Here is a 110,775-nt window from a genome sequence, read left to right on the forward strand (position 1 = left end):
TAACTTTTGAGCTAGCTGATCCCTATATGTTCAGGCCTGCTTTCCTTAATTATAATAGATCTGAGATTTGTATGAAACTTGGTAAAATAGACCTCGTTTTGGTCAGACATTTTGCATGTGTTGTTGAAGAGCTTGGCCCACATTGATTAGAAATTTTAATTTACAGCATTTAAGCGTTTTTTAAACTACCATTTTTTCATTTACACCATGTTGACACTGACGTAGACCTTTGTGTCGGCCAATAGTTCACCAAAAATGTGATTGAATAGTTGATTGAGCAAATAGGATCGCGGCTGCATCCCTGTTTTCTTTTTTTTTTTTCCAGCCCCACGAGTCGGTTCAAGCTTTGCCCTTGAATTCTTATTTGTCCACATGTAAACGCAGAGGGAGTAAAGATTATGAGCGCCCCTCCCTTCCCCCCCCCCCCTTGCTCTGCCTCTGTTACACAGCCAGTGACAAACAAACCCCACACAGCACAGACGATAATTTGAACGTGTTGTTGGAGCATTTTCATTGTTCACGTCTCTCTTCAACGACCAAAAAAGGGAGGGACCACGCGACGATTTCTTTCCTAATTTAAACAACCTGGTTTTTATTGTCGTCTCTCCTGAGTCAGCAAGGACGACGCTGCATTATGTTGTGTCCTTCATGTATTGTGTGTACATTATTGTTGTGTTAATCTCGCTGCCGGTTGTATGCCCGCGGGGCGCCGCTGACCTCTGAGTGTTCCGCCTGGAGAAATGTCCACTTTATGTCACACACACATCCAACTTGCTGACATCTTTGTGTCTCTTGCTGCTGGCACACATCTGTCCATGCATTGATCTGCACCCGCTCAGAGTGCGGAGTGGAAATGTGTGTGTGAGCGCACTGGACACACAGTATCTCACACATGTTGTTAATGTCTCTGATGATTCCGTGCAGGACGGGGGGGGTGGGAGGTTTTCCCAACATTGTCCCTTTGCAATCTCACAACAGCATGACACAGTGCATGCATATGTGTGTGAGTGTGTGACAGCGTCCGTGCATTTATGTGTGTCTGTGTGTGTGTGTGTGTGTGTGTGTGTGTGTGTGTGTGTGTGTGTGTGTGTGTGTGTGTGTGTGTGTGTGTGACTGAATGGAGTTTATCCCCGCTGGCCCAGATGCCCCGGCTAAATCCATCACCACTGGTGCTTCACAGCGGTGCTAAGCTGGAACATTTGGCACCAAGCTAAGAATGAAAAAAAAAATATAGGGGAAAAAAAAAAAGAAACAGGGAACACACTCAGACATACACATATGCACACACACAGAGAAAATTGAGTTCGGGGTTTTTTTTTTTTTTTTTTTTTTCCAAGAGAGTCAGAGGTGGATTTGTTTTTTTTTTTTTTTTTAGTGGAGGAGTGTGACTGAGGGAGCGGGACAGGAGCTCTTCCTCCGACGCTCTGAGCCTTTCGGTGGTGGTGGGGCCGGGGCGTCCATCCCTCTCTCTCTCTCGCGCTCTCTCTCTCTCTCTCCACCCGTTCGTTCCTTCATCTGTCCGGTCCGGCCGACGGGATGGAGCCGTGCGACGACGATGATGAACTCGGGATGTTAACCGCTTTCCAGTAAGTTCCTGCCTCCCTTGACGCTTCTTATCTTTCGCACAGAATGCTTGTTATCGCCGTGTTGGAGTAATTAGAGAAAGTCAAATTTCTTTCAGTTTTTGAGACATTTTCAGCCACTTACTTCGCTCTCAGTTCGTCCCAATCACAGAGTCAAAGCTTCTTTCGTGATAGTCTTGTTGATTAAACTCCTTGGAGTGTTTACATGTTTGTTGATTCCGGTTGTTGGAGTCTGTTTTTGTCCTCATCCTTGGGGTCATATATTCCACATGAATACTTAAGGCCCACTTCTTCTATGTATCTATTTACGCCTTCCAATAGTGCTATATTCTAAAACAACGTTCATATGTGGAACATGTGTATTTTATCTGTCATGTGACCCAAAGTCTACATTGCGTTGTGTAGATGTCACTTTCAACTACGTATTTATTGTAGATCCTGACCGATTTATCGACCAGCCGATAATATCTTCCGCTATTAGCGTATCAAGTGACTATCAGTATCGGCTAATTTCAACCTCAGATATGCGCCGATATTTCTAGATTTATTCACCAGTCAAACGTCATTTCATTTTGGTTTCATTGTATTACACTGGCAGTTCTCTTTCACCAGCAGAGGGCGCTATACAGATTACAACAAGCATGATCACTCTCCAGAGTGTCGAGCGGTGATTAACATACATGCGCAGTTACTCTCCAGTTGAGTGACCATCTTGTCTTGTTTGATAACTGCATTTGAGGGAGCAACCCAATAAATGTGTATTTATTCCTATGTCTGAAGATTTCATAGATTTCAAAAAGATATCGGCCGATATATCGGTATCAGATTTTTTCTCTCCCTAATATCGGTATCTGTATCGGCTCCAAAAATGCAACATCAGTCGGGCCCTGGTTTATTGTAAAACCTCAGTTAAGAAAAACTCTTCAAAAGCTGAACATTTGTAATCAAACGTGAATCAAAAGTGTCTCGTCAAAGAATCTGAACTATCTCTCTTGACTCAGACTCTGCTGTACCGTGTCAGATTTAAAGTCGTTGACTGTCTTCGCAGCAGGCTTTCAAGCAGCCATATTGTAATCTTGCTCCCTGAATTGATGGCACGTGAGTCGTCCGTTACATAAGGCTGAGGTGGCTGTAAGCAGCAAAGGAATCCAGGACCTTGTAATTACTGAACACACTTAGAGATTACATCATGGATTGACAGGGTTTAGCTAGCTGGCTGCTTGGAAGTGTGGCCGACGTGTGGTGTGATAAAATATTGTTATTTAGCATATTACTGTATGCATGTTGCTTCCTGCACTATGCATATGAAGTATGTCAATGCAAGATGTTTGCACTGTATGTCTGTCGCAGCTTGAAGGTTTAGGAGTTGGGATCGCTTTCAATAGAGAGTAACCGAGGCTCAGCAGGGGATTTGATTGTTTTAATATTGTCTCTTCCTTCGCCGGATGGTTCGTTTACTCTAACTTGATCGTCATATGGAGTGATAATCCTCATATAAACCCGCAGACACATTTAAAGCATGTGATTGATGGGCTAAGAAACTGAGCAACTGAACCACCATGGAGTTGCCATGAGTCTAGTAATGATTTTAAACACAGCTCGACCAATTAATTGGCCGGCTGATAATATCGGCCAATATTAGCATGTCCAGTGAGTTTCAGTATTGGATAACGCAGAGGGGGGCGGTCTGAGCAGGCCGTGCATGAATGAGGATGGCGGTGGTTGTGGGGATGACACAGTCCGATGGTGGTGGCTCAGTCATGTTCGTAACCAAAAGCTGCCCAGAGCAAAAAGAGAAACGGTGCTAATATGTTTCAGCAGTTTAGAAAGTGTACAGGAGTTGGGGGGGAACAAATGAATTTCCCAATATTGGGTGTCTAGGATTTTTTATTTGTTGCCTTTGCATTGAAATAGATGTTGATGCCATTAGATTTTTACTATAATATTATCATAGTTTAAAATTCTGCGATCATGACAACCCCAATTGATTGTATTTGTGGTCAAGGAAAATATGAATACAGAATGTAACTTCATGATGTGTGTTAAATCAGTAAGGAGTGAATGGTGGAAAGAAGTGAGCTTGCTCTCTGTCTCTATTTTTTCCTTTTTCTATCTTAAAAAAAAAAGAAAAATCCCATGCAGCTGTTGGTCAGCATTGGACTGTGAGATTGAGGCAGCGCCAGATCACAGCATCATTGTCGAAGGATTACAGCAACAGGGTAATAGGTCATTGGCCAGGAAACATGTGGCCCAGAAAGCAGACAAATGAAATTTGATTCAGACTCAGCTGTGATAGACAGACAGACAGACAGACAGACAGACAGACCGACAGACAAGCTAGCGTGGACTGATTTTTTTCTTCAATCTCTCCACCTGCTGTTCCTGGTTTTCAAATCACTGATATTCCAAATATTTGAATGTTGACTCAGCAGCTTCTGCAGGAGTGACACACATTGTTATACAAGTCCAATTTGATCATGCTGTGCTGCTTTTCCCTTTTCTTAATATCAGTGTGCCCATTGAAGGCTTAGAAAAAAAGCTACAAATCTTAAACTCTGCTCTGTAGTCTTTCAAAAAAATACCAAATTATTAAATACATAGCTGTTATATGAATTATAACAGCAAGATAATAAAATCATTTCAAGTCATTAATAAAAAAACAAGCACTTTAGATATCGAAAAAAGTAGTACAGCCGTATTAGGATTGAAAAGAAAATTATGAATACAGCTTTTTTCCAGTGAAATTAATTAGCATCTGCTTTAAAAAATAATATTATGTGCCTTAGACAGGTGGATTACCCCGGGTCTGAAAAACAAATCCAATGCAAAAGTGTGTGTCTGAGCTCACCCTACGTAGCTTGTTTGCCTGTGAACTCACTAATAAACATTCATAGAAATTACCCTGAGCATCGCTTATTTACAGTATATACTCTTGTATCTCTTAACATCAACTGGAATAAGCTTTTTGATTAAATACAAGGACCACGTGTTGTTGGAGAATAGCTAATTTGGAAATATTGCATACATCATTTATTTAAAGAGCCCATATTATGCCCTTTTTGGGGTTCGTATATTTAATCTATGTACCTACTTTTGTACGTTCACAATAGCTAAAGTCCGAAAAAAGTGTCTGTTTTCATGTACTGCTCCTCCTTGCTCCCTCTACGCTCTGAGTCCGTCAGTTACACTCTGTTGAGCCCACACTGTTAGACCCCACGTGGGCCAAGTCTGCTCTGATTGGTCTGCCGATCCGCTCTGTCGTTATTGGTCAGTTGCTCAGCACGCTTCTCGGAAATTTCAACATGAGCTGTAGGGCTTGCCACTCACACTGACAATGACGCCGCACTGACAAATTTTTATCGAGGGGGGCTAGAACCGAGCGTTACATGCAGCTAATGCTACAGCTAACAGGAGGACGTAGGAGAAGCCGCGTTTCCGCGGACTTTGAATTTTTGCACATAGATGTGCCTAAACATGCACAGGACACTTGGAAAACACACTAAAGGGCATATAAAACCAGAAAAAGCATAATATGGGACCTTTAAAATCGAATAACAGTGGCACCAGAATAGATCCCAGAGGCACACCGAAATTGTAATCATTCTTTGAAAAAATAAATCTACACCTTTGTTAAATGTATAGCATTATAATCACATTTGTATATTACATGCAAGACAAAAGACAAATAATCTTTTATGACCATGTCAGGTCTTTTTGCAAGGTGAGGCGCTTACCTATGATGTAATGCAGTACAAGTGCATAACCCATAAAAAATGGAAATGTGAGAAGTCCATTTGTTAGCTGTGATTAATCATGTAAGGTTGAGAGTGTCTATCTTTGTCCTCAAAATTTCCCAAGGGATTTCTCCTTTGTTCATTTTACCAAATTTTTTTCACATAAGACTTGCACATAAAAGGGAAATCTAACGGTAAAGCAGCATCCCCATTGTTAGAATGTTTTTTTGTTGAAGTTTGCGTACAAATTGGATGTGATGAAATTCAGCAGTGTCCTTTTTTGTGAATAGAAAAAGACACCTTGGCTCCTTTGTTAGAGATAAAAATTAATTAACTCATTCAATAAAAGAAACGAGCAGAGAAGTTGTGTCTTTTTCTTAAAGTGCTTTTCCTTTGATTGTAATCTTGTGTCTTTCCACCTCTGTGACCTATCGCACTGCAGGATGTTTGAGCTCGGATTGGTCGGGTCAGGCTGGAAGGACCTCGAGGCCAAATCGGTCATGGGTCGATGAGTTTGCTGGCAGGTGCTCAAAGACTGGTCCTCCTCCTCTTTTTTGTTCTGCCTGTTGGATGGACATTCCTGTTGGCCGCAGAACCCAAAGAGAAAAGTTTTGGAATGCATCATAAAAAACACCCCAGTTACAATTACTAACATTGCTATTTTATTCGGACCTGTACAAAACACAAGAGCAAAATTTACAGGAAAATGCAGTTTATTTATTGCAGCCTCCTAAAAAATCTGAGGCTTGGTTGCAAATCTGCCAACAGAAATGTTGTGCTAGCTGACACTTGAGCTTTGATCTGATAGCAAATGTCTAGTCCACTACCTGCTGCTGTTTAAATGTATTCAGCAAGTGGCTGACTCTTTCACTTTAAAACTTGCTGTGTTTGTTGAAAATATTTATGAAAACTTGTCAAAGTCAAGTCTATGAAGGGCTCATTTTCCTGATGAATGTTCTTGTAAATGGCTGCTGTTTTCCAAATGTCATGGTCATTCACAAACACAGCCACAATGAGTAACAAGAACACAGCTTTCATATCTTTCTCTTTAATTCTGTATCTATAGGAGACACGTCTGATGTGGGCCAGCCATTAGGGCTGGGACTGAATATTGATACAGAAATATATTGTCCTCCTGACTCGTGTAGTGTCTCATTATTATCTTGTATCGTATCTCATTGTATTTTGTATCGTACCACATGGTATCATATCGTATGTCATTGTATCCTATATCTTATCGTATCGTGTTATTTATCATTTAGGGCCCGACTGATATGGGATTTTGGGGCCGATACTGATTTTAGGGAGCAAAGTAATCATATACCGATATATTGGCCGATATCTTTTTTAGATCTATGTTCAATTTGTGGCGCTTAGATAGATATAGATATGCTCACTTACTGTGTTGATCCATCAAATACAGTTATCAAAAACTTGGAGAGTGATAATGCTTGTTGTAGTCCATATAGCGCCCTCTGCTGGTGAAAGAGAACTGCTAGTGTCATACAATCATACTCAAATGCAATGCTATTTGACTGGTGAATAAATGTAGTAACATCGGTGCGATAAAAGTAGCCGATACTGATAGTCACTTGATATGCTAATATCGGCCAATTATCGGCTTGCTGATAAATCGGTCAGGCTCTAGCAGCAGTTTAGAGCCATATAGAATTCCCACCCATAACAGCTTTATACTTTTTCCGCTTTTTTGTTGTTGTGGTGTAACAGGCCTTTTAAGTTGTTCTTGTCTTTTCATATTGCAATGTTTTAAAATTCAGCTTACTTCGAGGCCTGCAAAATCTTACATTTTTGAAGCCTTGTTTTCTTCTTTCACTTCATCTGCTTTGCAGGAGACTTTAATGTTTAAAAGTCATCACAATAGGCTGTTGAAATTTGGAGGATTTTGGTGTCATAACTAGAGTCAATGCTGTGTGGACTAAGTATTTTTTTAACGAGGCTCGTAGAAATAAAGTGCTTCGTATTTCAAATCATTGTCAACATTATTGCTTCATACTTAGTTTAATGCTCACTAAACACACACCTCAGTTTTGCTGACATGCGTGTATCTGACCTGCAAAAAGATGGACTCTCAACAGGAGACACAAAAAGCTGACCACATCATTGACCTACATGGTCGAAACATCAATACTAAATTACCAGCCCAGTGTGTTTGTGTGTATCTCTTTTGACAGTGTTTTTTTTTTTAGCCGTTATTACTCATTGGTTGTTGTTGCAGCTGTGTATTTATTTAGCCTTGTTGTTCAAGCGAAAGCTGAGGGAAGCTGATGATGATAATCTCACTTAGCACACAAACACAATTTCCCTCCCCTGAGTGAGTTTGGTGTGCGAGTGTGTGTGAGTCTGGACGTGTAACCTCACGTCGCACTAAGTGGGGATTTGCGGCACAAATCCGTCGTCTGTTTCCAAACGCTCGGAGATCTTTCATAAATGTCAGACGAGCTAATGTGCAACGCCACAATCCTTTAATGACTAAATGCAGACGTGGAGAGCGATGCAGCCCAGTCAAAGAGCGCTGACATTCAACATGGCGCTTATCTCTGCATGACTACTGCGGTGACTGTGAGATTTAAGCCCATATGCCACTTAGGTGCATATGTTCAGAGCTGGATTCCCCTTGCATGGTAACCGAACAGATGGATAAGATGTGGATTAACAAGTTTGCTGCCATTGTTTGCTGCCATGTTCCATTGTTTGATGCTACTATCACCTCAAAGTGATTGGTCCAAACTCACACCCTAACAGAAGGGTAGGATGACAATACAGATCAGTTATTGTCAGACATGCAGAAGTATATTTATGGGTTTATTTTCATGTTTATTTGCTCATTGCAGTTGTTTGGTTTTTTTTTTAAGCAAACATTTACAAACCTTTACAGAAGCGATGTTGCAGCCGAGGTCCAACCACTTGTCCTGTCAGTGTGTGACACCTCTGTCCAGAACACATCATTTCAGCCTCTCAGCTTCTGTTCCAGGAAAAACACGGTTATTCATGACTTCCACTCCTTGCCCAGAACACTTCCGCCATTACTCCCACTCTCACTCATCACCAGCAAGCGCTGCCCACTTACTTGAAAGCAACACTGGGAACGCTGCCCAAACCCCCCCCCCCCCCAGACCCTTTTGTCATCACACATGATTGGTCCTTAGCCCTGGTAATCACGCCGTGAGTCCCCGAGCATTTTAAACCATTTCTACTCAGTTTCACAGGACACCGCTGAATTCCATTACACCATTTAAATGAGTTCCCAACTGAAGAGTGAGACGTTTCTGTTGGCTGAGGCAGATTTGTGTGCACATGTTTGTGTGTATTTGGCAGTCAAACTATTTGCTTTTGCTGCTCGCCTCAAGAGATGCTGCTTTGAGAAAAAAAAATCAGGCTCTGCGACGAGTGTGTAATTAAATGTCACGCCGAGCTTCAAGAATGGCTAATAGCGTTTGATCAGTTTCTACATGTGGATCTACATCTTTGCGCTTTGCCGCGCCGAGCATGATGGGAATCCTCACCCAGCTCTGGTGATCTTTTTCTCCAGAGGAATATGTTTAAAGCTCCTGCATGGAAGAGACCCGACGCTCAGGGGTCCGGCATGAGCTTGTGAGGTGACAAATGGCCCCCATCACTCCCCACGCTCTGTCTTATCTCCTAAGTGTCTCTGACTAGCCCGGTTATTGAGGAGGGATGTTCAGTCAGCTGACAGCATGAGGAAAAAGGAGGAACAGAGGCGTTAAAAGGAAAAACCCGAGCCAAGTGCTTTATTTGTTTTAAACCTACACGGAGTATCTCAAAAGGGTTTGATGCGTCACAAGCGGTGCAGCTGCTGCCAGAGCGGATGCTACAACGCCACGTAGATAAAAACAACCGCTGCAGCTTTGGGAGAACATTAGACAAAGTCGTTTTCATATAAGAAGTAGGTTCTCGTGGGCAGGGTGAAAAGTTGACAGGGTATTATCTTGAGGAAGGAAGTTTTGGAAAGTGGATGCACCGATGGAGAGAGAGACTGTGATGATTTTGAAAGTGAAAACACCAAAGATACATCGAAAAGTCCTCGCACCGAACATCCCACTCATGGTCTGCCCTTGATTGCATGCTTTGTATGGTTTATATTGTAAACCTGTGATCCTTTTTATGGAGAAAAAAAACAAGTGGACAGAAAGATTGGGATGCTACTTGAGCCACCTATAAAATACAGTTTGTTTCAGCCGCTGTCTCTTTAAGGCCTGCCCACGATCTTGTGATTGGCCAGCTCTCTGAAAGCCTTACGGGTGGCAGAGCACTGCAGGGCTGCCAGGGGGTGCCAGGGGGAGGGCTGCTCTCCAGTGCTGGGAGAAGAGAGCCCATGTAAGACTGTTCAACAGATGATGTAGAGGTTCTTGGTTTCATATCGGGGGACTATCGGGTAATTTGCGGATAGCCAAAAATTAGCGAAAAAACAACTTTAAAGGAGCGATATCTAACTCTGACAACCTAGCGTTTAAAAAGTCAAAATTCAAAACTTTGAAGAGAGGTGTGTCTCCCCCCCCCCCCCCCCCCCCCCCCCCCCCTCAGAAAGAAGAAGAATCAGTTATGTCCGAGGGGTGTCCAAAACGGCCTACCTTCTCTGGTCAAATTGAAACTTAGACTGAAGATAAATTTCAACAGAGCATGTTTCCTCAAAGTCTCATGATATAGCAAGGTTCATGATTTCATTGAGTAGATATCTTACATATTGGACCTTTGAGGAGGGATTGAGACCCGACAAAAAGGACAATTTTTACAACTTGGCTGCTTTATTTACTTTTTCATGTGAATTTATGTTTAAGAGCCGGTGCAGAGTCTGGGCTTGCAGACCAGGCTGCAAGTGAAGCCAGTCTTCTTATTGACGATCTCATGAAACCTCCCATAAATTCAGCAGAATAAAAGCTGAATGCGGGAGCTGCGCTTGAAGCAATGCTCATGAAGTCTGCCTCTCCATTGTTTTTATTTCTAGAAACGTTGTTTGCTCGTCCTCTTCCTTACCAAATCTCAAAAAGAACCCCTTCTCACTTCTCCTCTTCCACTCTCCTCGTTTCCTTTCCCCCTCTCGCCCTTTTCCCGTCTCTTTGTTTATTCCACCTTTTCCAGTCACCTTCTCCCCCGTGATCCATCATCGACTCCCACGTCACACTTTCTGTTTTACGATCCCCTCACTTTTAAACACCCATCCCTTCCCTTCACCCATTTCTCCCCCGCTGACCTTTCCGTCTCCTACCTCCCTCGTTCCTTTTCATGGTCGTCCAATACCATCACACCCTCCGCTCCCTCACTTCAGTGTCGCCTCTCGCATCAGATTAGGCCCGTGTCATAAGGAAAAGAGCGAGATTGTAGGTTGGATTAAATGGGGTGCGGGATGAAATTCTATGATCTCATTGTTGAGACAGTACACATAAACGTGGTGAATGTGTGCGTGCAGGCGAAGGGCGGCGTCCGCTTTATCCCCTGTAATGACAGAGAGCTGGCCAGGAACGCCTTCCTCGGCTCGGTTGCATGCTGGGAAATCATGCCATGTGTCTTTGGTGTAAAGACAGAAAGACAGTTTAATGAATTTTGGCGGTGCACATATTGTTGTACCCACACAGTGCAGCTTAGAGTGTATATTTAATCACTGTATGATGATGGATTGGGCTGCAGAAACTGGACATTACAGAGCAATGAGATGCATTCCAATAATCAAAGATATACAGAGTAAGAGTAAGAGATGATTAAATGCCTCACATATCGCTGTGACCCAGGAAAGCAGACCATGACATGATTTATGTAGTTATTTAGAGGACGGAACAACCTGTAAAAACGAGAATAATGATTACGGAAAGCTACCTGGGGAGGTAAGCAAAACACTTCCAATATTTGTCTTGTGCATCATTAAACACAAACAATTATTTACGAGGCGTTTCCTGCCTTATAAACCAGTGTATGCATTGCAGTGCTTAAACAGTATGTGTCCAATGCAGCGTTTTATCACACTGAGAGGCTAGAACGGATCCCAGAGACAGCTCATGTGTGTTCATGTCTTTAATAGGACCTCCAGAACTTGATCATTTTTGATACTTTGTGGGTAGTGTCCAGTCCAAACTGCGCAATTAGAACCCGACCGATAAATTGGCCAGCCGATATCGGTATCGACTGTTTTTATCGCAGATTTGCACCGATATAACTAGATTTATTCACCAGTCACATAGCATTTAATTTGAGTTTCATTGTTTTAAACTAGAAGTTCTCTCTCACCAGCAGGGTGTGCTCCATTGTTAGGCGCAACGCTGACCTGATTGACAGGTGGGCGAGACGTAGCGGTTCGGCAAGCGGCGTAAAACCCGCCTCAGCTCCAGCTCTCGGCCTGGAGTTAGGCTGACTGAAAGTGAGGCTGAGACAGGATTTCCAGTATGGTGGCTGCCGCCGATGAGCACCCTGCTGGTACAGATGGGTGACGTCATTCAAGCTTGGTCCATTAAAATCAACAGTCTATGGTATGGACGATGTTAGAGCCTCTTAGTGATACATAGACAAACTGAAGGATGGGCAATCCCATCAGTGTGAACACAAAGCTTAGAACAGCAAACCTAGAGGGGAGTTCTCTTGCACAGTATACCTTTAAACCTCCACCATATATGTGATACCGGATGCTAATCTCTGTTGGGTTCCGTCTGATCCTGCGTTTTGCATGCTAACCCATCCTCGCTGACCCTCCCCAAGTGACAGATTGAAGGTGTCACATTGAAACACTGCGTTGCCAGTGAACCAAATCCAGCATTTCCATTAAAATGCAATTTACCAAACAAATAAGTCGTCCAGACTGATATTTAGCCGCAGAGAGATGTGGGCCCTGTATTGTCGGCGGTGTGCAGAATACAGAACAGGGTGTGAGTCGGAATTGGCTGTTGCAAACGTGACAGTGATTTATGCATGAATGCTAAGACTCAGGGAGCCAAGTAATGTAATAGTTATCAGGGTGTAAATTCTTGCTGTAGACAAAAACACTGAGGGGTGATCATTTGGTTATCTATCATCAGCTGGAGACTTTATTTTTTAGAGCACCATGTGGTGAAAACCTCATTTCAGGCTGCTATCATTATGATGGTTATTTGAACCAAATGTTACACCATAAGCACACACACAGGTTAAAGATTAACTCTACGCGTGTGTGTGTCAAGCCTCATAGAACCCAAGGTGAAGGAGTCCTGAATGCCAATGTGCTGCGTAATAATGCGGCACACACGCTTTTGTCTTTCTGGGTTCCCGCTCTCACACAGTCGCTCACACTTGGACGGTGACCTTGGGGCTATATTGTTATTCATCAGTGGACGGAGGCGAGCAGACTGCCTGCTGTCCTCTTATCTCTACGGGGCCCGAACCAGCAGTGGGATGCCGATGGCGTCTCCTATCTGTCCCTCACTGTAATAAGTATCGCTGTTTTAAATCAGCCAGCAGAGAGATCACAGCAGCCTTGAAAGATAAAAAAAAATAGGGTCCTTCTGTTCTGTCCGTGAGGTAATTAACACTTCCTCAGAAAGTTAAGCTTATTACTTTTTTAAATAGTGCTGATTTCTATTTTTTTTTAAGGGGCTCAGTTGGTCGAGTTGGTCGTCTTCTTTCTGGGAAGGTCAGGGGTTCAATCCTCAGCTCCTGCAACTACATGTCCGATGTGTCCTGGGGCAAGACACTTAACCCCAGGTTGCTCCAGCTGCTTGGTCAGTGGCGTGTGAATGTGTATGAATGGGATTAGTTACTTCTGATGGTCATTTTACTCAGCTCCTGCATTCAGCGAGTGAATGGGTAGGTGTGAACTGCTGCGCAAATCGACTTGCTCTCCCTGTTCTACAACCTGGATGTAAGCAATCCAGTAAGAGCAGTGTGGTTAAGCAGTATTTTGATCTAGAAAATGGAGCTAAAGCTGTATGTAGGCTGCATCAGGTTGAACTGGCATATCAATTGGAGCAAAGTGTAACCACATTTAGCACTGGCATGTTGATGTTACGCCGCAGGAAGGACCGAAGGCTGGCAGTGCTAGCGCCGCTAACGTTAGCCACACTCGGCCAACCAAATTGCTTAATTTACCAGCACACAAGTTTGAATACATTGTGCTTAATTTCGACTGTTTTCTTACCTTTAGACTGGTCTGTTAAACGGAATTTAAAGTTAAGTTTGACGACTATTAAATTAGTCGGCTCGGAAGAACCCTAGAAATGATGTTCGATGGTTGGGTTGCTCATGGTGAGATGGAATATGAATATGGGCCAGCATTAAGTCCCTAAGGTAGACTGGATGACAAAGCTTTCCTACCATCAACTGATGATGGTTCTATAACCAAAGGCGTAACTCTAGATGACATGTAGAAAAGGCCTGGATGACCCCTTAGTCCCTTGTCAATTTATGAAGAAATGTTGTGCCCTTGCCCATGCATTGGAGCCAAACAGAGATCCAATGGTTTTTAAAATCAAGTATTGTATGGTAATTTTTTCTTGTGTCACAGACAAAGAGACTTGTAAATTCTGAGCTGATTGTTTGACTGTTGGCTGTCAGTTTTTATGTTGGCAACAGCACATTTCTCAATCCAAATGGGACACTCTGATGTATCATCTGTTGCCTGTCTGCTGCTCTGCTTGGTTTGTTGCATGCTCTTTCATAATGTCATAATTTGGCTTGGATCCATCCAATTTTCCAACTGTTTATGATCCTGTGCACAGGTTATACGAGCATAAAAAAAGCAAAAGTTGTTGTAACAAATACTTCCTTTAGCTGGATTGTAGTAATATTAGAGGGTGACAAATTGCAGTTTTCAAGGTTGGCACTGTTTCGGTCGCTCTGTGATGGCCCACTGTTCATAAGATTTTCAGAGACACTTTGGTTGTTGAATGGCTTGGCTGGATTCAGTGAAGTGTGGAAGTACATTACAAGCTTCAAACTAAAAGGTCCTACGTGTCCTTCACATACCGCACTCCGAAAGTTAGAAGGCAGACTTGTTTAATAAACCATCTTTTTCTCATTTTCTTGCATATTTATAATCGTTCTCTGCTTCAGTGTGTAAGTTGCAGTGTATGAATCTCTCCTTCCTGATTTAAAATAAAAAAACAGGTTGCCCTGCAGCCTGAGCTTTAATCTTTACAGAAGTTATCAGATATGGCATAAAGGCAAAGACATCTGACACTCCTTGGAAAACATTATAGGTAATAAACAGACTTTATGTCCTGTCTTTCATCCCTTTAAGAAAGTCTTATTGATCAAATTAAAATTTGTAGACCTTGGCAAAAAGTTCATTGACTTTCCCCCCACTTCTCCTTCTTGGCTTCTTTCCAATGTCACAGATCTCTGCTTCCCTTTTATTATTCTGTCAATTTAAAATTAGGCAACTCCTTCTTCAATCACTTTATCCAATCTCTTAAGCCTAAAGGTACCACTCCTCTCGCTTACCCTTAAAGGAACCAATCATTAGTCACCATTTCCTTTGGCAATCCAATCAGTTTCACCGGCAGTGCTCCCGGCTTCTGGTGCTGATGCCAACTTCAAGCCAACACTGGCAGGCCTTCCTTTGGAACTCCATCTTTGGACAATCCTTTGACTCTCTTATGCATTTACTCTTTAATGAACTTGTGCATTCCACCTATTTGCGTAAAATGAAACATCATTCTCTTTTGAAAATTGGACTCTTGACGGTGTATAAGAAGTTGACTTTGCCTCTGGTATTTTGAAGCCTTAAGTTGAGAAATTTTACTTTAGCCGTTGGATTTTGTTTGGTGCCAGAATTTGAATTTGGATGGGAGCTGAAAAAGAGCGAGGGGATAACAAATTAAGCTACAAGCTAATGTGAATAGTAGCTCCTGGAGCTACATGCATTCATAATTTAAAATGACAGTGGTATGAATTGGGGTGCTAATTTGGACCTTTTTTAAATGGTGGCTAGCAAACAGCATAAATGGGAGTAAAAATCATGGAACAAAATACATTTTTTGAGATCTGATAAAAGTTGCATAAACATTTAGATTTTTTCTATAAATTAATGACTATTTGAATATTAAAAAATCATGACCCATTCCCTCTGGCTTGGTTAGTAAAGTACATCCATTATTACACAATATGGTGGAATGAATTGATGTGCCTTTGCTTACCTAAGAAACATGTTACTCTATGTTACTCTAAATGGTACCATAGTTTACAAAGTTCTTTATTGTAAGGAAGGACCGAGGTATGACGGAACTAAGCTGCACCACTTGCTTCTTTGATTCTCTCAAATCTAATCTCCCTGTTGGCCATCAGAAAGAACACAAGTTTGAAACTGTCACATTATGAGGCGACCTCAGTTCCTCTAGCTTTGGCATTATGTCCAAAACGAGAGCTTTTTTTCCCTCCTAGTGGGACAAACATGACCACTCACCTATGACCTTCCACATAGAGAACTTCAGACACGAGAAAAAAAGAGGCTTAAATTAAAAAAAAACAAGATTCATGATTGATTACTGAAACTGCTTTCAAAAGCCCAAGGAATGCACAACACTAGCTTCTGTCTGTAATAAATCCCGACAGGAAATTGAATGTGCCAGTAGATGAAAGACTCTTCATTCATTTGTCTTTTTCCCGTCCTGAGATTGGATGCGACCGAACCAGTATGAAATTATGAGCCAGCAATAAGGCCCTTTTTGTATCCTGCCCTCAATTGCTGATGAGTGGATGCATGCACTTTCTTGTGGGCCTGAGGGAGGACTGGGGTCATCAAAGAGACTTTGCATCAAAGCTGCCTGATGTAAATCTGCTTCCATTATGGCTTTGCACTCACATTGTGGAGGAACTGACACATGCTTGTTATTTACAGATATGCACTGACTATACAGGGCAATTCCACATCACTCATTTTAACAGACTTTGAATTTTTTCCAAGACAGCTTATCTATATGCACATCAATTAATTCCACCATATTGTGTAATAACGGATGTACTTTGCAAACCAAGCTAGTGGGGTGGGTCATAATTTTTGAATATTCAAATCTTCTCTTGCTTCTTAAATTAAAATATACCGCGATCAACTGCTAAATCTGCTTGCCAATTAATGGAAATTTCCATTATGTGTTAGCATCAAGCTAATTAACTACAGTTTACATCCTGGTCTGTCTGTGAGACACCTAATCTTTGGCAAAATTTTAAACAAAAATCCAGTTTTTTGCCAGTGACCTTTGAATAGTCATTTTACTTTTGATCCACATAAGCGAGCGACAGTTTTGCTGATAGCTTAGCATACTCCCTTCGAGCTCCACCATGTGAATTTAGTATCATGCTTATGGCTACATAAAATCAAAATGGCAACAGCCAAAATGCTCGACCTTAAATTTACAAGCTAGCTTATCTCTAGTTCCATTGGCCATATTTTTTGTACATATTTTCGCTAAAACGAATGGATCATCCAATCAACAATAATAGTTAGATCAGTTTTCCAACCATGTTTGAAATTAGACGTGTTCATATTGGACCAGAATGGTCACACTCACAGCTGGTTAGCTGTGGCTCTGCCACATGTCGGATGGGTTCGTTGGTCAAGACACTTAACCCCAAGTTGCTCCCGCTGCTTCGTCAGTGGAGTGAGTGTGTATGAATGGGATTTGCTAATACAGATGGCCACTTTACGTAGCAGCCTCCACCATCAGTGTGTGTATGGGTGTGATTTATCATGTACTCAAAGACCGATGGAAAAGAAGGCCGTCATAGACAGAGGACTGGCAACATGTTGTTTGAAAAGTGTGATAACGGCCAACCATTTTCAGACAGTTGAAGCCATTCATTGTGCTGTACTTATACATGAGAAGCTAGATTTTAGTTAGAAGACAGTCAGTAATTGCTGTGTCATGGGGAGGAATGTTGGATTGTCCATTTTTTTTGTCCAAAGGTGGCAGTACTGGAATAAATGATTTTCCAAAGTTTGTAGTAATGTGGAAAGCTAAGATCTAAGACTCTATAAATTTGCTGCATCACTGATTATTTATGATTGAAAATGTTGTTTTGCTGCCTCTTTATCCTGAGATAGTCTGTGCAGCATTCTTCAAAGCCCCTTTTTCCTGAAAATATAAAGTCTGAACCGAGAATCCAACTTTTTAATGTGATCAAGTGTGCAGTCTTGCATTACTCCCTTGAGAAATGTTCCCTCTCATAAATAGTTATCAGAGTGTCCTGAACCATCAGGATAACTTTTTATGAGTCCTTAAATCTCGGGGTGTTCATCTTGAGGATATCTGCTTCCCATCTCTCACTGAATGTGTCCGTTGACGTTATGTCTCCCCTCTGCTTGCCCTGATCTGACAGCTGGGTGACGACACATTTGAGGGAAGGCCAGGATGCAATCTGGCAATTACTGTCACTGAGGGCTGTTTTCTGACAGCAGGGTCAGGTTAATAAAAGAACCCACTGGGCTACCTCCATGAGGATTCCCATTCATTTCTACTGTTACAGGCCTAATGAGAAGTCAACTCACAAGTTCGTTCACAAGAGCTTCCTTTCATGACACGCCCAGCTGAGTTGAGCTGCACTACATGGCATGCTAAACATACTTTTCACTCTTTTGCATTCATTTAGGGTTCATCATCACTGCTGACGTTCATTTGGGGTTCGTCCTTGGCCCCCCTCGTGGCACGGGGCCAGCAGGAGCAGCCTCTCGCTAGGGCTGAACCATCTGTGCCCGTGCATACAAAAACACACAATGAGGCTCTGACTTGTTGTTGGGGTCTTATGACAAGCTCTGTGAGGAGACATAGCGTACATGCAAAACAAGTTAATAAGAGTCCTTGACCGTTCGGCTTTTCAAACATCCCTCTCAACCCAATGTATGTGTATAGGAACAGATGGGTTCATCATCAGGGTCTAAGTGCAACTTCGACTCATCCATCAAGCCCATTAAAGCTAGTGTTGGTAATTTTCCTCCAGATCCACTTTTTAAGATTTTGGTTGAAATTGTCTTTAGGTCCTGACAGATATTAATAACTCATGTGCTCTGAAAAAGGAACGAAGAAAATCCGTCATCTGTCGCAGTTTGTAAGCCTGTAAAAACTTCGACCAATGTCTGCCACGAGGTACCAATCTGATGAACCAATCAGACGCCTCCCTGTCTCCCTGCTCGCTCGAGCAGCGACGCTCGTGCATGTAAGTGAGGGGGCGTGGCTTTTGAGGGAGCACAGAGGGGAGGGGGGGCGGGTGCAGACGGAGCACTGAGGGAATGCTACTTTCAAAATCGTGCTAGTTCCCGAAAATTACCGACCCTGCCTTTAACATCATGTGCAATATAACTATTACTACTGCCAGGACTTTAATTTGAAAGATTGAATGACCATATTATGTCAAGCCAATTCTTAAAACTTCCAATTTAGGAGGTGCTGGTGGCTGTAACACATTATGCAGCGTTCCATTTCTGTTATTTATTGGAGGAAATGCACTTTCAGGCTTAAAATAACTCAAAGCCAAAGTTCCTCCTGGATAATTTGTAGTCTTTGGTCTACAAGACTAATGCGTGCTGCATTCAAGTTAATGTGCTCACGTACAAGCTCGCTTAGCAAAACCAAACAGGGGTAAGAAAAAAAAGGAAAAGGAAAAACATGAGAGACGGGGTCTTGCACCCATCAGCGTCCCATTCTGCCGAGTCAGCTTTCCCCTGCCCATCACCCCTCCCTGCCTCTGTGTCTCTCTCTCTCTCTCTCTCTCAGTTGCTTTCTCTTTACAACCAAAGCACTTTTTACCCTCCTGCATCTCTCATCTCGATTTCCTCTTGTACCCCTCCTCCTTGTGCATCTCCTGCAGAGATACTTGCAGCGCAGATGAACGGAGGGCAAAACCCGAGCCAGAGAGCATCCGTCATCCATGCGTTTTGTCCTCTTCCCCCCCCTCCCTCTTTCTCTCTCTCTCTCTCTCTCTCTCTCCATCCATCCCATTCCCCTCTCCCTCCCTCCCCCTCTCTTTTTCTCCCCTGCTTGCCGCGGCTAGGATCACCGCACTTCTCCATGCGCTGTGATGGAGAGCCCACACGTTGGGCTTATTGCATCTCTGCAAAGCCAGGTGGAGAGCAGCGGAAAGGGCTGACTCGTCCCAGGGAGAGCGGAGAGGTGGGAGGGGTTTGACCCTCGTTGCCTCTGTCATCACTTCAGAAAGCAACACTGTGAAAGGACTGGGAGCAGGAGTGTCGGATCCCTCGGATGGGACATTCAACAAGGGGGATACTTGCTGCTGTTTGAGTTTGATTTCCTCAAAGAGATTCTGACTTCTGTGATTGAAAGACTTTGGGCTTGCTCTCGACATGGAGCCAGGTTGAATTTGGATTGTCTGGATTTTAAATATAGAGGGATTTGGGTGTGGATCAGAATGCTGATGTGGAGCACCTGAGGTTTGGGACGTAGCATGTTTGGTTTCTCCAAGATGCCAAAGCTATCCGGGTGAGTGTCGGTTATTCTACTACTGATCTCTTCAGGACTTCAAATCATAATTTCTATGTGCTTTTATTCTATATTGATAAATACGTCTACCTCAAGATAATTCATCCAAGATATTCCCAAGTTAAATGGTCTGAACAGTTAACAAATGTAGTAGCCCACTAGCTTTTTCAGTCCATAAAAGTCATGCCTTCCAGAGTTTCTTTGAATACCCAGTGAATTAACTGTCCATTCACTTTGATCAAAGTAAAGGACGCGTTACAAGAATGTTTAATGAAGGGAAAGTCTAAAAAGGAGGTATATCTGAAGTTTGTGTAGCACAAACCATGTTGACCCTTGGTACCTACATATCAGTTATTGTGTTGATGGTGCGTTTAAAGAGTTGATACCGATGTATTCCGTTCCATCTTTGTGGTGGGATAGAATCCTGATTGGGTTTTGTCATTCCAAGAAATCCCCCCCCCCCCCTCCCCTCCTGTTGGGATCACTATGATTCAACTCATGCCAAGGTGTTTGACAACAGCAACAACAGAGGCCCGGGGACTCTGTTGGAGGAATGAATGAATCAGAGAGAGAACAAGGCAGCGAGAGGAGCTTAAGAAAGAGATCAAGGAACAAGAGTCGACACACGTTGGTTATTGAAAAAGACTGGGAACACAAAGTGGGCCAGTGGTGCCAAAGAAAGAGTTGTTACAACGCTTCTAAGGACTTAAAAAGACAGTTTAGTTCAAAAACAGAAACACCAAAAAGGAGGATTTTCACTAAACAACCAACACAGATAGAGATATGTATTTAAAAATGTCAGCATTTCACCAATCAAGACCCATTTTTCCATTCGAGTGCACATGTTTCTTTTCTCTGAATCGAGTAAATTGTCCAATGTACAAGTTGAATCGAACCAACTCAAGCCTGAATGAAAGAAACACTAAAGTCTTACTACCGAAGAGACTACAGTAAGTAGGAGCGGCAGAGATAATGACAGGCTCAGATCACACAGTCCCCGTCTCCATGTGATTCTGAACACTCACACTTAAACAACCACCCGATGAGATATATGGACGCACATGCAAGTTAATACATGTTTGCCATGATCCTTGACTCGTGTGCGGTCACGTCGCTAAGCTCGCTAAACATGGCTCATGGTAAATCTTTTAAACCTACACATATACAGTCAGGGGTTAGCATCTGGAGGGTAGTGGAGTCAGAGACAAGAAAGGAAAGAATACCAAGTAGCTATGAGGGTTCAGAGTATTTCTACAAATTGGTTCCATAGTGTTAAAATGCAATTTGAAGTAATTTAAAGTTTGAGGCATTTTACCTTCACTTCCTATAATTACTGCATAGTCCAAGAGTATATCATACTAACTGTATTAACAACATGTTGTGTCTTAGAAATCAGCATTGTCAGGATAATATCACAGGCTAATCGTTTGAGATCTTTTGGACTCGTTTGAAAAAAAAAAGGCTATTTTGATTTTTGGGGGAAGTTGGTATATTGCAGTGGTTCCCAAACCTTTTCTGCACAATATTCACCAATGCTTTGCTAGCAGTGAAAAACGGGCGTGCAGGGCCTATCGTTTGAGGGTTTTGTAAGTTGAAAATATATGGTTATGCCGTTGTTAAACTGGCTTCAAAGCCTGGCACACGTCCTGTGTGCTTGGTCTGTATAGGTCGTAGTTGTTGCTTGACAGTTGAATCTCTAACCCTAAACTTGGGATAAATGGCTGCAAACAAAACCAAAAATAATGCAGTTTTTCCCTCCTCGAGATCTCAGTGCTCATATTCTGGTTTGTTTGATTTGATACGTTTTGACCCCTTGGGTTGTTTGGTCTTTGCATTGAACTCAAATACCCAGCCCTATCTGACTTAGCTTCGTGTACTGTACCTATTGCTAGGCAGTTGACAACTGATATAAAGATATATATATCAGTCTATATAAAGATAATTACAGTCTTGCCATCAGCCTGTGATACATGGCACCATTCTGTCTTATGTGTCATTTCGCTGTACTTTAGAGAAAACCAGTTAAATACCTTATTGTAGATGGAAAAAATGGGGAAACCAAAGCTACACACTGTTCTCTCTGTGCTTTAAACGCCAGCGCAGCAATGTGTTAACACTGGGAACCTCTCAGTGCTTATTCTGTGAACCATATTGAGTGTCATTCAAAGTAGTGGAACTGCAGAAGAGTGTTTTCCATGGTACATAACCAAGAGTTTAGAGTGTGCATATGTTGCATGCTATCACATCTTTGTGACTCAAACCCCCAGGAACCACTTCCACTTCCTCTCATGGCCACACCCACCGTTACCCACCATATTTGGCCCGACACGATGTCAACAGGCTGTAAATTAGCAAAAGATTAATAATGGCGCAACACTAACAAGCACCGAGAGAGTGTTTGCATCACTGGCACATTAGCTCGGCTCTGCCTTGTACCCAGATGGCTGTTGGGAATCCATGAGCTGACATAATACATTTCCGGCGCCTTCTGTTTGCAGATGGTGTACAAGCCAAATTTGGTTCATAAACTTTAATGAGAAGTTGTGGATCATTCGTCACATTTTAATGCTCGTAATAAATCATTGACTGTAAGATGGGATGTGAAACAGCAGCAGCAGGTGAGAGGGGTGTGTCATCGTCCTGCTTGTTTTTTTTCAAGTCTAACTATGGACCAATAAGAGGTTTGGACCATTAACCCAATCACTCTTATCCAGTCCATTCAGTGCTCTCTGAAGACAACGACAGGACCTGTATCAGCGTTTGTACTGTGGGAATATCTTGGCTGTCGTGTGTCGGCATTTGGCAGTGAAACCCGCCAGCAGGGCTTGTTTGTGTTCTGAATATCAGATTACAATGTCGCGTGCCAAATTGCCTTCCGCTTTATGCCAATGCATGCTGCTACTTCAGAGGGCAAAGATCCATTGTACCGAGAACCATCTGACAAGTCATGACGTCCTAAAGAGTCGTTTTCAATTTCTGTGACTTATAGCACTCAATACTTAAAAGTCTTGTTTAAGGTTTTTATTATGACCTCAGACATTGCATTCATAAAAGGAATATTTTTAATAGCTTCACCTGTAGCATATAAAACAGATTTTCGGTGGAGGTACAACTTTTATAAATCAGTATAAAAAATGGTTGGTCATTGCAAATAATTATAACTCTGAGAACATAAACCCAAGCCTCATCAATGGCGATTCTAGAGTCTGTTGGGGGTCTAGACCAAAATCAATTAGGGGCCCTTCAATCGGCGATCATAACCATTATGTCAGGCAGGGCCCCGAAGCTTACCCCTCTTAATTCCTCTTCAATTTTCTTTGTTGACTGTCATCGGCAAACTTTGGTTTTTTTTACACCATGAATGCATGCAACGCATAGTAGGGCAACGATAGAGCACTGTCATATGGGGGCCCCCTTAGGGAGGTTTCCTACTGTCATTGCAAAATTTGCGCATTTTAGGCTACTTCTTTGGTTTAAAGTTTGTCATCCCTCAGGGCCCCCCCCCCCCCCGAACTGGGACTGGGCCCCAAGCAGTTGCCTGCCTTCCCTGTTGACAAGCAGCACCTCTCATGAGGGAGAAAAGCTGTTAAAAAATGGCTCCCGGTCTGCGTCACTAAGTATCCGGTAATGACGACGCAGGCTTAAGCATTTTATACTCGTATATTGGTAGCACTAGTATATAGAACTCAGCACACTTTTCAGATGAAGGATAAGGCATTAAATGTGCATCTCATGCACTGGATTGTACAGGATTTAACAACTGGATGAACAAATAGTGAAATAACAAAAAATGTTGCACAGATCTGTAAAAATTTCGATATTTTCCCATTTTTTAAATTCTTATTTTATGCAAGAAAAGCTAGAAGGGATTAAGAGGAAGGATATGGTTGAGGTGAGGAAAAAAGATTGTTGTCGGCAGATAAATCAGCTGAAGTATCTGTCTGAGTTTTTTTCACCAAATAGTGACCTATTGTTGCAGTAAGGAGCATTCCATCCTGTTTTTTTGTATTGTATTTAACTCTCAAAAGGAAAACTCTGCGGGACACCTGAAAGCTTCCAGTAGTTTTTATGGTAAATAATAAGACAGATGTTAATTTGTCATTTTGAGTGACTCTGATCTGCCAAATGAAAGCCAAATGTGTAACACCCAATCATCCACCAGTCTGACCTCCACTGCAATCTTTCTTCACCTCATCACACACAGGCTGATGCTCCTCGTCCAGAGGCCATGAATGTTGGCATTGGGTGGTAAATCATGATGTGCAGAATCATCCAATATGGACATAATTCCTCGGGCAGCTTGTGGCAGCTTTTCCCATATTTGCCCACCTTGAGTGAGCAAATCCTTGGGAACATCACAACTTCATTATTTCACTATTTTCGTGTTGTTTTCCTACTGTCAGACACAGAAAACAAAATATTTTCAGAAGAATGCTGGAATAAAGGAAAGCAGATTTTCCTAAGGCAGTTGCAGGTCCTTGGAAAGAACCAGTTTATTTGATGATTTTGATAGTGAATACACATCGCATGTGCATTGTAAACAGATTGTTGTCATTTATTTTCTCCTTTTTTGGACAGACCAAAAGTTAGCTTCCAACCTGTATGCTAAGCTAATCAAAACATTGTTAGCTTAGCATACAGAGACAGGAGAGCATTTTTCTTCAAATGATTATTATACCATGAACTGGCCACATTTTTCTGTCTTTTCATGAGCTTTGAGATTTTCTAAGATAAATTAAAGATGTCTCTTTGTGTCTTTTTGGTCCTGTTATTCGGCGTAGGCGGCGCAGAGCATACATATGTCAGAACACACAAATCAGAGGCAGGCAGAGGAGAGAGAAACAAATAACATCAGGCCACAACTGCATCCACCCCCCCCCCCCCCCCCCCCCCCCCCACTCCATTTCTCCCTGTCTCACTCTCTGCCCGTAACCCTTAAAGTTGCACGATTTTCTTGATTTGAGTCTGGATAATCCTCCTAAGGGATTTGGTCGGTGATCACTGCAGGAAAGGGGGCTGGCAGGGCGAACACACTGTTGGCTGTTTCATTCAGTGTATGAAATCCCATCACACGTCCCTCTTCCTTCCCTCCCTTACCTTTCCGTTTGCACATCCATCCTCTTATCGGTGTATCTAGCCCTGCGTAAATATGATCCATCTTTCAAACTGACAAAGTGAGACTGAGTGGAATATATTTTAGGGCCGCTTTTGTTTATGCATGTGCTAAAAAAAAAAAAAAAAAAATACCATTAAACTCCTTTTCCCGCACTTTGCTACATTTGCAGATTTTCTGCATTTCAGCTCAGCGGAATAAAACTTTCTGCGGAAAACACACCAATCAGAATTGGGAGGCTTCAATCAATCACATTCTCTTCTGCAGGGATTCATGTCCCGGTGTTGCCACATCATTTTAATTCCCATATTTCCATTCATCCCTCACACAGATAACACTGAGACACCCGAGCAGTGTGTGCAGTGCTTCCGCTCCCTTCCCCATTTACACAAGACACCAAAATGTGATCAATTATGCAAATAAAGCAAATCCCATTTAGCAGCTTTCTCTGTTCAGATCGTAACTTCCTCGCCCCCCCCCCCCCCCCCCCCCCCCACCCCCCCCCCCCCCCCCACCCCGTCTCTGCTTCGCTTCACGGGGGAACAAATAACTTTCAGATCAAGCATCATTTCCCAATTAAGCCGCCATTCTCTAATGGGAAGCAGCGCTGGAATGCAGATACAATACAGCAGCTGATTAATGATGCAAAAAAAAAAAAAAAAAAGTGGTGCTGTTATTGAATTCTTTTTGGTCCCTCCCACATGATCTGTAAATGTAAAGAGAATTAGACGTGCGGCATGTGTTCCCCCTGTTAGCACTTTCATGTTTCATGTATTCTGCATGGATCTGTGGTCAGGACGGAAACGCTGCTTGGTGCATTATTTAACGCTGCATAGGCTTGTATTCATGAATGAGTAACTGCGTTGTTTCAGCTGAACTGAAGTCCAGTTTCTACGGGGTTTCTTTATGCTTCCACACCATCATAACAAGGCATGCCACGGTGTTCGGGCCGCTCGATACTCCACAGAAGAATCCCTGAGAATAATACACTAAAGTGAAGTTTGAACTGCTGTTAAACGCTACAGGACTCACTAAGTTCAGCAAACAGCTTGCTGAAAGAGAACATATTTGAAGTGATTGTTCTGGACGGCTTCTTTTTTCTCTTTTTAAAGCCTAGTAAGTTTGTTTACGTCATCCACCATCATCCCAGGCCTCCCTAGTGATGATTTGAGACGGCATGACTTGATTACACACCATATACAGTCCAAGCACATTGCTTTACCCTCCTTTCTTCATCACTATTTTGGATTTGACATTTGGCAGTGTAGCTTAGTTTTTGTAGAAACAACAATGAAACAAATGTTCTGCAGAAAGCACAAACAACTGCCTTCACATCAAATGCGCTGCAAATACATCAACAATACAAAGTAAAAAAAAAAAACACATTTGGAAGAAGACAAATGTTGCATATCCAGCCTTTTCAACAGAAGTCCTCCAGGCCTGTAGGGGCGCTCTGTGAAGCAGTTTATCATCGACAGGAGTGTTTAGGAATTTGCTGCACGTTTTTATGTGTGAATGTAAGTCGTTTGAGCCTTTGCAGAGTTTTTGCACCTGTCAGCCACTGTACGTACAACTTAGTGCATCTCATCGACTATGGGGGGAGGGGGGCAGTTGCTCAGTTTGTTTGGACTTGGGTTTTGAACTGGAGGGGTCGCTGGTTTAAGTCCCGGTGTGGACCAAGTTGGGAAATTGGTCTGGAAGCTAGAGAGGTGCCAGTTCACTTCCTGGGCACTACTTCTGGTTAGGTATCTTTTTCCTAAAGGTACTTCCTTCCCCTAACTGTATAGTCAGCATATAGGAAGTGTTTTTCCCCAAAGTGGCAGACCGTTAATTATCAAAGAATGCCGTTTGCAAAGTAGGTATGCATGGCCACAATGAACCATGTAGGAAAAGCTTTTGTTATCATTTCGGTTGAGCACTCATGGATGCATTCATGAGAATGGTGCACGCCAAAGTGTAAGATAGGTAGCAAGTCACTATACCTTCTCATTTAGTCATCATGGAGTCTTCACAGATTAGACCGCTCATTCTGCAGGATGACTGCGTTCAGCGTTTGACAACTCGTACTGTACATCCCTCTGTGCAAGTGAAGTGCTGACTCAATAATTGATCACTTCGGCCCAAGTTTTACTACATACAGTGTGCTTCTCTGTGCTCGTCGGACACAAGGAAAGTTAAAAATATCTTCCACAGCGTGCATTTCATATTCTCTCTCTCTCTCTCTCTCACCCGAGCACACATTGGTGTTCTGGGCGAGCTTTGCGGCGGGGGACAGAGACAGCACGGTGGAGCGAATGAATCAAACAGCAGATGTGAGTAACGGACGCTTGTGATTTCTCTTTAATGTGAGCTACTAGATTAGTTTTTTGTTTGCATATGCGTACTGAGGAAGCGGTTTCTTCTCGATTCAGATTGGGAGTTTTGAGCTGCAGAGGAAGGGGAACAAATGGACTGCAGGGCACAGTACTTCAAGTGATTGATCATTAAAATACAAGTATGTGTACAGATAACTACACGATGAGGGAGATGATGGATGAGCTCACTCTGGAATCATCCCGTTGTTTGCTTTCTGCTACATGTGTTTGCTAAAGAGGCTAGTAGAGGGATTAGTTCTGCTCCAGATACTGTCACATAATACTTAAGTGCCACTGAGTATTCCTGAGAGCGACCCACACCTAATGTACTGTAAACGGACATACAGCACAGTGTGCGGACACTTGTGTTTTTGAAGCCGGGCACGTGCACAGTATGTGTTACATTGAGGTCAGGAGGAGAACGTCTCGATTACTTTCCCTGATTAGACGGAAATGAATCGACTAATCTAATTTAAAATCAAGTGAAACGCAACATCATTTCATTTCTCTGAGCGCAACAGAGCGAAGCTGAGCTACAGCTGAGCTACAGCTGAGCTGCACATCTGCATTTTCAGAAGCTGAAAGTGGTGAGTTAGTGGTCTGTTATATATACCACAAACAGGAGTAAGTGCTTTCAGATGGGGGGGCCCCCCTTAGGGAGGTTTCCTACTGTCGTTGCAAACTTTGCACACTTTGAACCACTGTAGTGGTTTAAAGTTTTTCCACCCTCGGTTGGGGGCCCTACTGGGCTGGAGGCTCCAAGCGACGCCTAGAAACCCCCTCTATTTCAGCCCTGCTCAGAACAGGCTGTTTCTGTAGCTTTCAATGTGCAAATGAGCTGTGCCTGACCACGCCCCTCTAGAAGGGGGTGGCTCGGGCTTTCTCGCTCCATGCCCTATTGTTTACATTGTTTATCCACCTGTAATCCGTGTTTATGCTAAGCTAGGCGAACCACATTGGACTTGAGCTCGCTATTTGGCACTCAGGCTTGCAGCGGATTTACATTTTTCCACCCTTACTCAGAACGACAGTAAATCAGCAGTATGTCGAAGTATTCTTTAGTTTTTCGATTCACTAAAGTCAGGGAAGATAAGGTGACTGGTGGTTAATTTCCTGTAGGAACTATCTGTGTGATCCAGGTCTTAACGTGGCATCGCAGAGCTCATACTCGGATCAATGAGTGGACAGCCAAGTGGTTTTTCTGTCAGTTTTATTTGGCATTCCAATAACGAAGCAGGAATAAATAAAAAGTAGAAGATGATTATTTAGCATTTGCCCGTGTTCATGTTCATGGTCTTAAAACTGAGATCAAGAGCTTTTCATTGATCCATCACCATTAAAAAAAAAAACAATATCTAACAGCCAATCATGATGGTTCCTTTTTAAAAACATCATTTAAATCTCGCTCTGCAGCTCTGTGTATTTTCTGCCCTTTGCTTCCACTGGGCTTTATGTGACATTTACAAATAATCAATGGCTTGTGTTGCGCTGTGCGGTGGGCTGTGTCGTCCCAACAGAGACATACCGCTGAGTTCCAAAGGTTGAACAGCAACACTGTGAAGTGCTGTAGGTCTGCCGCTGATGCAGGTACAATGGGAGCTAACGGTGTGTGTCACTGTGACAGGGCGAAGCACAAATGGAGTACAGTGGAGTGTTGACCTTTCCTTGTAACTCCTTTTATTTAGATGTATTAGCGGACAAAGGGAACGAGGAAAGCTTGCATTTCTGGAAGGAAAAAGCGAGTAATGAAGGATTCATTGGTGAGATTCCAAGACGGGTAAACTCCGACAAGGTACCAAGTTTGACCAAACACTATCCAATGTGAAATCACCCACAGTGCATCACTTTTCAAAAGCACATACTCAAGCAGAGTGGCCTTCCATTCTACTGCATAAAGGGTCATGCTACGTATTGATCTCTGTTTCAGCTTCCCACTTGCATAACAGCAGCAAACCTGTCATCCAACCCAAGCTTTCAATTTGGCAACTCAAAATGTTCCGTGCTTCCATTTGCGATCAATCGGTTTTTTTTCAACAGCACTAGCTCACAAAAAAAAAAATGTCTCCCTTTACCGTGCTTTGCCTTGATTACGTTCAACATTTTCTTTGGGGGTCATGCTGCTTGCTTCCTCTTGGCAATGCCAAACTTTTGATGGATATGGTGTCTGTATAAGTTTTAAATGGCTTCACTTTCTCCACGAGGTCTATTTGTCTTACCAAGTGATCTTTTTCCTGTTATTTAACTGATTGAAGTGACCCCAGAATACGGGTACCTCGACAAATCTTTAAATCTATTCTATTGATTTTCCCTTTTTGTGCTTCCAGCCTTATTTATATTCTGTTTTCGTATGCTCGTATTCCCTGCCAGATCCAATGAAACCTTAATTCTCCCACCGGGATCTCAAAGTTTCAACAGATATTATATTTCTCTGTATAAATGAACATTTGAAGACGCACCTGCTGTCCTCCAACCAAATGCTGCTCTACACTTAAGGGGAAATGTGTATTCTTGAGAGAAGTGTGACCTTGTCTCAGGCTGTTAAAAGCCATTTTGCGCCGCAGTTATGGGCTGTCATTGAGCAGGGATGAGTTTGAGTGTGTGTTTTTCGAAATCTATCCATTTGGAGTAGACTGAGAGTGTTTGTTTCTAGATTAGGGGTCTCGGAGTGTAGATTTGAGGCAACAAAGAGTCAACAAACAGATTGAACGACCTTTAAGGTCTCTGTGTTTAAAGGGCTGTTCTCAAAAATGCCAGCAGGTGCAGTCTCCCGTTTGGCCACTAGAGGTTGGTCCCAAAAGTGAGTCAACTCCCATTAGGTCCCCTTTCTGCAGTGATACAACTGTGTACAACTGACATCTATGTGGGAGGGGGGGTCATTTGATCCAAATGAAATGTTAAGGCTTAATTCATGCATAAAAATAAGTTTTGGGTGTCAGGTGGGTGCTACCAGCTGTTTGCAAGGTGTCATATCAGCTAACGCCAGTCACAAGACTTTGGAGATTCCTTCATGAAAATATTGCACAAATAACTTGACTAGCTGTTTAATTGCACTTAAAACAGATGGTACTTGACGTTTGTTTCATGGGGATTAAAAAATGTTGACACTAATAGCTATACTAGCTAGTATAATTTGGCGGCTAAGGCGAGGCTAGTGAAGGCTAGCAAGAAGCCAGCAGGCCGAGAGAGGCCTCTATCCACAGGTTCTCCTAGCCTCAATACATAAACAACTCTTTATCAGCTTCTACCACAAGAAGAATCTGATCTTGTTGGAAACAAACGAAGTAGCCTGACGCATCGACTGTATCGCTTTGACATCTTGTGAACGCCTCGCTCCTCTCCAGCAGCACCGCTTGTCTTACATATGGCTCCCCCTTGCAGTGAAATAAACAACATCGTGACATCCAAATGCCAAGCTACAGTCATAGGTGACCACATGCATTATTTAAACAGTCTGTGGGTGGTACCGATGGGAGCACTGTGAAATGAGGCCGCTGTGGCTGGAGGTTTAACCAGGCTGGGCAGCTCTGATTGATGCAGCTGACTGTGTACTTATTGACACAACCCTGACATGTGTTTCTGCTTGTATAATGCTGTGTGTGTGTGTCAGTAGATTGAAAGATTATGCTATTAGTTTTGGTACTCCATTGAGTTGAAAATCAGCATTCCCATCCAGAGCTGTGCTACGGTAACAGAGGTGTACGTGGTCCTCGAAAAACCAGCTGACGAAAACCCTGATGAAGTTAACACACCTTCTTTGGTGCGCCTGTGAGGAGAAGCTTTTTTTGTGTCGGGCTTTTAATTGAGTGCCTCATCGGAAAGGCTGTTGGCATGTTTCCACATCATGGAGCGGCGCCAGCGATTGTAAGGAGCTGAGTCTCGTCTCTAGAGGGCACAGCCATCCCAATCCTGCTAATCAGCTGAAGTACAGTTCAGCTTTTATTATGAAGAAGACAGTTCATTTGAAGGGGGGGGGGGGGGGGGAGAGAGTGTATCATGACAGCTACAACATGCACCTGCAGCCGTAAAAACAGCAGAAAAGCAGTGAATAACTGCCTGTGTGTGGATAGTGCTGATAGATATGGATTTAGGCTCATGGGGGGAATATAAATAATTGCAGATGTTGGAGATAAGTAGCCTGAAACAGAAGTGAGAATACCTTCCTCACTTGTTTTGATGTGTCTGTTGAATATCAGCATCCCTGCTTCCAATTTGTATGTGGAGCATGTATTCTAGACTAACCTTCTTGTAAAGCAGCAATTGTAGGAGTTCTGCTGCAGGGATACTATCTAGATAGAAAGGGCGGCGCAAATGTTTCAATCAAATGCCGACAAGGGAGAAGGTGATACCAAGACCAAGGCATACCCGAGACCGAGACAAGACCAAGACATTTAGGGATCGTGCCAAGGGACTGCACATGTAAATTAGCTTAAGGATTAACTCTGGTGCAATGCATCAAATGGTTACGTGTATGTTTTAATTGCACATGGTCCCTTACAAATGAAGTTAAATTGAAATTGAAGCCGAGCACTGAAGCATGGCTGTTCACACCTTGCATTCACAATACATCTCTATTGAATACTCGAGATCAGAATTGACTTCCCTTCCTCACTTGGGAATAAGCGCCCATACGCTTTGAAAAGACTGAATGCGCCGTCGTTTACATCCCAAGGGAGGTGACATTGTTCTCCCAGTTGAGGGGGGGCGGTCCTTAAAGCTGCCCCAGGATATCAACTGAGTCACAGCTGCCCCCACACAGTACCGATCCAATCTGGACAAATGCAAAAATGTCATCTGAGCTATCGGGTCTCAATCCATCCTCAGGATGCATTGGAGTGCGTTCCCATCTTGCAATAACACTATCCACTCGTTATCAGATCTCCCAGGAGGGATGTTAATGCAACGTACAAACAGGGTCTGATTCCATTGGCTTGATAGCCGATAACAAACGCGCCAACAGGACAAGAACTCTACAGATCAATAAGTTCGCATAGTGTGTTTAAAACAGGAAGCACTAACTAGTTATCTAACCTTTTCCCTTCTTGTTCTGCACTTTATACCTTAGATGTACAAAGGAGCTCATATCATGTAAAGCGTCTCCATTTTTGACTTTTTAACCCCCCAAGGGGTTTGCAGCACTTTCGGGACATCTCGCTGATGTTCAGGGTCGGTTTGGGTGGACTCCTTTTGCCTTTTATCTCACTTACAGAGTGAGGCTGACGTAAAACAAAACAACAGAAGAGCCTCTTGAGGCTTTCAGTCAGGAGCTTGAACGCTTTAGTTTTCGGAATAGTGAACTCTTTTTTTTATAATCTGGATGACCTAGTGCCACTCCTGGTTGTTGTGAATGGTCTTTAAATAGTAAAAGAAGGCATTTTTGAATGGATGGATCTATTAACCCTTTAGGTTATAAGGCAAATAAGATTGTTTTTGAGTTATATTGTCTTTGCATTCTGGAGCCTCTGCTGCAGATAACACGTTTACATTTCTTTTCATGCCATTATGCTTGTTAAGCAAGCATCCTCCCGCTGCAAGATGTTCAGCCAGCATGCAGAAAATCTTCGAGGCGTTACATAAAAAGGGAAACTGTGTGTGTGTTTTGAAATGCGCTGAGAGCCAGAGCATGTTAGTCTTTGGGCTTGTAACGCCGCAGAACGGGAAAGCACTTCCAGGGCGACTTTTAACAACGTGCAGCCATGTTTCATTTATGAACAGTTGCAAAGTCGTGGAGTGGGTTAGAGGGGTGAGTGGCAGAGCGGGCGATTTGCTGGAGTTGACTTGCCAGAAGCTAAAGAGCGTGTTAGCTCGGGACATTAATGAGCATAATGGGGACGACAAAGAGGAAAGGAAGCTCTGTATCAAGCAAATCAGGACATTTCTAGTGACAGATCGATGCCAAAATGAACAACATTATTCTCCGGTCAACATCATGTACTGTAGCATACTGTTCGAGGCGCACATAGAAGTAGACTCAACGCACTGACATCCTATGAGCATCGATCGCACTTGCAAGGGCGACTTTGAGAGTGAGAGAGCGAGAAAGAACTGAGAAGGAGGGGAAGGAGATGTCTCGCTGAGAGCTTGGAGTGTGTAAGTTGGAACATAATGAGGAAGACTTAAAGGAAAGAAGCCCCATTAGCAGGCAATAAGGAAAGATCGGCGCCAAATTGGACAAACCTCATTCTACTGATGACTGGACAAATCCAGATGATTTAGCTTTTGGATGACACATTTTATCCCATCCCAATTTATCCCCTTAATTGACGTTATAAATGACATCAAGACCAAGACCGATTTTGAGTACTACAACACTACGATCTGCCCCCCATAAATCTGATGATTCGCACCAATTCCTCAGTTTTTGAGTGATGCCATGGCCCATCAATCCGCCCAACTAATGGGAATATGACGTCAAATGAGGTAGAATACCCTGGCAAACAAAAACAACTTTTTGAGCGCCTATATACTCGTGAAAATATAAGTACTTTATCTATTGTAAGAGGCCTTCTTTTGAATTACAAAAAAATAGCAACCCTTTTCAAATTAGCAGGAAGTGTCCTGCCAAAAAGGAAACAGGAAGTTGAGGGTTCTTTCTTTAGTATTCAAGGTTGCACATGTGCCCACCCCAGGAGCAGTGAAACAGCAACGGCTGTAAGTTTCTTTACCTTATGTGAAATTGTAATGTTGTAATGTACACCCTTGTGTCTCTACTTTGAAACTATTACTAAACCCCATTGCTTTTTAATTTTTCTTGTTTTCATCACTTTAAACCAGAGCCAGCAGAGGCGCTGTTTGTCAATAGGCAAGGCAGGCAACTGCTTGGGGGCCCCAGGCCCCCCCAAGGGCTGACAAACTTTCAACCACAGCAGTGGCTTAAAATTAGCTAATTTTGCAACGACAGTAGGATACCTCCCTAAGGGGGGCCCCATCTGACAACACTCCCTCTCACTTGAAAACCAACAAATTGCTAAGGAAAGTCACAGATGAAAAACGAAGAGGAAGTATCCACCTGGGAGTGAAATAAAGAAAGACAGAAAGAGGAGTAGGTGTTGGGACACTGGCAGACATAATGGTGATGAATGCTTGTTGGAGGGCCCCCCCCCCCCCCCCCAATGAATTTTTGCCCCGGGCCCCAACGGACTCTAGATTTGCCCCTGCGAGCCAGAGTGCTTTTACTGAAGCCTCCTTGCTGAGTTTGATAATGCTACAATCTTGTAACACGCACACTGGGAGCTACTTCAGGATAATTGTGACATTTTACAGATGTTTTTTTTTTTTTCCTCTTCCCTTTATTTATTTTCGGAGCTGTGCGTGTTCAGAAGGGAAGTGTGAAATCTCAGCAAGTGGTAAACGCGTCTAGTCACATCTCATCCCAAATCCCTGGAGCTGAAATATTTTCCGACTGGAGTAGATTTTCTCCTAAAGCACTTATAAGTCATTATATCAGTCTATAAAGGAGTGACTTATAAGTGAACACTTCTCTCTTTATCACGGACTCAGCTGACATGTTAAATTGAATAAACTGAAGAAGGAAGTGACCCAAACCCTGATTTACATTTTCTATGTATATTTCCCACTGCCCCTCCCACCACTTAACCTACATGTCCTTGTATGCTGAAGTGGGTCCACATCACTCAGCAGCTGAGCTTTTATAAGACAGAGGGGGGGAAAGAACATCTCCCATTGAATTGCGCTTAAATTACCCCAGTTGTTCTGTAGAGTGTAAAGTGGCAAGAGTTGGCTCGGGGAGTTTGGTTGAATGCTACTGGCTGTCGCAAACATTATCATAATGTCAGCTAAAGCATGTAAGGAGGGCTCTTTTCATGCAGTTTGTTCAAATTCAGTCAGTCTGGATACAGAAAAGGAAGGTCGAACGTCCTCCCAGTAGCTTCAGCATTGGTGGAAAAAGTCTTCCTGAATTCTGAGGCAGGGTCTTTGAAACTCTCCCCTCTCTTGTTAACAGGACAATTAAAATTCTGAATTGTAAATGTGTGCCAATAAAGGTCAACGCCCAAATGCCCCCAGATCCCTCTCCTCTACGCTCCCAATACTCCTTTGAGGAGACAGCCCAGACAGAAGCCGACTAATGGCTCCCAACCAAACATTAGTCACATATTGGCTGGGCGGGGGGCTTGTAAGTCTGGGCGGAAGACATGAAACATACAGCCATTTGGAGAACATGCAAAAAGAATTGAGGGAATTTAAAAAATGGCCAACACAAAGTCCCAAATCCAAGGGCGGTTGTCTTTAAATGTGTTGTTATGCCCAAGCAACAGTTAAATAAACAACAATATCATCAGCGTAGAAAGATATAAAAACCAAGGCAAGCTGCAAATTTTAACTTTTGAAATATAGAAACGATGGTATCTTTGTGGATTTAATAATACGTTTTCCAATCGTACACACACACGCATTCATTTCCGCACTTACTGGAATATGTTGAACTGGTAATCCATCCATTTAACATCCCCCCCATCTACAGTTATCATCGCATTAATTCATGTTCCCGTTGGCTGTTGAGTTTCAGAATTCTCTATGAAAGCCGCCATCGACGTCTGATAAATATCAGCGGAACAGGGAGTGTAATCCACTCGGATGGATTTTTTACATGTTGGGCTTCTTTGCCTCTGCTACTATGGATGTAACCTCAGCTGAACCCTGTGATGGATTACCTCACTGGACAGTAACTATCCGAGTCAAAGCCGCGGTAAATGAGAAATGAAACGTTTGTTGACATGCACCCAGAGCTGAGTGTTTGGGGCTGTGTGCAGTCATCGAGTTGGGAATTTTAAACCAGCCGGATTCTCTGCACTCTGTTTTGAAGAAGTATGATATATGATGCAGTAAAAAAAACACAAAGAAGCACCAACAAAACTGACAAAGAGCATCTCCAAAAAGTTGTGGATGGTTATTTATGTTTCCATGTATTGCAAAGAATTAGAAATCAGGCTTTTTCCACATATGGTTTCTGTTTTCTAGCTGCATGTTGATCACTCAGTTCATCACTGCCCAATGTTGGATGGATTGAAATAGAATTTGGGGGACAATGGCGCTCATGTTGCTTAGCTTAGCGACACTGTTTCTTCAGTCAACACTCAGGGTTCAGAGAGAGATTCCGACCGATAAATTGGCCAGCCGATAACATCGGCCGATATTAGTACATCCAGTGACTATCGGAAATGAAGCCTCAACTGGAATCTGTTTGAAGGCAACACATCCATTCTAGCTATTTTTTTACCATTCAGAAAGCACGAACACCCCATCCTCGTTCCTTTGCTCAGATGGCTTCAGCCTTCTTTCTGGTTTCTCTCCTGTTTTCCTCCCTTTAGTATTTTTGTCTTCAAATATGAACAGAAAGTTGTGTTGCTATGTAACTCCTACCGTCATGAAAAGTCGCCTCCTGGATGAACTACCCCGTGTTATTGATGCAGCACAAACTTGCAGTGTTGACACGAGGCCTCCCCCCCCCCCCTGCTTCCCCATGTTTGATCTGTTTCCAATCGACATACCTGGAATCCAAATACATGCACTCAGAAGACTCCTCTGGGTGCTTTGCTCTTTGGGTTGCCTTTGGTGTGTTTTCAATTCTTTTCTTCAATCTGATCAATGTCTCATAATTATTTGCACTTCAGATTAAATGCTTAACCTCACAACACAAAGCAAACCGAGCTTTTCTGGGGGAAAAGCCTCTAATAATTAGGAACCCATCAAAACCGTAATTTTTTCGGCAGTAGACATTTCAGTGTTTGCTTGTGTAATTGAATTTGTGAGCTGATTAATCTTGACACTAAAAAGGAATAAGAAGTATTGAAAGCGCCTGTACTTCACAGCTCTGTGAGGATGTACTTTATTTTTATCCTACCAAATAGCAAAGCAGTCTCGTGGAAATATGTGATGATCTTTACCTTTCATCACGTAACGTTTTCTGTCTCTTTCAAACATAAATAAATGTTGTTGTTTTTTTGTAAGAGGACGGCAGAAGTGAATTCTGAATTCTGTTCAATCCAGGTGAACTCCAGGCGTCAGTTTCCACTTCCCACTTCCTGCTCTGTGTGATGCCGCGGTGTCTATACACATCTCTGAAAATCCTCTTACTCCACACACACACACACACACACACACACACACACACTGCATGCACAGTCGCACACGCCGCTGTCTACCCTCTCATTTTCTCCCCCTATCTGTAATACACTCACATAAAATACTCATCCTTACTCACACACACACACACACACACACACAGCGTGGATTTGTTTGCTCTGTGATGAGAGGGATTATGGGATAAAGGAGGCGAGGCCACGCCAGTTTAGCTCAGTTTGGACCCGAAAAGCTTGCTCTCGGCTGCGGCACAATGACAAACGCAGATGAATGTGTGGAGATCTCGCATGCCGCGGCCTCTGATTGGGATTCCGAAGTGGCGGCGGAGGAGTTGTTTTTCTTTTCGGATGGCTGAAGATGAGCAGAAATAAAAAAACAAGCGTCTGGCTGGAGCGCGCGGACAGAATCTAGAGGAGTCGCGTTCAAAAAAGTCAACGAGTGTTGGAATTTGCTCTGTCGGCTCAGAGGGATGACTTTGAATTTGCTTCTGGTGTTAATGGGAGCAGTAAAGTTCTGAGCAGAGCTTTTAGCGCACTTTTTAAATGAGGATACTTAGATTTTTCTCCACACTGCACGCTACGACATAACCGCCTGATGAATTCCACCCATCAGCAGCACGACATGGGGATCGATCTGGACTATTACGGCGACGACGTCCTCATCTAGTACGCCTTTCCTTCTATTTTTAGAAACTCGTCATTCCGGGGGCCCTTAATGTTAACGCACGAGAGCCTCACTTGCGATTATGTGACCTCTTGCGCAGAATGTGCTGAGCAGTGCACAACGCCAATGTGTGAATTTTTGTGAAACGCGATCGATCTTTCCGTTTGTTGCCGTATTCCGTGCATCACAGAGGTGGGGGGTCAGAACAGAGCTGGGGGGGGGGGGGGAGGGGGGGGTCAGAACGGTGAAGTCGTCCTGGAGGGTTTTACGGCAAGTGGGATGGAAATTTGCATTTTTTTCTGGCTTGATGATCTTTTTTATCGCAGGTGTGATGATTTCTGTGGAGAGTTATGGGAGATAAAGGAGGATGGTGTGCTGAATATTTATCACAGGGAGGACTTTAATTTAATATTTCAGACTCCTACCTCCTCTCTCTATCTCACTCTCTAGTGCAGGAATGTCATTTTATCCATTCATGCATGCACTACATTTTGCAGAGCCACACACATGCATCCATTGATTGGCCATCTCCAGACTGCTGTTTGACTGTGCTTGATTGCACTAAGCAGTGCTATAAGCCACACACCGCGAGACAAGAAGTGTCTCTAATTGGACTACAAACCTGAACATTTTCACCCAAAGAGAGAAAGAAGGGCTTACAAATCCCCCTTTGATTCTTTTCTCTTAAAGGACTATGCTTGACAAAAGACAGATACAGGTGCTGCTGTGTCCCCAGCATACTGACCAAGAAGCTAATGTACCGATTCTTTCTGTTGCAGCCATAAGAACAAAATGTCCGGCTGGCCGCCCCCGGGCCCGGGCTCCTGGAGTGGCCTTCAGGGGCCTCCGTATAGCTGGGACAGCATGAACAGCAGCAGGGAGGGACGGGACTGCCTCACCAGGTAAGTAGCACCAGCATGCTCAGACTTCAAGCAGGTTGTGAAATAAAAGCACAGTTAAGCTCACTACATTTGTGATCGTGAGACCACAGACTGTATAAACATGGACGTAGTCTCAGTGACGTCACCCGTCGGTTTCTGAAGCGGACATTTGAAGCCCATCAATGGCGGTTGCCATATTGGAAATGCTGTCTCAAAGTTACTTTTGGCGCTCAACCTAGCAAAGGTGAGGGCGACCTTAAGCCTCCTGACACACAGCTAGAACAACCCCTACCAGCCAACCAGCTAATTGCCAATTGACCACCATCCCATGGTACTTTGTAGCCCTATATTGCTGTTGCTTATTTTGAATTCATTTTCTTACATATATTTCCGTCTTTAAATTATTTTTGCCTCTCATGTTTCTCGATTTCTTGTCCTCCTTTTCATTGTCATGTTTCCTCTTCCTGTGAGCTGTCACAAGCGAATAAACCCAATGGGGGATTAATGAAGCTGAGCTCATCTGAGTTCATCCAAATTCTCTGTCCTTGGATTTTACCAAAGTCTTTGGTTTGCTGGGTGCAAATAAACTTCCAAACGAACGAACGGAGACTTGCGCTGACTGACGTCGGCCCTTTCCCAACTTGGAAGGTCGAGGGTTCGATCCCCAGCTCCTGCAGCAATTTTCATGACGTGTCCTTGGGCGTGATACTTAACCCCCAAATTTCCCCCACAGCTTCGTCGGCGGTGAATGAATGGGATAAGGTATGACACGCGATCTGAAAGAGTCCTTTTACAATGTTTTAAAAAAAAGGGACACTATCAATTGTAAGTTTGAGATTTCATCCACATCAGCCTCTTGCAGTAAATGTGCTAATGCAGGTTTAAAAGTTCTGCTGGTTCACATCTAGTTTTTAGAGTTTTTAAATGTGTCTCTTCCCTGAATTTCAAATGTATCTTACCTGAAGAAAACATCCAGTCTTTGTAAGAAGTGTTGTCGGTGTCGGTCTCTTCCTCAGTTGCACAAAAATGTAGCCATCGCTCAGCCAATTTTTGCATTCTCCCTGTGCGTGCAGGGCCGGGACTTGTTGTGAGTTTATTTGTCCTGCAGGTAGAAACATCCAGCAGGTAAACATGCATATCCTTTTTTGTTGGACTGCTATGATGGGCTCGGCATACAGAATGAAATGCAATATGACTCTGGCATCGTGTAGAATCTGAATCTGTCAGTATAAATAGGGTTGTTAGTCTTCAGTTATTTAGTTTGACTTGACTTTTGTTGATTCCTGGCTTCGTTTCTCATTCTAGCAGAACTTTGTGGATGAAATGTTGGCCGACTGAATGCCTGGGAACTTGAGTTAACTATCTGAAAATGTGTCCACTGTTAGTTTTAGAAATGTTGCCTTATTTTGATGAGCCGTGTCGCCCAGTCATCTTGCGTTGACTCTTCGTAATTTGGAGAAGAAAATGCTGACGATTCAATACACTTAAAGCATGCATCCCTCTCCTCCTCATCCTTGCCACTCCCCCCTTTCCCCCTTCCCCCCCTTCCCCGCTTCCTCGCCATATGATGTGGGAGTCTAATATGACAAGGCAGACAGCTCTGGTTATGTGTCTTTGTTCTCAGAGAAAAGCTGCTGGCTTTACAGGAGGTGACACAGATCGAGTATCACAATTGGATTTCTGCAAGACAGAAACGAGAAAGATAAAAGAGTGGGAGTGAGTAAAGCCCATGATTGAGTTAACTACACTGGACAGGTAGCTCTGCTGTCCGCTGCAAGACATGAGGTGGAAAGTTTGAGAATACTTCCCCCCACTCAAGTGTCTGACTTTTAAATCCCTGTGATCCATGAAGCTGGGTTGTTGTTGCAAGTAAAACCCGACCGATTTATCAGCCAGCCGATAATATCGGCCGATATGAGCACATCAAGTGACTATCAGTATCGGATTATTTTTAGTTGCAGTAGTCCAGGCAGGAGATGATAAGTGTCAATACTAACATCTGGGCTCCCCCCACTTATGAAAAAAGGTTCTCATGGTTTTGAAGTTTTAGAAGTCATTTAAGCCCATTTTTGACCAAATGGCGCTAAAGGGAAAAACGCATCCACTGGTCCAGACCGGACAAAGCAAAATGTTTCACAATGTGGTCACGTTTTTTTCGCAAAGACCCTTCAAAATCCGTCATTGCCATCATTCTGTCTTTCTGTTTAATTCTGAACATCTACCGCAGGTTCCAAATCAAAATCTCAGAATCTCAGTCTTAATGACACCCATAGTTCCTTGTTTGTGCGATAGAAGTTCATGGTGCCGGGTAGCCAAGGTTAGCCCGTTTCTTTAAGCTTGTTATGTAACTCTAATGTGCAACCCTTTGTCCTAGACTGAATTACATCTTTTTGACTTATGGTAATAATCCATTGAAGTCCTTTGAAGCTCCATAAAAATGTCATTTTAAAACCTGATCTTGGCAGTAATTAAACCAGACAAACAGAGGCCTCTGTTTCACTTAAGCCAACTTTTCTTTGATTACATTTTCAGGTATAGTCTTCTGCCTTTTGTCAGTACTTCAGTGCTTTTACGGTTAAATTATACAAGTCTGAAACATCCCTGTGAGTTGAATTTGTCCGCCTGCTATTCCCATTCACCCGCGAGAAGCTCCAATACCGGGATTTGACCTTTTAGTATTCAGCTTTCCACTGACCCCCTGACACCCTCTGCCCTCCTGTGGGGATTAAACTCCAGCGGCCCTGACAAGTACGATGAGCCTGCATATTGGAACACGCTTCATTACAGGCAGATTTAGTTTGAGGTTTTTCTGCGCCATATGCACATCATGTGTGTGAGAACGAGAGAGTGCAAAAGGGGAAATGCGACGGAAGGGGCGGTCAAGAGATTGCGTTTGATCCTGGATTGGTTTTGCGATATACAGTCGCAAGCCCAGACAGTTGGAACATGTTTTGTTCATCAGGGCAGATTTAGGCAAAGCCGCAAGTTTGAATATGTGTTGTAATGACTGCAGACATTTCAATATGCAGAATCTGGAAACAACACTACTATATAGAATAATATCCAAATGGTTCTGCAAACAAATGATCCATGGCTATGTGAAGGTCGGGATGGATTACACAGGGATGCATTTGCTCCACCGCATAGATGAAGGTGCAATGGAGTTTAGCCAGGTAACAATAGACACTCCGTACTGAACTTAATGTGCAGAGAGGAAGCAATGGCTGCCAAGGGAGCCTTTTAAGCTGCGAAAGAGGGTCGGGGCCTCGGAAATAAGAGACGGGGAGAGAGAATGAGTTAACCCCACTGAAAGCGTATCACCTCTTAATTAACAGGCACTCTGCATTCTCGGTGTCCCGGTCGAGACGGGCGTTCTGAGGCCCGGCGAGCGGGAAGCTTTCATTTAATGTGGGACATTTACATTTTATGTGGTGCTCTCATCCTGGATGACTTGCAATAAGGCAAAGAAAAGGACGATTTCACCAATATTCAGTCTTGTGACTGCCTCTTGCATACATTGGCATCCATGACTTTCTTTTTACAACTACTCGAAGCTCTTCTTTTTGTCATCAATGCGTTGGTTTGGAGATAATGCGGTCCATCTCCTACCTGCTTGACTACTGTGACTCCTTTTATACCGTGGTAAGCCAATCATAACTGTCCCGCCTGCAGCTGGTCCAGAACGCTGGACTGACTCGGGCCAAGACGAGAGAGCAAATGTCCCGGCGTCCTTTGACTGGCTCCCAATACGCTCCACAATCAATGCTAATGTTGCGCTGTATGTTTTTAAGGCCCCTGATTGGCTTGGCTTGGCTCCCCTGTACATAACCGACCTCCTCAGCCCCTTACATCGTCCGACGTGGGCCTCCTGGCTTACCCTCGCTCACAGCTCAAGCAGTCAAAGCCCCCAAACTTTGCCTTCCCTCCCCCTTTCCATCAAGTCTGCCCCCTCTGTTGACTACCACAAGTCCCGCTTGCCTTGACTTTCCACATTAAAGATGCATACTTTTGACTTGATTTAATGATCAGTAAACTTTTTTATGCAAGTAAGCCTGCAGTCTTTTCTTTGAGGAAAATCGGTTCCTAATCACAAATCATGGGCCTTTCTCTGAGTGCAGGATCCTGTTCTCTGTTTTTTATTAGTGACTCTTAAGCATAAAAAAGTTGTACCAAAGAAGAAGCCCGAGCCAAGACTCGGATTTATACACAGCTGATTGAAGAGCCGCATTCAATCATACTAAGTGTAACCTTTCCTCACTGGGCTGAAACGTATTTCGACTGTCGGAATTGATGCAGTGATTGAATTGTAATGTGCTGTGGATCGTTTTTTTTGTCCAGACAAGAAGCAGGTTATCAGCAGCTACCATCAGTGTCCTTCTTTTATTTCTGTTACTTCGTGCAGATTTATGACGAGGGGTAGTCATTTCAAACTTGGTCACCATGTTCCTCTTCTCCTGTCTCTCCAGCCAAGTGTCCACCAGCAGCTCCCTGGAGGAGGTTCACCTGGATGGGGTCCCTCCCGCCCCTCGTCTGATCGAGATGAGACGGGATCCAGTCCTGGGTTTCGGCTTCGTGGCGGGCAGTGAGAAACCGGTGGTGGTCCGCTCTGTCACTCCAGGTGGGCTTTAAGCGCTGCTGTCTGTAGCAGTGTCTATATATGTAGCTATATAATCTATGACTTTATATGAAGATGGACAACATGTCTACGCCTCCTCCTGTTGTACAAAAGCGAAGTTGATGCAAGCTACCTGAGAATATTACATTTGCTAGCTAGCTAGCACAAGCTAACTGCGGCTATTTGGCACCTGCCTGACCAACAGAGAGCAGGCCAACTTCGCCACCGCTCTTCATCTCGAAACGCTCCTTAAATTCCCGAAAAGCCCAACCCAAAGTTTGAGCTTCATCCGCTCGGCGTTCGGCCACACTAGGATTATTTTTTTTATCTCCCTTCGTTTCCTGCTACATCCACAAATTGTACCCACTCCCAAACTCACCCGCATGCTGTCATCGGCTGAGTGAAACACATCCACTTCCCCAACCCGGAAAACATCTCGAGTCTCGCAAAACAAAGAAAAAAAACAACAACAAAAAAAATGTTTTGGCTTCACTTTTGGGCAGCTGTCTTCTTGTCCATATTTATATACAGACTTACTTCTTGAAGCTGGCGCTGATCAGTGACAGGTGCTGTAATGATTGTTTAAAAGGAAACCATGCAGTCTGCTGGGGGGGGGGGGGTAACAAGCTAAATTAATGCTGTTCTTTATTGTTTGTTTTTGTCTGATTTCCAAATTGCTGCGCACACATACTCCTATCAGCTGTCAGCTCCAGTTACCGCACAAACACACGCAGTGATCAGGCGTCTCCATAATCAATCGTCTGTGAATCCCCGAGCAGACAGTTGGAGCTGATGAGTATTCTATTCAGAGTCGCCGGCCGAGGAAATGAATAGATGTGCTCGAGGACGCGGCAGATTTATCAACACTAACACTCGTTACATGAAGCAGGAGATGTGCACACAACACAAAGGACGCGCGACACATTTATAGAATATGTTTAGCGGTGTCTGCACTGATTCATTCACAGACAATCTAAGCAACCTGTTTTTACTGCAACTACAACTACAGCCTGTTTGCGTGTGTGTGTGTGTGTGTGTGTGTGCGTGTAGGTGGTCCGTCAGAGGGGAAGCTGCTGCCAGGCGACGAGATCATCTTGATCAACGATGAGCCCGTCAGCTCGGCCCAGAGAGAGCGAGTCATCGACCTCGTGAGGTGATGACAAAAAAAAAAAAACCTTAAGGGGAAGGGGAAGCTCTTTGAATTCAGAGCAATCGCACAACATTTTTCACATTTTAAGCCACTGCTGGGGTTTAAAGTATGTCATCCCTTGGGGCCCCCCCAAGGGTCTTGTTGACAAGCAGCACCTCTGCTACACAGAGGGGGTCGAAAGGTCATAGGGGCGTAAATGTGGCGGCTTGAAACTGCAGTCTGAATTGGGATAACGTCACAATGAAACCAAGTCTTCATCATTAACTTGCTAATTTTTAAATTCATTTCCAATGATTTTACCAAAACTAATTTGAATGAACTGCTTGGTAAGTGTGAGTCATGCTTCACTCCCGTATGCGTAACGCTACGTCAACACAGCTGTGAAGATTCCAATGCACACAGATTTGTTTTTTTTCTTGAAATACTGTCATATCCTCTAAACCAGAAACTAATGAGTGTGTATCTGTGTGTGTGTGTTTTTACTGCATCCTCTTGTAAGTGCTGATTGCCAGAGGCATCTCGTTTAATTTCAGCCAATGCTAATCAAGTTCCTGCTTTTTTTTTTTTAATGATCTGCCACTGATTGTTGTTTTCTGACGATTCTGACGACTCTCTGTCGGTCTTCTCGCTTCAGGAGCTGCAAAGAATCCATCGTGTTGACTGTCATCCAACCGTATCCTGTGAGTACGGAAGCCTGTGAAGGCCTGTAAAAAAAATCTCCACTTATCATCCCATTTATTCAAAACACAGGCAGAATTTTTTTTTTTGGGGAGTATTTTTGCTCAAATAATTCACAATTTCTTCAGCGTTAGAAACAAGATGTAGATATCTTATTTAAGGGTTTTATTGTGGTGTGTAAATATCGAAAAAAGGGACTGGATCAAGGACTGGATCCTCGACATAACCGCAAAGCTATCCAGGCGCCTCGGGGTTGAATTTCTCCTCACCAAATTAGTTTCCCTGAGTTTTAAGGAATGTTTGGTTGCAGTGATGATAACGTATTGCTCTTCCATTTGTGCTAGAATGTGTAATATTCATGATGGTCCTTTTTCTCTCTACCTCGCTTTCTCTCTCCGTCTCTCTCTCTCTCTCTCTCTCTCTCTCTGTCTGTTCCTCTTCTTGGACGGCTGCCTCTCTTAGTCCCCTAAATCAGCGTTCATCAGCGCAGCCAAAAAAGCCATGCTCAAGTCCAATCCGGTCAAAGTGCGCTTTGCAGAGGAGGTCATTATAAACGGCCAGGTTCCAGTGAGTTCCACACACACACACACACACACACACACACACACACACACACACACACACACACACACACATACACACACGTACATATGACCTATATAGGCGGTGCCAGATGGCTGTCACTTCTCCACACAACAATGGAAATGTTTAAACTCTTTCTCTTCTGTTTCAATGAACACAACATTCATCATATCTTTTTTTTAATATTTTATTTTTTCCAGAACCCGGTGAAGGACAACGCTCTTCTGTTCATGCCAAATGTCCTCAAGGTCTACCTGGAGAACGGGCAGACCAAGTCTTTCCGCTTCGACAGCAGCACCTCTATCAAGGTGTGTGTGTGTACCCTGAAGGCACGCTCGTCAAAGTTAGCCGTCTGCGCTGCATCTATAATTACAAAGGGATAAATTCATTTAGACTGCAAATTACCGTATCTCGAGGCGCACACACACACACACACACACACACACACACACACACACACCATGAAATTCTATCACTTTTTGATTTCCATTTATATGAGCACCTCGTTTAGTCAGGCGAGGAGCTGTTCTCCTTCTCTCCAGCGTGCAGTTAAAGAAGGAAGAGAGCACAGTCACTCTCTTTTTTTTTTCGCTTTGCAGTGATGATAACTTAACAAGTGTTGAGCTGATAAATCATGTGATGTTAATCTGAACCTTTAGAGGGCGGTAGAGAGTCAAAACATGATGCATGAGGAGTGTACTTACCACCCTGCTTTGCTCTTAGTATAAAATGTAATCGAGTATATTTATAGTTGATGCTATGCTAACTTACTTCATCCATCCTCTCGTCTTGATACACCAATCAGATGTCCTTATATGGAGAGACGGGGGCGCGGCATGCCTCTCAATTTAGAACGATTCGGATTCACTTGCACACGCGAGGTGGTGGGAATTAAATTTTGCCGGTGCGCACATGTCATGACTCCCACTGTGATTTTTAGACTTTTATTCTGAAAATACAGCGCACAAAGGAGACAGAAGAGCATCGCAGAGCTGGGAAATAACTTGACAGATGGTTGTTTGAAAACCAAAAAAGAGGAGGGCAAACATTCTCCTTGGAACAATGTTTAGCTTTTTTTATTTGCGCAGTCAAATCTGCGGTTTGTGCAAACACCTGCGTCACATCATGCATGTTGTTCTGACGAAGTGATTTCATGTTGGTGTGTTTACTCCAGGACGTGATCCTGACCCTGCAAGAGAAGCTGTCAATCAAATGCATCGAGCACTTCTCCCTGGTGCTGGAGCAGAGGGAGGAAGGCTCCGGAAGCAAGCTGCTCCTCCTGCACGAACAGGAGATGCTAACTCAGGTGAGGGCAAAATCTTGCACACACGCATTCCTGCTCAGTATTCAAGCAGCATGTGGACCCCATCGCCATTTATCAGTCGCAGCACAGCAGGGGCGACAGCTCGCATTACACCTATTCTCCTCCACGCGCGCACACACACACCTGAACGCCACACACACACACGCCATTCTAATGAGGTTTGCAGGATCACAAGAGGACGGTTTTAATATTCACGCCAGGCGCTTGAGATGTGGGGATCAGGCGCGTGGCACCCACTGTGTCAGATGAGTGTTGACACGCTTTATAAAGCATATTCTCTACTGTAACACACACCAGTGTCACAGTTGGTAACAGGTGCATAAGAGAAGACACAGAACACACACTCCGTCTCCTTTTCTGCGCTCGCTAATGAAATTATTTAGAATCGATATTTAAAGGCCGATGCCGATATTTTGGCATCACCGTAAGCAAGCTTTTTTTTTTTCTCTGGGTACCACTGCTGAATTCAAGGTTACAAAGTAATAAAAAATCAGATTTGGAATGCATGACTTTCTTTTATTTATTCATGTGTGCGTACTCGTTAATATTTCACCGTGCCTCAATGCAGTTGTGTTTGAAAGTTTCAAACGAATGCCTCTTTTTCACTTCTCTTCCTTTAAACTTCTGCTCGTACAAATTCTATTAACCAGCCAACCGATTTGGCTTATCCTGCTGCTTCTGCTTTTCATCCACGTTTCCTCCTTTGAAAACTAGCGCGACTTCTGCTTTACTTTTAGTATTCACATGTAGGGCCCGACTGATTTGTGACCTTTAGGGCCGATACCGATATCAGGGAAGAAAAAAAAAAATCAGATACCGATATATCGGCCAATATCTTTCTCTATGTTTGATATAGAGAGGTATAGATATACACATTTAATGCATTGATCCCTCAAATTCAGTTTTCAAAAATCTTCTGTAAAAGATGTAATGAAGACAGAAGGAAAGTAACTGCACACGTGCGCTTGACACTCTGGAGGGTGATAATGCTTGTTGTAATACATATAGCGCCCTCTGCTGGAGAAAGAGAACCGCTAGTTTAATACAATGAAACTCAAATAAAATGCTTTTCGCCTGGTTAATAAATCTAGTACTATCACGGTTATCGAGATAAAATAAGCCGATGCCGATAGTTACTCAATATGTTAATATCGGCCGATATTATCGGCTGGCAGATTTATCGGTCGGGCTCTATTTGAATGCCTTCTCCTCCAGTCTAACTACTATCACTAATGTTAATGCTATTGGCCGATACTTCTTCTCTTTTGCTGCTGTGTCTACTATCTCCTCAGATAGCTCACTTTATCTACTGTCTTTATTAACGTGAGTGTCTTCAGCCATACCTTTTTATTTAACAGATCATAGTTTGTTCCGTCACTTTCTTTCTCTTAACCTCAGCATGCAGTCAACGCCTTCTCTCTTCATCTGTCACCTTGCAATCGATTCCCTTTCTTCCCTCTTTCCCTTCCCTTTTCTCTCGTTCTCCCTCCCTCCCTGCCTGCCTCGTGTGTCCCCAGGTGACTCAGAGGCCCGGCTGTGACAAGATGAAGTGTTTCTTCAGAGTCAGCTTCGTGCCCCGGGACCCCGTGGAGCTGCTGCGGAGAGACGCCGTGGCGTTTGAATACCTCTATGTACAGGTGAGCAGACAGGAAGTCCTCAAACTAACTCTGTCGGTCACTCAGAAGGCTGCAGAGTGAGTCCTGTTCACGCCTCCGATAAACCCACTCTTACTACTCCCCAGTGGGCCTTCTTCAATAATTAGCTTAGTGGAACAGCCTGCGAGAAGCAAAGCTAATCATCTTCTCCTGTCAGGGTTCACTGTTTTGTGCTCCCGAGTCTTTCATAAGTGACAGGAAGCCGCCGCCCTTTAAAGGAGTCAAAGTCACAAAGGCTGTGAACAACTTATCCTAGCTCAGTGGGGAAAAAAAATGGCTGCCACAATTCCCCGACGCCCGCTTCAGAAAGCTCACGGAACTGACACGGGGATTCTCACGCCGTCTTCTTTCACTCGTCCTCGCAGAGCTGTAACGATGTGGTCTTGGAGCGGTTCGGCCCCGAGCTGAAGTACGACGCTGCGCTGCGATTGGCCGCCCTGCAGATGTACATCCTCACCATGACGACCAGGCAGAGTCAGAAGGTGTCACTCAAATACATCCAGTAAGTATAAATGTATCTTACTGTATGCAGTTCAGGGTTTTTTTTTTTTCACACTGCAGATATGATCTGTAATGTCGGTCCGAAGTGCAGCCGAGACCAATAGACCATTTTTCCACAGCGCCCATTTTTCTGTCACGTTACACACAGGCTTGGAATGTTTCCACGATCGCAATTGATGACTTTTTCAGTACTTACCTCCAACTGACATGATGGAAGACCAGAAAGAAATGGAGCTTTTTTTTACAGAGTATTTCTGGGGAGGTTACAGTCAGGGTTAGAATCCGGCCTGTGGCTCCTTTGCCTTTCCCCACTCTATCCCCTGTCCTGTCCCTTAAATAAAGGCTTTATTTCCTCCACATGACATAATGATAAAAAGACCTGAATGACCATGCTACAAAGTGGACTTGCCTCCCTGCTCTAGAGTCTTATTAGACATTCCTAGAGTGCAATCAAACTTGCATGTGGACCATATTCTGTGTCATTTCCACAGGAAGTGTTCTGTAACTGACAGCTTGTCTCAGAGTAAACGGCGGCCAATTTCTCGCTATTGACTGCAAAGCACTCCACTCATTCCAGAGCTGGTGAAAGCACCTTTTTTTTTGTTGTTTGAGAGGTTTCTGTTCGACCTGAAATCAATCTTCCCCCCCTTCTACAGAAAGGAGTGGGGTCTGCCGCTGTTCCTGCCTCCCGTCGTGCTGTCCAGCATGAAAGAGAAGAACATCAAGAAAGCTCTGACGCACATCCTCAAAACCAACCAGAACCTCGTGCCTCCGGGGAAAAAAGTAAGCGGCTCTCTTTGTCTTTCCTCGCCCTTGTTAATAAACTTCTGACACACACACATGCGCACAAACACGCTGCCTTGTCTGTGTTCTGATGCAATATCCCAAAATAGCATCGCCGCCGTGCACAACCTTCTCACCCTTGTCAACCTAAGACCCTTCTTCAAGCGAGGCCTTGAATGCTAATGAGGACAACGGACTAAACGGCTTGTCAAAGTGTTTGCATAAGAAGAGATTGTTATTCACACACAAGCATGTTCCGGTCACACACCGTTGACCTGACGTCAGATGAACTTTTTCAGCTCTTCCTGCAGAAGTTTTGGATGATCATTAGTGCTGGTCGCCTCGCACCATCAGGGTGGACAGCTGAAGAGAGACAGGAAGTGTTGTGAGGAGCGAGCGGGGGGGGGGGAAGACATGCAGCAAAGGGCCGAGGTCGGATTTGAACCCACCGAGGACTATAGCCTCCATACATGGAGAGTGTGTCATAACCGCTAGGCTATCCGCACCAGGTCCAAGTTATTGAAGCTGAACATTTGGGCTCCATTTATCATCATCACCTGGCAGATTAGCATCCCTCCATGCCTGACTTAATTTACAGAACAGCTGCATGCAGTCGAGAAGATATCACTCAGCCGAAATAATACTGAGCACAATATTCATAAAAGACAAGATGATTTTTTTAAAGCAAAGATGAGGTTAGACGTTTCATTAGCCTTTTGTTTCCGAGGCTATGAAATATCACAGGAGCATACCGAGAACTAGCCGCACTCTTTACTTTGTTTCTCCAACACTAAAATGTGTCCCTAATTATGAGTAAAGTCCATCCTCTCCGTCTTTAGCCAAGACGCACCTTCCGTTCCAAATGGCGTGCGAGTACTTTCACATCCTGACATTAGAAGACAAATGCGTCCGTGCAGGCTGCAGGCTGAAGTGAAATCGTTTGGAATGCTTTCTGATTGTATTTCCCTTCTCTCTCCGCGCAGCTGACCGCTTTGCAGGCCAAGGTGCATTACCTGAGGTACCTCAGTGAGCTCAGACTGTACGGAGGGAGGGAGTTCAAGTCCATACTGTTGGTAAGAAATAATCAGGACGAGGACGAAAAGAGGCACCACTTCCTTTTGAGTATACTGAAGAAGTCGTTTTTTTTTAACTTTCATGTGCATTCCCACAACTCTGTCCAGCAAGGGGAGAAGCAGACGGACGTGACCCTGCTAGTGGGTCCGCGTTATGGCATCAGTCATGTCATCAACGCCCGGACCAACCTCGTGGCCCTGCTGGCTGATTTCAGCCACGTCAACCGCATCGAGATCCTCACCGAGGACGAGACCAACGTCCGACTGGAGCTGCATGTCCTGGACGTCAGGGTGAGCAAGCATTCTTTTACTCTTCACATGTCTGCCGTTCTTATTTTTTTGGGCGGGGGGTTTTAATCTCCCTCTTCTTCTTCTTCTTTTTCTTCCTCTCTTTCTGTTTTGTCACAGCCCATCACGCTCATCATGGATTCCAGTGATGCAATGAACCTGGCCTGTTTAACAGCGGGCTACTATCGCCTCCTGGTGGACGCAAGGAGATCCATCTTCAGCGTGCCACACAGTAACAGCTCTGGAGGGGAGGATCCAAGTAAGTTATTTATAGCTGTGTGTATGTATGTGTGTGTGTGTGTGTGTGTGTGTGTGTGTGTGTGTGTGTGTGTGTGTGTGTGTGTGTGGGCTAGGTGTATGCACTGGAAATAGTGATGAAAGCATAGAATAAATCCACTCAGTGTAGAAGAGAAGCTGGATTATATTGCTTAAAAATTGATGTAGCATGAAACCTCAAAAGGCTCGATGTAGAGCACTCCAAAGTTGTCAAAGTTTCATCAGCTTAAATGTGTAAAACCTGTAAAGTAATGAGAGTGTGTTGCTGCCGTGTGCAGGTCAGGATCGTGTCCTGGAGTGGCCGTACAGCACGTCTTTGGGCTACAACGAGGAGCCGATCCAGGGAGAGGTCTACAACAGGGACTCCCGATATTCCGACAACGGGCAGAGAGAGAACAGCGTCTCTCCGTATTTCCACGAGCCCCAAAACCCCGACAGAGACCCTCGGGAGAGGAGGAGTCCTGTGCCGCCTCCTCTTCCGCCCGCCACCAGACACAGAACTCAAGACTCGCCTCGGAGCGCCAAAGTGTCGTTTATTTTCGGGGGGGACCCGCCCTTGAACAAGCCGAAGAACTCGGGCTATGAAAGACTGTTGGAGAGCCCCGAGGAGCCCGAACACAGGCAGCCCTACATGCACAATCATTCAGACTTCCGGGGTCAGGACAGGGTGCCGTTTCAGTTCAGCGGGCTGACTCACGTCTACAGTAACATTATAAGCGAAGAAGGGGCCGAGGAGCCGGTGCTGAGGGATTTATTTTATAGGGACACGACGGATGACGCGGAGGACGACGACGACGCGTCCTGCGAGGAGGACTCCACGGGGGGGACGCCTGTCGGTGACGAGAGAGGAGGCGGCGGTGAAAATGGCGGCGGCCAAGGAGGAGGCGTGGCAACGGCGGCCGGCAAGGCCACCTTCCTGAAAATGTCGGGCTCCACCGATGACATCATCGACCTCACGGCGCTGCCTCCCCCCGAGGGAGACGACGGCGTGGACGAGGACGAGGACGACACGCTGCTGCAGACGCTCAACCTCGCGATAGCGGCGCCACCGCCGGGCTTTCGGGACAGTTCGGACGAGGACGCGATGCCCGAGGGGAGGCCGCTGAGCGCGCGCGGGAACGACGACATCCCGGTGTCGTTGATCGACGCCGTTCCAACCGATGAGGAGGGGGAGGAGAGCGGAGGAGGGGAGAGGCGGCTGGAGAATGCGGTCATGCATACGCTGCAGGCACTCGAGGCTTTGTCCGTGTCTGAGCAGAGGCCGCCACCGCCACCGCCACCCAACAGTAATAATCAAGGTCCGTTCAATATCAGTGCAATGACAGAAAATGTGTTATTTATGGTGCACATTAAACTGTTGATGATTTTAATCTTTACTTTGTATCTCTTATCTTCTAGGTGCCTACGCATCCCAAGGCTTCAGCCCAGAGTCGTCCTCTGATTCTGGCAACGAGACCAACTCCTCAGAGATGACGGAAATCTGCGAACTTGCCGCTACCCACCGGCTCAGCGAGAGCCACATGCGTCTTCTGGTCGCCACGAGGGAAGGCTACCAACCTTTGCTCGAGGAGAAGACGGAATTTCCTGTCTCGCCCAGCACGACGGGAACGATACAGAAGAAACCCCGCAGTCCACCGCGGCACCTTCAGCCCCCGGCGGTACCTCCGAGGCGGAGCCCCCTGTTGGACACGTCCACATCTGGACAAGCAGCCTCGGACGTCAGGGCCCACGCGAACCTCTCGTCCACTCTCCAGCGGCCGAGTTCAACCACGCCGGGAGGCAAGCATCATAAGAAGTCTGCGGACTCCAGTGGGAAGTACAACACCTTCAGCACGAGAGACGGGTATAGAGGTGAGGGTAGCGGGATCCGCGGCCGCCTTGACATGGACCAGCGCACTTCATTCTGTGAGCGAGGTGAGAGTCAGAGGAGACAAATTTCTTTTTTGGAAGAAGACTCTGCGGCGGCGGGCCACGGGATGAACAGCCATCCCCACGACCATCACAGAAACCCCCGCCCTTGCTCCTCTACCTCTGACCGCCTGTTAGATGTGGTCAACATGGGGGATGGTCACGCGGATAATGGCGCTGCGGGCGTTGATCAAGATGAACGTTTGGTTGTGGCGTCGTTGTTATCCCCAACGAAAAAGCCCAGAACAGGCGGGTCCGAGCAGGGATCCGACACACAAAGTGACCACCCGCCCATGTCTAGACAGCAGAGTGTTGCGCGGTTGTGTGAGTACCATCTCGCGAAACGGATTTCAAACTTGCAAGGGGAGGCCCACAGCTCCCTGCAGGGTTCTTTGTGCTCGTCGCTGGATGCTGGCGGCAGCACAAACAGTAGCGCGTGTGCCACCCCAACTGACTCCCCGCTGGGCCCCGGTCCATTTGAATCAAAACATCACCACTTGCAAAGGCACCCACTTTCTAGTTCCTCCTCGTCGTTACTCAGGGTGCTAAACTATGACGACAACAAACCTCGTGGCAACCCTGGTCAGAGCGCTCAGGGAAAGGACCCCCACCCTCACGCTGACCCCGCCCTCCTCCGGAAAATGCTGCCCAACATTCACGCTCCAGCCGAACCGGCCCGACCCTCGTCTGCAACGCCGTCAAAGCATAAAGAATCGACAGGAACTGGAAGCAAGAGGGCCCACAATGATCTGCATGCCAAACAACAGGCCCACTTGAAAGGCCTGAATCAGAAGGAAGGCAGCGAGGCCTACAGGCAGCTGATTAACTATCTAACAGTCAGCCAGATGCATCAGGGCGGGAAGCTGCACAGTGCAGGCATGGGAGCGGCGGTGAAAAAGGACACCAGGCGTTTTATCACAAGCAACCCTCAGCTTGTTGAAATGGTTAAGAACAGGGGGAACACCATAGCTCGCTGCCCGTGTATACCTTCCTCCATATCATCTCCGTTTCTTAGTCCAAATGTAGTCCCCCCTAACGCGTCAGCCCCCATGCAGCTGGCAAATAAAAGTCAGCGCTCATACCATTCAGCCACACTGCCTGCCAAACTTAAGAGAAGCCCCGAGATGCATTCTCAGACGCTGAACGACAATCTAGATTACAGGTCGAGTACTTCGGAGAGAAGAAGCTCCTTTTCTGGCCTGGAAAGTGAACTAGAGAGGAGTGGTATGGACCCAGAGCAGTTCCTTTCGATGTATAAAAGAGAGGGCTGCATGAGCCCCGAGGGGCGATTCATTACAGGTGGAAACCATGAGGACGGGGGCAACCCTAACCGTCACCCGCCGAGGTCCAGAAGCCAACCGAGTGGCACCACAGACGACTGGTTCAGATCAGAACCGAGAGCTAAGCATGCCGTCCGTCAGTCTTCACATCAACGCCCCAGTGATTCCCTCTGTTTCTCTGCCGCCCCCAGTGTGAGCGGTCAACAATTAGACTTCAACACCTTCTCTTTAGGAAGGGGAGACCATCCTTCAGCTTTTATCAGGCAGACGTCAACCGGTCCAAGGGCTTGCATAACTTCTCCATCTCGCAACCCACAATCCCCACCTCCTCCTCCACCTCCCCCACCACCACCACCGCCACCACCACCGCCTTCTTCTCTGTTGCCCCTTCCTGTGCAGGCCAACACTAGCTCCAGCAACTCAGGATGCCAACAGAATTCCATCCATACCATGCAGTTCCACCCTAACCAGAACCACATTCAAGCTTTGACCCCGACCCCTCAGACGGATTCTCTGGGCAACAGCCTGCAACGGGGTCGGGAGCTCAAACGGAGCTCCAGCAATGTGACGGCGTGTTCCAACAGCGTGGAAGTTCTGTTCGACAAGCCCACTCGAAGCAGGAGCCAGCAGCCCTTGTCACCATCTGTGCCCCAGCAAGGCGAGACAAAAGTCCAGCGAAGGCCGACGAGGAAGCGACTCTCCAAGAGCTACTCCCAAGGCTCCGTGTCTTCCCACACCTCGTGCTGGAGTACAGGCAGCAGGTTGGACTGCCGGAGGGCTTCGGTTGCGTTTCCATTGCAGAAAGACGGGAAACACATAAAGGGCTCTCAGAAACTGGACACCAGCCCCTGGCGATGCAACGGGCCTTTCAGCTACTGTTTCTTCAAACGCAAGAGTGAGGGCGAGGAGGAAGACGTCGAGTGGGAGAAACCAAGACGAAGCCGCAAGGGGAGTGACATCAATGCAAACGACAATGCTGCCGCTGTGTTCCCATGTGGCTCGGCGGTGGATGCAGCCGGGGAGCAGCTGTACGGGGAGGTCCTCAACAACATGAGCTTCAGCGACCGCCTTGCACGGATCAACGCGCTCAAGGACCGCATGTACGGCTTCCCTTCCGGCTTCACCGATGTCCGCCGCGACGCCAGTGAACTCATCGCGCTGGTGAGGTCGAGCATAGGCCGCTGTGACCGCGGCGCCCAGATCCCTCTGCAGGACGTGGCCCAGTACAAGCAGCTCCTCTCCGTGGAGTCGAAAGAATTGGGCCGGGCGTGCCGCCGGATGGCACAAGCCCACGGCACGCCGGAGGAGATGCTGCTGGCTGTGACTTGTAGTTTCCAGGTGCTGTGCTGCCTCTGCGAAGCCTGCATGTGTCTGGTCCGAGGGCTCGGCGCTTCAGCCTCGCACCAGCAGAGAGAGGTCGTGGCTAAGGTCGACGAGGTCGTCATGAACTATATATGTTTGCTCAAAGCGGCCGAGACGGCGACAGTGGGAGCGCCTGGGGAGCACAGCGTGAAAGCCCTGGTCCGCCACTCCAGCACCATGTCGGCCATTGCTAACGCACTCACCCGCTCCCTTAAAACGCTGCTTAGCAAGTAGAGGCTACTCCTTATGCTTTATAGTGTGGCCTAAGCAGTCAGCAGATGTCTGTGTTTAAGCATCTAGAGTCTGATGTGTTTCACATAGGGCCTGGAGGGTCTCCATATCAGTATAAATAAAGTTGCATCGAGACATTCAACAGAGGAAGATGCTTAAATTTAGCCCAGTCTGACTACACTTGCTTTTTCTGTTGACAATATGTAATGTATATTTACAAAGCCATACTGTCGCAGACCTTTGTTTCATGATATGTACCCAATAGATACCCTCCTACCTGTGCATTATGTAACTTATTTAAAAGATGTATATAATGTATATATACAGTATACACTATTATTTGCTGTAGCAGTTTTAAGAAGCCACTGAGCATTCAGCTGAGTTCACACTCGACTCTGGAGTGTTTTCACTTTCAGTTTTAACAGTTCATAAAGTGCAGTTTGACTAAAGATATTTATTATGATCACTATTCAAAATCAACCTGGAGACATGCGTGCGCTAATGTGTCACAGTCGGTCAGGTGTGGAAAATGTTGCTGTGATTTTATTCACATAATAATTGTTGGTTTGTATGTCTGAGTGAGTGTTTCAAAGGTTAAACTCTGCTGCATTATTATGCAGGTTTCATTTTGTGTGCAATGCTTGAGGGGAATATTGTTAGGAATGACACGTAGACAACACAGGGACACTGACATTTTAAACTGCTTCTTCCTCTTGTTTTTTTTTTTGCAAAGATGATTTCCAGAATGGTAAATTATAAGCTCATCACCAATCACTGAATATTTGGAAATTATATCTACAATTTATAAAGAACTATTTCAGATTGACCACTGTGTAAATTCTAATTGTTTGAACCATTTGTGTTTTATTATCATCTTGTTTTTTTTTGGGGGGGGGGGGGGTCATTTCTGTGCTTAAATGATTTTATGATTTCACACAATGTTTTGAAGATGCAGTTGTGTCTCTTGGCAAGAAATTGTTTTTTTCAATATTCCACCAATCTATTAAAAAAAAACACATTTTACAAATACTTGATGGACTCTTGCCTCGTGTCTTGATTTGTGTGGTTTGAACAGCTCATGAGTTCGAATGTTTTTATATGAAATTACTCAATCAGTAATAATACAGACACATTTGCATATGAGGCTTTTAACATGGAGCCAAACGTGTCTAATATATAAGGGGAGATCTCGAGCTAGTTATACAAACTCAGGGTACAGGAGAAAGGAAGTTGTAAAGATTTTATACAGACTGTGGTGCTCGCCTACAAGTCAATCAATCAATCAATCAATCAATCAATCAATCAATTAATCAATTAATTAGCCCCACCAATGAGCTCAGGATCGCCCATGAGACAAAGTGGTTATGAATTTACACATACATGAAGATTTACATGTAGCGACATGCAGTAATATGATGAATGCAGAGAGAGAGAGAGAGAGAGTGAGCGTGAGAGAGAGAGAGAGAGAAAGAGAGAGAGAAAGAAAGAGAGAGAGAGAGAGAGAGAGAGAGAGAGAGAGGCTCAAGGTGTCAAAGAGGAGAGGTTTTTAAGTGCTGCCCTCCCTGCACAAAAGCTGCCCTGCATGCCTGACAAATACAACCAAACACTTTCAGACTTAGAGGAGGCAGTAGCACAGTCCATAGGGCCCTGGGTTAGGAAGTGGAAGGTTGCAGGTTCAAGACTGCATGTGGACCATGATTTATAAAAAATATATATATATATATAATGACGAAAAAGACAGACTAGCTGTTAAACAACAAAAATGTTATCTCAATACATTTAATTGAATAGTGATGCACATATTTTCTGAAATACTGGAAACAAGTCAGCTCTAAGTCAAATGCACATGTGCCACATGTCAGTCAGTTGAGGTGATCCGGGCCTTGAACGCCCCCATGAGGATCTGAGAGGGAGAGGGAAGCCTGGATTGACTGACTGCGCTTGCTGCCACCGGGAAACCGACTTCGGATGAGCGGAAGAGGATGGCTGGATGGATGAAAAAATAAATATAAAGATGAAATTCTCCTTGAATAAAAAAAAAAAAAATACAATCAAAAACCCTTTCCTGAACAACAAATACATACACAGAGGGAGAGAGTCAGAGAATAATATATTATATTATATAATATATTTTTTAACTTTATTGATATAAAACTATATTGTCATATCCCCACATTACCCAGCCATCGTCCCGCCTGTGACAAAATAGTAAAATTTGCATATTGGGCGCGTGTTCTACACATGCTGCGACATGAACCAATCAGGTCAAAGTCTATAAAGATAAACCACGCCCACCCACCCGCGCTTCAGCATCAGCGTTGTAACAGGCTTGAGGAGGCAGTAGTTAAGTTTCCCTCGCTTTACATCGAGAAGAGTAACAATTTCACGGGTTTTTTTATAGTGCTAAGTTATATTTCAGCAAGTTTGTGACTTTGCAGTGAATGTTCGTTATTTGTTCACTGCACTGAGCCTCTTTCCACCGAGTTTACCTTACTATCGTGGGTAAAGTTATTGTCGGGTACCCCGTGGGGTTTAAAGTTCAGCTAACAGTAGCAGGTAGTTAGCTTTACATCTTCACCGACAACTTTTTGTCACAATGGCAGCTTTGTGCCACCCACGACGTGCCTTGGTGGAAATACCTGCTCCACAGCCGAAAATTGCCGGTAGGTAAAACCTCCAACTTTTGAGTTTCGAGGGTGGAAAGTTGACCTCTTTGTGCAGGAGGCGCCACTTTGCTATCATGCTAACGTTATCACAAACGCGCGCCCTGAGGGTTAACAAGCCATGCAATGTTCACATTACCTTTAACACTACTTAACATTAAGGATAACAACAGTTTAAGTTGGATTAAATGGTAAAACTCGCGTCACATTAGACTTAAAAGTCGCTGTGTGCATGGAGGGAAAACAACCGGAATATTGCCGTGAGCGAAAAGTGTCGTAAAAAAGACTAACTCAATGTTTTTTTTTTTACGTTAATTTAACCCCCTTTTTTTTTTGTTGTACAGCTCGAATGAGGAGATCTTACCTGGAGATTTTAGGTGCTCGTTTGGCTCCATCGTCCCCACTGCCAAGAGGGAGACATGCACCTTCAAACACAAGGCGTTCACAATCATGTAAGTAGAAAAGTCACATCATTATCAAATAAGTAACACTAACACGTGGTGCCATTTTATTTTTTTAATTAAGTACAACAGGAAAACAGGAAATAGGTGACCCACGTTTTCTAGTTGAGGAAAAGAGACTCCAAAAAACACCCTGGAAAATGTTGTACTATCTTCCAACTTCATTTATTCTGGGATAAATTATGTGAAGGATCAAATCAAACAGTGAAGGTAGTTTGTGGCTACGTGCATGTGTCTCCTCACAGTGTCACCTACAGGCTGGATGACCCGCAAGGTAACCTTACATTTGTGGTTGAAACGTCAAACAATGTAAGAAAAATCCAGCTCCAACCAAGTCTGTGTTTTCATGCTGTCTTGTGTTCAGGCTGAATTGGATACTTAAATTCACTAGAGGAAAAAATGTGGTTAAAAAGTGATTATTGTAACATATTACTTGACCCAGTTGCTAGGTAGGACACATTTTAATTAGTTAATCCAAAAAACATCATAGAATCTAGTCAGACATTGGATGTATCCAAATTGCCAAGTACCTACTCAATCCTACAGTAGGCAGTACGTACTATCCGTGCTGTATACTGTTAGTATCTACTATTCAGTAGGCAGATATTTGTTCCTACTTCATCTGATTCATTCAGTATGGAAGTGACGTCATTTACGTTTCCCGAACCGGCTGCATTCACCCGTTTTTTTTGGTTTAGCTTTATTCAAGAAGAGAAATGCGCATATGCAGTCAGGTAAACAAAAAAGAATATCACAATGTAAAAGATTAAATAACTAAATAACATACAGTATACTGAGGTGGACCCAAAAAATGCATACTGAATGACCACTAAAGTTCAGTATACTGAAACTCCATACTGAATATTACGTCCTGCATACTGAACTGTGACTATTCGGAAAGGGCTCGAGTCTCTGTGTTTTCATGCTGTCTAGTGTTCAGGCTGAATTGGATACTTAAATTCACAAGAGGAAAAAAATATGGTTAAAAAGTGATTATTGTAACATTATTTGACCCAGTTGCTAGGTAGGACACACTTTAATTAGTTAATCCAAAAAAAACATCATAGAATCTAGTCAGACATTGTGTAATTATGAAAACGGGGGAATTAGCACCTGTGTGATAACTTGTAAGATGCCCTTTAAAAAGTATGTAGCATACAAGATGTTTGAGGTGAACATGCTTACCTGTGCAGCAGCAGCAGCTTCTTCAAATGGTGATGGTCAGCATCAGCAGGTGACAAGTCTTGATTAGTGATTGGCTGCACCTGTGGAGGTAGAAACATGTAGAGAGACTCAACATGCATGTCTCTCTTTGTTCTGAAAACTTAATTGAGTGCAGCAGACAAAACACAAGTAGAATGTACTTAAAATCTTTAGTTCACTTAACAAATAAACTTTATTTAATGTGTAACTTTATTATCCTTTCTTTATTTAATTATATGCATTTCAATTTTTAGTTCAAATACATTGAAATTTGCTCTAGAGTAACTTTCATCTTTACTGGAATCTAGTCCTAACTTTTAGGAGAGATTCTTAGAAAATGTCAGTAGGAGCAGAACAGACAACAAATATTCACCTGTGACTTTTTTCAGTACAAAGTGAGACATGCATGTTGAGTTTTTCTACCTGGGCTCACCTCCACAGGTGCATCCAATCACTAATTAAGCCTCTTCACCTGCTGATGTAACTCTCAGCAGGTGAAGAGGCTGCTGCACAGGTGAGCTTCTGATTTCAAACATCTTGTTTGCTACATACTTTCAAAGTATGTCTTACAAATTATCACACATAATTACACAATGTCTGACTTTTTTCTCATTAATTATTTTTTTTAGATTAACTGAACACAGCTTTTGAAGAACTGTGTCTTACCTAGCAACGGGGTCAACCCTGCCTCCTCACTAAGATCAAAGTTTCTCTCTCTTCCTCGCTCAGAGTTGCCCTGAAATTGTTCCTAAACAACTCCTCGGCCAAGTGAGGCGCTCCCTGAGAGGATCCTGATCTTAACCCCTTTTTGTTTTTCAGTGGACTTATCCATCGGTGGGATGTGGAGCGGGAGGTTGGAGGAGCAGTGCGAGAAGATGGATGAGCAGCATACGCCTCTCTCCCAGCAGCAGCTCGTGCAGCTAATCAGATCTCTCATCTTAGTCGAACAGGTAACCACTCTGGCAATTTCACATGACTCTGATACTCACAGCTTGAAAATAACACATGATCTGACTCGATGGCAAAAGATTGCACATAGTTGGACCGATGTTGCCACAGCGTTAGTTTTATAATGCAGACAAGACGTTAGCACTGCTCTGCTCGTCCTTTTATCAGTCCACCCCTCTTCTAGACAAAACCTGACATTTCTGTGTGACACCAGGTCGTCACGCTGTCGGGTGCTGGGGGAGAAAGTTCACATTCAGACTGCAATGAGCCATTTGAATTCAAACTGTGCAGGCTGTCTGAGGTAGTTTACCGTTTGCTCCAGCAGAGGGCGCCCTCAGCATAACTTTATCATTTCATGCACTCTTCACCTCAGTAAATGAAGAATCATGCTATGGTTAGCTAAAGCTGCAGCTCAAGCTTCTTGATGAGGAACTGAGCATGCTGGAGAGAAATGGGGAGTGCAAATATTGAATTAATTTTTCTCTCCTTTGGTGATGTAAGACTGTTGTCAAAGTGTTCAACTAAATACAATTTTCCACCTATTTAGCTTTCACTACACTGACAAAGAAAATCTAAACGTGATGTGTGTTTTTGACCCCCTAGAGCCAAGAGCCCCGGATCCTGGCAGCTGACCTGAAGTACCTCCAGGAAGACCTGCAACTAAAGAAAACAAATATCTACAGATCCATACCTTACTCACGGTTCGGCTCCAACAGGGACGCTCACTGCTACAGAAAGGCGTACCCACACCTGCTGGCGTTCAAAGTGAGTATCACAGGGTTGTAGCCCTTCAAAATAAAAGCTTCTGTCAGTTTTTTTTTTTTTTTGTGTTAAACTGAGTTTCATTGTGTCGTTCTCACCTCTTCCCTCCTTTTCCGGCCTCTCAGGTTTCCTGTCAGGAGTGGGGCCAGGTTCTCCTGAGGAACAAAGAGTGGGACGCCGTGATGGAGCACACCCTGATGGCGTGGCGCTACACCAGCGAGTTGCCGCAGTGGGATACGGCGAACCACAACGCCCTCCGGGAGCAGTGTTACGGCATCCTGGCGGCTCACAGCCTCACCGCACTCCAGCACTACAAACCTGAATCGAGCAGAGGACGAGAGCTGCTCAGGAGGTATGACTTCAGATTTACATAACGTTTAACATCTTTACATCTCAGGTTGAGTATGCAGTCTTAACCAGCAGATGGTCATCTCGACAACATCATGCTTCTTTTTTATCCTTTTCTTTTTTTAGTGGGGTGCAATTTATCGTCTTGTACTGTATACATAGTTTTGCCAGAGTCTGTATACATGACATGTTTCAGCAGTGTTTAAACTTCAGCACCAAACAAGTCTGCGAGTGTGTGAAACCTGGAGTGTTTCAGTGTTTACTGGAAGGCAAAGTGAAGTTGATTTTGGGTTCAGCAGTGAGGGCGAGAGGCCACATGTAGCCTACAACGGATCTGCAAAACTGATGAATGTGCGTGGGTTTGCGTGTGGGTGGAGAGATTTGGGCAACATGTATTTGTGAGTGTTCTAGTAATGTGAGGTAGCACAGCGAGCGCGGATATAAAACTGAGTGATAAAGAGACGCATGACAGTCCTACTGAGCTCCAGAGAGAGAGACGTCTCACACATGAATCCCAGTTGAGACCAGAGTGAAGCAGGTTACAAGCTTTATCGATTTTGATGATGGTGACAGTATGGCTGTGTGTGTGTAGTCTGTCACTGACTCTAATAACAGGACTTTACACTTTACTCTACCACACTCATCATTGTCCTGACTACACAGACACACACACACTGATGCAGCAGCAGTCAGGGATTGTGCGACATCCTCTACTTTTAGTCTCTATTTCTTTCCCTGCCATTTTCCCTTTTTTTTTTTTTTTTTAAACATCATTCACTCTTGACCTCCTTGAGTAAATGAAGACTGTAATGTAAAAAGCAGCGGGGGGTGGGCAGGCGATTCAGGAGATGCAAACTTGGTTTTGGTTTTGAGAATTTGTGTGTGTTCTGTATTTCTGTGTTTTGCCCTCTTGCACTTTTCTAAAAGCTCAAAGAGTGAACCAGATCCTGAGTAGTACACCATAAACTCCATGTTGTGCTTAATTTTGTGCTGCTCACTTATCGAGAACCTGTCGCATATGGAGTTAGATCAGTCTCAATATCCACAAATGCACACACATACATCTCATTCTATGTAAATGTAAAACAAATCCACAAATAAAAATACAAGATTCACAAATGTATTTCTGATTCACTCTCAAATATTTATAGTTTTGTATACATGTATGTGCAGATGTAACGCTAAAGTGATCATATTAAATCATACCCTTGAATCTACACTACTGTGATCGGCTGAATAGAAAGGAGACATCTGATAGGCTACAGACATTTCCCTGCTAAAACAAAAAGCATTTGTGACTCTAACCCCGGCAGGAGGGTCTCAAAAGTCCCACAAACAACTGCAGTGAGGTTCACAAATGACAAACCGTAACAATATCCAAATGTGTTTTTAAATACATGTATATCATATATTTGTGGATTTCTGTTACATATATACAAAACTATAAATATTTGTGTGAATCAGAAATACATTTGTGAATATTGAGACTTATCTAACTCCAAAGTCCCAAAAGCAAAAAAAGGTCAACAAAAGGTGAATCAAGCTACAGTGAGCCTTGCTTTGTGTGTGTGCTCACCTCAAATGTGTCGCGAAACTATTTGACTGGGCAGCAGAGTCAAAACAACAAATTTGCCGACTTAAAATATCCAGCTGATACAGTCCGACACGGGCATCCTACTGGAGTCCTGTCTGCAGCCCGTTGAATGTAAGTTCACTCACCTTTTAGTCCCCTGGGGTTCATGCACCTTCCCTGAGGATCTGGTCTGGGTTCTCTCCACTTCTCTGGCGTTCACGGTCGCTCTCACTTTGGGTGTGCACAAAGATCTTTTAGGTGCAGTGTGCTGATTACTCCTTTTTTTTTAAATATTTGAGCACACATTGAAATGACACGGTGGTCTGCACTCTGAGGTTGATTGTTCATACATGTGAGTAGCTCCTGATGATTCATGAACACCCGTAGGCGCTTTGTGTTTTTGCTGCACGATTACATTATCGAAGAGGTTTAATCATGAATATATTTTAAAAGCTTCCAAGTCCATCCTGTCTTAACTCCCTTTTTGTTTTTGTCTTCAGGTTAAAGACGGCTCAGGTGCACAGCCAATCCGTCGTGCCCTGTATCCAGGAGCTGCAAAGGATTATGGGATGTGCTGATGACTCTCCTGTGGACACAAAATAACACTTTTTCCAAACCCGCTGGTCTACTACACCACAGTGAAAACAAATGGGCGTCATGCATGAACTGCCTGAACGATATCTGTGTGGCACAAAGTCCAGAACATTTTGACAGTGTTTGAAAACCTGCCACTCTTTCCCTCCAAAGAAAAGGGCGGGGAAAAAAGTGACAGGTAATGAAATCTGCCGTCATCATAAGTCAAATCAAATCAAAAGCCTCCTGTTTATTACATTACATTCTCACACAACTTGAAAGTATTTATGAGGACTTTTTTTTTGGTTGAACTCTGCAGCTCAATGCTTCATATTATTACAAAATAAAAGCCTTTTTACAGGAACGTACACTGAGAAGATGTGGCATCGGCCCCAGAGCTGGGAACAAAATATCTATTTTTAGAACTTTATAGAAAACCTTTGGCATTGATGTAAATGTTTAAAGTATGAAATGGCTTTCTCCTCGCCTTCTATAAGGGTGTGTGTATATATGTCCTCGTTACCGTTCACAATACTTGAACCTTTGGATGTCTGTTTTTTATATGTACGTCTCTTGTCTTTGTCTCTGATTGCACTGTTTCTGCTTGTCCTGAAAACTTGAAGATTTTTGATAAAATAGATCCTTAATTTCAATAAAGTTGTTAATTTGTACTTGCAGACTCCATTGTCAAATCCTTAGTGGTTTTTTTTTTATCTCAAAATCCAGCATCAGTTTGTGCCTTCTAATTTCACAGCTGACATTAATTTCACTTCATTCAAACATTATTTGGTGCATGCACATTGAAGTGTAATTTACGGTAAATGACGACATCCTGCTGCAGAGCGAGCACTGACAGCGTTCCAATCACTTTTATCTCCATGTGGGATGAGTAAGAAGCAGCTTCAATTGATTGTTTAGTGTCTGAACAACAACAGCAGGTTACACAAACATTACCTGCAGAGGCCTAGTCCACACATGGGCTGTGTTTTTAGAAAACAGGTTTTTTTTCTGTGCCTTTTACACATGTCACTGAAAACGCACCTTTTGGGAAAACTCCGTCCAGTGTGTTGATTTTCCTTCTGATTGGCCACTGCAGTAACTAGCAGGATGAATCAATCAGTGTTGCGATCATTTCCCCCAATGTGTGAACTCTCCTCTTGCAGCTACCTTTTCATACCACTAGATGGAGCCCGAGTTGCATCATACCACCACAACCACTGGCTTCCACATTGAAGACGTTAATGCCCCTGTAGACACAGCTGTTGCCATGGCACTGTGTCGAGTGACTATTAAATAATTTTAAAATGCTATTTATGGTTGGTGTGATCAGTGGGAGGCGGACTTCTTGCTGTGCAATCTCCCAGTGATGTTACTTCATAATAATACTTGTTCATTGCCATATTTGGACATTGGACACAACTCAGAGGGGGGGTACATGTCACTCTGCAGTTCATCTTCCTCCACTGGCTCCCAGTCACTGCTCGCATTCAATTTAGAACCCTGTGAGGAAGTGGGTGTGGCCTAGGAGAAGCAAATTGTTGATTGTTTGCACCTGAGAGAGAGAGAGGGAGAGAGGATTGCTGCACAGCAGAGTGTTTGAAAAATGGAGGAGGAGGGTTCAGGCTGCTTTCAATGTTTCAATGAGATGATCGGGCAGTTTGGAAATTGTAACGCTGCAACCCCTCTCTGGAACTAAAACCTGGACAGGTGATATCATCTCTCTCTCTCGCTCTGTCGCCCTCTGGTGGTGGAACACTCTCCTTGCACCTTTAAGAAAAAACAAAAGGTTCTGCTCTTTCATGAACACCCACCACCTTAATGTGACTTAGGATGGTTTTGACGCTGATTAAAACGCTCTGTCCACGTTGTGCTTTGCGTCTGGTCACTTCCTGACGTTGTTTCCTCCTCTCTAGATCCTCGCTTGTGTTGTTCTTACTCTCTGATGTTTGTCACTTTGCATAAAAGCGTCTGCTGACGGAAGTGAATTGAAGTTTTCAGACCGTAACCATGGCAGAAAATGTTTGTGTGTCATCCAGAGGGGCTTCCTGAGATCCTCGGCAGTCCACCAAAACACTTCAACAAAAATCAGTAAGAGAGCGTTTGAAAGAGGACAGATTGTTGTAGCAGCACTTTTACTCATCTTGGCACTGGAGAAGAAAACCGCCCTCTGAGGACATCCGCTTGTAGATGTTTCTTTATTATAAAACGGTTGCAGAGATTTTTTGAAACAATCGATGCATTTCAGCTCCCCTGTGCCTTGGATGTTTTTTTATTGTTTAGTGTTAAGGTTTCCTTTTCTTTAGCGCCAAGATCAGAGAGCTGCAAAGACAGACCCCCCCCCTCCCTCCCCCTGTGTTTGGTTGGGTCTGCATAGCTCTTGGCCTTTCATAACGCTGTAGATATTATATTGTACTCTTCAATAGTGGTTCATATTAGCTGAGCTGTGGGCCATTTTAAAGATTTTAAGTCAAGACCACCACTGATAGGCTACTTTTCCACGTCATTACTGTGATTAGACGGAAATCACCCTTTCTAAAAAAAAATTAAAAAAAATTATTAACTTCAGTTCATTCATAATTTCATTTTTATTCCTTGGTTATGGACTCAACCTTCCCGGTGTTAAGACATGCCTGCTGCACAAACCATGATGATTTTTCACTGATATTTATGGTCGTGGTCTCGCCCTGCACTCTAGTCTTGGTCTTGGCCTTGGTCTTGACTTGGTCTCGATCCCTAAACGTCTTGGTCCTGGAGCTCTCTGGTCTTGGTCTTGGCCTTGGTCTTGACTTGGTCTCGATCCCTAAACGTCTTGGTCCTGGAGCACTCTGGTCTTGGTCTTGACTTGGTCTCGATCCCTAAACGTCTTGGTCCTGGAGCACTCTGGTCTTGGTCTTGACTTGGTTTCGATCCCTAAATGTTTTGGTCCTGGAGCACTCTGGTCTTGGTCTTGGCCTTGGTCTTGACTTGGTCTCGATCCCTAAACGTCTTGGTGCTGGAGCACTCTGGTCTTGGTCTTGACTTGGTCTCGATCCCTAAACATCTTGGTCCTGGAGCACTCTGGTCTTGGTCTTGACTTGGTCTCGATCCCTAAACGTCTTGGTCCTGGAGCACTCTGGTCTTGGTCTTGGTCTTAGTCTTGGCCTTCGTCTTGACTTAGTCTCGATCCCTAAACGTCTTGGTCCTGGAGCACTCTGGTCTTGGTCTTGGTCTTGGTCTTGACTTGGTCTCGATCCCTAAACGTCTTGGTCCTGGAGCACTCTGGTCTTGATTTTGGCCTTCGTCTTGACTTGGTCTCAATTCCTAAACGTCTTGGTCCTGGAGCACTCTGGTCTTGGTCTTGGTCTTGACTTGGTCTCAATCCCTAAACGTCTTGGTCCTGGAGCACTCTGGTCTTGGTCTTGGTCTTGACTTGGTCTCGATCCCTAAACGTCTTGGTCCTGGAGCACTCTGGTCTTCGTCTTGACTTGGTCTCGATCCCTAAACGTCTTGGTCCTGGAGCACTCTGGTCTTGGTCTTGGTCTTGACTTGGTCTCAATCCCTAAACGTCTTGGTCCTGGAGCACTCTGGTCTTGGTCTTGACTTGGTCTCGATCCCTAAACGTCTTGGTCCTGGAGCACTCTGGTCTTGGTCTTGGCCTGGGTCTTGACTTGGTCTCGATCCCTAAACGTCTTGGTCCTGGAGCACTCTGGTCTTGGCCTTGGTCTTGACTTGGTCTCGAGCCCTAAATGTCTTGGTCCTGGAGCACTCTGGTCTTGGTCTTGGCCTTGGTCTTGACTTGGTCTCGATCCCTAAACGTCTTGGTCCTGGAGGACTCTGGTCTTGGCCTTGGTCTTGACTTGGTCTCGATCCCTAAATGTCTTGGTCCTGGAGCACTCTGGTCTTGGTCTTGACTTGGTCTCGATCCCTAAACGTCTTGGTCCTGGAGGACTCTGGTCTTGGCCTTGGTCTTGACTTGGTCTCGATCCCTAAACGTCTTGGTCCTGGAGCACTCTGGTCTTGGTCTTGGTCTTGACTTGGTCTCGATTTCTAAACGTCTTTGTCCTGGAGCACTCTGGTCTTGGTTTTGGTCTTGGTCTTGACTTGGTCTCGATCCCTAAACGTCTTGGTCCTGGTCTCGATCCCTAAACGTCTTGGTCCTGGAGCACTCTGGTCTTGGTCTTGGCCTTGGCCTTGGTCTTGACTTGGTCTCGATCCCTAAATATTTTGGTCCTGGAGCACTCTGGTCTTGGTCTTGGCCTTGGTCTTGACTTGGTCTCGATCCTTAAATGTTTTGGTCCTGGAGCACTGTGGTCTTGGGTTTCTCTTGGCCTCGGTTAGTGTTACTCTCTTGCAAAGCGAGGCAATCTGTTTCCAGACTTTATGCTAAGCTAACTGCTGGCTCTTCATATTCAGTCCTGAACTCACAGATGGGAGTGGATTTTATCCATTTCACTAAATGTTACCAACTTCTTTTTGAATCAAGTCACAGACAGTGCACCAGTAATATCTTGTCTTTGGACTTCACATTAAAATCATCATTTTTCAGAACCGTCCCCGAGGGATTGCAGCATGAAGTCCACATTTTAAAAACTCAAAATGTAATCAGTGGACACTCCATCAGCGGCACAATGGGACACTTGAACCAATCTTCTTATTTTTTTTTTAGCCAAATATTTCATTTTTTGTTTCATTGTTGTTTGACTCTTGGTGTCAAACATTTTCTGGACCGATAAAACTTTCCATTTCTTGTCCGTTGGCGGATGATTCCAGTGAGTTAGCCCAGTATTTTTTGGGGACGGGGAGCTGCCGGGGCTAGAGAAGAGCTAAGCAATTTGTTTTGTGGCAAAAGGTCAAGAGAAATGAGCGAGCGCCATCACATGCTGGAAACGAGTTCAGCTGGAATCATAAAAAAAAAAAAAAATCCTGGTAATGTGTCAGGTTTTTTTTTTACAAATCGATCAGCCCTGTGGTTTTATTTTGTCTTTCTGGTGTGTTTCTCCTTTAAGACTCTGCAGAGTGGTGGCAAAGCAGACAAAAAAACATTGAGAACGGATTGAGGAATTACACGGAACAAAGGTCCTGAGCTTTACTTGAACTCTTTTTGTCCACTGAGCAAAGCGTCTTCCCCTCCTGAATATCAATTCCTGGAGGATTTGGCCGAGGGAAGGAATTCTGTTTCCAGTCCCAAAAAAGGTGGTCATAACGTTGCTCTCTGGCTTCCATCAGCCTCATCAAAACGGAGGTAACTTGGCAGAAGTTTCCAGCCGATGCACTTTACATGCTCGACGACTCATATTTATGTGACTTGGACGTTAAAATGTGTTTGACTGCTGACAAAGACGAAGCCCGATGTGTTTCTAAGAGAATAATTGACCACCTAATGGCACTGTCAAAACTCATTACGTCAAGCTTCTTTTCTGTTTTTTTTTTTCCCCGAATGGCACATAAAATGTTTGACTCCTCGTCCCTCGACTGCAGATGTTTAAAATGCAGGTTGATTGGGCGAGCCCCCTCGGGTCAATTGAAGCAGGTGCTCATGAATAAAGAGGATGTTAAATATGCGAGAAGTTATTAATTACAAGCCGGGTAGTTTTACAGGATGCTGCTGTATTTTGCTTTTCCCAGTCGGGCATTACTGTCAATACATGTGTTCTTCTTTGGGCTTTCTTCTTCCCCTGAAGGTGACCTGTCTGTACCTGCTGATAGGCCAAATAGAGATGATGTCACAGCGTCTAAACGAGGCATCATTTACGACTCTACTTTGTATTATGTGTGTTTATTTGTATACTATTCGACCAATCCATGGTGTACTCAAACCTCTCGCCCAATGGCAGCTGGGATATGTTCCAGTCACCCTGAACAGGAAAACCGGTACAGACAGGGGTGTATCCAGGGCAGGGGCCAGGGGTGGGAAAGCCCCCCCCATCCCCCCTTTCCTCCTCGAAATCTGATTGGCAAGCCCAGGTTTCACCCCAAAAATCCTAAACCCTTATTGGCTTTTTGCCCTGTCGGAGGTGGGACTTGCGTTGAAAACCAAGGCAGAAGGCTGCTTGTAGTTTCCTTAACACATCAGCAGATTTTGTTTTGTTTGTCCAAAAAAATCCATCAATCCATCCGTCATCTTCCGATTATCCGGGGCTGGTGAGGTAATGAAATCCAGAGAACACTTGACTTTGTGCTTAAACGGGTGAAGCTCCCGTTGACTTCAATGCATCAGAGGGAATTAGTGCATGCCACACGGCTTGCTGCCTAATTGCCCTTTTTTAAAATAAAGCCAAGTCGAGATTAGTGCTCTAAATGAGAGAGGCTTAGTAACAGAGTGTAGGAAAAATAAGTCGTAAAAAACAGTACAAACACATAAAACGTCCTCCTGCAAGCTTCACCCAGAACATTGGTGTGATAGCAGGAGGCAGCCAGGTGAGCGCCTCAGGTTCACTGTTGCTCTCAGGGAGGCAGAGAGAGGATAATATTGGGTGGTGGGGGTTTTGAAATGACTGAGGCCAGCCGTTGACCAGCCTGGAGGGGGTTTTCGGTCCCTGGGTCATGTGTCATTAGCAGTCGGATTTGGTGGCTGACTCCCAAACAGCCGAGCTGCAGGGACAGCGATGCTGTTTTCATGGCTGAGTGGGAAGCGCTCCCGGCCAGCGCCTGTCCTCACACCGCCTCTTTCTGACGGAATAAGCTCCTTCCAGGCAGGCAGAAGATTCCTCCTGCTCGCTCCACTGCACAGCCGGGCGAGCGTGAAGACCTACTTACCTCATTTTGACAAAGTTTAGTGAGTGAGGATACCAACAAGGAAAAAAAAAAAAAGCAACATTATATTCGTAAATGTGATTCTGAGTACAGGAATCTTCTTAATTAGAGCTCATTGAACTGTCTTTCACAATACAGACTCGAGGAACATCGAATGTAGGTTTGTCCGCCGTCCATCTTCTGCAGACATTGCGACAAAATCCTCTTGTAAATTTAGATCATGATGGGCGTGACAGATCTGGAGTGAAAGCTAAATTACCGCCACAGAAACCTGAACGCAGAAGCGCTGACGGCGCTGAAAGCTGAACGCGGGAAAGTAGAGAGCTGTCGAGCTGTAAAATTACACGGCAAGCCGGGTGAAAGGATGATTACGGACAATTATGCGGCGGAAAAATGCCCTCTAAAGGGAGAGACTCTCTGCTTTTTCTTTTTTTTTTCATAAGCTTTGCTGGAACGGACGCAACAAAAAGCAAAACATTATATATAATTACCCGTGAATTGTTTGTGGGATGAAAACTATGAATTCTATAACATTTAGAGCTTATTCGCTCCTGCACAATGGAATATGGCAGAGTACATATACTTTACGCCATCGGGGGTTTTAGCTAAGTACAGTTACTCAAGGACTGAATTATCCTTTAGCAGCCGATGGCGCCATTTGTCACTTCTCTACAAAGTTAGAGGGCAAAGGTCGTGGTTGTGTCTGATGTCACACACTCATTCCTACTCCCTACTCCCTACTCCCTGCTCCCTCTTTCTATTCCCTACTCCCTACTTCCTACTCCATTCTCCCTTCTCCCTACTACTTTTAGTCATTTTGATCTTTTATTTTGAAAAATCTGGGACAGGTGACAAGAAACTTTCAATGGATCCTTGTGCATAGTTTTTGAGATGATGATAGGTCAAGTCTGCTCCAATGGCATTGAGACGCTGATATTCATCATGTTGTATTTGATATTTTAGTCATAATTTTGATCTTTTATTTTGAAAAATCTGGGACAGGTTACAAGAAACTTTCAATGGATCCTTGTTCCTCATGTCCCTGACTGTAGTCCTGAGAATTTTCATCAGATTCTACTGTATAGTTTTTGAAATTATTGCAGGTAGAATCAGCTCAAAAATGGCATTGAGACGCTATGATATTCATCATGTCGTATTTGATATTTTAGTCATCATTTTGATCTTTTATTTTGAAAAATCTGGGAACACTGAGAATCTTAATCAGATTTAACTCTATAGTTTTGTAGATAATGATAAGTAAAGTCTGTTGAAATGACATTGAGACGCTATGATATTCATCATGTCGTATTTGATATTTTAGTCATCATTTTGATCTTTTATTTTGAAAAATCTGGGAACGCTGACAAGAAACTTTCAATGGATCCTTGTTCCTCATGTCCCTGGCTGTAGCTTCATCAGATTTGACTGTATAGTTTTTGAGATAATGATAGGTAAAGTCTGCTCAAATGGCATTGAGAAGCTATGATATTCATCTTGTACCTGGCTGTAGTCCTTTTCAGTCATATGCCATGGCTCCATTTCTGAAAACCCAAGTCTCTACAACATATCACCTGAACTGTTACAGATATTGTTTATACTCGCCATGAATAAGAAAGATATCTTTCATCAGTGTTCCCCCTTTTTTAAACTTTTCAGCGACTCACTTTGTCGACGTGCGCCGACTGCTACTCCAGAAGCCTCACAAACCGGAGATTTATCACTTTAAAACCAAAAAAAAAAAAACATGATCACTGCTGTCTCTCCGCTCCCCGACTGCACCTTTTCAAGTCTTCAAAACGGATCATGTGTCTCAAGCCCTCCCTGCACGCCAGTCCTCCTTCCCAGACAGGAAGTCATTACAGGGGCTCTCACCCCATCACAGATGGCCATTTAACACATCGCTGGCAACTGCAAATGAAGCAGGGGTAGCATCCGCTCGGCTAGACCCGGCCCGACTTTGCACAAATGTTTGTCTCTCACTCACCTGCTGTGCGGGGATGGGAGGTAACCTTGGCTCACTTTTTTTTTTTATTTTGTGTGGAAACTTCATTTCCATTTATTTGTCACGGCGAGCTGATACTTTAGATTCAGTTGGAGGATTTTGAAGTTGCAATGAGTCCTCCAACTATTTTTTCAACACAAACACCTTCTTTAATATTGTTTTTTAAGAAGAAAGCTTTGTCTATTTTGTATTTCTCTTTGAGCAGCTCAAAAAAAGTCATTTTGCCTCAAATCAAATTTTTTCGCTTCCCTGTTCACATTATTTTTAACCATATTTTGCTCTTTTTCGATTTGCCTTTTGCCTTGTGACATTGTGACTAACTGTGAGGAAGATGAAGGACTTGTTTTCATGCATTGGTTGAAGTTTTTGTGCGTGAGAAAAAAGGGACCAAGCACCTTGTGTGTCTGTGTGTGTGTGTGTGAGAGAGGTAACAGAGGGGGTCGATAGAGCAGCGCTGGCAAGGCCGGGTGTCTAAATCACGGCTTGGAATGGACCCTCGGCGTGGCGATTGGCTGTCACAGCCACAGATGGAGCACGGCGCCCGCAGGAAAAGGATAAACTGTCTGATAAGCGCACGGTGAGGTACAGGGCTTCTGCTGGCAGACAGGCTCCTGGGGGAGGAGGGGGTTTGGGGCGGCGGGGGGGGGGCAGCAGCAGCACAAGAAGATGGGAATAGAAAAGGAAAACGAGTCAAGAGGGAACAGACAACAGATGAATCTCCATCTGTGTTCAGAGGCGAGCAGGGATAGTAGCGGGGAAAACAAGCCAAACAACCACCGAGGTGCAGCTTCGGTCTCGTACCTCCTCTGAGGTTTTTTTTTTTACCTCACTGAAGGAACACTTAAGTGCATTTTGATATGTCACATCTCCACAGAGGAACACGCAGCACACTCCTCTGTAATAATGACCCCGGGATGAGTGACATCAATCAGCTGCTTGGAAAAAAGAGAAACCCATCCAGCAGCAGCAGCAGCAGCAGTCGTCGTAGCAACAACTGTGTTAATCCCTTCTTTTTTTTTTAAGTGACAGACTGAAATGTCCCGTAACACTGATAATTGCTTCTTTGATGATGTGCCACTATATGATGGGGCCGCCTTTCCCAGCACTGCTCATTCACTCATGGATGCACATCATTCATTGGCTAACCGTTTTTTGGCCAGGTTAGGAGATGAACCTGCGCGAGCCGTCGGGCCAAGTAGACGAACGGGGACTGAGCCGGAGCCCGGCATGTGAGGCCTCTCTGCAATTATTATTTCTTTTTAATTGTGCCTCCTGAGTTTCATTTATTCCAATAGAAGTTTTCTTTCTGGCTGTCACCAGCAGAGTGTGCTATATGGATAGCGGTAAAGACAGCAGTGATGCTTGTACATGTGCAGTTACTTAATAGTGTCTATATTTACTGTAACATTTATCGGGGGTCACTTTTTTTATCGGATTCGACCCCCACTTGTTAAAATCACTGAACCATAAATTGCATTAACTTGATTTAAGTGCAAAAAGGTTATTTTTTTCCTACCTATAACATGCAACTGCAGAAGGCAGCTTTTTTATATTCCAAGCACGTAACCCGCGGTAACCTAGGGGTTCTGCACGTTTAGACTTTGCAATATGGTAGAGGAAGTGTCGTCAAACAGAGATGTTACAGGGCGGGAGGGGGGGGGGGGGCGACGTTTCCTGCAAGACTGGAGCATCACAGGCCGGAGCTAATATTCTCAGCCAACATCTGAGACTTCATTCTATTAACATGGAGGCCATCCTATTTTAGCAGGGTTGGCCTATCAACTGGGGGGGAAAAAAAAAAACCCTCAAATTCAGACTGAGCACACTCTTGACCAGCTCGTCTGTGGCATGTGGGGAGAGGGGAAAACATGATCTTCTGTACATTTAACCAAACCTGATACTGTTCGGGTTTCATTTACATCTATTTACAACAAGATCAGGTATTTATTTTTGGCTTATTTCAGTAATACTGCAGGGAATTGGATCAACAGAACAAGTAGATACAATTGTGATTATGCAGAGATGGAACGCTATACGAAGCTCTGCCGTCGTCATTCTTTGAGGAATTCAAATTGATTCCGCTGCGGAGTAATAATCAATCAATCAATCAACTCAATCAATTTTTATTTGTATAGTGTCAACTCATAACAAGTGTTATCTCGCGACACTTTACAAAAAGCAGGTAAAATACCTTACTCTTTGTCTGTTAACCTTACAAAAGAGCAGGTAAAAAGACCTTACTCATTGTTATGTTACAAAAAGCAGGTAAAAGACCTTACTCATTGTTATGTTACAAAAAGCAGGTAAAAGACCTTACTCATTGTTATGTTACAAAAAGCAGGTAAAAGACCTTACTCATTGTTATGTTACAAAAAGCAGGTAAAAAGACCTTACTCATTGTTATGTTACAAAAAGCAGGTAAAAGACCTTACTCATTGTTATGTTACAAAAAGCAGGTAAAAGACCTTAATGGCGTCCCGGTCTCGGAATTCACTTGGCATTGCGGAAGCACGAGAGAGCACGGCAGGAGCTTCACATACACACACACACACACACACACACACACAGTCAGGCATGCACACACACACACAGCACTGTTCTCCTATGCCTTTTTTACCTCGGTAGTCAAGCCTCTGTGACGTTCAAATGGAAGGCAAAGCGTCACTGGGGGCGTAAATATAACCGCAGTCTGAATAGTGAGGTTTTGGCTTCACTTTTCTGGAAGCTGTCACTCCGTCCATTTCTTTATACAGACTGTGGTGTAGAGTGGTCAGCTGGTTAGCCAATTAGATCCCCAGCAAGCCTCTCCTAAAGTGACAAACTGTCTGTGTTCAAACTATGCATAATGACCCCCTTTGAGCACCAATATACACATAATGCGGTTTGTCGAGGCACATATTTGCTGAATTTGTGTTCACAGTCGTTTCGTCGCCTCTGTGTCATTTGAAGAGTTTAGTCAAGCCAAACAGAACTTAGGTTGAAGCGGTGTCACCGAAACTGAATTAGCCCTCAGCGCCCTTTTGGCTCCAACAACATGTTTAAACGTGAATTCACACTGTCCAGTCTCCATTATTCTCTCTCTATAGCCGCTAAATGAAGCTTACCCCAAGTTCAATCACACAGATTGCCTCATTCACAAATCTCTGCCCTCTACTCTCTCATTCAGTTCTTTTTTTTTTTTTTTCTCCACTAATCACTTCAGTCTACTGCAAGCTACATTTTTCCCACGAACCACAGCGTGCTAGAGATTAGAGTTGAAAGCCAAAGTCTTGTTTTCCAAACTGTAGGATGATTTCTTCTGTTATATATTTGAAGTGTAATGAGGTTCCTGAGTAAGTGTTATACAAACGCATCCAAATACTGTCGATGGCGATACTCGCTAACGCTGGTAACAGTGGTGTTATAGAGTCTGTTGGGGCCCTGGGCAAAAATATACATGGGGCACCAGGGTTTTTCCCTGGCTCAGAATGAGCTGTAGTAAACGTTTGACCCACGTATTACAGTATAGTCTACGAGTCTGTATGACCTTATTTGACAGAAATCTGTGCATTTCCTGTTATTTCTGACCATTTTATAAAACATATTATCATTATGCTTAAGTTACTGAACCCCCCAATTAAATCTGGTAAAGAATTTGTTTTTATTGCAACAGTGAAACAGGGGAGGATCTTGCTCTTTTCCTTTAAATTGTGTTTTCGTTTTACAAGTACATTTATTTGAGTTACTAAGGTATTATGTCAAATAATCACAGATTTAAGTCACAGATAATTTGGATCATTTGATCGAATCAGGAAATTGAGAAATAATAGAAATATATTTGCTGGCTGTAACGCAGCGCTGTTGTGGAGAAGTCCGCAGACTACAGCTGGCTGACGTTACGGTCGTTAAGTTATTGATTGTTTGATAAAAGCAGACACGGTGGAAGTGGACGGAGAAAAGTTGAACGTGCGTTCCCGACTCGGCCCATACGGACAGCGGATCAACCGTGTTCCGTTGCACATTTGCACTACAAGTAAACGCGGTGCGCGCGGTGGTTGGCGTTCCGGTGTGTGTGTGTGTGTGTGTGTGTGCGTTTGCAGCCATGTATATTGGTGTGTCTCGTCTTGGCATGACCCGTCTGCAGACAGCAGAGGAGCAGGGACAAGTAGCTGCAGCTACATCATACGGGGTTTAGTATGGTTTTAACATGACTGTTGGGATGAATATAAACCGCCATGAAGAGCATTGCTCTTTGAAATGAACTCGCCAAACGGAGAATCACCCCGCATTTAGCGCTTGTGGGTGTCAGCGGAGCGTCCGGAACCAGTCAAAAGAAACAAACAGTCAATCAGCTGGCTATCCTGCGCGAGCCGCATGCGTAAATGGATGAGAGGGGAGGTGACTGCTAGAAGTCAGAGACGTTGTATTTAAGTTTATGTTCTGCTTCTTCATCAGTTGTTTGATGTATTGATATTTTTAACATTCAAAGAGGATTTGATTTGCAATTTGAATCGTCTTTTTTTTTTCTTTCGGCGCTCGTGATTTTCCTTTTGGCGCTGGGTAAAACCTCTTTGGGGGGGGGGGGGGCGCCCAAAGAATTCTCTATGCAGGAAAAACCCTGGGCACGTTACACTTAAGGCCACCCCCGCATAAGTCAGGGCCACCCCAGTTGGAAACGCCCGGACATGCCTCTGGAAACAAGGCTGAAGGAACTCATTTTAACGAAGCAGTAGAAAGCAAACTTCATATTCTCACAGACAGAAACAAAGCTTGAAGAACGACTAAAAGCACAAGTCCCAGAAATCAATAACTTATCTCAAGCTCTTGTTTTGAAGGCGTCGTTTCCCATCATTCCCAAATCCTTATCCATACCTGATTCCTTTCAGCATAAATACCAAATTATAAAGAATTCTAGCTGTGTGCTTGGGGCTTGCAGTCTTTTATTTCCACTAAAATACAGCAAGGCATCCAATCCCATCTTTTTGTTGTAGCAGGATAAAGGGTTTCTCTTGCCTTTTTTCTTCTTAAGGCCAGCTGTACATGTTGATAGCAGAGAGTTAGATGTTTGCGCGCAGCGGCCCGGACACTTCCTCCAGCCTCCCTTTTGGCCGCATTGTACGTCAGAAGATAGGACGTTGCAATATTCTCAGAGCTAGAAATGAATCCGCAGAGATTTCTTTGTGGCTTGTCCAGATAATCCTTTCGGTCAAAGCAAAAGAAAACCCTTCTGCTTTCGCTTGAGGCATCGGGAAGGAGGGGGTGGTGGGGGGGAGTTTTCATTTCAATTGCAGGTCTGTACTTGTGGCGTCTGTTTAGATCCAGTTTTGAGATAAGGAGGGAATGACTGAGCGGCTCAGCTTGAAAGCTCTTCAGGTAAATTGGACAAAATCCGTTCAAGGATCAACTTCCTTTTTATGGATGACGGGGGGGGGGGGGGGGGGGGGGGATTGATTTGTTCAGAAACATCTAGACAAAAGGAAGGGAAAAAAGAGAAATAAAATGCAAGGAGAGGAGAGGACCTTATTTCATGCAGTCCCTTTGCAATTCACTGTCCAGGGAGGAGTAAATATCCCTCTTCCATTATTTAAGCTCCCTCGGGCTGTCAGATTTAGACTGAAAATATTGTCTGATGTGATCTGAATGTTGAATACATCTAAAAAGCCTTTGCTTTAAGAGAGGTCTTCATGTGTGTGTGTGTGTGTGTGTGTGTGTGTGTGTGTTTACGCTCATGGGCATGCATACGGGCGTGTTTGTGTGTGACAAGGCACCAAGTTGCTCCCCCCCTAGGCGCTCGGGGGGGGGGGGGGGAGCATCTGCAGCCCTCTCCTTTCCATATGCCCCGCGCCTCGCAGTCGCACTCAATCATTAATTCAGGGTGATTATGAATTAACAAGCCACCATCGCTCTCCTTTTTTTTTTTTTTTTCTTGTCATATCGGCCTGATTTTTCCACCCCTAGATTTTATAATTTGGAGAATTATCTTTGCAGAGCGCTCTCAGGTGCACCGTTTGGCATGGCGATGCTGGGGAGACGGTTGCTACGGCGATCGTTCGATTAATACAACGTGTTTCCCTAAGAGATCCCTTGGTGTCATGGAGGAGCTGTTCAATTCTGAGTTTCATGGATGATGGAAACAAGACCTCCGCCAAAGCAGCACAAGCTGGTTTCAATGTGTTGCACAGGAAACAACACAACAACAACAACGGGAAAGACGCCTGCCAACACACTTGGGGTCCCTGAACGCAGCATCCTCCAGTTGAAGGGCGGTCTTCTTAATCACTGTGACACCTCCGCTGCTGCTGTGTTGTTTTGGCAAAAAAAAACAATGCAGAAAACAAACAGACAGAACAAACCTGATTAGATATGTTCTGCTGGGAGGGGGGGGAGGGGGGGGATTTACAAGCCTTGTGCTGCTGTGTTTTTCAGGGTGTCTGACGCTGACACAGGGAATGACATTAAAGTGCTCCTAAGCAGTAATGTTTACAAGTAGCATCTACTTTATAATTCATCGACTGCAAAAGCCATAAACTATTGTTATTACACTTGTGCATTATTTAAGCAGCTATCATGTTTTTTTTTTTAAGTGTGCTGCCTTCCTGATGAGATAAACCAATAGAATGGATGTTGATCCACCTTATGTCAGGATATTTCACTTATCGCCTTGGGACTTTCTGAGTTTAACATTCATTAAACCCACATTTTTTAATTTGTATTAATTTACTTTTTTATGATTTTGAGTTATTATATATTTTTTATTGTTTTTTTTTCTGGTCAATTTGGTTGTTATATTTTCATTTCATCATCTGACTATGCATAAAAACAGTTTAAATGCCTATTTATTCATTCCAAATGCTGATTAAGACAAAAAAAGATGTGTTAAAAGTAACTTTTAAAGAAATAGTTTGCCCTTATGCTGATGATGTTGTTCGCTTTTGTAGACTTTTTCCACTATGTAAAATGACTTAAATTGTTTAATAATGCTCTTGAAAATGTGTTTTTGTTGCCTGCAGAGTGACTTCCAGCAGAAATGGAAACAAAAGGAGCTCGACAGGTGCATGAGGAGGTGGCGTGGTGTCGACTTTTTGGTTGGAAAGTTATACAAGCTTTGGAACAGGTGAGTGTTTTTATCTCTCTTGTTTATAACCCACGTAGGCCTATTTTAAACAGTAACAACTAGCTGCTGTAGCGACCACTTAGCGGCGTTTATGCCAACGTGAAGCAGCGTGAGTGAAATATGGAGCAATTCAGGTGTTTTGAAACTACGTCAGAAGAACCAGAGTTTCAGAGGGGGGAGACCGCCAGCCCCCTGTCCGACTCCCAGCTCCCCTCTTCGGCCTTCCTTCTCGCCTCTCCCCCCTCTCCGCCCTCTCCGCCCTGGAGGTTTGGACTTTTTACAATTCAGTTCAGGCTACTTTTTCAGGGTCAAGCTTAAATCTCTGGACTATGCGAATATTTGAAGACTCCCTTTTTAAGAATAACAATGAAGTTCGGCCTGTCTGTCTTTAGTGCATTAAAAACTGACGGTAGTGTTATGAAGATATCTGCACACCTTGCAAAAAGATGCTTTTGATGTTGTGTGGGTTTTAAACTTAAACTTTGTACACTTAACTGTCCACTATTCGCCCGAGTTTGTCTCCTTTTTGAAACTACAGCCTACTGTTGATACCTGCAAGCTGTCTGCACTGTTGCTCCTCTTTTTTTTACTCTGTTTTCTTGCATAAAGAGGTGGAAATATGCAGAATTTATATCATTGATATCTGCAGAAGTCAATATCAAAGTCAGCCGTGAGTCCTCGGTTAAAGGTTTGGATTGTCCTTGTTGTGAAAGCGTTTATTTTGACTCAGTTAGGGGTTTGAGAATTTGAATTGGAGCTCGTGCTGCATGTTTCAAAGACCACCCTCCTGCTGCATCCTGCATCACAGCTGGCCAGATGTGCACGTTTTTTTTGTTGTTGTGCAAAACATGTTCAGCATCGAGCATCCCCGGTATGAGACGTCTGCTTGTTGGATGAGATTCTACCTGGAGGATGTTACACTCGCACTTCTCAAAGTTGTTTTTTAATTAAAGGGGAGAACTGTAAAAGATTCAAGACTTGATGTTTGAGCGTGACAGGTGTTTACAACGAGCACAAGTTGCACATCTTAAAAAAAAAAAAAAGGAAGAAGGAGGGGAGTCTTTGCCCCCTAACATCTGCTGTCGCTGTGATGGGACGGAGTCAGCTGCCCTGTGCAGACCTCTATTACCAGGGTTTGATGTTGTTGCCACAAGGCTCTGTGAGATGGATGCAAACATGGCTACACTGTGTCTCAATCGATGCTTATATTTCTGTGTTTATATTTTACCACAGGACTCTGCAGCTCCAGAGTCAAGTAAGTCAGACCGACCTTGTTTTGACTCCAGCTGAACTGAAAGGTAAAAACTCACACTGTATGTTGAGCCATCCTGCTTTGAAAGTCATGATGGTGGAGATAATAGTGTTCTTGTCTAATCACAGGATGATGCTTCAAGCATGGATGCAGAATTCCCTCACACCTGAGGAAGCTACATGAAATCGGTGAGTCCAAAATTTGCCTCGTGCTCCCGTGAGGCCATGATATGTAGAGAAAAGCTAATCAAATAGATACTGTGTGCGGGATGTTGAGTAGGAGTGTTCATACTCTCATATGACTCAGACTCTGGACTCAAGAGGGAAGCTCATTCAATTCTTTGCAGCAGCTCAAGAGAGCTCAAGTGTATTTTAAGGTGACGTGTTGAAACAATGGGCCCGACCTTAAAGGATGAGCTGCAGGAGTGTGACTATCAGGACAAACTACAGAGGTCCGGTGTGCTGTAATGAGCTGCAGGGCTTTGACTTGCTGAGCAAGCAGTAGTTGTCTGGTTGCAATGACAAACAACACGCTTCTGGCAGAGATGGCCTTGAATATGTCGTATTCTTTCACCGATTCTTCAAACATGTCAAGTAAAACATCTCATCAGCCTTAACACATCCCTTTAGCTACGTTGTTCCTCTTTAGACCTCTTTTGTTTCATAGAAAAACTTTCAATTACAACCTGACCGATTTATCGGCCAGCCGATAATTTTGGCCGATATTATCATATCCAGTGACTATCGGTATCGGCTAATTTTATCGCAAGATATACGCCGATATTACCAGATTTATTCACCAGTCAAATATCATATAATTTGAGCATCATTGTAATACAGTAGCAGTTCTCTTTCTCCAGCAGAGGGCGCTATATAGATTGCAACAAGCATTATCACTCTCCAGAGTGTCAAGCAGTGATGCACGTACATGTGCAGTTACTTTCCAGTTGAGTGACCATCTTGTTTTCTTTTTTTATATCTTTTCCACAAGTGTTTGATAACTGCATTTGAGGGATCAACACAATACATGTGTAGATCTAAAGCTATCTTTCTCTGCAGATTTTATAGATTTAAGAAAGATATCGGCCGATATATCGGTATCGATAGATATTGAAATATCGGCCTCAAAACGAACATATCGGTCGGGCCCTACTTTGAATGATCCTGTGCCCTTTCTACAATAACTATTTGTAGGTTAAAAGCCTGATAATGTGTTCTGTCATTTTCTCAAAGACGTCCAAGGCACTCTCTGCTCCAACTCCACTTCCTCAAAAAAAAGAAAAGAAAAAAAGAACCATATTGAAGTTTAATAAGTCAGTGCCATTGGGGCACATTTTCAATCTCCATCAAAGGAGAAAAATGTAAATTTAAATCGTAAATATAAGGCACACAGTTATCACACAAAAGAATTGTACTGAAGAAGAATGAATAAAGACAGAGCCGGAGGGAGGAACGAAACACCAAGGTCACTCAGGGTTATTCAAAAATCTACTTCATCATCCAATTTAAAACGTGCGCGCACACTTAAAGCCTTCCGCTCTCGTGGCTCGAGTCCTGCATGAAAATGGAGGAGGAAGAAAAGTGTGCGGCCTGAAAGTCTCCAACGTGGCCTGGCGTTTTTGTTTTGAAGAGCCAGAAAAAAAAAGATTATCAGGAAGTGGACAACTGTGAATCAGGTCTGACTGAAATACAAACATAGTGTATAAAGTACATGTGAGGATGTTGATGTCACTCCTTTTCAGCTATATGTGGGTGTTTAAGGTCTAATTTTACAGCAATTTGTCTGTTCTCTTCAAATAAATCATGACTCATATCCTATGAATATGAACTAATTATTACTTTTAATGCAATACCCTTTAGTCCTTCCACTTGAACAGAATTTTATCGCCTACAAGAAACGTCGATCACCGGTACAGTCTGAAGGGTGATAATGCTTGTTGTAAACCGTATAGCGCCCTCTTACAGCCAGAAAGAGAACTGCTAGTGTAATACAATGACACTCAAATGAAATGCATTTTGACTGGGGAATGAATCTGATAATATCAGCGCATATCAGCCAATGCCGTCAGGAAATACTCTGATAAACTTGCATGTAACAAGGAACAGTTTGAATGGTGTTTTTTTTTTATGAAGGAGTTTAGTGTGGAGCTGAAGTGGAAGAAAAAATACGAATGAAAAAGTGAAAGGTTTGTCGCCAGCATCCAAACATTTCTTGGCCAGGTGCGACTCGAACGCTGTTGGAGCAATCTTTGTCAAATTCGCCCGCTTCCTTTTTTGAAATGGCGAGAGCACAACCGATCATTTTTAGCCTCGGATGTGATGAATTGTCATTCATCTCTGAGAGCTCCCCCCCCCCGCCCCTCGCCCCTCGCCCCTCGCCCCTGGTTTGTGAATGGGGTCATGTATCTGCTAGGCTTCCTTTATCCTAACTCTGTGGAGGGGTTTCCATTCACTCTCGCTGACAGCATGCCTGCAGATAGTTTGATTTAGACGAAGGGGGGAAACCATTAGGAGCGGCGTAATGCAGTTTTTGGCAAGCGAGACCCGCGCATTCATTATGCTGCTGTTTCTTTATTTAGGAGCAACTTTATCAGCAAGCGCTCGTCATTTAAGGACAAAAAAACCACTTTCAAATAACATTTTATTTGTAGTTTTTTTTTTTTATAAATAAGTTCCCAGGGGGGGAAAAAACAACATTTCAAGGTGCTGTATCAGTCATGAAGAATCAAAGAACATCTCACAGATTGACGTTTTTCCCATTTCTCTTTGGCTCACACCCCCTTTTTGTAAAATGAATTGGGCAGCCTGTTCAACCCTGAATTATGCATTTAACCCCCCCCTCCCCCTCCCCCTTTAGTAGAATTACGCTTAGCTGCAAGAAAATCGATTGCTCAAACCGAAAGAGACGAAAGCAAAAACTCATATGCTACAACCATTTCTCTGTGAACATGGCAGCGGTTCTATGATTTAAAAAAAGTAAGGATGTGACCTTTTTTTTTTTTTTTTTTTTTTTTCATTGTTGTTTATGTGCAAAGAGAGGGGCTTTTTAGCTGGGGGTTCAAAGTATTTGACACTGCTAATAAACAGCATTCCACTGTGGAAGTGGGTCTCCACCTGAAAGTGCTGCTCGCTCGTAGCAGCCTCTGACGTGAGCTGGTAATCCATCTTCAAAGATGCACCCCCGCCATCCCACTTACCCGTCGCTCGCTGGAATATCATATGCATGAAGGATTTGCCGTCCCTGCACCTTTTTGCTTCATATGTTGCAGCGCGGGGCTTGACGGTTACAATATGTCACTTGGTGCAGCGCTCAGGGCTAGAGGCATGCTTTTGGAAGCTGGTGGGTGGGGGGGGGGGGGGCTTGTCCCTGAGAGTCAGGGGACTAGAGACTGGAAAGTAAAGGCCAAAGACCTGGCAGCTTTTGCCCGCGTTAACTACCGACGCAAGATCCACGAGAGACAGACGTTGACCCCGGACCAAAACATTTATTATTTTTACTCTGCAACTGAGTGCAAAAAAAAAAAACGTTCACAGCACCGAGGAGAACACCTCCACTTTATGCTGCTGTGAAAATAGTTGCAATTTAACTTTGGCATTTTGACTGCCATTAAAATCTTTATTCTCGTGGTCCGAGAGCTGCTGCTGTGGGGCATTAAAAAAAAATAAAGGAGGCGGAAGTTTTTTTGACAAATAGTGTTTGTGTGGCTTTGTGAGAGATTAAAAAAAAAAAAAGACATTTTAGGATCTCGTTTAAGGACACAAAAGCAACCGTTTCTGCAGTAAAGTTGGAGAAAGGAAACTCTCTTGTTCTGAGCAGGCGACGGGCGAGGCGGCCCTTCGGCACTTCAAGGTCCTGATGATATTATTTCAACGGGGCTCTCTCCGCGGCGTGGAGAGTCATCGCAGTGGTTTGAGAGCTAATGGGCCAGATGTAAGAGCCACCTGGCCGGCGTCGGGCCTCCGTATGCTTGCCGCCGACGGAGCCAGTCATGCGGAGCCGGGTGCATCCACTTGTCTGCCGCTCGCCGTTTCTCAGGCACGGGGCTTATTGCACGATCATTTGGCATGGCGACTGCGCTCATCATTCTGCAACTTTGTGTGTGTGTGTGTGTGTGTGTGTGTGCTCTGGCATTTAAAAGTATAGCCTCTGGTAATTATAACCTGAAACCAGGCTTTTATTGTCGTGACATTAACAAAGCTTGACCTGTAAAAAATTGAGGTAACAGTGCGAAGTGCTGAAATCAAAATCCATCACTTCGGATAAGCCTCGAGCAACGTGTGAACCAATCCAAATGTTCTGTCCATACATACCCAAGATGCACACACACTGGCTATTTGTGGCGCCTGGCAGCCCGCCCGTTTAATTCATTCAACGCTGAAGAAAACAGAGCACCTCTGGCAAACGGGGCGGCGGCAAAAACAGAGCGGTGAATCTTGATTGTGGCGGTAAATGAACAGATAGGTCTGGAGGTGTGTGTCATCTGTCTGCGAGCGGAGATGCATTAGCGCGGCTACACCCCGTCACTTCTCCTCCCGCGTCCCCGATAACCTCCCCGGGGCAGCGATGCCGAGTGCGCGGAGCAGGTGTTCCTTTTTTTCCTCCTCCAATATATCTGCGGAAGTTCCACTTCCCTGAGACATCATTCAAACAAGAACTTCAGGCGAGCAATAATATTCCAGACGTTGTGAGGCGTCGCGGCATGTATGTATACTTGTTAAATTATTCATAGTGAGAGGGCGGGGGGGGTGGTGTGTGATTTACACCAGCAATAAGTTTGTGTCAGCGCAGAGGTCGACGATACCCCCCGAGCGAAACTTCCAGAGCCGCGAATAGTAGATGATCGCCTCCCACCAGCGATGACCTCTTCAACCCGCGCAGCTATTCCAAAGCACTCTGACCTGTAACTCAGATCCCACACTTTGCACAAGTTTATTCACATTTATGTCAACGGGGAAACTCATGTCTGGGTCCAAATCAACTGTCTGAGTTGTCGGGGGAATAACGTTACCAAGTGAAGGACCTTTCCTTCATCTTACAACTCAGAAGTTCAGGAGAAAAACTCCTTGTCCAAAAATCGTTGAGAGAAACTTTGACATTGAATTTGCACTTCTCTTAATACTTGCAGTACAGAACAGCACAGTTTGTTGGATTGAGATCGTATACTGTGCTCGCTTGGAGGTCTACATCTCGTCACTTCATGGTGCGCACACATGTGCAGAGGCGCTGCTTGTCAACAGGCAAGGCAGGCCCCCAGACAAGTAAGGGGGGCCCCCCAGAGTGCTGACACATTTGAAACTAAAGCAGCGACCCAGACAGTAGGACACCTTCCGAAGGGGGCCCTATCTGACAAGCATTTACTCTCATTGCCCTGCTGAAGCCTGGTTGGAAGGCCCCCCCCCCCCCCCCCCCCAAAACTGATGTTTGCCTTGGGTCCAAACCAAGGGGCAACCTCCGGTCTCGAAAAATTAAGCCAATGCGGAAGTACAAAAAACTGCAGTTCCTCGAATGGACTCATTTGCTGCCTATGTAACAGACGGGTCAGGGTTCGTCCAGTAATATTTACAGTCTATGGTCCAAACGGACTTTAGAATCACCACTGGACTAGTGTTGTAGTACTTGAGTTCGGTCTTGGTCTTTTTTGATGGAAAGCATTTTTACTCGGTCTTGTTTAAGTCTCGGACTGGTCGTACTCTGGATTTTAAATCAAGAACGAAGACATCTAAAAAATAATAAATTTTCTTCTAGTGCTGTCAAAATGTTTAATTAAATGACATTATTCTTCATTTCATATGTCGTGTTATTGTACGGTCTTACGCTAAGGGTACTTGACTTCCTGTTTGGATACGAACCTGCTTTTATTTTGAGATAAAATAAGGAAGTTGTGGTAGACCAAAGGTTTCAGCACGAGCTGAACTTGAGCTGCGTGGGAGTTTTTTTTTAAAGTGAGACGTTGAGACATTTAAAGGCGCAGAGGTTTCATCGTTTTCCCATCACTGTGACCACAGGGAGGCGCTGTTGTCACTGTGGTGGCTTAGCTATGCATTGCTTGGCGAAAAAAGAGCATGCAATCAATGTGATAAGAAAAAAAAACAAAGGATTAATTAAATTGCCATTAACCCCTTAGAGTCTGTCCTAAGCATCTGGGACAAAATCAGTGATTGTTTCCTGTTGGAGTGTCCCAGCATGAAGCAGTGCAGCGTTTATTTTCCCCTCTGTCCCCCCCCCCCCGATGCAACGTGATATCTAACACTTGGGTGCTGTTGAGACACGGTGTTAAGCCCTAGTTTATTCGTGTAAGGACGAGAATGGAGCAAGTAAACCGATGCCACATACCCCAGAGCCTACGCTCATTTGCAACCTCTCGAATAAATGTCTGCAAAAGAGAGACAGAAAGCAACAATGCACTTTTCACCTCGAGCCTGTAAAAGCGCCTCAATCAAACGGCTCGTACGAGGTGTGCAGCGTGAGGCGTAAAACAGCCACGTTCATTGGCTCTCCATCACCGTCTGGGTCCGTGTCTTCCCCTCGCTCTCTAAATCCAGAGCGACAGCATGTCACTGGGAAAAAGCCCATCGAGCTCTCACTGTGGGACCACGGCTCTGTGGCCCGTCTCCATCGCAACCTTTGTTCCATCCTCCTCTCAGAGCCGCGACAAGGTAGGGAACGAGTTATCACCCCCGTCAGCTTTATGAGTCCCCGTCTGCCCGTGTCGCGGGCAATAAAGCCATCGCTCGGCTTCTTCAAAAAGGCAGTGAGTCAGAGGAAGCGATGGGGAAATTGGTCAGCGGAGTGTCGTTGCGGGGCGAAAAAGTACATTCTGCACCAGCAGCTTCTTTGGATGCATTGTTGATTTGATTAATAAAACCCTCCGTTCCTCCGGAGTGTTTTCCACCTGAGAGCCAGGCCATAAAAACCCAAAATAGACCGGATCCGTCAATGCTCGGGGAGAGGAGAAGTCCATATTAAAAGTACTGCCAGATTTGGAGTAGTATTTACCCTCTGATGAAAAGTCAAACGACCAAATAACTCTCTCACAGTAACAGTAAATAACGCTTTATTAGCTTCAACCTGTCAATCAGAAACTCAAATCTCCATGTCTCCAAGTTCATGGATGTTATTTTTTTTTTGCAGCTTAAAGATCCCCCCGAGGAGGTTTCTTTCATTTCAGCACAGCAGAGCTCTGGAGTATTTTTTTTGTTGTTGCGTGTGTGTGTGTGTGTGTGTGTGAGAGAGAGAGAGACGCGTCAGACAGAATGTGAACCCGGCGGCCTGCTGTGCACTGCGAGGAGTAGTAATTGTGTGAGCAGTAATTGCACTCTCTGCATCTGTTAGGGAGAATAAGGGGGCCATCATCGGGTCAGAAGCCTGCTGCCTCGGGGGGGGGGGGAGCATTTAGTCTTGCCGCCGCACATGTGAACACTGAGCTCGATGGATGCGTACTGTACAGAGAGCAGTGTTTTTGGAAAAACGTCTTCCGACCAGCGTAGCGTAAAGAAATCCTTTCACACTAAAAAAGTATTGACTCATTTGTTATGCTTGTGATCATATGCATTTTTTTGCAGAATTTGTTATGCGAGTTGCCTGCAGGGTGCTTAAAAACACCTCAGCCAGGACTTTATTGAGGGTAGTTTGTCAAAAGCGTTGCAATAATTGTTAAACTCGCAGGGGGTGTTGTGTGCTCCGGAAATGAGGCGATTTGTATTAACTGTCATGTGAGCTAAAGAAAGGGGGAAAAAAATAAATGCCCCAAATGGCCGCACTGCTGGAAGTAATGGTACTCACTTAGGAGGCATTCTCTCACGCTGAGTTGAAAACTTAACAGTACTTACTAGGGCCTGACCGATATGTGATTTTAGGGGCCGATACCGATATGAGGGAGAAATAAAAATCTGATACTGATATATCTTTCTTAGATCTACCTTCGATCTTTAGAGATTGATTGAAATAGATATAAAATCATATTTATTGAGTTGTCAAACGCAGTTATCAAACACTTTTGAATTTTTGAAATTTTAAATGAACACAATTTTTTACGTAGAAATGACCGATTATAAAACCGATGCCGATAGTCGCTTGATATGCTAATATCGGCGAATATTACCGACCGGCTGATTTATCGGTCGAGCTCTAGGGCTGGATATTTTTGCAAAACCCCACGATTCATGATGTGATACGTATCATGATATACATTGATTTTTGGAAAATGACCACGACCACGGATGTTCTTTATTGTCGAGTCTTAACAGCAGTGGTGTAATGATCTTCAACTTCAAACACTCCAATTAAGGTCCTCAGAGATCCTGGAGATACGTTAACATGTTTGAATCCCAGAGCTGTGGCTTTGGCGTTATTTCAAACTGCGCCGTAGGTCAATGTCTCTTTCAAAACTGTCGTCACAGCTTTTGCAGTCAAATCGATTCTGTAACATCTGCATCGACACATGTATTTGCAGGGAGCACGTGACGATACATTTCCATATCCAGATCAAATTAGCCGAAAACGATAGTCACATGATATGCTAATATCAGCCGGCCGATAAATCGGTCGGGCTCTTGTACTTATTCGTTTTTGTTTGTTATTTAACGCTTTTGAAATGCATGCAGGAGTTCATTTCTACGAATAATTGTGTTTTTAGTATTGAACTTTTCATTTGAAGCAATGAAATGCTGAAACAATGAGGCAATAATTCAAGGTTTCGCTAAAAAAGTCTCGATGAGCACTGATTAAGTCAGATTTTACAAATGAGGATTTGCAGTTTTTCTTTGTTACAGTATACATTTTTTTACCTTCAGATTTTTGACTGTTATTCCCCATAATGAAACATTTATTGCTTCTGCCTCTGGAGAAATGGTGATCTGAATTATCCGATGATTGGCAGCTTTTAGAGAAACCAGCAAGAGACGGCCAGACATTGAAAGTCTCTGTCTGGGAGATATGTGCAGCTCATTATTTTCTTTGTTAACCATCTCAAACCACCTTTCTCTGCCCGTTCTTGTTGGATAAGTTTTATCTCAGGAAAGACTCTGCTCACGCACAATTAGCGCACAGGGCTGGAGATACTGGAGGGCATGTCGGTGCAGAGATGGAGTATATGCATGTGTTGCAAGACAAATAATTACCAAACCAGTTCATGATAGTCAGCCTCAGCCTTGGATAAAATGCATTTCTTTTGGTCTATCAAAAAACGTAAAGCTTTAAAACGAATCTGCCCGAAAAACATAATCTTCCTACTGATGCGAGACAGTTCAGTCAGTGTTTCTGACAGCTGAAGCCATCTCCCCAAAAATAGGGAGCTCAAGTCTGTCATGCTGTCAAAACATCAATCCTGGAGGAGTGTTGCTGACAGATTAGGCCGCAGCATTTACATAACTGTCACCTTCTGGACTGGGGGAAACGCGACCGATTCCTTACTGCACGGGTCCTCAATTGAATCGAGGCTTTAGTTATGTCATTAGCGCAAATCTGTGTTGAAGCAAAAGTAATAGAGCATGCATTGTTTTTGTGTTATTTTTACAGTATCGTTTCATTTTCACTGAATGGTGAATTGATTCCAAACGCCAGAGGCAGTACACGCTCTACAAAGGGAGCTAGATTGGAGGCAATTGGAACAGCATCTAACACAGTGGACCCAGCTGACTGGAGCACTTTGTTCATATCGCTCCTGATGAAGCGAGACCGAGAAGCCACCGAGGGTCATTTGTGTTAGTCTGCTTTTGTAATGGCTTTGATATTTGGAAGTTGTACTTTAAATTGGCGATGGGTGCAGCGTTTCCCCCGGCTGACACAATAAACTCTGTATTGGAATGTGATTCTGTACATGCCGGGATAGATTTACGGGGCCAGAAAGGATTGCATTTCAGAGCAAACTGAATTTGCAATGAACATATCTGTGAGGAAGTGCACAGGAGTTGCAGTTTGTATTTGCGTCCCATTTTGTCACTCCTTTGACCTCCTTTCTCTCTTTCCGATCCATCTCCACGTCTGACAAGAAACAAAGGCTGCAGTAATGCAGAGCCGCTCCCCCCTTTCTGCAGACACACGAACCTGGATGATTGATGCAAATTCACCTGCTCAGTCTCCTCCCCTCGTCAGCCTAAAAGATTGTACATCAAGACCTGTGCAGCTATCCTTTCAAAAAGCACCACTCCGGGGCAGCACGGACGAGTGGAGGTGACTATCGAGGTCAAAAGAAATGGCACATGTTGCTGGAAATATTCCATAAAAGCTTTTTTCTTCTTTTTCTTTTGACATGACAGAGTAGCGCTGGATTCTTGCCAGTCTGCACTTTTTTTTTTTTCCCCAGCAGAGCTCCCACAGCGCACCCTGTGGTGCCTGTCAGGCCCGAGGTCAACCCGCTGTGATTTACTGTTATACACAGATCCAGATCTCTGTTTGTTTATTGACAACAACCACACAGGTCAGTTCTACATCTCCTAACACAGTCTCAGAATTCGTTCAATCTTACTGGACTTGGCAAACTCTGAACATATCCACCGACTACCAAATCATATTTTAAATGAATTCCACTGTCATTTAAACAAAAAAAAATCACCCCGGATCAAAGTGCTAATAAAGCTAGTAAGCTAAAGTTAGACAGCTCGTCTCTCTGGCTCCAATGACCTGCCCAATAATATCAGAGAAACATCATTTTTTTTTCCAAGTGGGCCTGCATTTTTTCCATTTCCCTTCAAACATCACCAGCCTTTTTGTCTTTGAGAGAAGGCTCTCTGTGAGTAAAGTTGCTCCCTGTAAAAGCTAGTGAACACTGAAGGGTCATTTTTAGACTCAGTAGGAGTTGCAGCCTGCCAATGCTTTCGCTTTCTCTTTGCTTAATGTACGATGAAGCTGCTGAAAAAGAGATATTTCACAAAACAACGCAGGTCGACTCATCGTTCCCGACTTAACCAACAGCCCCTAAAACGATTTAACTTGATTTGAAAAAAACAGAAAACGGCATGAGCACGTCACGGTAACGTTCCTCGAGCCTGAAAGTGCAACAGATTTGGAGGAAACCGTGAAGGAAATAGAAGGGTAATGGTCTTGAATGGTAACAAAGCCCGTGTCTGGCATGTTGGAAACAAGTGTACTGCGAGCTGGCGTGCCTCCGTGCCCCTTCCCTGCACTCCTTCGAGGAGGAGCACAGCACATATGGCCCCCTGGGCGGTATGGATGGTTCGCCGCAATCAAAGTGGGAGGACATGAGCACGAGAAAGTATCCCATCTGTCATAATGTCCTCTCATTCCGAAATGGATTAATCACGGTCGGGTAGAAAAAAACAGTGAGCAGAATAAAAGCATCATGATTATCCTGCTGCAGGATTAGGACTTTCACAAGTTTTAGATTTCCTTCTTGAATGAGGCAGGAATCTGTTTGTTGCTGCTTCATTTTGGACACTTAGTCATCCCATCCAATTTCCACATATGGGTCTATCTCTGCTAGAAATACTGTTTTTGTATTACTAAAACATAGACAGGCATCACTCTAACTAATAACCGAGAGAGAAACGCTGACAGGCCACAGAGGAAAATCAGTCCAGAATTGTTTCCCCTTTGAGGCTTTTATACATCTTAGCTTATCACATTAAAAATGAATTAAATATCAAATGTGTCCAAAATATATTAGCCTATTTTATTTGTGTTTATCAGATATGTGATCAGGTTGTAGCTTCAGGTCTGTCTTTTTTTTTTTTTAAGGTGACTTTCCAGTTTATAAGCACATCTAGTGACTATCGCTAATGGCTAATTTTGTCACAGATACGTGCCAAAATTTCTAGAATTATTTATCTGTTGAATATAATTTAATTTGAGTTTCATTGTATCACACTATCAGTTCTCTTTTACCAGCAGAGGGCGCTATATAGATTACAACAAGCATCATCACTCTCCAGAGAGTCAAGCTGTGATGCACGTACATGCGCAGTTACTTTCCAGTTGAGTGACACATCTTGTCTTCATTATCTATCTTTCCCACAAGTATTTGATAACTGCATTTGACTTATCTAAGTAATACGTGTGTATATCTATATATACTGTATCTCTACAGATCTAACATAGATCTATGAAAGATATCGGCTCATATATCATATATGGTACATATATGTACCTTACTTTAGATCTCCCTGTAATCAATGAGTTTTGGAAGCTGACTGTGAATTTTGATAAAGGGTACCAAAAGTTAGGACTTGCTTAAAAAATAAAATAAAATAAAGCTCTTGTCAAGATTGCATATCAACTCAGGCCTGACTTCATTTCTTTGCAAATCAAACTTCATATGGCCCTTAGATGTTCTCTGCTGTTAGAATTTCACTTTAGGCCAGCAGTGGAGCTGTCCACTGACCTGTGGTGCTGAACAGAATTCACATGACCTGTGGTGCTGAACAGAATTCAGCACCACAGGTCAATGGACAGCTCCACTGCTGTAAAAGCCTGTTATCGCTCCCAAACGTAAAAGGAAGATCGTAGCAGAATAAAGCCTTGCTGGAACATGTTAAATTATATAGATTCACTTTGAAATACAATGTAAACTTATATAAAAAAAAACAACAAAACAATTTTGTTTAGCTGACAGGCAAATCTTATAAGAGAAATCGAAGTGTAAGCACTATAATTTCACCGCCAAATCTCATTTGATGGATGAAAATCTGATTCTGCAGCAGTCTGGAAGAATTTAGAAATCTTGTAGTATGAAATGAGGTGTGGATGACATTCACTTTTACCATGAGAAGCTACTTACCAAACACAAAGTGGGCAAATGATGCTGATAATATGGAGCTTTTTAACGTTCTTAACCATCCACCCGAGGACACACCGGATCCATCAGGAACAATGATATTTCGGTTAAACAAATACAATCTCACTTTCCCCGAGTTTCTCCGCCCACTTCGGGGACAGAGGCCTTGTCCCTACCTCTGATCAAACCCCTATCACTTACATTTGATTGTGTTGCGGCCCTTGCCAAGTCGGAAGCAGTGTATTTGTCATTTATGGAGGGCCCCTAGCAACAATCCATTCAAGTGTGCACCTGCCTGTTGCATCTGGCTGATCACAGCCATGAGCTTTAATGTTCGGCTTCTCGAGCCAGAATATCTAATTAGCCAAATAATGCGTTTCACACCACGGTATAATGTGCCATTGTGCCACATTTTCACCTTTTAATCATGAGATGATATTTTCAGAGGCCAAGATGGAGTCAGAATATTGAACAGTAAATTGTTATTGACTGTAATTGAGCCTGACCGATTAATCGGCCGATATTTGCTTATCCAGTGACTATCGGCTAATAAATGTGTGTCTATCTATCTATCTATCTATCTATCTATCTATCTATCTATCGCTTCATATTTCATAGATCTAAGAAAGATATCAGCCAATATATCAGTATCGGATTTTTCCTCTCCCGATATCAGCCCCAAAAAATCCACGTCGGTCAGGATCTAGACTGTAACATATACAGAAGGGGGGACAGAAATAGCACAACGTGTGAACAATATAACAGGAGGGGGAGGGAGGCAAAGATTTCATTCAAGCAAGATTTATTAAACCGGCAAAAAAAAAGTTTGCAATCATTGCTAAGAAAGATCTGCATCTGCTGGTTTAGCTGCTAATGAATGAGTGGCGAGTGGAAACTATCAGTTGAAGCAGAACAGCTTCTCTTTTGATTTGCTGATGTAAACAAAGAAAACATGTAAATGCTGTCTCCACATCTTCACAGCAGAGGACGACATGCGCTGCCCACACAACTTTCTGAGTGTTTCACATCACTTCTACAGACGGCGCTGAAGGCAAAGCAAAGACATATCAAATGTATTCTAATTTTCAATTTTGACAAAAGCCGAATTTCATATCTCCACCGCGTAGGAGGTCGCCCACACAGCATTGAGATGTGAGGCCTGTGCTGCAATGATTCAGCTTCACGTGGATAGCAGCGAGTCTAGGTGAAAGCAAGAGGAGAAAAAGATCCTCGAATGCCCTTCCTCCTTTCATCATTACATTACACTTGGCGTTTTCAGCCAGCCGGACGAGCACGGACATTAGTTTTACATTTGACTAACCAGCTTTAAAGCCTTCAGCATCTCCCTCTCCAAAGGTTCACTTTTCAAAGCGGTCCCGCTGCTTCCTGACACTCGAACAAGTCTGTGTTCAGCTTTCATGTGAAAATGGCCAGTCACTGCCGTTAACTGTTTCCGCGGCTTCGGGCGAGCAATTATTTTTTCATGGCCGACATAAAAATGTAAGAAAGTGATGAGTAAGAGCTCCCACGGATGAGCAGCCCAATCTGAGTGTGGAGTATGTAGAATGTGCGCGATATTCTTAAGCACATACAGATGTAAATCTCACAAAGATCACAGAAGATTTAACACCATCCTGACATTTTGAGGATAATTTGTGGCCCTGGGGGGGCCTCTTATTTTTGTATGAAACAAAGCGGGTTCGGAATTGAGATGCTAAAAACGAACACGTTGTTGGCAGAATCGCTGAGGTTTCCACGGCGATTTGAATTTGTTCGTTTAAATTTGCTTTGTTGTGCCGTCGCTATCACGACGGATGAGGGAGAGGGTTTATAACGCTGGGAATGAAAAGACGTGGCAAGATGTGTTGAGAGCTTTTTCTTTGTCTAACTAAATAATGTACTCCTTAAAACAAAAGGGGGTCGGGGATTGGCTTGTACCAGATGAGCCAAAAAATATGAGAGAAAGCTTCGGCTGTTGAAAAAGAATCTCTGAAAACGTCTGTTGACTATAAAAGCTCCACAGACGAAGATATTGTATTTCATAAAACACATCTTTTAAGCATCAGTCGCTGACTTGGGATCAGAGAATACGTTTCTTGCAAATGCTTTGCTCAAACAAAATCTTTGTCACCCTCCCTCAATTATCATTTTCGTTTTTGGCTTTGACCAACGGTTCTGTTTAATTGGCATCATCTTCTTAACCTATTACTCAATCTTTATTTGTATAGCTCCAATTCCTAACGAATGTTATCTCGAGAGACTTCACAAAAAGCACGTCAAAGACTTCACTCGTGAGTTTGTTCTCTACAAAGACCCGACGGTAATCCATCACGAGAACTCGGCAACATGGCAAAGTTTAGCGAAGAGAAAATGTCCTCTTTTGCAACACCAGACTCATGATCAACAGCCATCTGCCGAAAAATGGTAAAGGGAGATGCAGAGGAACCTGCGAGACACGAGCGCTCAGGAACTCCAAAGGACAATATGGAGTTAGAATACCTTACTGGTGATTCATTGAGCTCTTCCTTGAGTTTGTATCCAGTTGGGTCTACGGATAATGCTTGTGTGTGCCAATGGGCCATTTGCCTCATAGCGAGGAGGGACTGGTGCTCTGGCTTCCTCCCAGTCGGACAAACTGGTGGATAAAGCATTCCAAAATAAAATGTGAATATAAGCCTTAACTGTTGTGTCCAGCCCTGTGATTGACTAGCGCCCAAGTCCAGTGTGTATCCCACATCTTGCCCAATGTCAGACGGGATCAACCCTACTGATGGATGGTTGATCGAATGGCCCTTTAAAGTCTACAATACTGAGCATATACACTTGAGTTTATATGGAAAAAGGTATCCCAAAAAAAAACCCCAACTCACTCACCCTCTTTTCAACATGGGGTGTCTGTCCAACAGCAGCTGGCTCTTCTGATTAGAAGGCCGGTGTTTAAAAACCCCGACGGAGTAAATCATCTGTAAGGGGTTACAGTTTAATGACCGCAGACTGCTGTTGATATACCGCCCGGCATAATTCCAAATGTATAAAGCCAGAGAAGAGATGATAGAGGGAGAAGAGGGAACGCTGAACCGTATTGATCGATCACAGCTAGACTGTGCAAATATCACACAGATCGAGGCGACTGCACGTTTAAGCTCGTGTTCTGACATGACACCACTGCTCGTTGTTTTTCTTCAAGAAAGGACCCTCCCCACCCACAGCCACACACTCTCCTGCCCTTGAGAGTCTCTTCATCTCCGGACTCTCAAGGTTGCTAAGTTGGCGCAGGAATAATGACAGCTGTTCTAAAGCATCTTTTTTTCCCTTCCTTCTTCTTTCCAGCTCGTCCAAATGGTTGTACAGCGTTTGCATGTCCTTGATTATGCCTCTCCACGGCAACGCGCGCATCTTGTAATTACCGCACACCCACGCGCGGATGCTTCGAGTGATCAGACAAGTCTTCGGACCAAATTAGGAAGCCCACGTTCTGCAAGGAGATGAGGGGAGAAGATTCCGCAGGCGATGTGTCTTAAAAGGTGGAAAGTAGCTCCTCAGGATAAGAACGAACAAAGGTGCTTTTTTTTTATGGTGTGCAGTGTTGTCAGTCAGGAAAGCTCCATAGAGGCGGTGGAGTTTGTGCTTTCACTTAAATATATGTTCCAGAAGTTTGTAAACTTTTGTTGTCTGGACATTTTTGTCTACTTCCTTCAAATTATCGTGATCAGTTGTCAACAAGGACACATTGCTTATCTTGTATCCCCTTTTTTTTTGCTGTTGACAACATCTCATTACCATCTCATTTCACCACCCCAATGGACGTGGCCAGTGACAGCTTGTTATTAATGACTTCTCAAAGCAACTTTCTGAAACAGTCGGGAATGACATGACAAAGTTCTTTGCCTTTAAAAGGTGTCTGCCCTGACCTTTAGCCCACTATACTTGGTAAATAACAGATGTGCTATTAAACAGCTGTCGGCGTTCCAAATTCCAACCTCATCAAAAAGAACATTTTAATTTTCTGCAACACTTCCCCCCCCCCCCCCCCCCCCCCCCCCCATCCGACGTGAGTTTTACAATCCTCCAGAGCCGTTTGGGGCGAGGGGAGATATGCATAAAAACGATGGGAGGCGAAAAATCAAAGAGCGGGAATTAGGAGCAATGAAAGGGAGCAACGAGGAAACAAACGAGAGGAGAATCGGGAGGAAGACAAGAGGCGAAGATGACAGGATCGAGATTAGAGGACAGCAGCTGGCGACAGCGAGGGGTCTCGTCTACCCCGGCGCCGGTGTACAAAAGACGACACCTGGCCGGCACGCGGAGCTCAGCGTGAGCAGCCAGATCTGAAACCGCTTCCTTCCCAAAGTGGAACGTCTCATTATGAGGGAGCGTTAGAAGGGAAAGACACAGCGCTAAATAAGGGTTCACCTTTTGTAGGCGGGGTTTTTTTTAATGGTCTTCTTGAATTAATCAAAGTAACATGGAATAAGCTTCAGCATGAGAAAATCAGTGTTTGTTGTGAGGGGCGACAAGCTTCACAAGGCACTAACAGCTCAATCAATACTAGGTTGTTGTGCGTTCGTTTAGAAGTAGACAATCATTTACCCTTGCATAATGCTAATAGAGCGACATTTGAGTACATTTTTTACACCGTGATAAAACTATCCCATTGACGTGCTTCATTTAGCATGCACTCTTTGGCTATGTCAGGCAGGGATGTAAACAACAACAAAAAAAACGTATTTACACAAAACCAATATCTTCAGAGACAAAACACTGCATCCTTCTAGTCTCTCTTAAACGTGACTGTGGCCGTTCTGTCAGCTTCGTGTCAAACACGCTGGATGGCAGGAGGCGGTTGCAGCGTTTCTGTTGCTGATTGTGCTACCCGGCGCAGAGCGTGGGAGAGCAACAAGTCACACCCCGCTCTGCACCGCGCTGCCCTCGGTTCTCTCAACCATTCTCCCTTTTCCTTTCAGCTCGTTCTCTGATGAAGTTAATCGAGTCGAGATTAAGTTTGTGAAACTTTTATTTTTGTTCTGGTTTCCTTTTGTAGTCCCAGTAGTATTGTCCACCAGTCAGTCAGACATCCTGGTTGTATTGTGATGTATTTCTTTGTTGTTTTGTTGTATGTAGGAGTATCAAAGAGGCTGAATGCACTGACACACCATATAACTACTTAGAAACAAGTTCACAACATTTAAGTACTATTGGTTCTGTGAACCAAGGCTGACTCTGAGCCGGTGTCATCTCTCCTCGCCAGACTCAGACTCCTCTATCTCTGCGTCTTACCTTCTAGTTTCCACTGGCTTACAGACATGAAGCTCATCAAAAGATGTGCTCCTCCAGACTCTATAATCAGAAGTGAGTCTTAAGCAACTGTCTTGTATTATTCACAGCAGTCACATGTTAAGACATAACAGACTGATGAACGCTACAAATGACCCATCACAGAAGAAAAATGTTGCAAATCTGTCCAAATTGAATTGCTGACATTTTCCTCCTCTATTTGAATAAACGTGTTTGCTCTGATGTAGTTGCTTTGAACAAAGTCTATCCTACACTAAGTAAAAGACAATGTGACTCACAAAGTGTACACAAACGCACACACAGTTGACCTTTATGTCAGCTCTAGGTAACGTTCCTCCTCCCGTCCCTAATCCATCTCACCGGCTACAGCGCCGTAATCAGCCCCGAGCAGCCCGTTCCTGACGCTTTTGTCATCACGGATGCTGCTTACACTTTCGGCGGGTTGTCGACAAGCTCAGCGAAGTACGAAATAATTAGCAGCACAAGCGGTGCGCCCACCTCTCTGTGTTGTGTGCTCCACGTGGACTCACATGGGTAATTAAGTCTGCGGGTGTGAGATAAGACACACAGGCACATCTGCATAGAATGTACTCAGTACAGATTGCATTAAACAGTATGTGTTGTAGTTAACACTAATCTGTTTGATTTGTCTTAACAGGCTGAATAACACGGAGCGATCGAGCTGCTCAAATACAAAACTTCAAGTTTCTGAGTAATGTGTAATATCATCATACAATACGATACAAAAAAACAGTTTAGATTCGATGCCGTTTCAATTCAGCGTCTCCTGTGGGCAGAGATCAAATCATTTCATTTGGGGGGCGGGGGGGGAAGTGAATTCAAGGCCCTGAAGGAAAGCACACTTGTGTGATGCGGGGACGATAACGCTCCTTGTGTGAAAGCTCGTCCTGAACGGCTTTGAAGTTTCACCCACGCAATCAAAGCCGGCCTCGTGTTTTTGTCCCATGATAATCACAGAGTGTATCAGACTCATTGAGCATGGAAGCAAAGTCAAAAAGATCCACTGATTGTCCAAAGCAGTCACTCATATCCAGGAATAATTCAACATCCACTGATGACACATGGATAGATATTGGCGGATAGATAATTCTTATTGATACAATACAGATTATTTAATTACCAGGTATAGTACTAACTAATTAACTCTCACAATGTTAAACACTTAGATCAGGCTTTCCCAACCCATGAAATTCAAATAGGGTCACCTGAAATTTGTATTTATTGATCAATAGATAATATGATGTATTGTTAGAATAAATTGAACACCGGATACTGCGGGCCAACGCCAAAATAAGAAACTTGCACAGACATCTGTTTGTCATCCATTGAGCCTTTCTTCCTCTGTCCACAATAATATCCAACAAAAAGTCTAAATCGGGTCTGAAATAATATGCAACAAACTCATTTTTTTTACCAAAAAGCTGTATGTGTTTTGGATGTCTGGGGTCTCCCGAGCTTAAAAAAAAAAGGATTTCTCTCTTCCTCTTGGGTGTTTTTTGACAAAGTTACTTGAATCTCGTTTGCGAAACGGAAACACAACCAAACGCTTACGTCGTTTGAGTTAACTCGCATGAACTCCTCCAACATGCAAAACATACCATCACTGGGATCCATCATGAAAATGTGCCGGATGTGTAGCTGCGCAGGCTTATTACTGCCTGCAGTCCCATCGTGGGTTGATGACATTTAAAACCATTAAATGAAAACAGACCATAGACGTATAAAAGCACATAAGCACATAAGCTTATGAGCACATATGCTCCAACATACAAAGGCAAACCAGCTCAGACAGAAGTACATATGCACGACATGTTTTTTTAAATCACTCTGGCAGGATGATGCCCATGATGACACGTCGACCTGACTGTATCGTGGGTTAGGTTTCTGTACATTCTGCAATCTTTTCCAAGTCTCCACCCCCTCCTACCTACTCTCCCCACGACACACATGTTCATACACACATGCGCTCCCTCCACACTTGTGCGCACACGCAGGTCTCATGGCGGATGAATTATGAATCACAGCTCCGGTCGGCCGCCGTTGTGAAGAGTTCAAAGCGGCAGCAAGTAGCGTACCTATACACACCCGCCCACACGTAGAGAGAGAGAGAGAGAGAGAGAGGTCTGTACAGTGAATAAGTAGGGTGGAGTGTGTGGGAGGGCAAGATAAAGAGAGCTGAAGGAGGGGGGGGGGGGGACTGTAGTGGAGAGTGTGCTGTCATCTCTGACGTGCTGCAGATTTCCCTGACAACCAGCAAACTGACGACGACACATTGTTATTGACAGATCGAGATATTTCCCCTCGAACTATACTTAACCACACAGGAGACAATATACTGACATTTCAATTGAAAAACATGAACGGTTTCGTGATCATAAACACAAAGATATACTCCAGCTCACCACTTCATCATGAAGGGCGCTAACAGATTTGCGGTTTCCATAGCGACACGCGTACGAACACAGCAGAAATCCAGTGTGTCCTCTGTAAATGTGCGTCTTTAGATCACGGCCATTCTGTGTCAATCTACGTGCACTGTGAAGCTACAAGCGAACCAAAGCGTGCTAACGTCAGCCTGCTAACACGACAATGCACGCCACAGGCAATGCTAGCTCCAGCGAAGAACAATTTTGTCCACCTCTTGCGCCTAACGGGTGTTTAATTGGTGGTGCGTTCTTGATTGATGACTCATTTGTGTGAATGTGAGTGAGGAGGGGTTGGTGGTGTGTTGCAGTTTGTTTTGGTTTCAGGCTGGTGCTCGAGGGCGACGATCGACTGGATCAGAGAATCATCACGGTGAAGAAGTTTAACCAGGCTTGACTTGGTATCAATCGGTTAAATGTGCGTTTGCGTATAAGGAGATTAGCAAACAAACAGTCAATGGTGACAGCTGTATGTGCGTGTAGACCTAAACCCAGTGCAGCAGGACAGCACCTCCATGATGAGGGTTATTATCCCTAATGTCAGTGTAGCTCTCATTACAAACTAGAAGTGTGTTATTGTGTTGGAGTTTGACAATTTACAAGTTTACGAGTGATAATAGCTTTTCCGAAGCCATTCTCCCTCCGCATCAGAATCAATTGCGAGCGGATCATTATGTTTGGCTTATTAGTTGCTGCTTAATCGCTGCCGTTCTAACAGCAGATGGCTCAGTGCCAGAGGGAAGCTCCACACAAACTTCATCATAGTTAGTCCTCAAAGTGGGAGTGAGAGTTTTGAGGTCAGACATGATGCGGGTCAAACTTTGTGAGGTGAGACACAGCAGCGCGACATGCTAGGAAGCTAACGCAGGGTTGATTCGTGCCAAGTTGAAACATCAGAAAAGCAGTTTTTCTCAGGGCAATTTCCTCCTGCTGAATTTTGCTTTGAATGACGCCATTGGATGACGTGTGACGCAAGGGGCGGTGGTGATGGAAAAACAGCCTCTGATGCAGGCTGATTCAGGAAGTGGGAGGCCCCAGTTTCCAGGTGTTGGCCGCAGATAAAGAATCTGCAATCTCGAGATTGGACGAGACCATGAAAACGTGGCTCGAGGGCGTCTTCGGGGGTGTTTACCGAGTGGCTCTAGTGCGACGAGGGTTGTGGTTGCGGAGCTCTCGTAGACATCTAATGGCTTTATACTTTGTACTGTTGATGCTAGTTTCTTTAGCAGTGCCTGAAAGCTGCGCCGATAAGGGGCCGAGATAAATTCAAAAGAGGATTAAATAAATTAGCATTAAGACTTTCCCGGGAAGATGTCATATCTATTCTGAATGTAAGCCTTTTCTAAAAAAAAACTCCACTCCTGTATTATCTTGAAATGTGTGTTTAATGAAAAACCTTTAGAGCCACGGGAAATATCCGAACAAAAGGCTCGCTGTGACAGAGTTCCTTCCATGCACTTAGTGCCCATCTGAAAGCTGCAGGCAGGAGCTGTTTTAAAATGCAGGCTCCAGGGTGGACAGTTGCCATCTTGCCTCTGGCGTTATCAATGCTGGCATCTGACACTGGAGCTCGAGCCTCCGTCGACTGAAGGGGGGAGAGAGAGGGTCACGAGTTTCCACTTCGCCCTTGGACACTTTGAACAAAGACATTGTCTGGATGATATCTCGGAAAGAGGGGACGAGAAGTAAATCTGTCCTGTAATAGAGGGATGTGTATCTAAATTAGAGCTGTCAGTCAAATAACATGAATCTAATTATTTACAGGCTTTCTGATAAATTAACCACGATTCATTTCATATGTCAAAGACGTGGAAAGGATTGCATCACCGTAAGACGAACTGCAAATTAACCTGTTCTTCTAGTTTTGCTGCTTCTGTAACTTCCTGTCCGGGTCGTTCTATTCTGTCCAGCCGTGGGAAAATAGACTCGCAGCGTATTTGAAACGGAGCAGAGCGTACACAGCAGACGAGGAGCAACTACATGTGTGTATGTAACTCTGAACATCTTTTTTTCATAAACACATATATTTCCAAAAGCTGACATCCTAACTGCTGCAGTGCACATAAACGCCTTAATCGTGCCTCGGAGCCAAATATTCCGCGCGTGCGAGAGGTAATGAGGAAGCGTTAAGATGCTGTGAACGAGTCTGTGACAAGTTCTGACTGCAGAACGGGAACAAAACAAAAAAAAAAGAAAACATGCAGGGGTGATTGTTGTCTTCAATGTGCTGTGAAGTGAAGAAGTGAAGAACTCCGGTTTGCATCTTTGAGTCTCGACCACCAGCTATAACGGATGATAATGGTCGACCTTACACCATCCACTTTTCAGTGAAGCACACTCAGGCTCGATCTGCAGAGCACCTCCACTTATCTAAATTGCTATAATTTACATTTTCATATGAATTCTTTTACCATAAAGCATTAAGAAATAGACAAGCCCTTTTGACTGGACACAGAATATTGGACAAATCAAACTCTCTTTCTGTGAAGCAGTGCACACGTCCAGAATGACCACCACCCCGGGTTGACCTTTTAATGTCAGCTTTAAGGGAAATTAATGGAAATGTCAACGCTGAGTTTGACCTCACAGCCAACACTAAACTACCAAACAAAACCATGCCTGCAGTCATATTGTTAATTGAACCAGAAGTAAGCACTTTTTTTTGATCTACTAGATGTCGCCCTTGAGCACCAGCATTGAAACCAAAACGAACCGCTGTTTGGCCACACCTCCGCTCTCCTCCAGCGACACACCACCAACCCCTCTCCACTCCAGTTTGAGAAGCTATCAAATGGAACGCACCTTAATTAAGCGTCACGAAGCGCAAGCGGCAAACAAAGTTGCCCTGGGCTCGAGCTGCGATAGCCTGTGGCCTGCATTGTTGTGTTAGCAGGCTAATGTTAGCTCGTAGCTTCACATTGGGCACGTTGCCCCTCCTCACCTTTTTGGTACCAGCTGATTGTGGGGTTGCGTGCATTGCTACAACACCACAAAAAAAGATGTCCGCATGTCAGCCTGAATAATCACACAAGCAACAACGTTTTTTGATGTTGCGAGCACATTTTTTTGTAGTGCGCAAACTGTCTGTCAGCGCCGGCATCGACGTGAATAAATATTTCCAATAACAGCCCAGATAGCGCCACCTGTCAGATACATGGAAGGGCTTTTGATAAAGCATGTAGAAGGCATATTTCATCCCAGGTGTTGTGCGTCACTTTCTCCTCCTTCACACTCTCTCTCTCCTCTTTCATCCACACTGATTTATGTGATTTCCCACCCACTCAGTTTTTTCTCTCTCCCCTTTTTCCTTTCAGCTCGAGCTTTCATGCAGAATTTACCTATTTTCCTCCTCACTCACTCTCCTGTTAAGACTATCAGCAGGAGCGCTCACTTTACACTGAATCATTGGTCAGATATTTTCCTCGACCTGACCTGTTGGACTCGCACACGTTGATCTCTGGATTTCTCCTCGAAACAGGCAACTGTACTTTTTTTTTAATAAGCACGAGCCTCTGCGTGTATGTGTGATTATTCTACTGATTAGAATACGAGCGAGTCAGCTCACGAGCCTTCCACCTGTAACTGGAAATGTCAAATGTAGGTGGTACTTTTTAAGACGACCTCTAAAATGTTCCGTAGCTCCAGCCAAGCCTCCGTCCTTTGGTGTAAGAAACAATGCGGCTTGTTACTGCGAGTTCACAGCAGGGGTCCCTCCTGTTATCCCGCCACGCACTCGTCTCCGGTTTAATCTCACAAAGGTTTCCATGTAAGCTCTTATCTCATATCGCAGGGGGCAGCTGTTGATCATGGGCGAATGTCTTTAAGTTGGGCCATGAGGATGGCGTGCACCGAGCATGTTCACCAGAGGAAATCCTCACACTTTGAAGTCGCTATCAAAGAGTTTCACCTGTTGCTGCATTTCTCCCACGCACACAAGATGTGGAATCCAAGGTTGTGAAATTCTGTCAAGAAATTGGTTCAGCGACAGCAGAGTCTGAGTTTAAAAGAATAACAAGCCTTTTTTTCTGCAATTTGTTCTCATTCTCGTCTGCCCGCTTTGAAACAGTTTGAATTTGTCTCAGATATGGTGGGTAGGGCGGCGACTGATATGAGATTTTTAGGGCCGATAGCGAAATTCCAAAATCGATATATCAGCCAATATCTTTCTGATATCTATCTTTGCTATCTTTTAGAGATAAATAAATGTACCTCAAATGCAATTATCAAACTCTTGTGAAAAAGATTGAGGATTTTGTTAACAGTAAATCAAAAGCCTTTATTGGCAAGAATAACAACAGTGCACTGAAACACTCACTTTACTTAGAATTATGTTAGGAAGTATGATGAGTAAGCGTGATACGCTAATATCGGCCTATATTATTGGCTGGACGATAAATCGGTCGGACTTCAACATTCTTTTCTACTTTGTCTTTTAACAGTGATCTATATGAGGCATTACTTGTTGGAATGTTAATTTTAATGTGTCCCTGTGTGTTTACATTCTATGTAATACTTTATATGTAATGCCTGACACAAATGTCACCCTGCAGGAATGACCAATGGAATCGAGTCCCCCCCCTAAAATGGGTCTGATAAAGTTTCTGATACTAAATCACTTGAGAGCCGCCATCCCCCCTGTGAACTCCCGGAGCCAGTATTGCTTCGTAAGGAATCTTTTGCCATCCCACAAATCCAGGGGCCGTATCTGTGTTACCTGTGCTGAGTTGGGAATAGTGTCAGCAAAATGACAGTAAAGAAAACAAAAGCCTCACAGAGCTCTGTCGGAGATTCTGCTGAAAGCGGGGTTCCATGGGCCCAATTTGGTCTCGCACCAAAACCGCTCCCCTCCGAAGGGAACCGAGAAATGCGGGATAATTTGTATTTGATCAATTCTCATCAAACTTAATAACGTTTGAGATGATGTTATGAGAAAGATAGCTCATTACAGGTCGTATTAATAGCTTAAAAGTGTGCGGCTTGCAGAAATTAGACGAGGCTATTTTCTACTCATCACATTACTGGACTGTCAACACAAGAGACTTATTCAGTTCTTTTTAGTCAGTGGCCCACTGCCCGTGTTACATTCAGGCCTGCAGCTTGTGCCAAAGAATTTGGACTCTTTTTTTTTTTTTTTTTTTTACCCCCTTTCTTCTAGATTGTATCCACTTTTTGTCAAAGGGAAGAGGGATGTTAAATAAGGAAAAATGAGTAGCTGCGGCGCGCTTTCATCCAAAAACTCACAAGTCTCACCACATGCTGTTTTGATTCCTCCCGTGTTTGTGCAAAAAAAAAATGTAGACTGTAATAGAACACCAGACAGAAAGAGGTCACTCTATTACGCTGCTGCACATTTTTGAGCACACAGAAGCACGTCAGGATATCAGGAACAAAGACGTTTCTCAGCATGTACAGTATATTAAAGCCGTCTGCAGATCGCTGTGTGAAATGCACCGAAGCTCATTTCATCAGTTCATCATCTCAGTTCATGGAGGGTTGAGTTGGTCTTCCTGGTAACAAAGTGTTAACCCTGACTGTCACCTGTTTGACAGCTGCTTGTTGCATGTCAGTCAACCAGCACTCACTTAGACTTCATTAGAATGTTATTCTGGATTTAAAAACTCTGCTCTGGGCATTTAATTTCAGAAATAGAAAATTACTTTTGATGGATTGCAGCTGAGACAACTAAAAGCCTTTGAAAGGTTGACCTGACATCCTGGTACCGCGGCTTCTTAATATATTTGCCTGAATCACATGAAAAGAGTTGATAGTACCTGCACTGCTCCATGTTTTCTTTTGACCAATTAAACTCAAGGTTTGTGTGCTGATTGAAAATTTGTGTTTATTGTAGCTGTTAAGAAGCATTTTATCGGACACAACTAAACAAGTGGTCAGACACAGCTAATTTGCATATTTAAAGCTACAGACACAGAAACAGCCTGTTCTGAGCAGGGCTGAAATAGAGGGGTTTATAGGCATGATCAAACACAGGATCAGAGTGGATTTAGAACAAGAACCTTCACAGACTTGTTTAAGGAAGCTCTGAGACTTATTTAAACTTGTTGAAAAGGAGGAGAATATGTAACCTTTAAATTATTTAAGCGTTTATATAAATATCGACAGGATTGTTGTTTTGACAGGAATCAAATAGAACTTTGCTAGCTTTGCCACAACGCACTTTGAAGTGTCAATACGTTCGCCCCACAACTGTCAAAATATCAGCGAGTCATTTGAAGAGGAATGAAGAGGAATGTTTCTCTCGCAGAATTGCGAGCTGATGCATTTTGCAAAGCCTTGAGTGTAGTTGCTTTTGAGCTGGTCAGTACAAATTGTGCGAGATATATAAGAAAAAAAAAAAAAAAGAAGAAAACTGCTGCGTGGTGATGTAGCTTGTTAAGCCAGGAAAAGAAAAACTCCGCGGAGACATCCAGCTAAATATTTAATCCAGAGTTTGTGCATGAAGTGCCAGAGTCAGACGATGTTCAAGCAGTACAGGCTGAAAAACGTGTCATGATCAAGACCAGATAAAACACGTCCTCCTTCCCCTGATCTTCTACAGGAGCGCTGAAAAATCTTGACACCCATTAAAAGTGAGCGGCCTGACACACGTCTGACAGTCCAGTTTGGGTCTTTCATCGGATCCTGTTTTCTTACATTTGAAGATTCTGTGTTTGTAATTGCAGCCAAGTGACAGAAACAAGTAGTGGAACCCATCAATAATAAATCCTGTGGAAGTATAATTTGAGCTAACTCAGCCAGACTTTCTAACAACTCTCACACTTTTTGAAGACATTTCCCGCAATCCTCCAAACGCTTCTCTTGGTCAAACATGAAATGATATCATTGCAAATGTCATATAAAGTAAAGCCCGACCGATTTACCGGCCAGCCGATATTAGCATATCCAGTGACTATCTGTATCGGCCCGACTTTATATATGGGGCCTGACCCCCTTCTGACATCTCCAAACGGGTGTGAGCATAGTAACCACATCAAAACATTTCCTCTGTTTCATCTCCCCCCTCGACCTGACCATCCTCTCCTGAAGCCAAAGGTCAGACTGGTGAAGCCTTTTTTTTAGGATACTGACCAAAGCTGGTGAAGACATCGCTTATTCCACTTGTTCTTCTGTATTAACACTGTAAAACACAGGAGCAAGGACGGCTGTGACTCAGTGGTAGATACTCTAAATTGAAAGGTTTTGGGTTCAATCCCAGAGGTGGCCTTGGGCAAGAGACTGACCCGGTTTTTGCTGATCTCGCTAATCTTTGAACATGCATCATTGATTTCCACTTTTGTGTATTTGTTGTGTAAAGAACCTGCACAGACTGTCCGTCCGACTTTATTGCTGCACAGATTGTTTTTTCATAAGTGCTTCTTCATTTGCTGTGAGGACGCTGAGCAATCCATCATGTTCCCCCCGCTTCTTTTATATTTGCACCTGCAATTGCACACAGAGGATATTAAGAAGCACAGCCCGGCGAGCGAAATAGCCAGGAACCCATGCCAGAACTCCAAAAAAAAAAAAAAAAAAACCCAACCACACAGGGCTACAGTGTGCGGCTGATTTTTTTCCACGAAAAGAACATTAATTCGCTCCGCTCCTGAGACTCTCTTGTTTCTCCCCGGGATCCTGAAGGTCTGACAGAGTCGTTCCAATGGCTTCTTCTCATGCACATCGTCCGCACAGTGAGAGGGGGAGCAGTGGCAGAGTGTGTGACAGGATTAAGGCAGGAATATTTTTGGGAAACTCTTTCCGACGAGGGCACCTGCAAGCCCCGGCTACGGCGCACTGTACTCGTCTTAATGATGTCAGATTACTCGGTCGCCAAGGAAACCAATAAAGGGCCGGAGCAGAAACAGCCGAAGACGGCGCGATTTCCCCTTGACTGGCAGGGCTGCGTAATGCTGTGCAGCATGCATAATTACAAAAACGTGGCACACTCTCTCCCTCTCTCTGGCTTGTTGAGCTGAAGCCGTTTTCTTTTCTTTCTTTTTTTTTTCAAATGTTGTTCTTGTGCCTTCACTCTCTTGTTGCTGTGTGGCTGACAACTGTCCCCTGTGGGTGTGTGGGAAGGAGAGAGGGGGGGAAATAGGGGATGCAGGGAAATGAGGAAGAGATGGCTGCCGTAACGCCTGCTA

The 110,775-nt window shown here is 44.1% G+C and overlaps 2 protein-coding genes across 4 annotated transcripts; both read left to right on the forward strand.

Annotated features, from left to right (window-relative positions):
• Positions 1-1,391: 1,391 nt before the first annotated feature.
• On the forward strand, positions 1,392-57,587 carry LOC132959498 (FERM and PDZ domain-containing protein 4-like). Of its 3 annotated transcripts, none has more exons than XM_061032546.1 (16): positions 1,392-1,586; positions 38,751-38,873; positions 43,319-43,470; positions 44,518-44,620; positions 45,252-45,297; positions 45,758-45,862; positions 46,078-46,185; positions 47,052-47,183; positions 48,719-48,838; positions 49,222-49,358; positions 50,014-50,140; positions 51,124-51,213; positions 51,322-51,504; positions 51,622-51,760; positions 52,056-53,075; positions 53,176-57,587. In XM_061032546.1, exons 1-16 carry the CDS (start codon positions 1,537-1,539, stop codon positions 56,559-56,561), a joined length of 6,021 nt encoding a protein of 2,006 aa, XP_060888529.1. In that variant the 5' UTR covers positions 1,392-1,536; the 3' UTR covers positions 56,562-57,587. The 3 variants fall into 3 exon arrangements, with proteins under 3 accessions (XP_060888529.1, XP_060888530.1, XP_060888532.1); XM_061032547.1 differs by lacking the exon at positions 1,392-1,586 and adding an exon at positions 19,315-19,743; XM_061032549.1 differs by lacking the exon at positions 1,392-1,586 and adding an exon at positions 27,073-27,168.
• Positions 57,588-59,010: 1,423 nt separating this feature from the next.
• Positions 59,011-65,760, forward strand: LOC132959648 (uncharacterized). Its single transcript, XM_061032822.1, has 6 exons — positions 59,011-59,221; positions 59,566-59,673; positions 61,705-61,835; positions 62,437-62,598; positions 62,721-62,947; positions 65,017-65,760. The coding sequence occupies exons 1-6, from the start codon at positions 59,155-59,157 to the stop codon at positions 65,117-65,119; spliced, it is 798 nt and encodes a 265-aa protein (XP_060888805.1). The 5' UTR covers positions 59,011-59,154; the 3' UTR covers positions 65,120-65,760.
• Positions 65,761-110,775: the final 45,015 nt, after the last annotated feature.

Source organism: Labrus mixtus, chromosome 24, assembly GCF_963584025.1.
Source record: "Labrus mixtus chromosome 24, fLabMix1.1, whole genome shotgun sequence".
NCBI classification, from domain to species: Eukaryota; Metazoa; Chordata; class Actinopteri; order Labriformes; family Labridae; genus Labrus; species Labrus mixtus.

What these genes read in the sequence shown, in the direction of transcription:
- LOC132959648 (XM_061032822.1), top strand. Translation starts at nt 59,155, where the DNA reads ATGGCAGCTTTGTGCCACCCACGACGTGCCTTGGTGGAAATACCTGCT. An exon ending in TCCACAGCCGAAAATTGCCG is followed by an intron (nt 59,222 to 59,565) that starts GTAGGTAAAACC and finishes TTTGTTGTACAG; the next exon opens with CTCGAATGAGGAGATCTTAC. An exon ending in GGACGAGAGCTGCTCAGGAG is followed by an intron (nt 62,948 to 65,016) that starts GTATGACTTCAG and finishes TTTTGTCTTCAG; the next exon opens with GTTAAAGACGGCTCAGGTGC.
- LOC132959498 (XM_061032546.1), top strand. Translation starts at nt 1,537, where the DNA reads ATGGAGCCGTGCGACGACGATGATGAACTCGGGATGTTAACCGCTTTC. An exon ending in GTGTCACTCAAATACATCCA is followed by an intron (nt 49,359 to 50,013) that starts GTAAGTATAAAT and finishes CCCCTTCTACAG; the next exon opens with AAAGGAGTGGGGTCTGCCGC. An exon ending in ACCCAACAGTAATAATCAAG is followed by an intron (nt 53,076 to 53,175) that starts GTCCGTTCAATA and finishes CTTATCTTCTAG; the next exon opens with GTGCCTACGCATCCCAAGGC.